Consider the following 144,179-nt stretch of genomic DNA (forward strand, 5'->3'; position numbering starts at 1 on the left):
ACTGCAAATACTGGCACTTCCGTAAAGTAATTAAACTCACAGAATCTGAATTTCACATTGCATCACAGCTGTTCAAAGAAAATGTTTTACTACAAAATCACAGCAACTGAGTTTGAAGGTTGGGTAATGATAGAGCGTGTGGACTGCCTCTTTTGTCACCATCAGAAGTGTGGGGACAGGGAATTGAACCATCTGTTTCCTGGCCATGTTCTAGCATGCATCTTTACCTTTTGCCTGACTCCTTGTGCTGGCAACACTTGCTGTTCCTACTGCAGCACCAGCTGTAGCATTAGCATCCAGTGTTTCCCTGCATTTGCAATTGCAAAAAGTTATTCTCAACCCATAAATAAAAGGTTACAGAGTCACTGTGTTTGAGGTGTTTGTTAGTGTTTAAGAAAAATGCCTGTGTTTTGCTAAGAGCAATCAGAAGTTCAAATGAGAACTGCCTAAAATTGGTTATTTCACTTTTGAGTTCTACTTTGCTGACACCAACATTAAAAGCTGTAGTGAGGAAAAAAACGGAAGCAAGAAAAATGGTGAAAAATAAATTGAAAGAACCAGTACCACTGTTTTCCTAGAAAGCCAGACTGAAAGAAGCTTAAAAAAAAAGAGAGAGGGAGAGAAACAATGTGGTATTTGTCCAATGCACAATGAACAAAATAAAATGCTCTGACAGTGAACAGATACTTGAGAGAAATAAGGGCAGTCGGTCGCAGCACTGCCAGGCAGTCTCTGTTACAGGGGCTTGGAAGAGGGCAGTCACCGACAAGCTGGGTCATGTTCCTGGGGGTAGAAAGCCAGGCCCTTGCAGAGCTGTGGTGAGTGCAGGTGATGGCTCCTGGATGTTGCTCATGTGTGAAATGCCCAAGCACAGGGGCAGGGACATATCACTGCCTGATGAGGGGACCAGGGGTGCCTACGGTGACTCAAACTGATGGAAAAGCAGAGTGGGACAGAAGAGATATGATTGCTGGAGCAGGTGATGCCCTGAGTTTGACATCAAAGTGAAGTGGTGCTTTTAGAAGGGAAAACCCAACTCTGTGCATACATATCCCCCAGGAAATAAAAGGTAGATAAAATGATGCATCTGGCTGATAGGATGTGGTTGCTGCTCTCCAGATGTAAACCATGGCTGTATTTATCTTCTCCCTTAAGGTGAGGCGATGCTACAACAGGGGGAGCTGCACAGCAGAGCTGGGTTGTTGCATTTCCTACCCAGATTATTTTACTTTATCAATAGAATGAAAACTTCCTCAAAACCAAAGCCTGGTTGATGAAATAAATTAAACAGGCACCTGTGGCAGGATAATGTGACAAGTGCAATGGGCAGCTCCCCATCCCAAGCAGACCCCTTCTCCTCTTGACCTCTTTGCTCCCTGGGACCAGGCTGGGATGACTGGGACAGAAAAGAGCTCCCACTCCCTTATTTGCCTATCCTGGGGACCATTACTAAACCTTGTCTGGCTTTAGTTTCCCTTGACATCTGTTTTTACTTGCTTTTTCTTTTTTTTCTTTCCTTCTTATTTTGCTTTAGGGTGAGCTGTGTATGCCCACCTGCTGATTCCCAAGCAGCTGGAGAGCAGAGAGATAGGCTGTGCCCTAGGCAGGGCAAGGGGCAGTGAGGGGGCAGCTCTGCTCACTTGGCAGAGCCTATCAAAGGCCAGCACCAAGGTTCAGCTGAGAAAGCGGAGGGGGGATGTCTTTTGGGAGAAATGTAGAACATCTGGAGGAAAGCTAACAACTGCAATTTTAGGAAGGTGGATTAAATTGCAAAGAAAGACACAAGCACCTGGGATTATTGGCTTCAGTGCCAGTTTGCACAGGTTCCTGTGGCAAAAGTACTGCACTCTGTTAATGGGCATGAGCTCATCCTGCAGCACCACGATCATGGCAGGCATCTGATGTGGCCCAAGCAATAAATAACGTGATTAATAAATGGCCTCAGAGGCAGCAAGCAGCACATCTAGGCCAGTTCCTGGGAAAATGACTAAGCATTCTGCCATGCACGGTCTGCCTTTCTCCTCTCCTTCACTGACCCAACACTGGGGGGTGGCTGAGCCCCACATTGGGTCAGACATTCCTGTGTTTCTGGCACATTTTTTCTGCTCAGCCCCTTGAGAGGAAACCCCTGCCTCTAGCCCAGCCCTGAGCTTTGCCAGGGAAACCAAAGATGTGGATGCAGGATGCTTCCCTCTTCAGAAGATTCTCACACTATCTTCAAAAGGATACAGAAAGGAGGAGGGTTTTTTATTATAATTTCTATAGAGGATTCAATTCCCAGAGTATCTTTGCTATTCCCCCCCATCTGGCCACCATGCAGCTGTGCCACTTGTGCTCAGCCTGTGTCGCAGCCAGCTCTGAATTCCCACGCAGTGATATGCAGAGTCGGAAACAGGCCTCTGGGGAGTTGTTGTTTTTCCTCTTCCACAGCAACAACAGAGGTATTTCCTACCCGTTCCCCCCCTGCCATACGTTTCAAAGAACAGTTTTTGTTCTGAAGAAGTATCGCCCTGTCCCAGAACACCTGCTATTCTGTAGCAAATTTTCTTCAAATAGAGACCTCTCCCACCAGATGTTTGTCTTGGAGCCACTCTCCAGACTCTGTGACAGCAAGGAAAGGATGGGAAAAGCAAGGCACATGTGACAGAGCAGAGGCCGATGCTATTTCTGTACCAGTGTTGTCCCCCACCACTGGTGGCACAGCAGGTCCCCCAGGACTCAGTGTACAGGAGGCCTGGTCTCCCTACCCTGTGCCTGGTCAGGACAGGTCACTACCATTTGGGAACCTCACCCCAAGCACATAAAACACGACTCTTACCTCTCCAGCAGCCACAGGCTGAGATGCAGCCCAAGTGCAAGCCGTGTCTGGCCACCGCTGTGGGGCTGCTGCAGCAAGCAGCCAGCAAGACCTTCAGCCTTCAGAGGTTTTATTTTTTACCACTTTTCAAACTCTGCACAATTCCCCTTTACATACCACGGCAGCAAATTCCAATTATTTTCATTTTAAAGGTGCATCTTGATCATACTCCTTATCCTGCTTTTTCCCGACCATGTAGAGGTTTCCACACTCTACACGGGGGTCTCCTAGACAAATAAACCTGTACTTCTCCTGGAAGAAGAGCCATGCATGTCTCCAGTTCCTGTGCAAGCTACCCATATCTTCTACACACAGTTTTTCTGAAGTCTGATTTGAACACAGGGCACATGTGCACATGTTAGATGCTGGCACCACTGTGTATTTTTCTGTTCCTTTCTATTTCTAACAAGTCTCTGTGTCTGTTTTTGACCCCTGCTGCCATGTCTACAACAATCACAAGATGTTTCACCTAAATGATCAAAGTACCCCTTTCTGCACACAGAAGATGGGCTAGGGCCTCCTTGGCAGTTATTTTGCATATGCCATTACCTCGTACCAGCTATTATTTATTCCACTCCAGCCTGCAGCTGCAGGTGTAACAAGCCTCAGGAACATGTTTTAACTCCCAGAGAGCCAGGAGCACCCTGGGCACAGTAAAAATGCAGCAGAAACTTCCCGATCTCCATTGCTTTTGCCACATCAGGTCCTTTTAACTTATCATCATTTAGACATGCCTGCATTCCTGTGGAGGTTTGTTCCTTTCCCGCTGCCAGCATGGGGTGAGCTATGGGGCACACCACTGCATGGTGGGTCTCTCTTGTCCCCTCTGATGGCTCACTGATCCTCTTCAATCGAACAGCTAAGGAAGAAAAATCTCCAAACTATGAAATTCTGGACCATTTTCTTTCTGTCTCAACAGCACTCTGTTTGCCTGCTTAAATTACAGTTTGGCAATCAAGGTTGCTTAAGTGTTGGTCCAGTGCCTAGAAAACATCTTATTTTAAGAGGACTGTGGCCCACCAATGTTTCTTTCACATCTCTTTTCTTATTTTCAGCAAAATAAAATACTTATTTACAATACCACAGCAGCAAGCATTTACACCTTTTTTTCCCCTAAACTTTTATTCTGTTTAAGCCAGAAAAGTTGCATAATGTACAATTTTAAACTGTCAAAATTTACAAAACAAAACCAGTCAGATTTAATACTAGTCATAACTCACAAATATCCCCATCAAAACTGTATAATACAGAAGTTAAGCCTTCTGTATAATACATTTAGACCACAGGTCACTTTGCTATTTTAGGAAAGTGTGCAAAGAGCTAACTGTATAGTACACATAAATGTTAAAAGATATACCATGTAAGCAGATCTGCTGCTGCTATAAAAAATATACAAGTATAAAATTACTTCTACAAAAATGGTTCATTGTATTTGTTGCTTGTAATAAAAAATTAGAATTTAAGAACTTTCCTCCTCAACAAACAACAATATTTTGAAACCAGTCATTGTAGCTGTTATTTACACAGGATAAAACATAATTTAAGTAAATCAGAGAGTGGTAGGAACAGCTTGTTCCTGGACATACATTTGAATGCATAGATACATTGTCTGATGATGTATTTGTTGAATAGCACAGTCATTGTACTACTGCAGGGTGGGATGCAAGTGTTACAAAACTGCTTTCTCTGATATTGCAAAAGACAACCTAAGGACCACAACACAGTCTCTGAGCTACTTGTAACATCACACATTTCTTTGCTGTTTGCACTGCTGCACAACCTTTAAAGTTCACTAAACATTTAATAGGTAGAGGGGATGGTTCCTATACAAAATACTCAGTTTAGTTTGGTCAGCACAGGAAAGGAGAGGGAAAAATGTTCTCTTTTTTTCAGGTTTCCCTTCAGCTCTATCACCTTCCCAGATGGCAAATGCGGGCTTCAGGGCTACAGAAGCCAGATTGCGCTCAGCCACACACACAAGCGCAAGATGGGTCTTCAGCATCAAGATTCCTCTCCTGTCACTTGGTCCCACACGTGTTGATGTTCTTCCCATCAGCTGCATCCTCAACCAGTGAGATGTGGTAATCAGTTGAAAGTGTGAGGTGCGAGATGCAGCCCACCAAACCACGCATGTACTGCCTGTTTGTGTGCAGGGCTATTTCCTTCATGCCACCTGAGGGAAAGGCAGTGATGAGAAACACAGCACAGCACCAGCGTCTGCTCCTCCTTGTCAGTCCGCATGCCAAGCAACGCTATTAGTGTTCCTAGCACACCTCAGAATTTTAATTTACAGGGTGCTCTGCATTTTTTTAAATACAGCTGTTAAGCACTTGGCAGTACAGAGGGGATAAGCAGGAAATAATGAACTAGGATGCTAATAATTTATCACAACAACTGTAGCACCAACAAGAGTTGAATAGGCTTGTGCCCAGACTCTCACTAAGGTGCAGAGCCTGCAGTTGACACTAGCTCTTTTCTCTGTGTCCCAGCTAGGACTAACACAGTGCACTCCACGGCGCTGTTCCCTTCCCAGTGCTCCATCTCAGCCAGAGAGGCCTCCCTACAAAAACCAGATTATAGATGACCAGAGGCTGCCATTCACCTTGAGACAGACAGAGTTGGCATGTCCTGCCTTGCAGCTGACCTGACAAACAGAAAAACGCATCTGGGTCCTGAACACAAACAGTGTGCACTCACCTACATAGAGATCTCCATTGATGTTTAACTGCCTCATCTTTCCAGGGGATTTACCAGTCCTGGCACCGTAATCATCCACAGTTACCTTGCCAGACTGTCCATCCCTAAAAGGAAAAACAAACTGCTCTCATGCATCACCCTACAACCAGGTGGGAGGAGGTGCAGCATCACCTCTCCCTTGCCAGGAGACCAGGGTGACTCAGTGCTTGGCAGGGTTCATGGCAAACATCTGGAACTGTTGCTGGGGAGGCCAACAAACAGCACTGTGCTATGCCAGTCCAGACCCTTTGGGGTGGATTTTTTTTTTCCAGGGGATAAGATGTCAGAGAACTGCAAAGGGGGGGGAATACATTTGTGGAGGAGAAAAAAATGGGAAGTAAATTGCACAGCTAGGGGAGAGAAGAGGATGAACAGATTTTGATATGTTGTTAAAAATCAGATGTAATATAAAAAGTTAACAGCAGAAGCTTCAACAGGAGAAAACAAATAAGCAAGTTAAGGTAAAACATAATTATAAGCGGATTTGATTCTTAATAGAGCTTCTAGACCACTTCCATTTTATACTGGTCAATAACTGGATTGATAGAAGAGCCATTTGAAGGACTCCTATTCTAACTAATTTTGGTGACAAATTGTGCTAATACTAGGCTGCCACTTCCAGGGAACTGACATCCCATGAAGAGAGGGATACATGCCACGTCTGCTGGGCATGCTTGCCTTCCATGAGGTAATGAGTTATAAATATGAGTTACATGTACACTGCGAGATGTCTGCACCTCCTCCAAACAGAATAAGTAGGCATACACTGTCCATGCTCCAGTGCTTGTGCCAGCCCGCAAAATGTACCCTGGGGAATTTCAAAATGCAGACTTTAAAGAAAAATATTCTTAACCCAAATCATATGGGTTTAAGAGAATGTCTGTTACAGCCCCAGAATAGCCCTTCATGACTTTGGCAGTCTGCCTTGAGCTGTGCTGAGTTTCAGAGTTGGCACTGTCATCTCTAATACAATAATCTTTGTGTACATCGCCCTGGAACAGCCAAGTTGCTAACAGCTCAACTCTTAAGTGATATGAGAGCATGAAGCTGCAGTGATTCACACCCAACCAGCAACTAGACATGCCAGCCAGCACCTTGAATGGCAGGGTGGCTCCAAAACGCCTCCCAGATGAAGCACGGCCACTTACCGAACAGCCTTGACCCTGTGCCACCGTCCATCGCTGAAAGAGCCATTCACTGTGATGGAAGCAACGCCACTGCCCAAATTGTAGCTAAAAGTTAAAAAAAAAATTAAAAAAAATGCACTGCCCCCCTTGCAAAGCCTATCTGTCACATTGCTCAGATGTCCTTACTCTGTGCCCCATTCACCTGCTCAGCTCCAAGAGTAATCCTTATGGGAACATGCAGGAGGTTTCTGCATGGCAGTTACTCTCCAAAACACAAGATTATGAAGATCAGTGACACAAAGACCTTCGGCCTAATGGCAGAGAGCAGTGGGAGGCTGGAAACAGGGTTAATAAATAAACTATTGCAAAAGCGAGTAAGAAAGTGATCTATAAGAGAACTATAAATCATCTGAATTATAGGGGAGGTTGAGGTCTGTAATGTTAGAAAAGAAGAAGCCTAGGAAATAAACTCAGAGATAATCATGAAATTCCCTGCTCCAGTTGCAGCTCTGATTATTTCTTTGTGTTTGCTGCTACAAAAATTACTCAGCAGGTATAATGTCCCCTTCACATTTACACTTCAGGCATCATTATTTCTGAGTCCCAGAAACCTGGTCCAGCCTTCATGAATGGGAGGTAGATGCTACAATACTGTGAGCTGTTGGGTGCTCAGCTGCCTAAATAAGCAGAATGAAATAGCCTGAGCTGCTCCTGCTAGTCCTCTGCCTCTACCAAGCCAGAGAGTTTAAAGACAACTTCATTATCTCTTCAGAAAAGACTGAACCGGGAATTAAGTTCATGGCTGGGGTTAGATACTTGAAAACAGCACGTTGAGTTGTCAGCTGCTCAAAGCGAAATGGTTGTCCAATATTTCACTCCTCCCCAGAGGCTTAAATGAGTCTCAAACAAGCATCTTCTTTTGCCCAGGATTCAGCTACTGGTCTAGGTTGAGACCTATAGAAGTACTTGGGTGTTTAGGGTTGTATCAAAGCACTAGACCTTTGGTTACAAAAAATGAGAATCACATCCCTAATTAATGGAGATTCCCTACAACAGTGATATAAACTTTTACAGAAGCAGGGAGCAACAGAAAGGATTTACAGCAGCAGCTACATTGTGCAGGGAACTACTCTGCTAGGCCATAGGAAAATTGAAACAAAAGGTGTGTCCTGACCTCACCTATCAAAAGTTGCAAAAGTAGCATGAGGATCACTCTTTTTTTTAAATTACATTTATTCTTTCACAATCTTCAGTGCTCCCTTCCAGTATGTACAAAGTGTTTCTTAGAATTTACATTTGAGATCTTATATTTTACATCTTTCTAAATGTGTGAGAAAGGTACAAGTATATTGATAAACTTCAGCTGTTAAGGTGTAAAACCTTTGTGGGATGGTGACAACCCTAAAAAAAATGCACTGTGCCTAGAAAACATACAGAATAGACTGGCCAGTTGCTACCCACAATTTTTGAAAGACAGGGTCTCCCAAAGAGAGTTAAATAAACACACCATTTCTGCAGTCAGTGAGGAAGCCAAGAGTTTTTGCAAAGTTAACCACGGAATTAAAAAAAACACATTTTAAAAAAAGTTGTAAAGAAATTAAAGCAAATAGTAGTGTATCTTTGTCTGGGTGTCTATTGCAGCAAACAACCAGGTAAAAGATAGCTTCAAATTAGCTTAAACAATTAACTAAGTTTTTGTTGATTAATCCACAGTGTCTCACAACAGTCCATAATAATGATGGCATTTGTAGCTTGCTGTTTCAATGTTTGACTTACACAACCTATAAGAGTATAATAAGGAAAGATACAGCTTTCAAATACCAGGAGTCCCAAAACCCACCATACAAAAAGTTGCATGGAGTCTGCCCAAGTGTCTGCAAGGGAGAAAGCAATTCTAGAGAGAGAGAAAGCATGAGTTCAGCCATTCCCGAACTCTCCCCAGTTTAAGCTTTTTGACAGTAACACTGTTTCTGAAACAAGTGGTTCTGAGGATGCTGGCAGTAGCAATGCCTGGTGCCAGCTGGCTTTGTGTCACAGGGCGACTTTTGGAAAACCATTCTAAAAGTCTGATGTTTTAAGAACCGGGAGGAAAGGAGTGGGAATAATGCAAAGCTTGCAAAACATTATCTCTTCAACCCACTTCCTTTTCCAGATGCTAACAGGACTCGTCCCTGAACAAAACCTCCAGGATTTAATTGTCTCACATTATAGCAAAGGACAAGTGCACCTGATGTGTTGTGGAGATTCCTTTGAGCACTGACTGTATTGCATCTGATAAAAATAAGGGAGTGATAGTTTACCTGAATATTAGTGCTCCTTCTTGAAGGCCTAGAGAAATGAAATCGCTGTTAGGTCGCATGGGGCTGTCTCCCCTCCACATCAAAAGACCTTCCTTCATTGTGGTTTTGAACCTCATGAACACGTTTGTTCTTGAGCCTGACACCCTGTTTAATGTAGAAGAAGGAAATAGTAGTAAAATATTGGGCTGGGACAATATTCTTTCAAGCATAAAAGGTGATAGCACTGTTTCTTCTCCACTGGTCTTACCACTTGCCTACCTGCTGATGTATGAGGTTCACATCCCCATTTCCAGCAACGCACAGTGGGGAATTGAACTTAGCCCTCCAGAATTCCAGACATAATAGCTAACGGGTTACTTCACATAAACAAGAGAAAATAATTTTTCTGCCCAAGTCTACAGTGAAATCCAGTGCTACAAGGAAATTTCGAGAACATTCAGTAGGTTTGCTGCCCTCAGAAGCCAGTAGAAGAAGCGTAAGAAAGAGTAAATCAGAAAATGCTGGTAGGTCACAGGTATTGAGCTGCAGGACATTGGCAAAGCTTTCCCTAGTCAGTGGCTGAAATACAAGAGATGTATGAATTTGTTATAACAACCCAAAATCTTCTGGAATTTGGGAATCTTCTAGGATACAGAGCAGCCAAAAAGAAGTTTGAAGACCTAAATTCTAGGCTAAAGCAGTAGTTAAAATCCTTAGTCTCTTCACAGATATTGGTTCTGTATGTCTGTTCTTTGGTCTCAGAAAGCACTCACCAGTCTTTCTCCATGTCAGATACATGCTGTGCATACTACTTCTTTAAAGACTGCAAGATACTCAGCTGTTATAACAAACTAAGCTGTAACAACGTACATAATTTTTTTCTTGAAATTTAGAAATATGATAAATATAACTTAAAACAATTAAACATGCAACATCATCCCAATGTGAGGCTCCTAGTATTACAATGGTTAATAAACAGCATATTTATGTTCACAAGAGATACACTACCTTTTCAGGATATCTGGATTATCATATGTGAGGTAACTGCGACCAATAAATTGTGGGATTTCGATTGCTTCTGTAATGGCTGAAAAGTAAATTAAAAAAATTAAAAACAATGTCATTTAGCTGACACGGATTTACTCTCACATTGGCAGGTACCTGCTGGTTGCACAGAACTGAGCTGAACTTACAGCCAGTTTGTACCTAAATGTAGGGGTGGTAGTTGAGGCAGTTTAAACAGCCAACAGTCCTTCTACTTGCGGCCTTCAGGTCATGGGCCTAATATATTGCTCCACATTAGCACATGAAAATATGAAGTATTGGGAAAACATTGCAAATTTTATTTTTATCCCTGTTTCTATGTTCCTTGATTCTCTGTGTGATTCAAGTCATGCTCCTGCCAAAGTTTATGCATCAACTACCATTTGCTCTTAGTCTAAGAAACTCCCCCCCAGCTCCTAATGGGAGTGTCATGTGTAAACTCCTCCCCAGCTCACAGTGTGCACCCCTGCCAAGTGAGGCTTTGGGACAGCACAATTAGCCTGTGGGCTCCTCATTTCTCCCTTCATGTACGTGACTTTGCACAGAGTGGCTGCTGCCACACAAGGCAGTGTGGGGATAGGCTAACTCTGGGGAGGGCATAGAGAGTTTTGCTCAGAGCTCACCAATATCCCATGCTATGTATGCCCCTTTTCTCCAGGGGCAGGCCCTGGTACGGCCGTGGTGTACTGCTGCTGGGACAGCAACACTTCAACCAGACCTAGAGCTAGCATACTTCTGTCCATAGAGAAGACTTCAGTAAAATAACTCAGATGTGTGATACAGATCACTAAACATCCGTGATACACAGCCGTCAGCAGGCTATAAGTGCTTGAACTGATCTTCTTTCAAGAGAACATTCTACAGTTTGCAGCTGATCTTTCAAAAATGATTGCTGCATTAATAAGAGACAGTTCTATAATTTCCTTAAAATAGCTGCTTTCATCCTATTTTCTTCTTGAGAACTAATCTCTCCAACCCATGGCTAATCCCATCCATATACATTTCAAGCTTTTCAGGGCATGGATGATTGCTTTCTTTGTGTTTTGCAGAGGCTGGTGGGCTTTAAGAGCTCACTGTAACACAGATTTGCAACGACTGGTGTTGTCTGCCACCCAACAACAGCAATATGAAATTTAGGTCTAAGCGTCAAGACTGAGAATTTTAGATAGCAACAAGAGCCTGTTTTCATTCATAGTGAAATCAGGAGAGCTGCCTAATGTGTCTAAAGAAATCACCACAGACAGTCCACAGCCTGTAGACTGCCAGCATCACTGGAAGATTGCAAAAGATGCATCACACTCTGCCGGATATTTCTCACTAGGTCTGATGCTGCATCGGATGCTTTCTGACCATAGTGAATGACAGCAGAGCATGAAAGGAACCCTTCCTCCCCAACCATGTTCCACACCACCACTACTGCCCTGCTGCTCTTGCCTTTGGGAAAGATACTCATGTCATGCAGCAATCCTTGTACTTGCTCTATATGGAGCCTGATGGGCATCTATCTCTGCTTGCTCTTCACTTGCTGTACTAAAAACCAGTAAATTTTAGTGGTATCCTTGATGCATGCAGGATCTTTACACCTGGAAAAGGGGCCAGCAAGGATATCTAATACTAAACACCCTCACTCCCTGCTTATCACTATTATGCATCAGAGCTCTCATGACAAGCAGGACTGAACTTTGAGCTGCAGAGAACCCTGAAGTAATGCCTACCCTTACACAGCACTCAGCCAGGTGCCTTTGTGAATACAAGGACCTGCTCAACAGCCACCACTCTGCTGTTAGCATGTTCTCTGGATGTAGTTTAAAATATCAACAGTACAAGGTTGATATAATCCCAGATAATATTTTTGCTTATGGACAGAAGCTTGCCAGGCTTAATTGAAATCCAGCATCCAGCTTGCCAGAGCAGATACAGACACACAATGACAGAGCAGTTTTCACATCATTTGCAGTACTTACTGTTCAGGCAGTAACTTCCACACTCTGCAGTGAGTCAGCACAAAATAAAACAAGAACATTCTGGTTTTATTTTTCTATCACAATATCTGTGCATTTTCATGCCCACCTTTCTGTAAATGCATGATCCCAACCTCCCTTTTACATAGGCAATTATAACTGCCTATGAAGGTAGCACTCCTAATGCTTTACCCCAAGGATTTTTATTTGCCTGCTCAAAATACACAAAGGTTTAGACAGGTAGGACCAGTTCTAGTTTTCAAATCCCAGTGATTCATCATGGCTTATGGAGGGATCAGCTCTAACCAGGGGAAAGCAACAGCTCTCTGTTCTACTCCATCTTAAAATTAAGTATAAAAATACCCTTTACACTCCCTGCAGATTGTACAGAAGATATAAACCCCAGAAATGCCAGCAGAAACTCTCAAATCCTCAGCCAATGATTCATTATGATATGAATCAATACCTCTTATACCTCATACCAGCATCGTTTGAGTTTTATAAGTGGCATGTCTAATTTTGAAGAATGAGGCGTTGCCACTCACAAGTACTTTGTTTTTTCAGGGAATCAGGTTATGGCAGCCCACCAGAAAGCAGGATGGATACTGCACCTTCAGGCTCTCACGTATCCTCTGAGGGTACTAATGAAAACCCTATTCTGAAGAAGAACTGGATATACACAACCATCCTGCCTTACCGTGTTTATGCCCTACCAAAGAGACACAGGTAAGGATTATTTAAAGAAATCTGCTCCGGGTTCATCAGGGCTGTTCTGGACTGAGGTTCAGGAGGCAGGACCTCCATGGTCCATGCACATCAGCAAAACCTTGGCTTTTCAGTGGCAGCCAAGGCTGCAGAAGTGCAAGTAGTTGTTGAAAGGCACCTGAACAGCAGCCACAGGCAGCGGGAACAGACAGCAGATGAGTCATGCTTTTGGACACTCTTAAAAATGAATTAAGGTTGGATTCACACAGGCAGCAATATCCAGGATCCAGTCTAAGCCAAAGCTGCAAGGTGCTTCAGACTGTCTCTGAAAGCATGGGTGCTCATCGAATTATGACAGAGAGGAAAGAGGCAGCATACCAGACAAGCGGCACCACTGCCAGTGCCTGCGAGTCAGTGCAGGACAGCTCAGCACACTGCTCTCTGGGCTTAGCACAGGTCAGAAGCAGATGAGCAGTGAGTAGCTATGGTCCAGCCAACGCACAGGAACTCACTGAAAGCGCAAGCAGTTAGGTACTCAAGCCACAAAACACTCAGTTGCCTTGAGTACCCCTGGAGACCTCTGTACTGCTGCAGATACCATCTTGAAGTCAGAAGCTTAGCACTCTACACATACCTAGAAAGCCAAAATTGCAGTTCTCCCTCCTCCTCACAGAGACATTGCTCCAGCTATTACTTAGACCACAACAACGTAAGCAAAGGGGCTTCTTGCATTGTATTTTAATAAAATGCTTTTGTTCTAAGATATTGGGGTTTTTTTGAAGAAAGGGCCAATCTATGCCTCATGATTCAGCCAAAACCACTGCTTTTAACTTTGAAGTTTGTGCCTGTCAGAAATGAATGAGTGGGTGAAGACAACAATGGCAGTCAGTTCTTTTGAACTGAGTTTGCTATTTTCCAGTAGGAATTTTTCAAGAGCAAGACTGACAGAAGGGAAACATCTCCATCTAGTGGAGTGCATTTTTTTGAACACATGCAATCGGAATACTGAATCTAAAGTTCGAACTATTACAACGTGAACCTGGGAAGTTTTTTCTCCTTGGTGGTCTCCACTGCTGTTCCAAGCAGGCGGTGAAATAACCATCAGTCAGTGGCTAAGAAAGGACTAGACCTTTCTGTATATGTGAGAACAGTGCTTGTTGCGAGCACTATGGGGGATAAAATTACAAGGGTTATCAATGCTCATGCTTCAGGACATAATATAATCACTGGCAGGAGGACATTGGCAGGAATTTCCACTTTGTACAGCGCCGCATAATTAGGGAGGTATATGAAGTGTATGATGTTGGCCACCACAGGCAACCAGATACCAGGCTACTATCTATGAATCATAGCTCGGTCCTGGGATAACAGTTACAATGTTCCTAAACAACAAAACTAATTCTTCCTTGGGTAGGTGGAAAGTGCATGGATGTAAAGTGAGCTCTGGCCCCGGGGTTTCTATTTCAAGGAACAGATACAATAGCAGTTATAGGTGCTAAATCTCTTTTATAATCAGCTCTGGACCTCTTGATTGAAATGAAACCACCAGTACCTTTTTGGCAATGTTGCCCATCGAAGCCCAAGGGACAGTCACATTCATAGCTGTCCTTCTTGGGAACACAGGTGCCTCCATTTGCACATGGTGAGCTCACACAGGGGTGGGCAGCATTCATCAGGTTGACTCCAAAAGTGAAATCCTGTTTCACATCAATTGTCCGGTCATTCAAGATAATCTATGTGTGTAAAAAAAAAAAGAAAAAGAAGGAAACAAAAAGTTCATGCTAAGCCTTCCAAGTTTTCAAGTTTTCAGTATTGCAATGCTAGTCAGAAAACTTCCATAAAAGACAAAGGTAAGCTTCAGAACTTGGCCAAAATACTGTATCTTATGATGAGTGTTTTCTAGTTTGCAGAGGTCCAACTCATTCTGCTGCTCCCCTGACCTTTTGGAGATTAACTACTTCTGTGCTTTGTGACACAGACTTAGGCAACTTCCATATGAGGTGAAGTGGTGTACAATTTACCAGTCCTGTCTGAACACCCACGCAACAGTTTGTAGCAGAGCTGTGAGCTAGGACTGTAAAATTAGATTAGCATCACCGAAGAAAAGCGTTTCTGAGCTTAGGAAACCTCCAAGGAGATGATTGTTAATAGCAGAAATACTAAGCAGAAAAGCTCTTTTTGCACATTTTCTGTTGCTTTCTAGTATCCCATTTTGCCTGAAAGAAATCAGAGTTAAGAACCGATGAGAAACATTATTAATTATTCCACAAAACTGTTTGCATATAAACCAAAGAGAATTATTAAATATTGGGATTTTCCCAAGGCACCAGCATCATATGTTCCCCAAAACAACCTGACATTGGTATAATCTGATACTTTGGTAAAGAGAAGATGTGTGGATACAGCTTCTGATCTCAGCTATATAAAAAGAAGAGTCAATTTTCACTAATAAATAGATTTTAAGGCTCTAAGTGAGAACAGCAATAGTTACCCTAGCTCCTGCAGACGATGTACCTTAGGGGGGCCTACTGGGAAAAGGGATTGCATCAAGTGCTGGTTCCAGCCCTGTTCAATGTCTTTATCAATGACCTGGATGAAGGCATTGAGCGCACCCTTAGCAAGTTTGCAGACGACACTAAGCTGGGTGGAAGTGTTGATCTGCAGGAGGGTAGGGAGGCTCTGCAAAGGGATCTGAACAGGTTGGACCACTGGGCAGAGTCCAATGGCATGAGGTTTAACAAGGCCAAATGCCGGGTCCTGCACACAACAACCCTGTGCAGCTACAGACTAGGACTTTCTGTCTAGAAAGCTGCCTGGAGGAGAAGGACCTGGGGCTGTTGGTTGACAGCGACTGAATATGAGCCAGCAGTGTGCCCAGGTGGCAAAGAAGAACAATGGCATCTTGGCTTGCATGAGAAACGGCGTGACCAGCAGGTCCAGGGAGGTTATTCTCCCTCTGTACTCGGCACTGGTGAGACCGCTCCTCGAATACTGTGTTCAGTTCTGGGCCCCTCACCACAAGAAGGATGTTGAGGCTCTGGAGCGAGTCCAGAGAAGAGCAACAAAGATGGTGAAGGGGCTGGAGAGCAGGTCTTACAAGGAGCGGCTGAGAGAGCTGGGGTTGTTTAGCCTGGAGAAGAGGAGGCTGAGGGGAGACCTCATTGCTCTCTACAACTACCTGAAAGGAGGTTGTGGAGAAGAGAGAGCTGGCCTCTTCTCCTGAGTGACAGGGGACAGGACAAGAGGGAATGGCCTCAAGCTGCGCCAGGGGAGGTTCAGACTGGACATCAGGAAAAAATATTTCATGGAAAGGGTCACTGGGCACTGGAACAGGCTGCCCAGGGAGATGATTAAGTCCCCATCCCTGGAGACGTTTAAAAGACGGGTGGATGAGATGCTGAGGGGCATGGTTTAGTGATTGATAGGAATAGTTGAACTTGATAATCCTAGGGGTCTTTTCCAACCTAATGATTCTGTGATTCTGTGAAAAGCAAATGTTAGTTCAGTTTCAACTTACTTTAAACTACTTTATGGGAATGTTTTTTGAATTTACAGATTTATTTTCCAGAAGAGAATTACACCCATCCACAGCTGACCCCACTTGAACATTATTTGCTGACAACATAAAAAATCTCACCCATTCAGGTGCCCCATATAAATACATAAGAAAGGAAGGAAGTGAGGCATGGCACTGCTGTGTAATATAAGAGCATGTTAACTGAATTGGGATCCACTTTAATTTGCACCTTCTTTTTAATTCATTATTGCATTGGGTACATCACATATTCAGCTGCCTCAGTGTTTATACCTTGAAGTGTTTTTGCCCTTCTTTTGTTCATTTATTTATATGTGGCACTGAAGGGCACTTTGAGCACTGTTATGTTGCATAATGTTATGCATCACTCTGAACTGGATCCCATATAGCTTCTGCTCACTTGTTAGTGGAAATTGATGCGGAGACTAGCAGTGGTAATACTGGCTATCAAAGTTAGAACTGGTTAGCATTTTACTGTCAAATATGTGTCTATGTACTTTGTGGTGGTCTCCTAGGGTGAAATCTTGTATTATTTTGAATATTGCCATTGATCTAAGGGCAAGTTTTCACACAAAGTATCCACTGGACAAGACAGAAATCAATGCCTCCAGTGCGTTACTCTGGGCATATACCTTCTGGATGCTCCCACTGAAGGGTCTGAGGATCCCAGAATTCTTCTTCACATCATCGTAATTAGGGACTCCACCAATAAATATGTCAGAGCTGCATTTAATCTGTGTGAAAGCCCCCTGCAAGAAACATAGGAATAAAATTTTATTGCAGTAGCTGGAACCATGCTTGTGTTTTCAGATTGGTTTACTAGATGTAAGCTATAGTAATAGTAATAATAACTAGATGTTATAGCTTACTTTGTCCTCTTTACTTCTATTAACTGCATTTCATTGCATAATTCTTGCAAAAAAAGCCACTGTGGGACGCTCTCTACTGACTGTGCTTTCTTCTAATCAGAACTACCAGAAAGATCTCAAATGTTTCAAAATGGGAGCAATGAAGGAAGAAAAAAAAAGGAGACTGATTTATTCTGATTTCTGACTGCACATCTAGCTCTATTTGCAATGACTCAAGGTACATTGATGTGAATCTAGAACCAGAATGAGATTTATAAATTTAAAGTCAGAGCAATGTCCGTGGAACAGCGATTCATTTAATGTTTCCAAGATCTGAAAAGCTCATCTGTATCAAGATACAGGGCTAAATGGAAAAAAACATTGAGTTTGCACTAGTTACCAAAAGCAGTTGCTCAGGATACCTGACAGGACTAGTCAGCATCCTGGAGTCAACTGGAAGACGTTTACAGCTAAGGACAGAATAGCTGTGTAATTCCAGTTCTGCAGGAGTTCCTGTGATTTCTTTGTTGGCAGCTCCAAGCCAATATCCTTCAACTCTTAGAGAAAAACAATGGGAGTCTTTGCCTTGATTCATCATACGTCTAAAGAAGTCTCCACTCAGTTTCTTGACAGACAACTGAGATATCAATTATTTACATTTTTCAATAAAAGTCTAGGCTGTAATTAGTTTCCCAGTTTGCAGAAAAAAAAAAGCAGATTCTGCTAACAGAATCTGGATTCTGTTTTTCTGGCCAGACTTTCTGCTAGGAAAGATTAAAAGACATTTTCTAAACAGTTCCAGCCTTATGTTCTTGGGTAAAAAAAGTACCTCTGTATCTGCATTTCAGTGTTTAGAGAACCTGCTTGGTTCAAGAAAGGTTTGACCTTATTAAAAACTAGACTCATTAATTTTTAATATTTTATTAAAATAAACTATTATTTAATAAACTACCTTGATAGTTTATTAAAAATTAGAATGATTATGACCTCTTGGTGAGGGAAGAATAACATGCAAGTCATCAGCTGTTTGGGTATTCCAGGCATTACTTTGTCCTGAAAATTACTTTTGAAGAAAACAAACAATTCTCTTCCGGCCTACCTTTCCAGCACAATACCCAGAGAGGTAAAACCAGGACTTTGTGCAACTTTTTCAATTTCATTCTTCTCTAGATGATGCATTTCATAATGCACACATTCTTCAGTGGACTTAGCCACAACTAGTGAGTAGCAAGGAAAGAACTTCAAGAACATTTATGAACTGAACACAAAAACAGGAGTCCAGTTACGTGGCAAGTGCAGATAAGGTTGTGATATCAGCTGCCCTTACAAGGATCCCTGTCCTCAGAGGGAAGACTTCATGTGCTGATCTTGAGTTCTAGGCTTAAGAAAATAATGCCCTGATAAGCATATTTTTTTGAGCTCATAAGAGCTTTGGGAGCAGGCTGTGTAGTTTATCATGTAACCATTTTATAGTCTAACAGTCATAATCATGACAACTCATGATATATGCTCACCTCTGCCATCCCTTCCACGGGCTTTTGTTTGTCCACTTGTAGGATACCATTCTTTGCTGTGCGAGACACTCGTAACTCGTGCCACTGACCCAGACTGACAGGTTCTTCACTCCTGTTTTAAGGGGAAGAAAACTTTCAAGTAACTTTAACTTTCTGATCTTTTCAAATGTTGTTATGTTAAAACATCAAGTCCTCTGGGATTATTTTCTAAATAAAAAATAAAAAAGAAGCACTGTATTTCTTTCCTTATTAGGGAGTAATATAATTTCTGAGACCCACCAGCAAGGGAAAAGAAGACTACATTCTTATCACAAATAACAAGCCCTCTCCTTTTACTTATAAACGAAATAGTTATATAATCTGCATGCATTTCATCTACCTCTGAGTTAATTTTTCTGCTCAGTCATTTATAATGCATAAAGAAAAATTTTTGTCTCAGCTGTACATCCTCATTTCACAATGACATAAGCCTGGAGATAAAACTTCGCACTTAATAGAATCATAGAACCATAGAATCACAGAATCATAGAATCATAGAATCATAGAATCATAGAAACATAGAATCATAGAATCACAGAATCATAGAATAGTTAAGGTTGGAAGGGACCTTAAAGATCATCTAATAGTCAGTCTAGTCCCACATTCTTTGTCCTCTTTTAAAAAAGAAGTACTTTGTGTTGGCTTTTCAGCTGTATTTGCGCAGTCTGTTAGACGGACATCTACACACAGACGTGCAGCCTGGCTGATGTTTAAGAGGAACTAAAATATGATCCTAATGATGTGATGAGATTCTGGCTAGGAACAATAACCTCCAGTAGTGCAAAGCATTCATGAGACTCAAAGGAACCATTTTAAAACAGTTCATACAATTAGTTCAGCACTAATAAGAGTAGCAGCCTGTATAAAGGGCAAAACCACTTTCCAATTCATAAATTCTACAGAAGTTAGTATGTTAGTTTCAAACACGCTTTCACTACATGGCTTTAAATATTTTATATCTAAACAATATCTTGCAGTCTTTCCACCAGGAGCAATGAAAGCTTGTGTTTGATTCACTGGTTAAGCTCTAAAACTTAGAAAACACATTATCTGGGACACTTGTAGACTTTCTAGCTTTCAATGAAAAGTTACAAAATTGTTTTGGGTGAAATAAATGTTTGTATTTTCAAGCTACTTACATTTAAAGATAAAAATGATACATTTCAAAATGAATGAACTGGAAAAATTGTAATTTGAAATAGTGAGTCAATAGTGATTCAAATGCTGATCAAAAAAACGGTATAAAGTTTTGAAAATGCAGAAACAACTATTGCATTTTTTTCTTTTTTTTTCTGAACAATCAACATGAGCTTTGAAATCTTTTTGTTATATCTATTCTGCTCCTTCAAATTTTCTCAAAGCCCATTTTCATCTATTTGGATAACACTGACAGTATCACTTCGACACTCGCTCCAGAAATCCCCATAAAAAAATATCCAGCAATGCCATTCTCTTGGCCCTTTTCTTACGTAGTGGCATTTAGGGTTTAGCTAGTTTGGTAAATCAATAGTTAGCAGAACTTAATCACCTTGAAGAAGTCATTATATACATATAAAGGAACCAGATATGTTTGGTTACCTAATAAGCAGGAATGTATACATTTTATCTCCTCTGCTGATTAGGTCATCATTATGCCAACTCTCCTGCTCTGCTAGATTTAATTACAATTAGGGATGATTAAGCCTTGCACAGTCATCACTTCAGAGCTGCAAGCTATTTCTTGGCTCACAGTCTTTTTTTAAAGCAGCATGCGTTTGGTAACACTTTCTGCATATATTTGAACACGTCTGGCTCTTCATGTACTATTCCCTGTACAAACCGAACCTTAAAAAGTACATCAAATTATCAAGTTCTTGATCCTGTAAATGCCTGGCCAAAGGAAATGCCAGGAGACAGCAAATTCTTCTCTGACTTGCTTTGGTAAATATCTCTTGGTCTGCTTCCATCCCAGAACTCTTCAGGCAAAATCCAAGCTTGAACAATGTCAGCTTTCCTGCTGCTGCTGCTACACGTAAATGAGCTTGCCTCATCCTTAATTATAAAAACATTATAATTATGGTCTTATTGTTTTATAATATTTAACAGTCTGGTTCTATGGAAGAGATAGTCAGAATGACCAGAGTTGTACCTGTTTAGGACAAAGGGTATAGGCATGAAGCAATATAATGACAATCAAGCCAGACTTTTAAGTAGGTATCAGCTAAGCAGGCACAAAACCCAAGGAATCTACTTATTTTATTTAATCCCTGACAGGGCTGATGGCAGGTTACAAGTTGTACACATTATCTAGAAAAAGAAGCTGAACAGGACATCCTGACAACTCTCAAGGAAGCCTGCCAGTCTCATGGGTCTCCCCCACTACACAGCTATGGCACAAATTTTTCACCAATGTATGTGACCACGGTGCTACCTGGTGTCCCGCTTGCTCTTCTGCTTTCCAATATAACGGGGCAGTCTCCACTGCCAGGGATGTGCTTGTGGCTCTTGGTCCATTTTACAAGCTTACATCTCACTTAACCTTTAATCTAGGGTGTTTTGTAGCACTGCAGTATTCTTTGGGGAATAGAATGTCTACTTTAATGTCTTATGGTTGTCAGTAATAGGAATTAGACAGCTGTAATCAGAAAAAGATTGAAGGTTCTCGTAAGAAGGGCCATTTTTGATTGGAGCTAAGGTCTCCGACATTAGCTATTTCTGCTGCTTTTCAGTAAGAGAAAAGAACAGGGCAAGTATGGAGTGATTCTTCCCTTCAAATATCCTCCCGGCTGCTGGCAGCTTGTCATTTAGCAATTTCCTGAGTCAGAGGCTGCATCCGTACAATTGTGTTTGATCTCCCTCAATTGAGCTTTCTTCAAATTTCTCTATTTTTTTTTCTCTTTTTTAAAACCTATTTATAGTTCTGGCATCTGTAACGTGCTGTGACAATTACTTTGCACAACTTATGTGCTGTCTGAAAAAATTCGTTATTTTCTTTGTTTGCTGAATATTGCTTTGCAGTGTCACTGGACTCATTCTAATTCCACCATATTGAAAAAATTACAGAATAATCATTCCTATTTATCTCCATGTCATTCACAGTTTAAAAACCTTTATCATACTTAGACCAAACTCCTTCTTTTCTGTGTTAAAGGGTCCTGCTGTGTTTGTGGAAGATGTTTCTTTCCCTCCCCTGAATGTCAACACTACACTCCTTTCTTAGTTTTGCTAATTTCTTCTGAAATGAAGAGAACAGAATGGCAGCAAGTTTTCAAGGCAGAGCACATTGTGAATTTTTGCAGGGGCATTGCTCCTTATTCCACTCCTAATAATTCTCTGCATTGTACTTGGATATTTATAATTTTCTCTCAGTAGTTAGTTGTTGCTTTCATAGAACTACCCATGATGATTCCAGGCCCTTTCCCTGTCAGACAATACTAACTGCACTGCCACAGCTGTCCAATGCTGGGGGTGTGGTTTATTTTGCATTTGCTCCCTTGAAATTCCGTCTCTCACTCTGCCATCAAAACATATTTGTTTGCTTGAGTCCTCATTCAGTGGAAAAGCAGTACATTTCTCCTAATCTCAGTATAGTCAAAATTTCTAATGTCCATCCACAGCAAACACACAGTATACAAGACACCACAAGAAGGATGTTGAGGCTCTGGAGTGAGTCCAGAGAAGAGCAACGAAGCTGGTGAAGGGGCTGGAGAACAAGTTTTATGAGGAACGGCTGAGAGAGCTGGGGTTGTTTAGCCTGGAGAAGAGAAGGCTGAGGGGAGACCTCATTGCTCTCTACAACTACCTGAAAGGAGGTTGAAGAGAGGAGGGAGCTGGCCTCTTCTCCCAAGTGACAGGGGACAGGACAAGAGGGAATGGCCTCAAGCTGCGCCAGGGGAGGTTCAGGCTGGACATCAGAAAAAAAATTTTCATGGAAAGGGTCATTGGGCACTGGCAGAGGCTGCCCATGGACGTGGTCGAGTCACCTTCCCTGGAGGTGTTTAAAAGACAGGTGGATGAGGTGCTCAGGGACATGGTTTAGTGATTGATGGGAATGGTTGGACTCAATGATCCAGTGAGTCCTTTCTGACCTAGTGATTCTATGATTCTAAGACTTGCCAGCAGTGTACACATTTTACATAATCTTTATATAGAATATTTCTAAATATTTGGCCAGCCTGTTCTAGCTCGCAGCATCTTGGACTACATCCAAGGTACTAAGTGCCTCTGCCCTGCCTGTTGCCTTTTCCCAAGAGCCCAGAGAACAGCTGTCCAGGGACTGGGCACTCAGTTACACAGAGAGAGAGTAGCCCTTTTTTTTGAGGGATTTCATTGCTCCGGTCCCAGACATTAATTTTAGAATATGATGAAATATTCTTAGAAAGTCTACCTTTGTTTTCAGAAGGTCTGTCTTTGGGAACCTAGGTGACTCATTTAAACCATATATAGATGTCTTTTAGACTGCTTAAGTCATGTACATTGAATATTAGTCATAGACCCCCCAAAAAACCAACATTGTAAGGAAAGAAGGGACCTGGAGGTGTATCTTCTTGTGACAACCCCAGCCTGGTACTTACTGCCTGGAACTGGAGACCAGGGAGGAAGATGCACACAGAAGTGCTGATATTGTACAACCCTGTGGCTAAAAAATATACACATAAAATAGTTCCAGATCCCCTGATTAGTTACGGCAAAATGTTACAAAGGGAAGACAGGAATTTCTGCAATAACATAGAGAAACATATTTACCATCTGCAGTAAGATGGTGGCAGGACATGGTAACACTGATAATAAAGCTTTGAAAGAAAATCCTGTTCCCTTATATACAATTCTAGTGTTTCTGTGCTTCCTTAGGATAAGCAGGGACTAGAGACTGATGGGGTCCCATACCTCATTATAGGCTATTACTCTTCCCAGCCCACGCCTCTCCTGGATCAGCACTGTTGGAAAGGAAACACCAGCAAAACTGTTTACCTGATAACAGCTGTTCCTGAGCCACAGTCGAACCTGAATTCCACGTAACCAGCCAGCATGTTAATAGAGAGGAAATCCTTGCTGTCTGTGTCATAGCTGTACAAAAGGACACCAGTCTCTAAATCTGGACGAAATGTCACCTCAAACTCCATGAAGGAAAGGTAGTTCTGTGGTTCCAAGGGCCAGGGTGTGCTAGCAAATGACCTTAAGGACTCATTGAACTGAGGTATGGCCAAGGCGAGTGCTGGAAAACCAGAATACACAAGGAGGTCACTAGAGGTTCAAAGGTAAGGGATCAATTCTTATCAATCTGAGTCACTTCCCTTTGTTAGGTACTTAAAGCTAACATTAAGAAAAACAATATCAAAATTTTGTCTTCCAAATTTAATAGATTTTTTTTTTCCTTTATATTTCCCTCCTTAATCCCTTCCTTTTCCAGGGAAGCATTTCTATTATAAAGCTTTGTGGTCCTTTCTTTAGTGATTCACTACAGTGTTTTTCAAAGTGGCAAGCACGCACCCAATGGGTGGTGGCATTAAAAGTTCTGCAATACAGGAAATAATAATGTATGTACTGGACTGTTTGTTGGTACCTATGTGATTTCTTGATATTTAAGTCCTTTAAAAGTCCTATTTAAGTCTTGATATTAAGTCCTTTACATTTCAGAATATACAACTGACACTCATTTTAGGAGAAAAGTGAGGATTTTTTTTAGAGTTAATATGGAGCTTTGGAGTGGTACATTATTTTAACTTCTGAAAAGTAAGTTTGAATGCTTAATCATAGTTAGCTTAATAAGTAAAGAGGTTTGAGAATCACCGATTATGTAAGAGCTGAATGTAGCTCCAAAGTGAATTGTGAGTTTCACTACATGAAAAGATGAAGTATCAAGTACTGTCTTCTGTCAGTGCAATAACATAAGACCTCCTTGGATGTCACTATTTGGAAAACACATTGAACACTAATTAAGACATGTAAGGAAATATAAGCACCCAGTATCCCCTCACCTTCTTCGCAGTGATGACCTTTAAATCCAAGAGGGCAAAGGCAAATGTATGAATCTGCTTTGCTCGCAGTACAGGTACCACTGTTGATGCAGGCGGCCTCGTCACAGATGCCACTGCTACACTCACCTAAACACAGAGTCAGAACATTGATTTATCAGAGAATTTTGCCAAAGATTTATTTGGCTGGTGATCATTGTTACTAACCCACACAATTTACACTCCTGCCTAGATGCACTCCCAATTTGTCAAACAGTGTGCAATTTAGACAAGGTAACTTGATTTTTACCATTTTATTTTTAAGTACCAGACCAGAGACAGACCTTTAAAATAGCAAAAATTAGCCCTTTCTAACAAACCATGACAGTTATAGCTTTCAGTCATTCCCTGGATTACTTGTCTTCTGCTTTTATTCCTATATTTATTTTCTCATAAAATAGAAATCTCTCCAGATTGTTTACAAGCACTGTGACCTGCTTAATTTCAACTATCTTAATTTTTCATTTGTTCATGTAAATTTGTGCTATGGTAAACATAGAAGGTGTTAATCATCTTTAATTAATCTTATTAACTAAAATGAGGTTGTCAACCCTTTTGTCTATAATCCACATTATCAGCATGTAGGGCTTAGAAAACATTTCTACTATGCTGGCACGTCAACTTAAATAAGGAGACAATGTTCTTTTGTTGGAATGAAGCTGAAATTATAGCAGAACACAAAATTTACTCAATGACTCCTTCAAACTGACATTTATAAAGTTAGATTGTGTGATGGTCAAATGTACATCTGATTAAGTACTTACTGATTTTGTTTTCTTTCTCCTTTAGTTTAGCTGCTTGCTAAATAATTCTCCCCTCACTGACAGTAACAAACTGATATTATACCTTAAGAAAGCCAAAATAAGGCATTTGTGGTGTACAAGTGTAAGAATGACATTTGGAGGGGCAAAGTGTTTGTGACAAGTTAAGAATCATACATTTATTTTTGAGGCACATTGAAATATCACCTCAGAGATGACACAGGTGTTGTGAGGCAGTTCTGAAAATAAACACTGGAGAACAGTTTTGTTATCTGAGGTGACTGATAGAAGTCTTGCAAAACTACTGCAAGACTCTTGCAAAAATGCAATATGCCCTTTAGTTTTGTTTAAATACAGCATTTTGATTGTTCAGATAGTTTCCAGAACAGGACCCTACAAATCTTCAATAAAGTACTGGCATTACTACAGCATCGGGTTTACAGTTTGGTTTCTCATCCCACAACCAGAAAGAAAAATGCACAGGGGAGTATGCAGATGTAACCGGCTGATGTGCTGGGTTGTACTGATGACCCTTCCATCCGCAGTAGAAAATAACCTTTTCTCATCAACTCAGGACAGAGGCAGTAATTACTTTTAGGTCATCTTGATTCAACTCACTGACATACCAGAATTGTCTCATATTGTATATCTACAAATCTCCTGCCAGGCCCATTTTTCATTGTAGAGAGGGAAGGTCCAAGTACAGCAGTCATAACACAGTGCGTGAGGGTTAATCCAAGGAGCATAAGCAAGATGTAAAAGTCCCCCAAGATGAGAACAGATTCTGCATGGAAGGGGACAATTACCCCTTCAAATGGCTACCCCATGCCCAGCCACAGAAGCAGGAATGCTTTCAATGTAATCTTTTTCCCACCTGGGCTGCATTGCAATGGCCCTGATACTGCAGCAGGACAGGCAATCAGTCTCTCAGATCCCTCAGGCGCTCTATCTCGTACTCACATCACAGTCATTACTAGCTCAGTGTTAGTTTTACAGGTGAGGAAACTAGTGCCAATGTAAGTGGGTCAACAAGGATCTAGATAAATCTAGATTTGTATCTAGAGACACAAACAGAAAACTTGGACAACACTCATCTTTACTGCATCTGCTGCACTGTTAGCCAGTGCTGGCAGCCTGTTGAAACAGACCAAAGTTTAAAAAATCTTTGAGAAACAAAAAAGGACAAGGAAGATAATAACAATGGCATCAGTCCAAGCTCACTGATTTGAAGGACAGCTTGAACTGGAGCAGTCTTGGTATTTAAGGGCAGGCTACTCTCACAGTGTTTCAGTGACTTATCATATCCTTCAGGTCAGCACAGGTGACTAGACCAAAAAGACAAACCACAGGTCTGATGGCTGCATCTGCTTGGGTGCAGTGACAGGTGAGGAAGGAAGGACGCCTGCTGTGCCTGCTCCAAAACATGCATGATGCCTGCCATGTCAGTCCCTTAGCTTATGGCCTGGTGGGATTTCTGTTGCATTAAGAAAAAATGGAGCATGGGCAGGATGAACCCCTCTCCTCCCTACCCTCAATTCTGCAGTCTATGTGTACCCTAATACCCTTGTTTTATACACTGTGCCAATAGGAAACAAACAGAAGATTGGCAAGCAAAAAACATGCCTGAACCCTAGTACAGTTCACCTGCAATTCATTTATTTTAAGCTTAACTTACATGGCATATTGTTTGCAAGTCTCTCCTGGTACAGTTTCATATAAACAAGTGCAGCCACCTAAGGACAGTAAGGTTTGATCAATTTCAAGTCACACATGGTAGAACCCAGAATTTATTTTCATTGATGTTGATTGCTGCTGATGTAGTATGTGGAGCATTCATGGATGGGAATGAAACTAGCTGCAGCACCAAAAGCAATAGAGATTAGGAATCTAGGACTTCAGAAGGGCTTTCATCAACCTACCTAAATTCCATAGATTCTCACTCTATCGTGAAATTGCTCTCAGCTTCTGAAGTCTTACTGTTTTAACCATCTGTTTCTTAGGCCACTCTGGTCCCCTCTCTGTCTTGCAAAGAAGTTTAGTCATGTTATCTAGAGAATACAGAGTTATTGTTTGGAATTTTCTCATTAATCACTTCCTTCTTGGGATGTCAAATGCACAGCTATAGAGGAGAAGAAAGATGACTCTGTGGCTGAAGCATGGCATGAAGAGTTCAGTGATATGGGGTCTATTTTCTGCCTTTAACACTTCCTTTCTGACTTAGGTTTACTCTTAGACTGCTTAGAATGTGAAGTCATTTAAGCAAGGACTTTTGTTGCTCTGTCTTTTTTTTTTCAAATGCCCATTACATGCATGAAATAAGAGACGAATGAATAGGACGGGACCAGTTAATTAACTTTCATACTTCTCCATTTTTTAACCTGTGAAGGGCAGAAAATGTTATAATACCACTTCATAAAGCTGTTGAAAGAATTTATTCCATCGTATTTTTAAAACATACTGTAAATGAAAACAATGGATGGTCAACAGGAAAGCCTATTTGTCTCAGCAGTAATAGGATTTCTTGGGCAAAAGCTGGTTGCAATGGCCACAGCACTGCTGTGTGTCGGAGAGAACCCTGCTTTGGACAAGTGCAATGATTCCTTTAGGCTAAATACATATTTTTGTGTCCATGGTGCTTTTACACTGTGTGCATACTATTGATTTCTGATGATATGACTGTGTCACTCAGAAGCATGAAGAGGCACTCAGAGAGATGTTGGCAGAATTACTGGTGCAGATGTAATTACATTGGCAACACCGAGTTTCCCACTGAGGACTTTTCACTGATGTGCTGTGTAACTGCATTTTGGTACACCACAGTGATGTTTCATAGAATGGTTTCTTTTGGAAGGTACCTTTAAAGATCATCTAGTCCAGCCTCCCTGGAGTAAGCAGTGACATCTTTAACTAAATCAGATGGCTCAGAGCCCCATCCAACCTGACCTTAACTGTTTCCAGGAATGGGGCTTCTACTACCACTCTGGACAACCTGTTCCAATGTTTCATGGCACTCACTATAAAAACTGTCTTCCTTATATCTAGACTGAATCTACCCTCTTTTAGTTTAAAACAATTACTCCTTGTCTTATTGCAACACTCTGTCCTCATCTTTCTTAAAGAGCCCCTTGAAGTACTGAAAGACTACAATAAGGTCTCCCTGATGCCTGCTCTTCTCCAGACTGAACAACCCCAATTCTCTCAGCCTGTCCTCAGAGGAGAGGTATTCCATCCCTTAGATCATTTTTGTGTCCCCCCTCTAGACCCACTAAAACAGGTCTATGTCTTGTGCTGAGGACCAGAGAGCTCGATGCAGTACTCCAGGTGGTTTCTCATCAGAGCAGAACAGAGGGGCAGAATTACCTCCCTTGACCTGCTGGCTATCCTTTTCATGCAGTCCAGGATACGATTTGCCTTCCGGGCCACAAGTGTACATTGTTAGCTCATGTCCAACTTCCCATCTACCAGTACCCTCAAGCCCTTCTTGGCCGGGCTGCTCTCAACCCCTTCATCCTCCAGTCAATGTCTAAATTGGGGGTTGCCAATTTACCTCAGCCCTCTGGGATGCATCTCATCAAGCTCCATAGACTTACATACACTCAGGTTCCTCAGGGGGTCACGAAGCATAATTACTTGTGCAGCACCTTGCACTTGACCTTGTGGAACCTCATGAGATACACATGGACCCAGTTTTCAAGCTTGTCCAGGTCTCTCTTGACGGCATCCTATGCCTCAGGCATGTCAACCGCACCACAGCTTGGTGTCAACTGCAAACTTGCCGAGGCTGCACTCCATCACACTATGTTTAAACAAAGATATAAACAGTCCTTGTCCCAATATGGGTCCCTGAGGAACACCACTGGTCACTGGTCTTCAGTGCACCCATAAAATCCATCTCTCTCCAGCTTTGACAGATGGAAGTTATGGGGGACCATGTCAATGGCCTTACAGAAGTCCAGATAGATGACACTCATTGCTCTTCCTTCGCTCACTGATGCAAGCATTCCATCATGGAAGGCTACTAGGTTGGTCAGGCAGGACTTGCCTTTGGTAAAGCCATGCTGGCTGTCTCAAATCACCTTCCTGTCCTCTGTGTGCCTTAGCATAGCTTCAAGGTCTTCCCAGGCACAGAGAGGCGGGTGACCGGTCAATAGTTCCCTGGGTCCTCCTTTCTACTTTTTGTAAAAATGGGTGCAATATTTCCCTTTTTGCAGTCTCCAGGGGCTTCTCCTGACTGCCATGACTTTTCTAATACCATGGAGAGTGGCTTGCCAACCACATCAGGCAATTCCCTCAGGACTCCAGGATGCATCTCATCAGGTTCCATAGAGTTACATATACTCAGGTTCATCATGGGGTCATGAAGCATAATTACTTTATAAAACTCTCCTGCTACAGATCCAGCAAAAGCAATGTGCAAAGGAGCAGAGAGACAGAGACCACACTTTCCATGTCTAAAACCTGGATTCATTTTTTTTGTTCAACAGGCAAAAAAAAAGTAGCCCCCAGTTCATCACTTATTAAAGAACCCATACTATTACACTTACCGACATCAGCACCACTGAGAGCTTTCCCTAATGGCCAAGGTCTCATATCAATTATCCTTCCATTAACACTGAGTGACTGAACACAGCCCTTAAACCCACGGTTGGTGCCTGCGACTCTGACCAGCCAGTACACGCTGGGGGCACCACCAACGTAGAAGGGAGTCCGGAACGTAATTTTACTGTATTGGCCCTGAAGGGAAAACAGATGATGAGATGACGTAGAACAGATATAACATAGGACAACTAATAAAGCCACACCATGTACAATCACTCTTTTCTCCACCAAAATTGTCCCAGGGGATATGTAGTTTGCTCATTGATAATTTCTTTCTATTAACCATTTCTCTACTCTATAAATGTTACTTTTTTGCACCTGCATCCATCATAACACAGACTATTCAGTGAAAAACAAAAAGCTTAAAAATCACTGCATTCAGAGGAGGGATTATGATCTGCCTTCTGCTGCAATTTCTTCTTTTAATTTTGCCCAAATTCTTTGTCTTCTAAAAACCTAAGCTGTTCAGGACACAGACCAATGGGATACTGCCTTTTGGACAGAACCCAGCAAGTGTTTAGTGTTGAATAATAATAAAATGTCAAAAAAAAACCAGCAAAAACCAGGACACAGCATAAACTGACATAACTACAACTTCGGTGGATTTCTGCTCACTTTGCCAGCACTAAATTGACTTCTCTTTTTTTTTTTTTTTTAACCTGAACTTGCCTGTAGAAATGTACACACACAAGTTTACTAACTCTGCTATGGTGCACAGAAAGGAAGAAAATTAAAAAACAAACCTAAATGGAACTTTTTGGACCACTCAATCAAATTCCATGCTACTGTGGGCAATGGAGTCACAATTCCTTCCAAAATACATGTGTTTTGCCTCCTATTCAAAGGCTGTTTCAAAATCACACTGCCCTTTAGAAGAAAGCATTGAAAATTTCCACAATTATTCATTGCCAGTTTTAACTAATGTGTCCTTCTTTCAGCAATGACCTTTAGACTGAAAGCTCTCTGGATTTTTCACCCATGCCCTGCCTTCCTTGTATTTATAACAATAACTTATAGCCCTAAAGCCTGTCTTTTGCCAGGTTGAATAAGCCAAGGTTATTGAGTCTATGATGTTCACTCCACAGAGCACTGCAGAAACACATCAAATGGATCTCAGTTTCAGCACCAAAAAATAATTCAGATGTAGCCTGTGGCTGAAGAAAGTTCAGATGTCCACACAGCTTCAAGGCGGGCATGTGAGCATGCAGCTCTCCGGCCTGTCTCCAACTAGGTTGATGTCTTCCATTGCTTTTGATTCTTCTGCCCTTCCTGGTTTGTCAAGCTCTGTTTCTGTTGTGGACATTGTCTAACTGTTTTAGTCAAAATGAACCAGTTCAGAAAAGACCACCACTCTCTAGAGACTAATCTAGATCATTGTAACTAGGAAGGGCCAAGGAGGACTCACTGCAGGAACAATACCACAGGGCAGCAAACTCCGGTGGAGTGCATCACCTGAAGGAATTAACTTTTTTTTCCAGTATAGCCGCAGCTAGGATAACGTGTCTCCACTGTTAAACTCTTCTTGTAGTAGACTGTGTGGACAACAACCCTCCTGCAAGCCCTTTGTTGCACCTTTACTCCTTCAATTTCATCTTTCTTGGCTATAGGTGCTCATAGCTACATGTTGCCCAATACAGCCTTACCCCAGTGCTGCACAATGGAAATAGTTTTTACTTGACATATCCCTCCTGATTCATATTTGCCTCATAGCAACTGGTATCTGCATAGCCTCATAGCTGGTAACACATCGTGATACGTGACAGAAGATAAAATCCTTTCCTCTGTCATTTCCAGCTGATGAGAACTCAATGTACAGTTGTTTTTTTTTTCCTTCACTGCCTGCACATCAAAGTGTAAAGTAATAAGATGTCTGAAGTCACAGGGCTAGGGATGGTGTGCTAATAGTGGCTATCAAAGGGAAGAGGAAAGACATCTGAAACAATTTGCACATGTCATTTTTTTCAGTGCCTTAATTTCACTTCTGTTTTCTATCCTGGCAACAGATGAGCAAGTCAAGATATCTTCATCTGTTATATTTTATGCTGGGAGCCTCACATAAAATTGTCAGTGTTGACGTAAGTCAGGGTAGAACGTTTATCTCCAGTGCTGTGCTTAAACCTATGTTCACAGTATACACATAGTTACACTACTGTACAAAAACCTTGTTTGGCTATATGCATATGGTACATAAATATATACACATATGCATCTAATTTTTCTGGCTAAGGAAACAGAGCAGCTCTCTGAGGCTCAAAAAAAAAAAGGCAGCAGAGAGAGCAGCTGTAAAACCTGGCAAACTTAACAGCAGCCTGTATCCGAGATTATCAAAGTGTAGCAGAAGGGCAGCAGAGCAAGCATGGAGGACAGCAGGGCAACTGTGATGGAATTCAGCGCTGGGATATTTATCTATGTGATTTCTAAAATGTGTATGTGGAAGGGTAATCTGTACACTGATCCTGGCTGACTAAATGTCCGAACACTGATAAATAAAAATGTACCTTTTAAATCTGAGCAGACTTCTGCCAGCAAGAAAAAGTGTCATCGTAATTTTGAGAAAGCCCAAGGTCAAGGTGCAGAACTACATACCTGAGATTTTCCTGTCACTGGAGCATCACTGTCCATCCTGAGCCAGCCATTCATCCCATCTCTGAATAATGTGACACTGTGCCAGTTCCCCAGCTTGATTTTGTTTTCACTTGTTATAACTGCAACTCCAGTGCCACAGTTGAACCTGGGAGAATGAAATAGAGAAGGCAAGGTGACAATCTTAAATTAACCAAATAACTGAAAGTAGTTATTGAACTCCAAATATGCCTTCACTCCTGGGAACCCCTCTGTTTTACACCACACATTAGCAGACTACAGCAAAATTAGACAGCAGGTCTACACGTGATTGGTTCTATGATTCAAACTTCATTATCTGTCTTTCTCCCATGCAGAAGATTTTGCCTCCTCTGGCCAGACCAGCTGCATTGCAAAGCCTGCCAACCACTGCAACTATTACAAGATGGAGGGTATTACAATCTGAGTTCCTGCTATCAACGTAATTTCTCTAGGGAATTTTTCTAGCTCCCTGGAGAAAGGCAGTGGTATATTAATAACACTGTGATTCTGTATGAAACTCAGCATAAGGAGACTTCCAAGAGAGTCTCTATGGAGCTAAATGTGCACAAAACATGCGGTTTTTAATGACTGTTGTTCAGTGCAGGTGAACAGAAACATAATTACAGCATACCACCCACTTCATTATTCCCCACTTTCAAAGGACTCACTCTCTCCCAAGTAAGCAGATCCTTGAGATAATCTCTCACAATCTCCCTATCTATGAGACTACAAGAAACCTCCGTCACCTTCATTTACAGAACGTGCAACTCTCATTTAAACAAGGAATATAAGATGAAGTTCCAGACCTGCTGCCTGCATTAAATCCTTTATTTTGCTGTGTTATCTGCAGGTCCTTTTGCTGTGAAGCAAAAACATTGACTATGCACAGCTCGATACAGTATAAGCTTAGCAAAAGCAGTGGCTCATTAGCATTTCTGATAACATAGCAATGAGCCTCGGACCAATGCCTTTAAGCGAACTGATTCATTTGTCTTTATGCCAAAGTCTGAGTAAAAAGATTTCAAGAGGGTCTATTCCCACCCACTAAGGAAGGATGAGAGGAATAAAATGTTGAAGAACTGCTAAGTGAAGTAATATTGTCCATTTTGTGCAACCCCTGGGGCAGAAGTCAAATATATGACAGATATTAATCACATATAGTGATTCCTAGGAGGCATCAATGGCCCCTTCTCTGTACATGAGATTTAGGGTGAAGGTTTTACCTGAACTGGAGGCTACGTCGGATAATTGCTAGTGACATAAAATCACCACGACCATGTTCATTTTCTCCACAGTATAGCAGCAAACCATCTTCTGATTCAGCCTGCAATCACACCATCAACATGACAAATCAAAGTCTAAGCCTCACAGTGACAGATAAATTCAGCAGCACTGGGGGACTTTTCTCCAGAAAAGGGACCATGTTTTTTTAGAGGGAGCTTTTAGCTTGCAGAATAAGAAACTTGTGATCAATTTTGAATCCTGCATTTGAAAAACTTAGAAAAACATTGCCTTAATGATTACATGGTTTAAGAATATCTCTTCTACTTACAGTATGATACTAGCAGACCTAAAAACAAGCCTGAAAGCATTATGGACTGTCAGATGTGTCCCATACGAGTCCTCTGTTCACAAAGTCTAGCAAAGATGTCCTAGAAAGCCTGTTAAGCGCAGACATATCAGACTTACTGCACATGAATACGCACACCCTGCTTCATATGTTCAGTGAGCCTGACATCTTTTAAGCTAAACAACCTGTGCAGGCACAATTTCTCCGTATGCTCATAGCAGCTGACACAGTGGCTTTTCACAGCCATCCTGCATTTTAAGCTGACAGATTGCCAGAGGAGTGTCAAATCACCAGATGAGGCAACAGACTGATGCTGCTCTAGTCACAGCCTTGTATACAGGCTTTGAGGCTGGCAAGTTTGCTTTACATCAAAGCAGGCGTGCTCAGCAACTCTCCCTGTAGACAGCCCTCCCAGGCTCTGTCTGTAACACGCTAACAGCTTTAACAAACGTAACTCTAGGATGTACACTTCAGAACTGTTGTTTAAGTAGTCCTCTATCTTTCATGTATTAGTAGCTGGAGTCCTAAACTTCAGAGGCAGAAAATCATGCCTACTTAAAAAGGGACTCTGGATATAGGGGAGTATTTTGCGCAATACAAGATCTCAGTTTCTTATATGCAAAGACATGCCACTTGTAATCTCTAATTCACTAAAATTTGAGGTGTACTTTAGCCTGTAGCTCATTCGCATGGCCAAAACCCTTTCAATGTACATTGCTGCTAGTTTGCAAAGGCCCAGGTATTCTCTCATGCACTGCCTCCCCATAATAGATGCAATTACTTTAGCTCAGTTTACCAACTTCATTTGCATTCACTGAAGGGGAAGCCACATATTTAGGGATGAAGATTATGTATAGATCTACCACAGTTACATTATAAGCGATACTGATGCTATGTTATTGTTCCATTGTGCACACGATCAGAATAAGCAAATAAAATTTAAAGCTTCTACGTGAGCTTGTAATTGTTTAAACTTACCCTGAATTCAAGGGTGATTTGAAATGTCTGATAGGAGTTTTTCAGTGGTTCAAAGGTAATGTATGAGTAGCCAGAGAACTGAGGATACTGGATAATAATATCTGGTAGGTAAAGACAGAAGCGTGTTATTTAGCAGTTTTCTCCCATATAAAAATCATTATCCACATTTAACACTAGATCACATCAGGTGAAAATGTGAGCCTGAGTTCCTCCAGAGACAACCATTAGTCAGCAGCAGTCAACAATAGGTTAACCTACTGCCTTGTCCTCCCACCACTTTTCAGAACTAGTTCTTTGTTTCCAAGGAACTGGTGAACTTGGAAAGAAATAGGATACTGAGGGCCAAATATTGCTTTACTATTTAATCACTGGCTTCAGTGGAACTTTCTCCAGATTTTCATCGTTATTACAGAAGACAAAGCCCATCTACTTCATATTTACCTCCTTTTAAGAATTCATTTAATACAGAGACAACAAAGTAATTTTCTGTTTTGCAGGATTACAAAAACATATGTGGGAAACATGGCCAGACTCCACACAACACTAGCTACTGCTGCTCCATAGCTTCTGTGTCCAGCATCCACAGAATCCTTGGATGGCTCATAAGAGCCCAGCAGCTTCCAGCACTTTCCTTAAGTCAGCTCAGGGCAGAAGGTAAAGAGAGTGATGGGAAAAGAGTCCCTGAAGGCATCTCTCCATTCCTGGCTGCAACGTATATTGCCCTACGTATCAGTCTTGTCAGCTGGAGTAACCAATCCTCAGGCTTTGTTGTCTTATGCTAGAAGAACACTCTGGCATCAGCACAGAAAAATAAAATCAGAGACATCTTAGTGCTACCTTTGTTGTTCACTTTCATAAGAAGCACTGAAGACAGACACAGTTTCAAGTTCAAAAGGATGAGGAGTCCCATTTCTCTTTGCTGCTTGAATAGTGAGTGGGTTTTTCTTGCATATTTGGATCCAAATACAGTGCCCTCTCCTTTTTTCTTTGTAAGGCATATATTTTTGGTTGAGGTCAAGAGAACCAGTGCTATAAAGCTAAATGGAGTTGCAGCAGAAAGCAACTAACTCATGCCCTGATCGCAAGCAGAAATGACTGAACCAGAGTGCCATGCTGCTGTTGATTGTAAAGAAAAGTCTGTTTTCACTCTGATTAATATACTAATTAACAATATTGGCTGCTGTGGAGGAATTCAATACAAGGGAATATTGGTACACAACACTACTGCTTACCAAGGAGCAACACCCGCCTTGTGAAAAATGGTGGGCTTGGACTGATGTTAACAAACCCGCTCTACAAGTTGTATACAGCTATCTCAGTTCAAAAAAATCCTTGACCCTTCACACTTGAACAAGGCCAAAAATCATATCTGCAGCTGTTCCACGTGGCTGAGTCACAACAGACTGTTTGCAGAAAGAGGTCTCTTTACTCCAGCAATGGGAGAAGGAGATCAAACACCCTCAGTGTCTGCGTCCCCAATCCATGACACTGTGCATCACAAATGTCTAACACAAGCCTGCAGAAGAAATGTGTGTTCCTGATGCTCAGCTGTGTTGCAGGACTTTGTTAGATCAGCTCAGCATGCAGAAGGACATTTCAGCTCTTTCTTAGCTAGTAGGGCAGTACAACTACAAGCAATGAGACACTTGCTTTACATGAGCTCTGGCATTCATCTGACTCCTTGGTCACCAGACCAGAAGCAAAATAACTCCACGGGACAAAAATAGGTGACCTGCTTACGGCCTGGTAAATGAGCTGAACTGGCTCACCAGGTGATCAGCTCAACATCAGACCCAGCAAAAAGGCGAAGTTAGGGAAAGGAGAGGACAGGAGAGGTAGATAGAGGACAGGAAGGTGGTAAGAGAAGGAGAAGCAGAACAGCCTCCTTCAGCTCACTAAGCTCTTGCCCTAGCTTAGCCACCGTGCAGACAGGTGCATGTCAAATCCTGACTGGGATGATCATGGCTTCTCACGTTGATCCAGGCTTCAGGTCATGCTTTCTGAACTGGGGAGGGGGTTTTGTCCCTCCCTTGTCTGAGGCTGCCTGACTCAAATGCTCGGACTACCACTCCAGTATCTCTGTCCTGCAGACCATGCATAAAGCCTCCTCAGAGGATGGTTTTACAATGGGGACTCTGTCTCACATCCCTGCTGCAAGACCAGCATCATCCGATGGAACACAGTGAAAATGTAGGTGGTTCAGGGCTTAGCTTCAGGCAAAAGACAAGGGTCAAAACAAGGTCTACTGTCCCTGCTGGAAACTATGGATGCTATGGCTGGACCCTGTCAAGTCCGGTTGCTTACCAATATACCTGGCTCTATCAACCTCCCACTCCTTGATAGGGAAAGGGGGATTAACCTACCCTGTGCACTTTCACACAGGATCTGCATTCAGCTTTATTAAGGAATAACTCCTTCACACCTAGCTGAGGAAACGGAATCAAAGGGGCTGATGAATGAACTGGAACATGGAAGCTGCTACTGTCCTTAAGGATCCAATAAGGCTAGCCAGCTATTCCCAAAGTCTACCTTGGTTGGTTCATCACAAAACTGCTCTTTGCCCCAGACAAATAGAAGCCAGCAGCAGTATCAGACATGCAGAAATCTACCTTCCGCACACATCTCTCCTCCTTTTCCCAAGTTGCAGTGGCAGCGTGAGCCTCCCCGGTCATAGTCATTGACACAAAAGCTGTCTGCAGAACAGATGGCCTCATCACAGGAGAGATCAAAGAGGCGTGCAGCAGAAGACGTGCCACCCCTCCTTGCTGCCTGAGCTGTAGTCACCCTGGCTGTGGTTGAAGGCCGTGTGGTGGTGGGAGTCGAAGTAGTAGGTTCAGAAGTGGTTGTAAGGACCCGTGACAGGAGCCTGGAACTAGATCCTGGCGTGATCTTAGTTTCGACTAGAAATTTTCTGTTGCCTCCTTTGATAGCAGGAAGTGGTCTAAGCTGGAAGGAAATAAACACAAATTCATTAAAACCTAAAATGCTACATGAACATGAAATTAATACCTTCCAAGATACAGATATGAGGTAACAAATTCATACTCACAGAAAAAGAAACAATACATTATTGTATCTGAGCAGATAACATCAGATATTAAAATTCGTGACAAGATCAGGCACTTTAAAGTACTGAGACTGTAAAGAAAACAGATATGCCAAAGTGGAATCTTGAAATTTACCTCTTCTATGTAAATGTCATAGTCTGAGTCATCAATATCAAATCCATCATCATCACCAGTCACTGTGTCTGTGATATAACGATGCCCATAGCTTCCACTTCCTAACTCCTCAGACCCTAAAAAAGTCACAATTGGCACATTCAGTTCACATACTGTCTTCTTTTTATGCATAGCAACTCTGATCTTACAACCCTCTGATTCACCACTCTGAAATATGATGTGGAGTTAATGTTCATTCTGCACAGACAACACAGGTGTCAGCCTAAAGATGGAAAACACTGTCCAAGTGATACACGTGCAACTTAAAACAAAGTAAAGATCTTCAGTCACTTACTGCAATTCCCAAACAAAGCAGGTAAATGTCAGTTCTCCCACTGCAAACTGACTTTTACCCATGTTTATTCCAGGAGAATGTGTCTGAACTTTCTTGGCATGGACAACATTTTAATAGCTGTTAAAGAACTGCTAAATAACTGGGAGGGGAGGGGAGGGGAGGGGAGGGGAGGGGAGGGGAGGGGAGGGGAGGGGAGGGGAGGGGAGGGGAGGGGAGGGGAGGAGAGGAGAGGAGAGGGGAGGGGAGGGGAGGGGAGGAGAGGAGAGGAGAGGGGAGGGGAGGAGGGGAGGGGACGGGAGGGGAGAGGACTTCAGCAACAGTGGTTTTATAAGACATGTATTTCTACAAAAGAATTTCAGTTTGCAAAACCTCAAACATTATAAATATGACTTGCAGTTTAACAGGAATTATATCAATGAAGCAGAGCTTGCTACTAGTTCAGCTCCCAGCAGATGCAGCAGTTTTCAGCTCACTGGAATACTGTCGCCTTTACATCAGGTCTGTTAGATTACTTATTTCCTTTACACCGCGTGTCCAAAATTATTTCAGAACTAATTCAGTTTGTCTAAGTAATAAAACTTTAATTTAGCTAGAGTAACAGAAACCATAAAGGTAAGCTAGGAAAATGAAAGGAAAAATCACAACCATGTGTGAGGAAAAACAATCTAAACATCATTCAAAGGAGTCCTGGTACACAAACTCCATTCTCTAATTCAGAGGTCACAAGTTACAAAATAAACACCTGCTGTAGTCCAAATTCTGCCACATATTTTCTCTTCTCAAGCATACTTTCCATTGACTTAATGGGACCAAAGTTCAATAAGGATGGTAGGAATGAAGCAGTACAGAGAATGAAGTATATTCATCTTCACATGTAAGAAAAAGTTAGGTCTCAAATTCACATTCATGTGAACACACACTTGCTTACACATACAAACATGATTTTAATGCTGTGACAGTTTTACAGAAGTGTAACTCTCCTGATTTGACTGGAGTTATCACTAAACTACATTAATAACCACCAGCATGTAATGAGAACTGGTGTCTTAGGAAAGACAGGCTGTTCCCCAAGCAGAAAGTGTATGTCTTTCATCTGGTAGACCAAAATGTTCCATGCTTTTCTGACAGAAGACTTTGGGAGACTAAATGTACCCACTGTTCCAAACCAGACAGTGATTCCTTTCACCTTATTGAACTGGTACAACATTTAGAGCCCGGAGAGAGCAAAGAAGATACAGCTTACTGTTTTTGGTAGAAAAGACTCCTTTGAGACCCTTCTTCAAAGACAGGACATAAATTTGGCATCACCAGGAAAACTACAACCTTGGGAAAGTGTCCTAATATCCACAGGTATTCATCTCTAATACAGCCCCAAATCTACGATTTCACTCTCCTGTCTCCATCTGAGTTTCAGCCAGTGCATGTTACACTACTCTACCAGCTGATCTGTGGCGAGTTTTGCTACTGCATAATGCACCAGCAAGCAACAAAGACATGGAGACATACACCCTTTTTAATACATCAGAATTTATACAGATAAGTACACACACAAATGATGAGGCCATTTAGCAGACCACTGGCTTCCCAGTTGCCTTGCTCTGCCTTACACTAAGAGTTTGCTTACAGGATGTGACCTAATACCCACATGTGACGCCATGCAACAAAGCTGCAAGATAACAGAAAGCTGAGAAGCTAGAATGACATTTGGAAAAGTAACCCCCATACAACCCATTTCTTAAGAGGACTTTGTCGCTTTGGTGGAAAGCTCATCTCATAATGTGTGGCAAATCAGGGACAATTACACAAAGCGGTAATCTGCAAATTCCAAAACAATGACTACAGAGATTATAAGCATGCTATAATTCATCAAACCAGTGTTTCAGTGTGCAAGGAGATGAAGCCTGCTTAATACACTTTATGAGGTCCTATAATCTTGTTTTATAATTAAGTGGGAAATCGAGGTGGGAGCTCATTAATGTCAGACGGCTTCTTTCCAAATAATTAGGGATTAAATTATACCACAGAAATCTTCCTCAAAACAAACAGAAAGCCTGAAAAACTTTTGTTTTGCCAATGAGGTCGCCACCAGCATACTGATCAGGAGAAACAGGTGAGTGTAGGAGAAACCACTGGGCACTGCAGTGTGGGCAGACAGAATAGAAGTGTTAACAGACTGATTACCTTCATGCAGAACCCCTCACAGGTCTAAATCCAAAATACATCAGGGCATGTTAATCCAAGTTTTTTTCTTGTCAGTGATTCACAGTGAGGCACTGCATATCGCTTGGTCTGCCTCTTGCTTTTTGTTCCTGTCTATATAAATATGAATGCTGCCTTTTTAAAGCCTTTGGAAATCTGTGGCAAACAGTTCTGTGGAAAACCTTCTCAGTTTGCTATCTCCAAGACACATCACCATGATTTACATCAAGGTCTGGGCCCAAGGGACTGCGCTTTTCCTGTGCCTGAGTCTCAGCAGACACATTCAAGTACTGTGCAGAATAATTAAACACCTATGCCAATGCCTTGCTCAGCGTGGGACTGGTGACTGCTAGGACCAGAGGAAGGGATGTACCCAGATTAAGCAGCCACTTCTGACACATTTGTTGTGAAGACAAGCAGGAGGGTATTTTTAACTGAAGATGCTTCCTCTGTTGGTCTGGCAAACCCCAAGGCTGGTGACCTTCCAGGCACAGTGCAAACCCCATCTGTTTCCCCAGAAGATAAAGGGTATTTAAGTGATGCAGGTGACAACGCTTTGTTTGTTTGATTCTTTGGGACAGTTTATTTTGTTGTTACTAAACTTAATAAGTGGAATCTTGTTTTCAAGTAAATTGTCCGTGACACATCAAAAGATTTGATGTAGCAAAATCCCTAAACTCACATAAATTAAATACCTGCAATCTGTAACTGTAATTAAGGCAAAAAAATAATTATTTATTACATCATTTTGTTCTAGAAAAAAAAAAAACAAAACAAACCACAAATAAATGATAACCCTTAGGGAAATCTGCCCTCTCTCCTCCCTAAAATGGAGCAATATAACATAAGACAAGCATACATTTTTTACTAGGTAACAGGGTAACTGCTTATAATCAAGGCCACATGTTCTACTTGCACAGACCTTGGGAGGTCTGTCACACTAGGTGGTATCAGCAACCCTTCATAGGAACATTTTATCAAACAAAGACAATTGTTTCCTGTTGCTGACCTGAAACAATGCAGTGAAGTGTACTGCAAAGCCAGCCACCTTTTAAAACTGAAATGAGATTTACATGTGACAATGAGATAAACCCTAGCAGAAAACAGCCCAAGCAGTATGGAGTCAGTGTCTGCAGGACTCACCTCTGCGTCAGACTATGTAGAAGGCTTGCAAGAGACTCTGTAATGCAACATGGACCCTGAAGGTCCGTTGCATTTGAGGTAATGCTGAGAATTTGTTCCTCAGTTAAAATAAGCATCAGAAAAGTACTAATTATTTCAAAAGAAGCACAAAAATCCAAGATTTATAAGAATAAAGCTCCAACTTCTAAAATTCAAACATACTAAGGATCTTAGCGTCAGCACTATGTGGACTAAGTGTAATGCAAAGGAGCCAGGCATTCTACGGACTTCTGCTAGCTTCCTAAGATATTTCAGGTGTATCTGAGGAACATATAGGCACTCAGAAAACAGCAACAAATATCTGTGATGTGTTCCATTGTTTACATGAGAGGAGGAACCATTTTAGTAACTGAAGTAATTATTCTTATGATACCACCCCAAAGAGCAAAGGTGCATCATTTTCAGACAAGCCAATGTCTGACACCCTTCCAGCAACCATACATGACTAGGAGGCACCTGCTGGCACTTGGAGAGATTCAGGCATCTGGTGCCACCTGAGATGCAATATAGTACCTGAGACCTCTCAGAGGTTGTCTGGTGTCTGTGAGATGCATGGGAGGTACATGTCCTCCTGCAGTGACAGCTGAAAACCACAGGACCTAAGGGAATGTCTATACCTGAATAACTGAAGAAAATTCTTAACTGGGCCAAAGAAGGTAACCATTGGTTCCTGGATACTGAGGAGGGGGAAGTTACCAGCAGGTACATAATGTGAACTAGCAGTAAATTTTACTTGGTTGCCCTTAAGCCTAACATGCATTTCTATGTTATGTTAAACTTGTCAATGTTTTAAATAACTCCTTGGGGTGTTTTGAGGAAAAATAAAAGGTCAGGCTATGCATTGCTTTAATGAAGATATTTTTTCACTATAGGAGTTTAGCTAGTCCACTAATGCACAATGTACTTGTGTATCTGGTTAACATCAAACTAGTTTCTTACACAAACATCACCACCATAGCCAGATGAGAGCTGCTAACTCAGTTACATTCCTGCTTCCAGAAAGCCACAGAACCTATTTCTAAAAGCACACATTGTTGCTGCCTTTGAATACCACTTTTTGCTTGGCTTGTTGTTATAAAGACAGGTATCCACCAAATAACACAGGCTTTCACAGACACTGGCTATATGTAGGTTTTAAGCCTATTTGCAAAATCTGCCTTGGAAACTAAGAGTAGACTAGCAAAGAAACAACATTTGCATTTGCCAAAGGACCCTGAATTTGTTAAAGTAGCCCTACATAGAAGCAACCTGGTATGGGGCTGGACCACATCATGAACACAAAGTGGCCTCAGGCTCTGGGAGCTCTGCCTGCTCATGAAGATCGCGCCTAAGCGCTCTCAGACCCTCAGTGCAGGGAGACTAACCTCTCAGTCCCAATAGTGCCAATGTGCATATCATACACTAGCACAAAGGGGTTTTTGCCTATTCAGAGCAGTGCAACACGCATAATACATTCACTTCTCACATCTGATCCAGGCACATAGAGTCAAGCTCACGCACCCTAGGAACCACTCCAGAAATCAGTGTTTACATACACTGGGTGTGAATTTGATTCCAAACTCTACCAACAAAACCCCGTGTTTTAGAGACATCTTGACAGGTCTCTGCAGAATAGGCAGTTTCCAAAGGCAAAGTGCCTTTCCTAAAGTACTGCAGTAATGAGTACAGCATGAAGACTACTCCACCCTTATTAACAGAGTTAAAGACTTTATCTTTTCTGAGCAAAGAATGGAGCCACTCACATCCAAAGATAAACAGGATACAAAGAAGCACACAAGCATGCCTGAGGCAGCAGGAGATGACCCCTGGGGACCTGGAAACCTCAGAGCATGCTGCACCTTGGTGTTTTTTACAAACATCTGCTTCAGAAGTCAAACTTATGAGTTCAACAGCAATAACAAACTTCATGCAAACTGTACAAGGGATTGAATTTATGGCAGAGGGGAAAAAAGAATGGAAACTTCCATGTAAGAGTCAACAAAAAAGAAGGGATTTCAAAGTCAGGAGGCAATTGAGAAACAAATGCTCAGTGGGTTACGTTAGTGGATCAGTAAGAATGCATCCACATTTCTGCAGCATGCAAGTTCTCCTTGCAGAGCTCACAATCATACCTGAATAACAGCTGCTCATTTTCTACCAGTTAATTAAAGATGATTAGCAATTGAGCATGCAGATGAGAAAAGAAAAAATAGTGACCTATGTTGCTCTTTTACAGTTCATTAATCTGCTAAAATTAACACATAGAGACTTTCTTGCATGGCATTCTCTCCCCTATAAATGATTTCAAAACTGGAATTCAGAAGTCCTGAAAGATCTTAAACACAATAAGAAGTTTAGTTTAGGATATAGCTTAGTTAGTCCCTATGCCCTGACAACCTTTACTCTGCTTCCTTCATCAACTATCTTTGTCACATTGGGCTTTCTGCTGTGTAAGAGATTTGACTTGTACAATTCCCAGTGTGCCCTCTGTCAGCTTGATTGGGATTCTTATATATAGCTATGGCTTTCATGGTGATGAGGAGAAACAGCACCTCAAAATCAGCCCACAGAGACACTACCACTGCTGGAGGATTGTATCCCAAGGAAGGCCACCAGCAGATGTGTGCCAGACCTACCCATTATTGCAACGCGCATGGCCTATACTGCTGCACAAAAGGGAATGTAATTGTTAACAAGCTGTAGTTATTCAAGTTTGTTTGAATGCATTTTCATCTAATATTTTCTACTATGCAGCTAATGATCAAAAAGGGATGCCTACTTGTTTATATCATTTTCATGAATTCACTTAAGTTTTAAGAGCTTTACTCCTCAGAAAACAGTATGGATTTGCTTTGATCATCCCAAGTTGTTTAAATTATAGATATAATACATACAATTAAGTTTCAAAGAACAGAAAAGAATACGTAATAGACTTGTCTCTCTCATTTCTCCCCACAATACTCACTTATCACTTCTGCTGAAGCCAGCACAGAAGTCAGCAAGCAGTGGTCCAAAAATAACTGGAGAAATGGCATTAGAGCACTTCTGCAATGAACTTTTCAAATCTATGCCTTTGGTTTTGTTTTCACAAAATGCTGCAAGCTACACAGACAGATCTACAGGTATCAGACTGGGGTGCCTATGCTTGGAGAGCAACTCTTTCCACCAGAAGCCTTCCACAGGCTACCCCAGGTACACCTTATTTACAGAGATACATTATTTTTGTATAGCTTTAATTACAAAAAGGTGGTTCTACTCACTGAATGTTCGGATGATGTCACTTGGTGCACTGGCAGGGCTGGATCCATAGGAGTTTGCTGCTCTAACAGCAAACTGATACTTGGTATTTGGGAGAAGTCCCTTGAGAACCATGGATTCCATCTGGATCTTCTCTCTTATTACTGTCCAATTGCTGTCAAGGTCTGGCCTTCAGGATCAAAAAAAGCCAAGATCATATATAATTAAACTGTCTGTATAAATTAATTGCCTTTAAACTCTCCTGGGACATGCACACACACAGAAAAAAATGAGATATAAGCCTGCTAAATCATCACAGAAATCCTTTGCTCTTAAGGGACCAGACTGTGCAGTCATTACTAAGATGTGAAGCCTGAGATATCAAAACTATACAGTGATAAAAAACCATTATTCAGTTCTTCCTTATAAAGCCAAGGAGGTTGTTTAGAGAACAGTTTGACAAATGAAGTCCTGTTCTTCTGTATTCATGGATTTATAGGGTTCACAGTTTTCAACAGAAGCTATATTACCAGCCATTCTCAATCTTCTTTTTGGCTGTATAAAGCATTACTTCACAAGAGAGAGTAACATCCTGATTTGTTTCTAAGAGTTTGTGCTCTAATATCACTAAGTCCCTTCAAACATACACAAGCATTAGCAGGATGAGAATCAAACATTTGATCCCCCAGGCAATCAGGTTAATCCACCCACATTAGAAAATCTGAATCCAGTCTCATCTTTAGGAAAATAAAACAACAAAGCAGAACCTGGACTACGTGTATGGATTTTGCAACAAAATTTGCACACCTGCTTTTGTAAAATGCCTGGTTAACTTCTGATTCATACTGAAAGCCAAGTGCCAATACATACTTGCTCTCATTGCCATAATAATCCATTCAAAGTCACTGCAGTCATTCACATGGCAGTTTTGTCTCAACATTTAAGTTCATATGGAGAGGGACATCAGAAAGGGGAGGGCTACTTCAAATACTTAAGAGAGTATTCTGATGTTTTTACACAACTTTTTCTCTACCTCAAAGTGGTCTCTTCTTATCAAAGCGAGAAGACAACGAGAAGATAAACAAATACAAACAAAATAAAAATGTAAACTTTACATCTAGGCCACCCAAAACATTCAAATTAAAGCCTATGAATGTAAAACAGAGAGAGAAATGACTTTCAGAGAAAATTATTCCAGTGTCCTTTTCTAACATGTCCTTGTGATATTTATTACAGGAAATAACCTCCAAGTGCTCCCTGAATCCACTAATGTTTATATAGGACTAGCTGCAAATGTCTTCAACAGTCTCCCAGTGAAAATTGTAGCACAAGGCAGTCATTTTATATTTGTTTATTTGCAGCTGGAAGGAAATGCCAAAGTTAATGTATGTTTTCTTTTACCAGTCAATACAAGATTTATTCATCACTGAGGTTTTGTTGCTTTGTGCCAGAAGGGCCAATGTAGTGACAAAGCAGCAGCTCCCAGCTGCTTGGGTCCTGTGCACTACAGCACACAGGGTGTGAATATTTCATTGTCTTGCAAGAAATTAAAATAAAATCAGACAAATGCACAAGAGGCAGTGACAACTAAGGAGACTATCTTAAGTCACCCTCCCCCACCATCTCCTGGTAGACAGAGGGCATTTATTTTGGCTATTCTTTCATTGTTTCCCTTCTCTGAGGGCAGGCCAAAAAGAAAATGCAGTGTTTTCCAAACAAAAGCTATTAACATTACTTCTTTCCACATGCCTGCTTAGTAGCATTTTCTATTTCCCTGTAAACCTCTTTTTTTTTTTTTGCCTTTAATTCCAGCCAAAAGAATTACTGCTAGCTGAAGAGCCACCTCACAGTATCTTTGCAACAGACCCTGCTGATGTCTGTGCCTGAATGGAAACTTACACCTCTGAGGAAGCCACCGGAAGGAAGCTGTGCACCCTATGAAGAATCATAGAATCACCAGGTTGGAAAAGACCCATTGGATCATCGAGGGTAACCACTCCTATCAAATACCAAACCATGCCCCTCAGCACCTTATCCACCTGTCCCTTAAACACCTCCAGGGAAGGTGACTCAACCACCTCGCTGGGCGATTCAGGAGGAAAGACAAACTATAGGCTAGCCTTCAAGTTCACTCACTGTCTAACACAAGACTTCCTTCTCCTGAAGTGAATAGTAAAGGAAACATTGCCTGCAAACATGTAAGCATCCATAGCTGAAAGAGAGGGAAAGAGGGAGTTTTATCATTCAGCCTTTGCTATTTCTCCAGAACATCCACTGTATTAACAAATCAGTACAGGGTGAAAACATGGCAGACAGATGGGAAGAGTAACAAAATAAACTCAGCTGGTGTCAGCACCCACAGCCAGCCAGCTCCTGTGTTTTCTAAGCTGGGAACATTTTGTTGAAAACTGTCTCCATGGTCCTTTTTGCATCAAAACTCAGTTTGTGTCAACTTTTACACCAGAAGGGCTCATTTTGATGCCATTTTTCCTGTCTTTCTGCAGAGCAGCATTCCCTAGGCCAGCACAGATCTCTCTGTCTCCAGCCAGGACCTCACAGGGCTACTCCAGATGATCTACCTGTGCATGGAGAAATCAGACAACTTAGATAGGCATTTTCTGCTCTTCAAGTTACAGCTGTGCATCTCCATCACAGAAAGGCCATGCACTAAGAATCTGGCCAGTGACTTAGTGCATTTTGAAGACAATAAACATATGGGTAAAAGCAATAAGACTAGGCAGATATAAACTGAGGGCAGAATTCTGTCCCAGCTGTACCCAAAATATTTGCATCACTTCTTTATTCTGTGATTGGGGAACTGACTCAATTTAAGAAAGCAAATCTTCCTGATGCAGAGAAATGCACTTCTATACTCACTCAAATTTATTCTTAAAACCACCTGGAAATAATTTATCAAGAGTGAAGCACAACAAGAACCACAGAATCATAGAATAACCAGTTTGCAAGAGACCCACCGGATCATCGAGTCCAAGCAATCTAATTGGTATAGTTTTTAATTGTTTATCTGTGCCCTGCTTTTTTTGAAATACTCCCACAAAGAAAAAATATGGTGACAAATGCAATACCTTCTTATTCTCTATGGAAAACACTCAATGCAGAAAATGACAGAGTAAAGGGTATTGGCTTTAGTAATTATTGTTTAGCTCTATTGGGACACTTTCAACAAAATGTATCAATAAAAATGCCAGTTCAACTCTGAGGAAAGGAAAAGTAGACAATTTTCCAACCTTATTCTTTTGTTAAATATTACTGTGATGCTGTCTAACATAGTTAAGAATTTCCTCCCTGATTTCTACACCTTCCACTTCCTTTTCTTCATTAATTATCTTTCCAATGACTCAGCCCTTACAAATAGTGAATTACATGTTGAGGTAAATGTATCAGATTCATGCATTAACCAGAAAAGCAATGTTAAAAGTATTTTTGCTGGGGACATCTCCATGGTCAGATCTGTTGTTTCAGTTTCTTTGTAAACAAAAGCAAATATGACTTCCCAGTTCAGTGAAAAACCATGTACAGCTACTTCAGTGTGGAATGGATTGAGGTATACATCTTTTCTTTTAAGGGAAGTATTCAAACTAATCAAGGAAACTTCCCACAACATTATATGGAACCTACTGCATCCCTACATCTCTAAACTGATATATTGTCCCATTTTTGTTGGCAGAACCTACTTAGTTCACTGCAGCAAGTTTCATGCCACTAGAGATATTAAAAAATCTCTCCTGTATGACAATCTTAATACTGAAAGCTGTTGAGTCCATCAGCGTACCAAGGAGATGAAAGTAAAATTAATTATTCCTTTTAAGGGATACGCTGCTGTAACACAGTTGTTCTGTAGAAGCTAGCTGACTATCAAAATTTGGCAAAATTAGTGTCCAAGCTTAGAAGATTGGGTAGACATAAGTGATTAAATGAGTTTTTTGGAGTATTCTAGATATCCAGGACAATTTGAGAATTTTTTTTTATATTATCTTTAGGAAAAACACCCAAACTAGTATGTTGAAGTCCAAGGTCTCACTTTAGGCGTTTTCAGAAGGATGTTGTTTGTTATAAAATATTTCTCACCATAAAGCAACAGACTACTGACACTGAGCCTGCAATCTTGCATGGCTTCTATTAGCTATTTTGGGTTTTACACATTCTCTTACACACACCCTGTGAACTGCTCAGTGAGCAGTGAGATCTACATTCATTCTCCTAATTTTCAGCACTTAGCCAAGTTGGGATTATGGTCTCCTTAATATTCTCTTATAGTCAACACCAGAGCAGAGACTGAGTTAGCCCCACCCATTCTACATCTGATACTGCCTGCAGCCCTCCTGCAGTAAACCAAAAGGTTCCAAGGGAAATCCCTGTAAATGCCCAAATTCAGACTGCAAGCAAAAATAGATTGCAAGTTAGTTCTGGTTCAGATTAGATTCTGGTACATGTGAACAATCACTGTATTGAATTTTCATGAGGTTTTAATCCTCAGTATCACAGTTGAGCAAGTTTTAAAGGTTTGTGCTGCACCCAAGAGAAATTACAGATTTGCATAAGAAAGTAATTAATTTTGCAAAAGCTCAGGAAAATGTTGTATTTCTTTGACATAAGAGGACTCAATTACAAATTTACTTGCCCTGTTTTGGTTTTCGGTTTACATTGGTTTAATCTAATAGCTTTAACCCATGTTAATAAATTTTACAGTAATTAAAACTATATGCAGAAAGGCAATGAAAATTAAAAGTTAAATTTTTACCTCTAACTTCCATTAGGGCTTATGGATCATTGAACTTTTTCCAAATATATAATCAAGCTTCCCATTCTAAAGAGCACAATCCCAAAACTCGCAAAAACTGTTCAAGCTTAGCTTTAAACCTCAAACTAAACAGTGTAATCAAAATATTGTGCTGTTAGCAAATTCTTTCCTAAAGTCTAAAACCAATGAAACAGTTAAATTTAAATTACTCGTATCATTTGAATCAAACACTGAAGGCAGCTTTCCACTCTCTATTAACAAAAACATTCAAAGGTGTGTTTTCAATGTGTCAGATGGAGATGGCAGTGCACACTTCATCCATTATCAGGCCTCTGGTTATGTGAAGAGGTGTACATAAACCAGCAAGCTCCATTTTCTATCAAAAGCACAGAGGCAACAGAAGTGCAGTCAGTCAGAACCTAAGAAAATCCCTTTCACATCCACCAAACAAATGAGAGAGACAAGATGAGGAGTTAAGATAACGACTGCATTTGAAAAACAGGTATTGGAGAAATTTCACGGTAATGCCACAGCAGAGTTTACACAATGGTCATAATGCATCTTCAGTCCTCATGCCCTGCCTCCCACTTCTGTCAGCATTGGATGGCTTCCCATTAAATATGGGGCATTCTAATTCAAACACAAAGTGCAACCTAAGTTCACAAGCAGGCTTGCAGCCTGGGAATTATTTTCATTATATCAATATCTGCTAGATTGTAACCATACTCAGAGCACTGAAAAGCAATAGTTCTTCCTGTCTGTTTTAAATACAATTATTTTTTTAAAAATGAATGGTTTTTTCTAAAGAACAATGTTTTGACCTTTACAGATCAGAGCAGTTAAAGAAGCAATTCTCTCTTCTTACACAGGAATCTTAACTAAAACCTGTCATCAAGTGTTCACCCAAAGGATTAAACTTCCAAAGGCTGAATTTTGCATTCACTGTAAAGGTAAACATAGGGGCAAACACATGAAAATAAACAGCTTTATATGCAGACATTAGCTTACAGAAGGATATGAGCAGTCCGGTATGAATACTTGTTTGTGCATACAGATACAACCACCTCCTCCTGACCTTTCATAAGCATCTCGAAAAAGCAACGTGATTGACAACTTTTCACAGTTCAGTTCTACTACTGCAAATTATAGAGAATTCAACATAACATAAAAGAAGAAAAATAAAACCTCCAACATCTCACTTTCCCCAAAAAACTCTAAATAGAAAGGCCGAATTTTCATGTAAACTTGATTAGCATTAGGACAATAAAACAAGTCAGAGTCTTGCAAGCTCAAGACTCAAAAGACTTTTGTCAGGTCAAACTACCCAACATACTGAGTTTACAGTCCCCAATTATTTCCTATGGCAGCCCAGGGTATTTCTGCTTGGAGAAACTGCTCTGCCAGAGACTCTTTTTTCAGCATGGCATGACAGGGTTTGATGACAGGAAAAACTTAAAACTTCATTCACCCAGACCATTGTTAGAAGGAACAGCTCAAATAAGGCCTTATTTTCTTTAATTAGAAGGTACAACCCACTGGTGATTTTATAACAAAGTAGATTATTTCTGGTTTTATCTTTAAATTTTCATAGTAATTCCACACACATCGAGAGAAAATATAAGTGTACTATACACAATAAGTAAATAAATAATGAGAAGAATCTATATGAAGTTTAACAGCACAGTTTAGGTTAAAAAAAAAAGACAGTAGTATACAAACACTGAAATTCAGGCTCCACTGACAAACTTGCCTGATAAACTCCACCATGTAGTATTGGATAGGTGAACTTCCTTCACTCACTCCTGGCTTCCAGGATAACGCAATTTCTGAATCAGAAACTACCACAATCTGAGGCTGATAGGGTGCTGCAGGGGGCATGCACTTATCTAAGCCAGAAGAAACACAAATGAACAGCATCAGATAAGCAGACGGGCTAACATACGCTTAAATCCAACATCCAGACTTGGGAACCAAATTTAAAGGTTCTACATTTATCTGTTGCCCCTCTAAAGTCCCATCCTTGTTGAAAAAATTAATAATAAAATATCACAATACTTCACATGAGAGAGGTTTAGGTGTAAGTGACCTGCCATATTACAGATCTGTGCCAGTTCTGTAACAGAAAATCATCTACATAGTGTTACCTTGGGATAAGGTTGTCACATTTCTGGGCATGCTGGGTCGTCCTTTCCCTGCCCATCCATACGCTCCAACGCTAACACGGTGTAGAGTGCCCGGCTTTAGATCACCAATTACAATTTCCTATCAGGATCAAGAAAAGATAAGACAAGAACATTGCGAACGCTCTTCCATGTAACCGGGGATGGCGCTGTGAGCTGGGATTTGGACATCCTACAAGGCATTTTCCATGTAATCTCCTAGGAGGATTGTCCCCAGCCCAGCTCAGAAACAACAAACACAAATAGCACCACATGTTTCCTCTCAAGCTGCAGCTTCACCCCGGGGGAATCCACAAGGATGGCCTGGACCCATTTCTCAGCATAACTCACAAGGTTGCAAAGTGTTTGCATTCACTGTCTGGCTTTTTTGCTGGTGAAGTCAAAGTCACAAAATATTCCTTCTCTTGAGCCAATTACTCGCATCTTTTTTTTTTTCTTTTTTTTTTGTTTTGTTTTTCCTTTAAATCCAGAGACTGCAGAAACTCCTGAGAATAAAGCAAGTTGCTGCATTGTAAACTGATGATCTTTAATTTCTCGTGGAGCAGAGACCAGTCCCATCACCTCTCATAATTTTCCTAGCCTAGCTATCAGCCTTGACCTGAAGCAAGCATTTCCCTTATTTGTCCTTCTGCCATAAACAAGAAAGACTAATCAATAGGCAACTACTGTAAGGGAGGTGATGCTAACTTCCACATGAAAAGTTTCTGCAGCTGAATACAGTTCAGAGGAGCCTGCATAAACCACTCAGGAATTAGCAAATTACTCAGAAAAAAACCTGCATTTTAACACAGGCTGGCACACATAGCGTGTATCAGGTTCAGATAGTTAGATCTGACCTGTAATGGAATATGTGTGTGTGTGTATAGAAATTCAGTATACTTTACCTGCAGTCTGTCTGTAGAGAGATAAAAATCCCAGATTCACAGACTTTGACAGCATTTAAACAGAAATATCAGGTTCTACACCGCAGACTCTTCATGTGAAAAACGCACTTATGAAAAACTCTTTTACAAAGGTTTTTCTTCTGTTTTTCATTCTCTGATATTAAAAACATTATTCACAGTGCATGTAAAAATGAAGAGATCTCCTTTGTCTTCACACTGGAGCAGACTTGAAATCTGCGCTTCCAGTTGCAGTAAAATAGTAAACAATCCCAAAAGTTTATTAACTGCTAAATTTCCTTATGACAGTCTTCTGGACAAACTCTTCCTCCCTATTCCTTGGGGAACCTATATTATTACTACAACATTGTTCAGCAACACCCTGCCATCTGTCATTTCTCTAGCCACAGTTTTGGAGTTCCATCACTGATTTCCTATTAACACGGGCCACCTGACCATTATCCAGTTTTTCCATCATTCACTCCTGATCTGCTTGAATGACTTTGGATTCATCTGAGAGAGTTGATAACAATGCTGGAAAAGTAACTGTTCAGAGAAAAGTAGCAAGAATACTCACATCAGAAGATTTATCCTTCAATCTCAGAGCTGAAGTGACTGAGAACTTTACAAAATGTGATCTGCAAAGTCAGTTGCTGAAAAACTAGCACCTCCTCCTCATGACAATACTGATAATCCTCCTCCTGCCATTCCATCCTCCATGCCATACATACTGTTTGTCTACACTTAAACTGTGTGCAGTTGTTCCTGCCACCATCCTTCTTTATTACATTCGTTCTTATGAGAAAAAAAAAATCTTTCATTATGTATGTTATCGCTTTCACACTATTCAGGAACTTCGCCTCTGTAAACAGTGGAATACTAATGTACTTACCTCATATTCTTACCTTCAGACAGAAGCCTACAATAAACTAAACAGAATTAATCTTACTGACTACAAGGCCAATCGAGATCGAAGTCCTAATATCTACTTAGGTATTCATGTTCAACAAGTGTACCCTTGAAACCTCAGCAAGGTGCTCTCTGACTTAAACACATAGCTATCTGTCTGATTCTTCTTGCAACATACTCTCCACAAACACAGCCATTGGATATAGAACGGGCATTTTTGAGATCAATTATATCCTAATTTTCTAGTGAACAGGTAAAGATTCAGGATGTCCTCAAGCTACCTGACTCATGGCAGTCTCAGGGATTGCTCACCTTACAACAGAACATTTGCAAATGAGATTCCAGAGAAGAAACCCACTGTCTAGGACCCTGGGAGTACGTTTCCTCTCTTTTTTTTGCTTGCAGTTAGAGGAAAGGTCTTAAATACAAGTTTCCTCCATCCCAGAAGAGTCACTGTGATGTAAAGTATTTATAAGGAATTTAAGTGGTATTTGGAAGAGTTAGTTCCTCATCATTTCTGTAGCCTTTCTCTCAACAGAGATTGTCTCTGTAATTTGAAGACTGATACCCCAAACTGGACATTACATTGCCAATGAGGCTTCACTCAGCACCAGCTCCACTTTCTTGTCTTACACAACACTTTTGCTAAAAAGCTGCAAAATTACATTTGGTATTTTCATCAGAATCTCACATTCTTGAATGGGGTGAAGCAACATGATGCCTTTTCTGTGGCAGAGGAGTCAAGTGTATGTAGAAACCATATAGGCATCCCTGCCCTGACAAGTTGCTCCACGTGCCACATACCCCAAGTGTGTTGACACTGTGAGGTTGTGCAGTAAACTGCCTCACAGAAACCTGGATTACAAATTATCTTCCAACAAAAACCTGTTTTCTGTTTTGCTTTCTTTTGGGTTTAATCCAAAAAAACCACCAAAGTCTGGATTATAGTGCAGCTGCAGAAATTATGCTGGGTTTAATGACACTTGATCCTCTGGAAGTCCCTTCCCTGCAATACTGGTCTCAGCCCACCACTGCCCATTTTGTACTGGTGCACTGGGTGATTTGATAGGGAGTACTGTTGCTATCCAGGGTTCTGTACCTGACCTAAGTCTTTAAAACTTGTTAATTTTTCCTGCTTTTTTTTGTTTTTCATATTTATGCCCAATTTCATGAATATTATGCCCAGCAGAACAAGTGCCTTGGTAAACTGCACTGCATCTGTGTTTCTCCAGGCTGCTCTCACTTACGTGTTCTCTTTTATAAGATGACATAATATACCTAGAAAACATTATCCACTTTGCTAACGCACAGTCACATGCGCACACACACAGAAACAGCAGCAGAGTCGTACCCTGCACCAGGAGAGGAGGCTTGGTGATGGAAACACAAACTATGCAGACTTAACCACAGAACTATTGCAGATTTCTGTTGAGTTTGGTATGAATATAACAGAAAGCATTTCAGTGAGAACACCACTTCCTGAGGATTAATGACAGCTGGGAGCTGATTAATCCCAGTCAGGCATACTCCTCTACAAGTACCCCTCAGAAGAGTTATTTTTATCAAGAAGAAAACAAGGGCTCAGCATGGAACCTCAACTCTGAAATGTCACAATCCAGACTTTGCTCAGCTGGGACCAAACCAGATAGTCCTGGTTCAAATACATCCTGAGGTCTCATCCAGACATCAGCCTCATACAGTCCAACTAAACTTCTCTTAATTCATACCACAAAAGATGAGTGAGATCCACTAACTTTGAGGATTTCTCCATTCCTAGAACAGATCTTAAAGAAAAAAATAAATTGCAAGAGTTTGTTGATGTTAGGGATTTCAGTTAAATACTGAAAACACTGCTGTCATCCTACCGTGAGCATCTCCTGCATGCTTCTGCCTTCACATTAAGCCTGATCTATTTACCGCTCATAGGAAGCAGACTGGACCGACTGCACGACTGGAAATAATTAATATGAATAATTCACCAGCTGCAAGGCTATTAAAAGGGCTGGTATTTCTTTCAAATCTGTTTTAAACTATTTGTTAGTCTCCCACTCCTTCCTTCTGGGCGTTCCATGGCTGGCCTCTTCCCACACTCCTCCTCCTTGGCTCTTGCTGGACTGGCTTAGGTTTTTTCTTCTCTGTCTCCTCTCCTGCTGCTGGACTGCATTGTTCTTCATTGTCAGTTTGTGTCTGACTGCCTAGCTGCCTCTGTCCTCTGTAGGTCCTCACAGCCTGGATATAGCTCATTTTTTACACAAATTACCTCCAGGAAAACAAGATCTCCAAAAATATTTTTGACAGCTGATAGGAAAGTTTATACATTGCTAAAAACAGAGCCACTATTCCCACATATGTCCATGTTCTTCACTTCTGGATTTTGAGCTTTAAAGACTATTTGGTACATTTTGACTATAAAAGATTCTGTATAAGCGCTAAGTAGAATCAACATTTGAGATCAATTTTTGTGTGTTAATCTGTGGAAAGACCAGGTCAGAAACACTCAATTTCATTTTAAATCACAGTTGCAACCAAGTTTCAAGTGAAGCAATACTTACAAAAATTGCTTTTCCTTCAAGCTGACCCTGGAAAAAAGTGAAATAGGACTTGTTAATGATACGATATACTAAAAAGTGACAGCAAAGCCACATAAACAGACCAAAAAAGGCCAGTGCTGCAGCATATAGTAGTCAGTGTGGCTGTGTCTATTATTCACCTGCATGATTACTGGGATCCAGACGCTGCTCTCCCAATGAGTAAGAATTACTGATGTCAGGATTAAGATAAAAAAGCAATATGCTGTTTGATATTTGTTGGCACTACTAGGAAGAATGTTTTTCAGGAAAAGAACCAAGTGAGGAATACAGAGAGATAAAGATCAGAAGGGAGAAAATAATGCATAAGTAAAGAAAGAGTATATCATGGCAATGGGATTCTTTCACTTGCCATAACCCTAGAAACCTGCAGGAGTCAGAACTGACAAAAAATGATACAAAACTGCAGGAAACCTGAGCATCCCTTTCACTCACAGTTCTCATGGGGAGGTTTCTGAGCACTGCTTAGCAGGATCAGGAAATATCAGTGACTGTATATCACTGAAACATATCAGATGGGGAGGCTGAAGGCAGAAGAGTGAGGAAATGAAGAATTACAACAAGTAGAAGAGAAAGAAGGGAAAAAAAATGAAATGTGAAGAATCACAAATAAAGATTGGAAAGCCTGCAATGCTCCTCTCCATCCTCACGTAAGGTTTTGATCCCTGTGCTGGTAACATTGCTGTCTCATGGAAAGACAGCCCTTTGCAGAGCATGGCATGAAAGTTCTCCCCTCACGGCACCCAACTAGCAACACTCCTTTGCTCTCTGCCTCAGCAGGGGCTGGAAGATCTCTGTTTCTTACTGAACTTAAAAAGCAGCTTCTCCACTCTGAGAAAGTGCTAGCATATTTCAAGAATACCTTTTAAAAACAGACAGTATTAAAACTATGCAGAAGCATGGAGGAAATGCTTCCATCATAGCACTAAATGCTCAGCCATGCGGCCGAAGAGGATAGGCGGTGTTCAGTTGCAAACAGAAAAGAAAGGGAAACTAAACAGAAAAAGGGAATGAGGAAAAAGAAGTGGAGAGTGAAATAAAGCAAAGTAAGAAAGTAGAGGAGCGATAAAAAGCAAAACAGAACTAAAAGAAAGGAGAAGAATAGAAAGCAGGGAGGAAAAATAATGCTTTCAAAAAAAAAAAAAACAGAGTTGAGGGAATCTTCCAGGAGATGGACTTGCACAACTGCTACTAAAGCAGCATTATTAAACTTTAAATTCTGTATTTCAAGAGGCCACAGCATCAAGTAGAGACAAAAATACATCAAAGATAGTGTTTCCTTTAACTCATACACTTACCTGTGTGAGATACTGCAATACACATATACTGATATTGAAACTCTGATTGCACATAGACTTGCAATTCCACTTCTGCATGTGGAACTGCACAAAAAATGTATGCATATTTGAAATCAAAGTTCTGTTTTAGCAGATGCCCAATGTCAGTACTAGGAAGACACAAGCAAGTCCCACTAGTTTTACATGATAAACTAGTTCGACAAAAAGGAGCAGAAGTCTTTCACACTAACTGGATTAGACAAAAACATTGCCATTTCCTTTTGCTTAACACTGAGGGAAGATCGGGGGCTTGGATCCTTGGCATAGTTCACAAACCGGTAGCAAGTAAACAGTTGCAAGTTCCCATTTGTAAGCTCCTCTCCAATGCTCTATTAATGAAAAGAAGTACTCACCATGCTAAGCATATCCAAACTCAGGGGAACATCATGTGAGAGCTGTTTAACTGCTTTGTCATTTTCAACTTCTGAGTAAAAGACCTTGCGAAGAAGATAGAGTCAAGTTGGTTAAAGCAATAATGTAATGATTCAGAATGACTTAAAACCAAATGCATTTTTATTACACTGTGGACAGCATTTGAGTATATGGTCCCCTGCCTTTTCAAAAGCACGAAAAGCTAACACCTTTTAACATTCCCTTCATATTAGCTAGAATTCATCCATAGGACCAAAGGACAGCATATACACTGAGCTGAGGTGAAACACAGCCTAGCTTTCAGGGCAGATTTGAACTGACAACTTTAGTTGTGCATCATTTGGGCATGGTCAGCTTGGCCAGCTGAAGATCTGTGGGACCAGTCCGCACGTTAGGTATTTTATTATATATAAGGAAAATGATGACATCACATGATTATGTCATTATAAAAATTGCTTTATCATAAATGTCTCTCCATGCCTGCTGCTGCGTACTGAGACTAATTAGCCAAGGAGAGTCTAATTTCCTGTGCGCAGAGACACTGAGATGCCAGAGGGTCAAAAGCTAACATGAAGAGATAAATGTTTCGGTATAGCCCTATCAATGCTGTTTGGTTTTACTATCATACCACACATGAGCTTAAGGCTTAAAAGTAAATTAGGGTTTGAATGGTTGACATACTACATGAACAGTAAAAATTATTTATGATTTGTGACTACAGAGGATTGCAACTGTTTGAAAAATATCATGACCTACAGAAAAGCCACATACTCAATGCACCTCTGTCTTCACGCAGAAGAATGGATCTAACTACACACAGAGCCCGGCCAAGGCAGGTTCTGGACACAGCAAGTGGCACAACTTCTGGCCACAGCTTCTCAGCAGTAGATAACAATAAAAACAACCCTGCAGCTGGGTTGTGCTAGTGTCATCTACAAGACCATGGGATGAATGGGCATGCATATGAGAAATTTTCTCACTGTTTTAGCATGCATTAATAAAAAAGGTAGTCAGAACTTTAATGCTTCCTACCTTTTTAAACAGAACTGAATTTTGGATTATATTTTTCTGGAATTTCAGAAGTTTCCACAGAAAATGCTAACAAACCCAACTGCTATTTGTTTTTTTTTGTTAAAAGGGAAACCAAACAATTCTAGTTGGTATCCCACATCCTTGGTGCTAATTCCCTGCTGACTAGCTTCTATTTTGGGACTGAGACCGATTGGCATGGAATACCCGTTAAAGTAATACCTAGTAAACATGAATAAATGGCAGATTGGTCTCATAGTTTTTCTACTTGCACAATAAAACATAGTACCCAGATTAGGCTAGCCATTTCTCTCTGCACAACAGGCAGAAGGTAAGGCAGCAGAGACTCAGAGCAGATCAGACCCTCCTCTAAAAAACTGCTGCATAAAAAAGGAAGATGACCCTACTCCTTTAAGGAAAATTCACTACAGAGGCATGAGGGAATCAAAAAAAAACCCCATCTCTTGACATTTAGGCTGTGGCTGGGCTCCCAGTAATGCTGTACAGTACAGTATCTATCAGGAGAAGAGACATCACAAAACTCTCCTACCCTTGTATGTGCTGTCTCTAGGAAGTTTTAGAGGTGTAATTTATATAAGCTATTTCTGGAAACACAGTCCTCAGGCTTGAAGTATGGGTCAAAGGATCTGAACAGCCCTGAAATCGCCACAAATCTCCCTTCGCTTGTACAGCGTAATATCAATCTGCTTGGCTCTACTTCTTTATTAGCTGCAAAAGATATTGAGATCCTTGCAGGAAAACCACAACAGAAGAGCTATATCCACTACAAGTCCTTGCCATCCAAGCCAAATTTGCATTATAGCCTGCTTCTGAAATATGAATTACTTGCTTCTTAAAGTTACAGCTCAATCCATTGAAATGCACTGTCCCCTGGCTGCGTTCTGGGCAATGGCAGGATTTCTTATAAGAAGAGGCTCTTCTGCTTGCTTCACCATGTTGTGTGCATCATCTGAGGCCTTGTAGGGTTTTGAAATCTTCTACTACCAGTAGAGAGGATGACTTACCGTATACCCTGTGATGGTGCTCGCATGCTGCTTTGGCATCCTCCATTGCACGCTGAATGCTGTGCAGTTCAGTGAATCCAGCAGTATATCAAGAGGAGGCCCCAGCCTATCTGCTCAAAGCAAAGCGACATTGTATAAGAAGCCACAGGATATAAAACCTCTCCCTTGTTCCAAACTTTCAAACATAGCCTACTGCTCAGATTTGACTTGGGTGGACCTTCTCCCTCTCTACCTCTGCCTTCCAAGGCAGTGGTGAGATACCAGGGAAAAAGGAGTAAAGCAGTACATCTCCTTTCTCACTGTCAGGGAGCTATTGATCAGCCCAGGACACCCCACGAACAACTTCAGCCTCCCTCTCACTGTCCCCTCGCCAAGGTTCATGTCCAACACCACCCTGGTGTGAGGAAACCAAACCAAACCCAAAACATGCCTTCTCTTCAGCCCTTTGCTTCCTTGACACAGGACAAGAGAACCCCTCCATGGGCCACTAAGAGGTCTCCCAGTCACCACCAGCCTCTGTAGTAACCTCAATTCCTTCAAGACAGCTACAGACAGGAAGGACAATGATTAAAGTCAGAAGCAAGTTTAGTCTGATGAAAAGAGCACAAAAGACTCCTCAGTTCCTGACTGCCCCTCTCCTTATACAGGATAAATCAATGAGATCTCTTGCCACCACATTGTCAGTGCTGCCACAAGCAACCCAGCATCTCATCAGCTGCAGCAGGAAGAGGGCATTTTTGTATTGCTACACTGGTCTCACAGCACCTATCCGTCTCCTTCTCATCCCATGGCATTTCAGTACAACGGCTAATTCAACTACTGCAAATAAAAAAAAGGCTGGTTAAGAAGGAAACTCTGAGATCCATATCTAGTAACACGTTAGCAGCTGCATTTACTGCCTCAGAAAGGGGCAGGTGGAGAAGCATGTCTGCTCTTTAATACAAGCAAGATTTTTAACACAACTTCTCCAAACCACCACCATCCAAGCTCCTGAAATCAAACCCACATAAAAATCAACTATAACAGAGAACTGATACAGATATTTTAACAATTACTTCATTTTTTTTCAAGGCAACAGTTTCAATATACATAGTAGGTTTGCATACTTTTTCCTCCAAATATAAAAAGTAAAGGAAACCCTTTTTTCCACTAGCTCAGACAAAGTATCAAGTGAAAACAAGCTACTATAAAGGTCATTTTTAGATGTGAAGTAAGCCTATGTCAGATTTACACTTGTCACTTCCATCAACATATTTGATTTGAAGCTAAATACAAAACAGCTTACAAACTCTCTTCAAGATTAATTGGTATCACTACTCTAGTAGTTAAAACAAGAGCAGAACTGATAATCTGATCCTCTTCAAACTGAACTTAAGTTTTCCCACTCCTAGGAAATCTTTTGGTTTCTGTTTCTTAATTTGAGTGAGCAAGTGTGGCCAATCAGGGTCCACACCACTCAGTTAACACCAATGACTCCTTATTTTCTTGGCCCTTTTATCTATTACTTCTCTTCAATGCTAAAAGAAATCCTGGACAGTACTTAGGTACAACCAACTATAAATATATAAATGAGGTTTAAGACATCCTAACTTCCCTTGCCATTTGGTCCCTACACCTGAAGCTTCAGCCAGCCTTATCGTGCAGCATTCTTACCTGCATGAATTGTCCTCATTCCCTGAAATAATCTAATCTGAGCTAATGGAAGCATGCACAAGAATTACAGTCTGCCCTAACAGGCTCCTACTCCATAAATACAAACCACCAGCCAGACTCACTGTTTCCCTTCAGGCCTCATATTTCCCTCGTATTTCCCAGGGGTTAAAACAGGAAGCTGCAATTCCCTCCGAGTCCCTTTCTAGGGATATCACTGGAAGCTCCATTTCCCTAGCTCCCACAGAAGGAGCACAGAGATGCTGAGCACATTTCAAATAAACAAATAACCCCCCAGTGCTTCAGGCAATGTGGTTGAGCAACCCGTAAACTATTAAAAATGTTCCTTAGATTCTGGAAAATACCCAGAACCCAAAGAAGGGACATACACACATCCATACTGTCTGTACTGCCCATGGTCAAGACTCAGACTCCTAAGAAAGTCTACCTGGAAAAGTGTGGAGAACAGCACAGTTCACAGACTATGCCTGTAAATCACTACAGACAACTTCTGGGAATGGATGGAAAGGAGTTTAACCATATGGATGAGGGCCCATCCACACCATGCTACTTGCTTTCTGGGCCCTCACATATTTTATTCATTAGCACAGACTTAGTCTCATGAATCCCTGCTTGGTTCAGCGGCTGCATTCAGCCGTAGCTGGACCATGCATGATACACCATGTACCACCCACCACCTGAAGAGGCAGAGAAGAGCAGCCAGGGCTGTTGTATTGCTGTCTACCTAGGCAGCATTTCACATTCAGAAAACACCTTTACCATCTTAACAATACCTGGTGAGACAGATTAGTATCAGAGCTGCAAGAGTAGTAAAGCAGTAAAATCTCCCCTCAACATTCACTCTTAACATATTCATGATACCCTTGTGTTACTTTCAGGAGAGGCTCTCTGAGACAAGTTTGCTGGAAGGCGTACTTGCTGAAATAACTGTTTTCAACTACCAACAACAAATACTCATAAAAAGGCAGGCTTCAAATTCATATTCTGAATTCACTATAGGCCAACAAAATTATTTACAGAAAGTATTTGGCGAATAATTTGGAATAACAAATATATTTGAAAAAAAATGCAATCCATTTGCAGACTATCTGCAAACAGAGAGGCAGTATCTGTTTAATAAGGAGCCACACCATGAATTATTTACCCAGCCCTAATAAACACTACTATCTCCAGTTTGCAGATGATGAAAGAGACAGAGAGAGCCAAATACTGACGTCAGTTACCCTGGCCTGTGAATTGGCGCTGGAGGAGTATATACAAACTTAGGCAAGGGAAGATGCAAGCAAGGAGCTGGAAAGGTGTACATTACATCCTCCTTGCTTAATTAACCCTAGAAGTCAGGGAAATTTCGTAATGCAACAAAGATGGTGGCAGGGGGCATGCTTTGGAACCAGATGTGAGCACCATCTGAACCTAGTGCTGTCTTTGTGAGATGCTTCAGATGATGCTCAGCAGTCAAATGATTGTTTGTGGAGTGTGCAGGATCCACTCACCACACTGCTCTCCCGGTAACAAAAGCACACAATAAACGGGCACACAGTGCTCACCCCACTGGGGACCACTCTGCCTCCTGATTAAACTGGGAGCCGAGAGGAAAAGGAAAACCTGGGCCAGCCCTGCCCCAGGCATAGTTACTTCTTGGGGAGGCCACATTACAAGGCAGAGAGGAGCACCTTATGCAGTGTGGTGGTCCCACGGCCCTCTGCAGTCATTGCTCATGACCCTGCACCTTATTGTGTGTCTAGGGATTCAGAGTCACTATTGGTCACCAGAGCCTAAATTTCACACAACCCAACAGAAAGTAAAAGATGTCCATTTTTGGACTGTCACAACCATGACAAAGTGACATTGTGAACTGACACAAGTAATGTTTATGCACTGAGATGCAGGAGATGCTGTGGCTTTGAAACAGTCATGCTACAGCACTTTATCAAAGCGGTTTGTCTGCTGACGACAACTGTTGCAATACATATCTCTGTTTTATTACAACAAATTATTTTGCGATAAATCTGCACTGAGGGCATTTTGCAAGACCTTACAAAACATCTTCTATTAGACACACTAAAAATGGACATTAAAACTGGCCTCAACATTTATGTCTTTATGTCAACGGTCATGTTTAGACTATAGAAAATAAAAATAGTTTTCAAGGGTAAAACTATTCGGGTATTTGTAGTTCCTCCTACAATTCAGGTCAGAAATATCTCTCTTCTCAAAATCCAGCTTCAGATCTCTGTTAATCTGGTAGCACCATGCACAGTGCAAAACCACAACAAAGCATACTCTCCTCCGCAGCCTGCTGGATGGGAACCTGTAGACACCTCCTACTATTCTACATACTCTGAAGATCTGCCTCAGTGATGATCCCACCTGCAAATACTCTCTGCAGTTGCAGCTAGTGAATACTTAAGAAGGCATGGAGATTAGCCCTAATCAAAGAGAACAAGGAACCAATTTATATAAAAATAAAATTAAACACATTCTGTACAAACGCAGTCATTCTCTTCTACGGCCTGTCAGGCACAGAAAATTTGATAACATCTGAAGTGTTCTAATAAAACTGGTAATGTAAGCAATGACTTTGGCTCCATGCAAGAAAAAAAAAACAGAAAAAGACCCCAAAAACCCCAAAACCAAGCCATTAATTATGGAGGAGAACTCATATATTTTGACTGTACAATGCAAAAGTAAATTAAACACACAAAGTTAATGAGGATTCAGCTGCAGATAAAAAAGGTTGAGCTGACAACATTGTATTTACTTTTATGCTTACAGTGTTGTGGTTCTTGTTTATAGATCTTTCTGCTCCTCTGCCTCTAAAAATGTACAAAATCTGCTAAACCAGTGAAGTCACCAAACAAGCTTTTCTAGTGAGATGAAGAATATATAAACCCTTTCCCTAAGATGGAATTACTTTTACCATTTGAAAATAATAACCATTATTTCAATTTTCATTTCACAAAAGCAATTCAAAATAAAAACAGTAAAAGCCCTTATCCCGTCAGTACAAGTGACATTCCCACTGCAGCTCCTGCTGCCTCTTATAACAGCCTCTGGCCATAAATTAAGCACCTACAGGCTACCATGTGGGTGGCCACAAGCAAAGCACCTCCTGGGAATGGTCTCCAGCCAGGGCCTGTAAATGATGCACCAGTGTCTCAGGACACTTAATTTTAATTAATTAATTAATGTTCTTAATTTTAAATTAGATTAAAATAATAATAACTGAAAACAGTAATTTTTTAAAATATTCATGAATTGACCATCTGAAAGGATTATAATTTGAAGGTTTTCTTTTAGAATTTTATTTGTATTTTGCATTTCATCTTTTCCTTCCTTTTTAGATGTTTACACTGTCTTGGGGAATGCAGGTAGTCACAGATACCTACAGGTCCTGAAAAAATATACAGACAATGTACCTATACAATCTAGATGCCACAATACAGTAATTCATTCAAGCAAAAACAGATGTTTCATTTCATCTTTACTAGTTTGTGGTTTGGAAAAGTAAAATCTTCATACTACATATTCTGTATGAATATTAATAGTAGGACATAGGCCGGATAAGCAAGATAACCATTTCATAATTTTACTTTTAAATCTCTGTGGGTAACAGCTAAGAGGTGCTGACTGAAAGACACCTAATGTTCCAGGCTGATGTGTCGTCTATTCGTGTTCCGTGAAACAAGTGAAATTTGTTGATGAAATGCTGATTATCACTACTAACATGTCACAATATAAGGAAATAAGAATAAGAAAAACCTCATGAAAGACAATTCAAACTAATTCTAAATTGATGTTTTCAGAAAGAGAAATTCTGGATTTCTATGGCATCAAATATTATTTAATTCCGTTCACTAATTCATTAAAAAAACTGAGTTTTCTTGCAGAATTATTTTACCATTGAAAAAGCTACTTGCAAGAATAAAGTCTGCTCACTCCTAGATGTGAAATAGTCTATAATGTCCTATTCATTCCCACACTGAAACATTGGTGACTTTGTCACAGCTTCTACTGCTTTGCCTTGGCCAGTGCAGAAGAGGAGGTTAGAGGTGGGAAGCCCCATTCCCCTCCTTGTGCTCCTGCCTGGAGCGAGGCTCTTCTCCTGGGAAACCTTGGACTCTGCAGAGAAGAGAAGGAGAGATGAGGGGAGCTCTGCACAGCACACAGTGACTTCTAGGTGTGAAAAGGCAAAGCAGAAACTGATTTTTAAAAAATATTTTTAAAGACCTAGATAATAGAAATTTCTATCTGTGGGTGGTTACTCACTGGAACTGCTTTTAGGAAATCCCTGGTGCTGAAGGTTATTAAAAGTAGAGGACATCATTATCTCTGAGCAAAGGTCCAGTTTATACCTGTCTTGCTCTTGTCTAAAGGAATAGACAGAAATCTCTGGATAATTCCTGCAGGCTTGTGTTTTTAATAACTACTGATCAGAGGCCAGTCTGACTAAGACAAGTGCATACCTGCCTATTCTGTTCCTGCATTTGAGATAATTTGGTGAAATATCCCTCCTCATGGAAATGCTTTCCACTTCCAGTATAAATGTAGCATAGATGCCTGTAAAAAACCAACCAAGACACTCTGCGTGCAAACCTCATGTGCATTCCTGGAAACCTGAGTCAAAATCTAGCACATGCACACCTAAAACTGGTGCTGGATCATGGCTGTCCAACTGCTGTTCCTGCATTCTCCATTGCTCCTTGGCTCTGCAGAGGAAACTGGTAGCCAGGTTCTTAATCCCAGAGAATGGACATCACTGAGGCTCATTCCTCCCTGCTCCAGCCAACAGGATGCTACAATGAAAAACTCAACATTTTTCCCATCTTGGGATTTCCTGTCTGGGCTCAGACCTGACTTATCTATGTGTCCAGTGACCAGGGGGCTCTATCTGGCCATGCCTGCTACCAGGACCCTGCCTGCCCTGTGACTTCCTGCCTAAGCTTCCTGGCTGCTTCATCAGTTTTCAAATAACCTTCTAAAAATGAAGTGTCTGGGAGGTTTAACAGAAATGTTAGAAAGTAGCTGAAATTAAGCAACAGCACCATAACATGTCTGTGCAATGGACTTTAATAATCAGTAGGAACAAACTGGGTGAGAATCAGCATGTCAATAGTATCCCCTGGCATCTCCTACAACCCCATCCTCCTCCACAGTTTTCTATATCAGGACTACACTGGGAACAGCAATCAATTAAAAAGCCACCCAGCTGATGAGCAGCAGCAGCAACAGTGGCCTTCCAGCCAGGCACCCCACCTGGTTTGCACATGCTGCCTAGGTAAGACAGACCTAGTGAGCCACAAAACTCTGCACCCACAAAAAACTCTTGTCACCCCGGGATGTTGTTTCATCCTACCACGGGCAAAAGCAGCAGCTCACTTCTAGCAGCAAGGGCAAGCTCTTGCGTCTATCCTGCCTTGCCAACACCCCACTCCTCTATCCCTCTCCCTCCAGGCATTCCCCTCCATCTTCCTACCGCAGGGCTTCTCTCTCCCCTTTTGCACAAAGTCGAGTGCCATCTAGGAGAACTCAACCCACTTCCACCAGCAGAAAAACAGCCTGTTCTCTTTTCTCTCATGAGTTACACATCAGAGGTGCTAGCAAGCATGAATATCACATGGCACTCTGAAGACTATCAGAAGCAGAAAGAGGAAAACATTAATGAAGCTGACAACACAGTGCTTACAGTGCGTAACTGAGTCTTAAGCTAACATTGTTCTGAAAAGTAATAGTAAAAATAAGGGTAAAAGTCAGCCTACTAAATATTCTGAGCATTTATAACATAGGTAAAATGTGTAAGAGAACAATATACGAAAGACTTCCTATTTATCATCAAAAAATACAGCTTCATTCTATAGATTAAATATATACATATAAATAAAAAGGCCAGTTAAACTGTAAAAATGCCAAATAAATAACTTGAAAATTTCTTTTCCTGTCAATCAATATCACTTAAGGGTATATTTTTCAGGTGTTTGCTACCTAAAACTTATTATCTTCAGACAGAAAAAACTGACAATCATACATATATTATGGACACACACAAGAAAAAAACATTCAAGTATAAAGAGAAGAAAGCTGACCATGTTGCCCACAAAAAATATATAAGGTGAAGACAGGACACACAGCATCTGGGGTTCCCACAATCCCTACAAGTAATGAGGAATTGTTTTGAAGCTCATTGTTGGTGGACACGAAGGATCAGATCACGCCCCAGAGAGTACCATGAAAATAAACATGTACATTGTTTAACCCTGAAGTTTCTGCCCAGGACTCATGTGTCTATACCACTCAATGGTAGTGACCTCCTACTGAGTATCTTTGTACTGATCACAACTAAAGGAAACCCACACATCTCTGTAGAAAGCAGAGTAGTTGGTCCAGTTGTTGTTGTTAGTTCATGACAGGGTGAAGGACAGCTCAAAGGCAGCTAAATGTGAAAGCAGAAATAGACATTTCTGAGAGATACTTAAGACACTCTGCAAAATCACGGAAAGAGTGAGGCTGGAAGGCACCTCTGGAGATCACCTAGTCCAAACCCCTATGCAGACCAGGCTCAACTGTAACTGCTTGCTCAAGACATTGCCTAGTGGGTTTTGAGTACCTCCAAGGATGGAGACTCCATAACTTTTCCATGCAAGTTCTAGGTCACCCTCACTGTAAAAAAAAAAAAAAAAAATTTTTTCATATGTTTAAATGGAATTTTCTGTGTTTGTCTCACTGTCTCCTGCAGTCAGCAAACTTCTCCATTCACCAGCAGTATCAGTAACAACTACAGAACACAGAACAAATTATTTGTCTCTATTAAGTTACTGAAATAGATGTGTTTTTTAAACTCTAATGACTGCACTAATTTAGTGTGAGACACTGCAGTGTATCTGAAGAGCCAGTAACAAGCAGAGGGATGTAAAAGCTGGGAGAATTACTGGGAGAGACTAAACCCTCTTTGCTGCTGTTCTCATAGTTGACAATGAGACATGGAAATACATCTCAGTGAAAAGATCAGATACGTAAGGGAACAAGCAGTGAGTGATCCAGGCACACTTATGATGTCTATAAAGCTAGTATTTAATCCTCCATAATTCTCTCAAAGTGTTCCCTCCTCCACTGCCACACTGACTTCTGCAGCCTGCAGAGTTCGACCCTTTGGCTCCAGCTCCTACCAGGGCTGCCTCCCCATACAAGCCATGCCCTTCTCTTGACCTCATTCTTTTAGCCTTTCTGCCCATTGTAGGTGCCATCCAGTCCTTTGTCCAGAAGCGACTGGAAGAACCTCTTACATTACAGAGGTTTTTTCTTCCACCCTCTCTATCACCACTTCTTCTTATGACTCAACAGAAATAAATGGCTTGAAGGGTCTCATCTCAGCTTACTAAGTAATTTAGCACATATATGGAGAGAGCTGCAATTCTTTACTGCATAGTTCAACATACCATAGCCATTATGACTGTTCAGTTAAGAATAGCAACCTGTGCACAATTGGTTTATGTGGGAATTGTAATGTCAGGGAACAAGAACTAAAAATGCCAGCAGGACACTGGTCTCTGAGCATGGCTGGAGTACCAGCTGCAATGCCACCATTTCTGTCAACAGTTATCTTCATAAAAAGCCTGCTTATTTTTAGAAACACGTTGCATTCTCCTGTGATTATCTAGAAAGCAGAATATGAAACAGAGGTCACAGTTCTGTTACAAGTAACAAATTCTGGCTTCTGCGGTCTCTAATTAAACCACAAAAGTTTTGGTCCTAGACCATTACTTTCCATCATTTGCAGTTTGACAGGTTTTGTTCATGTTTTTTTTCCTAAGATGATCTTCTTGTTGAAATTTCCCATGCATGAAAGAGTTTAACTTCAGTGAAATTCTCTGTAATCTTTGCCCATAGTTTTAGGGTTTTTTTCAGAAGATTTTTAAGCTCAGCAATACAAACCGAGCCTTGGTTTAAAACTTTATGTGAGCAATAATGCTTCTGACACATCAGAAGAATCAGAATGATTTCTGTATTTGAAAGCGGCATGCTCAACATTTACATGATGCTCATTTCCGCTCATTTTAGAAAAACAATTCAAACTGCAAGTTCCAAATGTACACAGGTGTTGATATTTTACTCTACCATCATTTTCACAGATGCCAGTAATTTTAAGTTACTTTAAAAATTGAGAGAGGTGTGAAAAATAATCTGGTTTCAGATTCTTTCAGCCTCAAATATCTTTCTGTGTGGGTTTTACCAAACTGACTATTCTCTGAGGATGTGGGGAAACTCAGAAGTGATTGGAGTCTGCTTCTCAGAAGAACTGCTCTCAACACAGCTGCTATCTGCACTTTTTTTTTTTAAAAAAGTATTTATTAACTTATAAGGTTAATACATATAAGGGGAAAGACACCCTAATCACCATTTGATGACATACCCAGAAAGCCAAGTGCAGAATATATTAGCACCTTCACATGGTTTAACTCTCCTAGCTCTGAAAATCACCCAGGATAACTTTTGCCAGTAGTTCAATGAAAGATCTTTTAAAGAAAGCAAATTCAGTACATTTTGACTACGCAACTACGTGGCCATCAAGTCATTAACAGGAGAAGGGATATCTCCCACAGCCCCATAGCTGTCCGCTTCCTTTTGAATAAAAGGCTCTCAGAGTCAATATTGTGTCAATTTCTTTTCCATCGGAGGCCAATATCCTGAGGAGCATTCCTCATGAGTAGTCTTTACTTCTGGCTGTAATTACACTGGGCTCAATGGAAGAACTGGTGTGAACTTGGTGTATTTCACACTATACACCTCTCACCTGGAGAGTTTTATGGATCATCACACACCGCATCATTATCTAGGTCTAAGTTAGTTGTTTGGTTGTGATGGAGCTTTCCTCCTAAGTCTCCAATTTTCAGTGGCTTATGCCCTCCTGAAGCACTTACTTTCAAAGATTAACTTGGCTGTGCTTGTTCTCAGTTCAGTGGCTCTGAAAAATAACATTCATCTTTTGCTGTAGTTTGGATGTTCGTGTTACATGATAGAACCAATTTGGTTTTCATGTGTAAGCATCTTCACTAAAAACAAAAAATAAAAGGAAATAAAATCTTGCCTATTTTTACCCAAAAGTATTTCCTTTCAGTTGGAATTAAATAAGAACATGTTTTGGGGTTTGTTTAATTTGTGTGAGGGGAGTTTAGACAGATCACTTGTTCACACATAAAATCATCATGAAATTTTGTTCAAGCTCACATAACTAACATAGTCACCTGCGAGCCCTTGGTTTAGAAAATCTTCCATTACACAATCACAGACCAGTGTTGCACATTCATTGATAAATATGGCACCAAATTGTACATTCTTTAATATATGAAATAAAGTCTGAAAAGACCTCTTCATGATGATTTACCCAGATTACAGGTATCTTTGATATATTTTAATGATTTTCTATAGCCTTTTATTTTAGTGTTTCACTTCATTGTAGTACGAAAGTTTTGTAAAGCTCCTGTCAGTCCTGCTTTGAATCTCCATCATGAAGCAATAACGTTAGTCATATTTTTTTTTTTTTATTTTCAGTAAGACCACATTAAAGGGATATAAGCAGAATCAGGCACAACATTGAGACTCATTATAAGTATGATCTTAAGAATGGGAAAGTTGCAAGTATACACTCAGCTATCAATTTAGTTTGTGGAGCAATGAAGAGACTTTATCCACTGAAGTCTTCCATTTTAAGATCACAGGCTACTGTCCTTCTCCTCAGGACATCTTCCGGGTGACTGACACCAGCACCTGAAGGGGGCACACAAGAAAGCTGGGGGCGTATTTTTTACAAGGCTAGTGTAGTGGTAGAACTTGGGGCAATGGGTATAAACTGGAGAGGGGCAAAGGGTATAAACTGGAGAAGGGCAGATTTAGATCATACAAAAGGAGGACTTTCTTCATGATGAGAGTGGTGAGCCACTGGCACAGGTTGCCCAGGGAAGCTGAGGATACCCGATCCCTGGAGGTGTTCAAGATCAGGTTGGAAGGGGCCTTGGGCAGCCTGATCTAGTGGTACGTATCCCTGCCTATCACAAGTGAGTAGTAACTTGATGATCCTTACAGTGCTTTCCAACCCAAACTATTCTATGATACTATGATTTTCTGGACACTCAGAATCTTTGGCACTAAATTTAAGAAGGTGAATCGGATCACCAGATATGCTCACTCCTAACAAGCTTGTACACAGTACACAGTGCCATGCCTTGTCTAGTCCAGTGTCACTGTGTATTTGCCAGGGAAAAAGAGAGTGTTTTTTGTTGCAAGGCATGCTGGAACATACGGAAGCATTCACCTATGTATTATTACTAAGGTGATGCCTAGCAGCCTTGACTGAAACTGGGGTACAGCTGTGCTGAGTACAGAAGTCCTGTTACTGTCTAATGTGGCATGGTTGGAAAAGCACAAAACCACAAAGCTACTCTGACCCATTTTGAAAACTGAAAACATGGCCAGGGAAGGACAGGCAAACCCTCAAAGTAAGTCTGTGACAGCCTCAGGACAGAAAGATTTCCCAAGCCTCACTCTAGTGACTTAACCCCTGTCCCATCACTGGGAGTCCCAATATCTGGAATAGGTATAATTCCGCTGATTTTTAAAAATGTATGGGCTAATTTTACTGCTGAACAGTGGCAGAAACTAAAACAGTAGTTTTAGAAATAGTATTGGCAAAACGGTGCCCAAGAAAAACATTTACCAAAAGTGTCATTTTACAGAGGAAGATAAGTGAATTCAAGATGTGAAGGACAGAACCTATTTTGCTGCGAATAAGACTACCTAAAATGAGAAAACATATTTCCAAATGATTGATTACCAGTGACATAGAGAGTATGCTCAAGTGAAATAATTCAGGGCCTCCCCATTGCTGCCTCAGAGGGTTTTAGGGGAATGCTTGTAACTGCACGATGTGGTGATGGGATTGATCAGCGCTAGCAGGATTTACCAAGAGGTGGGCACCTCAAGTAAAGCAAGTTCAATCAAAACAAAAATGTCACACAGCATTGTGACACAACTTACACTCGAATGCTATAAACAACATACATATGTAAGTAGTGCTTGATTGATTTTATTGGTGTCGAAGACATCAAACAGTGCTGCCTGACAGCCCATGTGTCTGAAACAATAAAATAATTATATTAATCTTCCCCAAATAAATTATTCACATCTTCTTTATTAATTTTAGCTCACAGACACACATCATCTCTACCAGCTCTGCAGATCTGGTGCTAGGAATCATTCAGCTTCAGACTCATTCCTTTCCTCAGACACTTCGCTTTCAGCACCACCTCAACCTCACACCTGCATGCTTTACATGCAGAATTTATTATGTCAGTGTATCACAACTTATTCTATTGTTCATCAAAAAAATGTAATATCTAAAAATCTCAAATATGCAGTTTCTTTCCCAAAGACAGTTACATTTTCCTCAACTGTAGACCTGTATTTTGACCTGTTTTGATACCCAAAGAGGACTAAACTTGAAAAACTGTTCCATATCCAGCAGCTCTTATAATAGCCAGATTTTCTAAAGAATTCCAAGTATAACAGTGCCAAGTTCTTAGGGAAAAAAAGTCATTTACTGCAGTGTTGACCAGGAAGCTGGGCTCCTTTGAAAATCTGGCCCTGATACGCAATGCTCTTGTAAAGTCTTCAGACTTTAACCGGTCTGATTCCTCCAGCATTTACTCATAAATTCAGTGATGTCTACCATCACAGACATCTGGGAAATAGATACAACACGAGCCCAAATCTTTGTTTATATTAGTTGGCAAGCATAATATTTTTGAAAATTGAAAAAGGGAGGGGGAAAAAGATTCCTAAGCATTAGATATGAATATTTTACTTTCTCCAAGCACATCAACTCAACAGTTTTAATATTTTACAGGGCACTGGAACTTTACACTAGAAAGGTAACAATGCAACATGTGCAACAAGTTGATGCAATGAACATCCATGAGAAATCAGCTAAGTGGTCTGCTCTTTCCCCTGTTATTCTCTAAAATTATAGAACCATTAAAATTCAATATTATTGTGTTTATACTAGTAATAGTATTACACATTGGGGGCTAGGTCTAGGCTTTCCAGTTTTCAAAGAGTTGACTGACACTTGGAACAGAAACAGTAAAAATACTTTTGCAGAGGGCAAAAGCAAGAAAACAATGTGAAAGCAGCAGCACAACTGCCAGATTCGAGGACTACAAGATTTACAGAATCCCAGCTTAATCTGTTCCCAACTACGCTATTCACCACACGGTGTCTAAGGATTTGTTTTAAGTCCTTCCCAAAGCGCCTGTTATCCCATTTCCTTGTCTCCAACAAACGTATCATGTAACTGTAAATAAATGTTCAAAGGACTTCAGCGGTCATCAGGATGTTTCAAGTTTGACAGTTTTTTTCCTGAAGGTTAATTTAAGAAGTTACATTTGTGAACATTTTACTATGTGGTTTATTTTTAACTTAGCAGGCAGATTTCTTACTCTGCTGCTTTCTTGGGATTACAAAATTGATCCTTATAGGGTGAGCACCAAACGAAAAACCTAGAGAAATGGAGATGCATTTTACTAGCTTTTTTTTTTTCTTTTTGACCCACAGGACTTCCTAGTTAGTTCCCATTATCAAAGATGAACTGGGGTTTTTATCACTTCTCTTTTAATACAACCTTCTGCATTCACCTCAGTTACAATTCCTGTACAAGTCTCACTTCTATTGCTATTAAAAGGGCAAAGTGAAAAGCAAAACTAAAATCTTAAAGCAATTCTTACTCTCTTACCTCTTCTTCACTTATTACTTCAGGATGTGCGAGCAAATGACAGTTCCCTTTCATTCTTAACTGCCCAGAATGCAATACACCACAGAAGAAGGCAGAGATGTGTGTTGCCTGGAGCTATACCTGTTCTCAGTATTTTGACAGCAACATTCCATGGTAGAGATCTAGCTGTGGGACTCGTGGAAGCTCACAATTCCAACAGCCCTTGGCAGAATGCATATGGGATTTAAATCATATATATTGCTACACACAAACTGAGGGACTTCCCTCTTCAACTCTTGTGCCAAGTGGATTTTCAAATGTTTGCACAGATTTTGAAAAAAATGTTCCTATATAAAATTGAGAACTTCTTATACAGCAAAAGAAGTACAAAAGGAATGACTGAATCAGCCAGTGAACCTGAAATTAAAAAAAAAAAAGCTATAAAAATAAATGAAGATGCACAGGTAACAAAAGTAAGGGAAATACAATATTAGTGTATTATTTCATCTTCTCCACAAATAGTACAAATAAATTGTTTCCAAGCTTTGAATTGTTTTTATTTAATGCACAGGAATACCTTTTCCCTAGGTTTGTCATTCTGCTGTGATTAGAGGCAATATGTTTGCCTATATGGTAGAAAAATCTTTTCAATATTTAAGTGTTTCCATCCCTAGCTTCACATATCTGGTATTTTAATGCAAGCTACTAATCATCTCATTCACAACTATTGTCTGCCTAGTTTCCTCAAGTATTTCATGGTAACTATTACGATAACAAAGGATCATGGGACTAGATCCCTAAGACACAAGGTCAGACCAGCAAAATTAGCCATCTGTCCAGTAAGGGCTTTAAGCTAAGGCTGTATTTAAGTATTAACTTTCCAACTGTATAGATATTTGCTTTTTTTTCTCACAAGTGAACACACAGTACTGATTCTAAAAAGGAGCAATAAAAATCTTTTAATACTGTGAAATATATATAAAAAGAGGCTGAAGCAGCAAACAATTTATGAGCTGAAGCAGAGTTTGCTGGAGTTGTTAAGGTTTTCCATTGATTTAATCACAGTGAACTCAGTAATAAAAATTCCAGGGTAGTCGTAGCATTTGAGGCAGAGTTTGACATCAGTATTTTCTGTTAGCACCACAATTTTTTAAGTATGCAAAATGTCAAAGTTCTCTATGCACTGTGTTCCGCCTCACTGTCTACATTTCACCTTACTGTTTCATACACTGCAGACTGCACAGACTGTAAAAGCTGCTCAGAGTCCCGTTTTTTAACTTCCAAACACTAAGGACCATGTACCACCATGATCAACGTGCATAAGCCCACAACAGCCACGGGAACTCTCCTTCTTAGAATCAATAGGTTGGAAAGGACCCACTGCATCATCGAGTCCAACCATTGCCATCAGCCATTAAATCATGTTCCTGAGCTCCTTGTCTACCCATCTTTTGAACACCTCCAGGGATGGGGACTCAACCACCTCCCTGGGCAGCCTCTGCCAGTGCCCAATGACCCTTTCTGTGAAACATTTTTTCTTGATGTCCAGCCTAAGGAGGAGTGGTGGTGATGTCACAGGTAACATTCAGCCAGAAGCAGGACCTTGAAGAACCCCACATCACACTTGATGCAGAATAACTTCATGTTTTTATGAAATTATTCTTCTCTGGAGATTTTTTTTCTTTCACTTTTACTACTCCATTGCTTACTTGCTACCACACGCCTAAAAGTCACGAAGCACCGACTTTCTGGAAGCCCCGACTTTCTGGAAGCCCCTGGCTGGTACAGGGGCTCACCTGGCTCCTAACTCTGCTCAGGCAGCATCACAGGTTTATGAGCTGCGAGGAGAACGGACCAAATCTGCTAGCTCCCTCCTCGGGTCCTGGAAACTTCGCCGAGCGAAACCGGGAACGGGTGCAGCACAAGGAGGAAAAACGCATAGCGCGGCGATTCCCGCAGCCTCGACGGCACCCGGAGCATCCCCCGCCTCCAACAGCCCGGGGCGCGGCGGGAGGACCAGCGGGGAAGGGAAGGGACCGTCGAACTCACACACACACACAGAGGAAAGAAACCAAACCCATGTCCTACCCTGCCGGCGGGCGACGCTCCTCCGCGGCAGCGCCGCGCACCCCGCGCACCAAGCCAGGAGCAGCAGCGAGACGAGGCGGCGGCCGGAGCCGCCCGGCAGCTCCATGGTCCCCGGGGCAGGAGCGGCGCAGCTCACACCCGCGCCGGGCAGGGAAGGGGAAGGAAGAGGAGCGGGGGAGGAGGAGGAGGACGGGCCCTTTGATGGGATTACCGCCGCCCGCGGTGGCGCTGGGCTCGGCTCGGCGCCTCCCCCGTCGCGACGCAGCCCCCGCCCCGGCAGAGGGGGTCGAGGCGTCCCCAGAGTGGGGACCCCGCGGTGTCCCCTCCCGGGGCTGTGTGACATCCCTCCGTCATCACCCCGTGCGAGGGGGACGCCTTCGGGTCCCTCCCGTCCCGCAGCTCGGCTGCCTCTTTCCCCTGTGGGCGTTGACTTTGACATTTGGGTTCATGGTTTCTTCCTTTCCTCCCTGTTTTCTCTGGCAGGGATGGGGTTGAAGTCAGACAGCCAAGTCCTGGGGTGAGGGCAGAGCTCGGGGAAGGATTCAGCGAGGAAGTCGTTACTGACTTAAGAGGATAAATTAAGTTTAATCTCCCCCCAGATGGAGGCTGAGACCTATCCAGCCACTCAGACTAATATAGAAACCCTTGTGGGGATTAGAAGGGATGGCGAGGGCTCGGGGAGGAAGGCAAGGGGAAGCCACGGTGACTGAGGATCCCAAGAAAATACAAGAAAGGAGGAGCAAGAAGGAGCCCAAAGCATCCCTTCAGAGAAATATAGTGTCGGTGGGACAAAAGACCAAATCTGTTTGGTCCAGTTTCCCATCTTTGACATTTAACAGGCAGGAGAACGTGCAAGAAACTTTGTATTAGGCAGATGTGGGATTATCTGCCCTCTACTTTAGGTCTCATCCTAATCTCAGTTTGTTAGAGATCAGTTTAAATCCTGAAACATCAGACTTGTTTTGTCTTGAGGGTTTGTGTGGGCTTTGTTTTGGAAATGAGCTTCGTTTGTTTGTTTTGCTGTTCATTTTGATAACTTTGAATGGGTTTGATGTCCATATAAATTATGCATGTTTATACAGTCCCTTTTTGGGTTTTATTAAATTTGTAACACTGATACTCTGTTCAATGAGTTCCAGGCTGTAATTTTATGACATGTGAGGGAAAAAACTGGAGGTGACCAGAGGATAAGCTGCCTCTCTGTGGAACAATGCTGAGACAGGATAATAAGGAAAGCTGTACCCTTTCAGGGTATGAGAGAAGACAAGGAAATAGTGATGAAGTCCGTTTGGACAGAAGATCAGAGGAAGGGAGTTGGAGCCCCTATCTTGTAAAACCATTGAGTGTACCTCGGGGAGAATTTGGAGCAGGAAATCAAAGTCTTCACAGGAGATGGTGGAGACAACCCTTGCATCTATCCAGGACAAGGCAAGGAAACAGAAACCTGGGTGTCTTAGAAAGGGCAGCATGAGAGTTTCAGAATGATCCTTACCAGACGAGCATGCTCAGAGATTCGGGAATTAGAGATGAGAGGTAGTTCATTTAGCATATTTGAGATGCCAGTGCTGTTCTTCTCACACCCTTATCATCCTGCCTTCGCAGAGCTGGGGGAACTGCAGTACACGTGGGAGAAGTGCAGAGCTCATGGCAGGAATTCCTGGCTGGGTCAGTGACTGAAGTGCATTGTGTAACTGCAGTTAAGAAGGCAGAGACACCACATTTGCCCACAAGTCACGTGGGACTGCTCACTTACTGGTTAAAGATGGCAGAAAGATCATGGCCAGGGGTGGAGAAAAACCATCAAATTCTTTTATACATGGTCCAAAAAGTTGTTACTTGTACAGTGTTCTGCCATGAAATACATCCCTAGTTCTGTTTTAATTCTTCCTTGACTTCCTTCCTTCCTTCCTTCTCACTACTTGGTCTCCAGCGTATTCTTTCCTCTGGCTTTCTTTCCTGGCAGGACTCATATTGGCCACTGGTGTAGTTTGTCTCCACTCTCACATACATCTTTCTACAAAAGTCTGTATGTTGTTTAAGTAGTAGTCAGGCATATTGAGTCAAAATTGATTGGATCACAACAGTTCATACTGCTGAGTTGCAAGCAGTTGTAAGATTCAGATATATTTTTTTAAATTTTAATTACGGTTTTGTAAGATTAACTCTTCAGCCTTTTGCTAGGAAGGAGTGGGATATTCAGTTCTGGGTGCCTGGATAGATGTCCTTCTTGAAATCCCACTAGCAAAGGTAATCCATCACAAGTCCATTTGATTCCCTCTAAATAGTAGAATGAATCTCAGTGGCTTTCTCAGTGGTAAGGTTTTTACACTCATTGACTAAGTCCCAGTTGTCTTCCAGTAGCTTACTGTTTAACACAAATAGAATCATAAAATCACTTAGTTTGGAAAAGACCTTCAAGGTCATCACAACTGTTAACCTAACACTGGCAAGTCCACCACTAAACCATGACCAAAGCACCACATCTACCATCTTTTAAATACCTCCAGAGACACTGACTCAACCACTGCCATGGGCCGCCTGTCCCAGTGAAGCCTTTTGGTGAAGACTTTTTTTCTTAATATCCAGTCTAAGGATAACACTTGGCATACATTTGTTACTGCAACCTGGCTCCAGAGGGAGAAGCATTTTAGCGGAGTATCTAGAATTAAAACTTAGAATTAGATTTAAAAGACAAATGTATGCTTTACTGTTCATTGATCTAGGAGACAGCAAAAGGAGTGAAGTGTATCACATACTTCTGACAGTCCTGAGGTTTGGGAGGACTTCATTTGTCAGTTTCAGACCAGCTTCTGAGAGACATTCTCTTCTTACGGATGAAAAAATTACTTTTATCATGGAGGATTCTGCTATGCCAGAGGAGCACACCGTGGCTGTGTACTCATCCAGTTTCTTCTCCTTGTGCTCACCTGAAACTTGTTTAGTTTGAATTGAGCTCCAATCCGTGGTCCCTGATTGTATCCAGCCTTGGAGACACCTCTGTGCCAGTGATGAGATTTTTTTTTGCCATTGAAAGTATGTCAATCTGTAAACTATCCATCATGTGTCTGGTGGTTGTATATAATTGTTGATAAGGACTGAAACAAAATTGTTCAAAGTCTGTAAGCCTAGGCACATAGTAGTGATAGGGGCAGATTTTCATCATTATCTAGTGAACATACTCCGCTGGGGAAGAGACCAGCTAACACATCACATGAATTTGGATATACCAGACCTGTGTTGAGGTCAAATATTCCATCCTTTCTCCCATACCATGGCTATGGGAAGGAACTGAGCTCCAGCCTACATAGTTTCCTACTCTGGGAAGCAAAGGGATGTAACACAGAGCAGAGAGTTTTTCCTTCATATCTCTTCTCAGAGAGGCAACACATATTCCCTCTCTGTACATACAGGAACAGGAATGCAAGGAATGATGTTCTGGGCAGGCAGGAAAAGCATTCTCTCATACTTCTGTGTACCCAGACCCCTCTAAAAGCTTTATATCCAGAAGTGCTGACCTGATTCAGCTTGCAACTGCATTATACCAGCATGTCACGTGTGATTTGCAAGTGCTGAAATCAAGAGCCACCCCTTTTATTTAAAAAAGCAACAGACAAAAATAAAATGAACTTAAGGAATCAGATGTTCTAATGTAGATGTAACATTCCTTTTAGGTTTCAGAGGTCCAGCACAACATGACTTCACTATCTGGGTAAATGTCACAGTTGGGACATCAAGTCTCATGATGAAACAAACTGGTTTTAACAGATATCTAGACCATTATTCAATCATAGTAAAAAGTAGATCCCTACAATTATTTTCAACACTTGATGTTAAAATAAATCACTGAGGAAACAGTTTGCTGTTAAAGAAGCTGAAGCAGGATGTTTACTGTAAAGCTGTTTGGTAAAAGTGAGGAATCCTTTCTCTGCGGCTAGTTAAGCGAGCAGATGGGAAGACTGGAGAGCATAGGAGTCCGACCAGTGAGTCAGCAGGCTTTTCCACTGTGATTCACTGGGGAGTGGAGCGGGTTGGAAGCCTGGACAAGGGAAAGCCACATCTTTGCCTTGGGGATTGTCTTCACTTGAAAGATATTTGGGGTAAAAGGAGTGTGTGAATCTACAGCATCTTCCAGAGTAGCTCCATATGTGAACACAGTTATTCCAGAATAACATTAAAAGAAAACCAGTTAAGAAGTCTTTAGAGGTAAATGTATCATTTATAATGAAATGGGTTATTTTATGCCTTTGTAGTTCTTTTTATGATGACAGCACAGGGCTGTATTCAGGAAATTAAGAATCCGTACATTTTCAAAATTATGACTGGTGGAGTTTTCTCTCCTTAACTAAAGCTTCAAAAATTTTGGTTTTCTCCCTCTTTTGTTTCCTTCATAATCAGCAACTTTTTAAATGACAAACTCTGAATATGTGGCATAGTGTCATTTTGCCCATAATCCACTGTAGGTTTTTTGTCAGGAATTTTTTATAGGTTCCTCTTGTAAGAGTGCATAAGCTCTTGACCCTTTAAGGCCCTCTTAGTATACCAAGATCATTTTACCTATTTTACAGTCTTGATATTAATTCAAACATGAGATACTGACTAGAAGTTATATCAATCTAAGTGATATGTAGAATTATATTGAAGTGAGGATTTTTTTCATGACTTCAGTAACTTCATAAATTTATGGGGAAAAAAAGAAGGATCATTAATTTACCAGTTTTCAAATACAAGCCTAATAAATGTGAATGTCACTGAAAAGCAGCAAATGTTATTTTAGCAGGTTTCCTTTAGTTTTATAGTAATAACAAACAAGTCACAGCAACTTGTACCTTATTATAATTTAATTAGAAAACAGTAATGTTTCATGAATGTATGTATTTGTTACTTCTACTGATCATTATAATAAACAATTTTCTAACTGGTAAAGAAAAATAGATAATTACCTTGCAATATAATAGCTGTTTATGTTTATTATCCCATTTATCACTTACAAAATGTCATAGATAGGCATGCAGTATATATTACAATATTCCATCCAAAGTCATAACTCTTCTGAGTTTCCCTCTGGGTTAACTAAGTAGAATGTCTTGAATAGACCTGCTTCTGATTTGCACAGAGGATGGTAACTGGGCATTTTGTTGCCTAGAGCACCAGACAAATATACAACGCATACCTAGAGCACCCTCAAAACTGAACTTTATCCACATGAAAAAAATGGCCCTATAGCTAGCATACATCTTAACAGATCATGAAGGGAGTTCAGGCTGCCCAACATATTCAAGAGCAAGGGTCGTGGAAACTCTGATTTCCCTGAAGAATTGGTAGGATTTCTTCTTTATGACATTATTAGGAAACACGTAAAGGTTAATGTAAATTTAAAATACTTTGTAGTGGTAAAGAGATGAGTTCATCCTGTTAGGTTCTTAACTTGTGACACCATCTACTTATTTTAGATTTGGGTCTGAACTAAGTCATCAAGGCTCTTATCTTCTCCCTGTTTTCCATAAGACAGTCGATGGACCCTAGATTTAATTCATTTTGGGCAAAAAAACCAAAACAAACTCTGCCTGCCATTTACTCATAATTTAATACAGAAACAACTATACAGCAGAGACATACTACACATTTACCCGTGTTAAGTGCTGAAAATATAAGAGCAAACAAAGTCACATCTGTTTTCTGTCTTGTTACATCAATAAATATTTGCCAAATATTTATTCACCAAACTGACAGTTTAAGCTTATAATAGTTCCCAAGATCTCACAGTCTTTCTCTCTTCCATTGTGTCTCATATAGATGTGCTGTGGCGTAGCCAGAAAGGTAATACACATGAGAAATCCATCTTGTTTACTCCTGCAAGCAACAACTGTGCTACAAAGAAGGATCTTTGCTGACCACATCTTCATCAGATGAGAGTTTTGACACTTTTCTTTCTTTGTGCTGTCCCCAGCCTTCTTGCTTCCTACTGTATTCCAGACTGTTTTAATTACATTTCACCAGTTACTTGTTCTATATTGGGGCTTACAAACCCTAGTCATGACTGGCAGTACTACACACAGAGGCAAACAGATAACATACGAATCCTTGTTGTGCCCAAAACTTCCAAGCGTGCAACAAGTAAATGCTGAAAACAAAAGGGAGGAATGGGAGGGCTATGAGCAACTGGAGGGTTGTGAGCAACTGGCAGCCATAGCCCTGCAGTCTTCTGGCCAATATAAACCATTACATTCTTCAATGTTATCTCACTCTCTTGCTTTCACTAATTTTCACTTTTTTGTGTGTCACTTTAGTATTTACCATGTGATATACTGCTCTTTCCTAACACGCTATACATTTTTATTAGTCACAGGATGATACTTTGCCAAGCATCAGCAGTATATTTAAAATTAAGAATTTGTATGCTTTATACTGTTAAAACAATAGGATTATACTGGATAAACATTTAGTGTTCCCTTCTTTAACTTATGGGCCAACTTTATTACTTTGTTTAAAATCAAAAATAAATGCTATTAGCAATGAGCACAACTATTCCTTTGTGCCAGCTCTCCAAAACGGATGTTGCAGTCTATATGTTCAAATCCTTAAGTTTTATCCTGTAAGCTCCTTTTTGTAAATAACATTACTATTTATTACTTGTATACCAAATTATTTTTTACCACATTTTGGTCATGTATTGTAGGATGACAATGTCCCCTGTTAAGCTCCAAAGATCCAAGTAAATTTCACCTCAAGATGGGCAGATTCATGAGCCCAAGGAGTCACTTGAAAACAGAGCTGGCAACATAGAATCATAGAATGGTTTGTGTTGAGAGAGACCTTAAGATCAACTACTTCCAGCTCCCCTGAGACCAGTAGGGACAGATCCCACTAGACCAGACTGCTCAAAACCCCATCCAGCCTGGCCTTGAACACTTCCAGGGATGGAGCATCCAAAGCTTCCCTGGGCAACTTCTTCCACTACCTCACCACCCTCATCATGAACAATTTCATCCTAATGTCTAATCTGAATCTTCCCCCTTCCAATTTAAAGTCATTCCCTCTTCTCCTGTCACTACATGTCCTTGTAAAAAGTCCCTGCCCAGCTTTCTTGTAGCCCCCTTCAGCTACTGGAAGGCTACCCTAAGGTCTCTCCGCAGCCTTCTCTTCTCCAGGCTGAGCAACCTCAACTCTCTCAGCCTGTCCTCATAGCAGAGGTGCTGCAGCCCTCTGATCATCTCCATAGCCCTCCTCTGGACCTGTTTCAACAGTTCAATGTTTTTCTTATGTTAAGGATTCCAGAACTGGACACAGTGCTCCAGAAAGGGTCTCAGGAGAGCAGAATAGAGGGGGAGAATCACCTCCCTCAACCTGCTGGCCGTGCTTACTTTGATGTAGCCCAGGCCAAACCTTACTCTCATTGTTTATGAGAAAGTTCTTGAGTTAGTTTTTCTATCATAGTTGCTTGTGGATTTATAGGCTCCAATTTTAATAACTTTGTTTTTTTGTCTCCTCTTATATTCTATCTTTAGGTCCTGGTAAGGGAGAGAAATTCTTGTTTTAGGCTCAGAGATTTTTTTATATTGACTCTTATTCAACTCACAGAGAAACAACAAAAACAAAGACCCAAATTTAAAAAAATTGGTTACCTAAGAATCTAAGTATTCTTTATTCTAATTATTCTAATATAAGTAACCTAAGAATCTATACTATCATGCATCTCTCTAACCTCTCACCTTCTCACCTCAAGTCAGTATTTGTTACTTTTATTCTTGGTGATTTAACAAAGCATATTCTTGGCTTCTCCTTAACAAGTTAGTTCTTTCCAGACTTCAGACCTTTGGTAAATGTGAGGGAAGGTGACACAAGGAAGAAGTTTTACAAACCCAAATGTTGCTTTAGAAACTCATAAAGTTTGCTTGCACAAAATACTACATCTTCAGTATTTAAAAGTGTCAGACCTGTTGGGGAAATTATGTATTGCCTAATTAAGGCTTCTTTTCTTCCTTCTTTTCAGTTTACAATGATGATGCTATAAAGAAAAAATGAATGTGCTTTGGGTCATTCAAGACACTGTTTTCATATTTGTTTTCCCATTTCAGTCTTTCTGCTGCTTGCTCTCAAAAAAACATGACTTCAACAATTGACTTTCATTGCTTTTCTATTTAATGTAATATTCATGTTCTTCCCATTCTCTCACTTGTTACTCTCACAAACCAGTACATAGCTCCTGCTAAAGATATAAACTCCTGGGGTATTTCCTCCACTTTCCTGATCAGGATTTCAGAATTAAGAAAAAAGAGATGGATCACAAAGAATCATCCAGATTTTACAATGAACTCCACGCACCTTTGGACTTGAACTGGGGGAGAGGGGATGAATTCTGCAGAAATAACACATTACTGCAATTCATTGCTTTATCAATGGTTGTTAATTCCCATTCTGTTGAAAGGGATATGCATACTCTAGATGGAAGTGCAAAATTTTCTGCTTCTGCTCTACCTGCAGAAGGAATGTGATTAATCTCTGCTAGGGAAAAGTGAAATCTGACAAGGAGAATACAACACTTGTTTTATCACTTCCCCCTTACATCGATGACACTCCTGTGAGGCAAGTGACAGGGAGAAAGATGAATATAAGCAGCTTCATTTCCTTTACTCGTTTGTGGGACTTACTCACTAATACCTATCTATTGTGGCCCAGTGAAGTATCTAATTCTCCATGAATTCCATCACCTTCTTTACTTGTAGAAAAGAGCAGTAAAGGGTGAATTTGCAGAAGAAATGATACTTTAGGAAGGCCACTGAAGGAGAAGTGGAAGACCACAAGATCTACTAGTTTACCCAGTCAGTCTCTTTTGCTCCTCCCATTGGGAAATGGAGGCACTGGAGGAAATAGCACGAGTTTTAAGAAGTTTAAGTTTTCTTTCTTTGTCAGCGGATCAAGGATAAAAATGCAGAATGTGCACTACATACCTTGTAGTTCAACATGTTCTTGAAGCCTGTTTTTTTAACCAATCACTCTGGATGAAACACACTCCATATGCCAGTTCACCTCTGGAACTTGACATTAAAAAGCCCACATGTAGACTTCACATAGTCTCCCAGTTTGGATGAATGTAAAAGATGAGAGATCTCCAACTAATTTGGTGTGCTGATTCATTGAAGATATTCCTCTGTCTCTTTCAGAAAATTTCACTTGCCACAAATTGATTTACTGTCTTATAAACACAGGGAGAATACTGTAGAGTTAAATCCAGCTGTATTTTTGCTTGGTAAGCCTCTAAGAAGATTTTGAAAAATCATGAAACTTTAAAAGATCTTTAAAAGCAGTTCTTCATGTTTGCCCTAGCAGCATAATAAAACTTTATTAAAAACAGCAGGTAGCAAGATGCAATCAGTAGACCATTAAGATACTGACAGAACCATGATAGGATTACAAGAAATTGTGGAACCTTCAACTTTTTCATTTTTAGCCAATAACTCACAAGAAAGTTGCATTATTTATTTCATGAGCTTAGCTTGAAGTAATCTTACCTCTATCTTGTCATCAGAAAAGCCCTCTGCTTGCGTAAGTAAGGGACTAGTGGGTCAGTGAGGCACTCATCATAAAACCATGATTCTTATTCTTTGGGCTAAAAGATTTTTTTACAAAATATAGCAATTCCTCTTTGTTTCACCTGCACAGGGCAATACTGAGGTTCTGCCAAATTACTGAGTGACAAGTTCACCTGTGGTTACTAAACGTGATTGTTTGGAGGCAACAGTTGGCACGTGAGCTACCCAGACTGTTAACACATGGAAACTGGGAGACTCTATTTCCCAAAGAGCGCAGGACTAAATGAACTTCTGAGCAGTCATAGAGCAGCAGATTTTATGGACTATGAAAAGTCATCATTCAGATTTGCTTTTATTCATAACGACAATGTAAGGCACACGTATTTCAGGTCCCAACTGTTGTTTTGGCAGGCTGCAAAACTCTACAAGGCAAATGGTACTGATATATAATGATAGTTCAGAAGATGAAGGTACTATTCTGTTAATTTAACCCTAAATGTGAACGTGGCTGATGTTTTTTTATACAGGGCAGCTTTACATATGCATCATGCTCTTACGCTCTTACATTTAAAGCTACTTCAAGTATTGGTTAGCTGTGCTGCCCTCTGTCCTGTTTGTGCATCTCAATTTCATTTGACTTTGAAATACAAGGCAAGATATTTTCCAGCATAGTTATCTAATGCCAAAGATCAGTTTTGACACATGTATTTCCATACAACATTCCCATCATGCTTCACCCTCTCTCCATCTTGAGCTCATTTACCTGAAATTAACATCCCAGTTTCAATGCTGACCATCTTGTCCTTCACTTCTCTGCTACCCTCTGCTGAAAAACACAGCATCCCAAGTGCAAAGGTAAAGTCACTGTGAGGGCTGCTTTTGGACTCAAAAGTTACATATTAAATTCTTGGAGAAGGTCTCTTGCAGTCTCCTCCCAGTATCAACCTGCTGCCCACCCTTACACTGCACAGCAGAGTGTGATGTCACCGAGTGCTGCTGAAGATTTCCTCACCTAGTCAGTATATGAAGAAGGACACGATGAGCTCGCTATCCCCTTTCCATGGACCTACTGATATATTTTCTGTCAGAGAAAATGAAAAGAAAGGTATATCTGCCTTAGCATTTGTTATTATTGATCTGATACAAATAAGACACATTGTTTGTAACTTGGAGCATGTAGTTCTGCAAACCTTATTAGTGCAATTGCTTTACTGGTCTTGGTCCAAAGCTGGTAAAGTCAACAGAGAGACTTTTAGTGACTTTAGTGGACTTTGTATTTGTCAGATGAATGTTGAGGGGTTTAGGTATAATTTATACCACCACTCTGTCTGGGGCTACTTGAAGCTGAAACCGTTTTGTTTCTGCCACAGTTGCCCTCAAAGCAGAAAGCACAGTGGCTATAGCTGGGAAAGTTTCTTTCCTGTGTTCTCAACTATGCACATATGTAGGACTTTCTATCAGCTATCAAACAGTATGAAAGCCTCTGAGCTATGCTGCTGCCAATGCCGCTACTAGCAAAACTCTGTGTAGTTTTAGTGAGTACTGAAATCTCATATGGACGCTGGAATTAGAATCCATCAAATTTATTTTCTCACAAAAATTAAGAAGCAAGAAATTATGCTTTGTCTTCCTAAGACAAGAGAAAGAGTAAGATATTGGCCCAGAACCCTAGAGATTGCCCTCTTGCCTTCTTCGGATGCACATACTACAGATTAAAAGTGTTTTCTTTCCGTACTTAGTATTTACATGAAAATCTGAAATAAATCTACTGTGATATTGAAAATAAAGTGCTAGAGGGGAAAATAAAATCATGGGGTTTTTTTCTAAGATTCTGTAGTATAAGAATTGAGTACTTCTCATTTTTGTAGGACATCTTTACAATATGCCATGTCATGCATTATGGCTGAAGCCCAGAAATCCTGGAAAATGAGGAAAAGATCCTATATTCTGTCCAGACAAAAATTCCAGCCAGAACAAGAAAACTCAGACAAACAGTTGCTCTGACTATATTGAATAGCAGCTTACTTCATGTTTATGTTCTAGTAAGTGATGAGTTCTGTCAAAAAACAGATAAATTACCTTCTTTGGAGAAGGAAGTAAATACTGACCTTTACACAGCTCAAAAAATGAAAATACAACAACTTATACTGAGAGCAATCTATCTCTACTCATATCAGTGGAGCTATTCTGGATTTATACTACCATTTTTCAGCTGAGAATCAGAGTCAAACCAGAGCAGTGCAAAAGGACATATGAAAAATTATAGATTAAATTGAATGAACTATACAGTCTTTCAGTGTTCTAGTTGTTAAGTGACAACTTTTTTTTTTTTTTTTTTTTTTCACAAAAAGACCCTTCACATAAAAAAACTCAAATCTCATAGCCACTGGGTACAGGAAATCCAAGGATATTTTTATAGGGAGATACTGAGTCATCTTTGGTACATAACTCTAAACTGGTGGCTTCATCTGGACCTGACATAGTCACCAATGTCTTTGTCTTGCAGCCTCCTTTCCTGATGTCAACATTGCTGCTGCCGAACAGACAGATGGCCATTAAGGATATAAATGTATGTCCTCTTTGCATCAACCATATTATCTTTTGTAGTATATTAGGTCAGATCCTCTGTGGGTTTAAGTCAGGACAGGTCCCTGTAAACAGCTTCAGAAAAACACAGCCTCCTACAGTAAACGATAGTCTTGTCCCAGCATTATCCTGCAGCATTATAACGAGCGGAGACAAACAGCCTGCTCATGAAATAAGATTCCAGTGCTAACACTTTCTCAAAATCTTCAAGACTTTATTTTTTCACCTCATCCAGGCAAAAGACAATGATGATCGAGTCTTCCTATTAATTAATGTACTCTAACAATATATTTAACATTACAAACTATTTTTGTGTTTTATTTTACACACAGAAGACATAAGCGTATTTGTTCTCCTTTTGACTCCTCTTAGGGAAAAAAAATATATTTTCAAAAGAATCAAGAACAGAACAAACTCAAGCCCATACAAACTTGTCAGATCTTTAGAGCTTTCCAGATGGACTTCATCAACAGAAATAATAGAAGCTTGCACCTATTGTATCCAATCTCTGAGTTATCACACTGCTTCTTGGATTAAGTTGATTTAAAATTTATTGAAATCTGCTTTGGTGGTGCCATATTTAAGTGTCTTTTCCCAAGAACACTATTCCATAGCTTTTTGGGAACGAATGTTCTTTGATTATTTCTATTTTTGTTCCAATCCCAGAAGCAAGCCATGCTATCTTCTGTTAAGAGGGTTCCTTGGATCCATCTAATGCTGTCTTCTTTACATGCAATAAAATTTCAGTTATTTCAGACTCAGTCTTTTAATCTCCCTGCCCAATTAATTGTACATGTTTCCCTCTTCCATAGCCTGTTAGTTCATAAAGATCTTGATTAACCACATCTGTTGTGTTTTGCCCCCATGGCACATAATTAAGTGAGGTTTCAACGTAATTTTAAGATTAGTTACATCAATATTCACTGTTGAAAATCAATACTGTAAGCTTTCCTCTCACTATTGAACTGATACTGACTCAGTGCAAACTTTGATTCTTAAATAACTACCGTTTTCTCTGTCCAGCACAGCCAAAAGACCACAGCAGGATGAGGGCATCTGCAGTGCCTTGCCTCATCTGGTCTCCTCAGGAAGCTTAGAATCACACTGCAGCACCACTTGCTGCCAAAGCCCACACAAGGAAATCCACAGCTGGTGCATGAACACACCCCCATGATAGTTAACTGTTCTGCAATCACACTTCTAACTTTGCAGCAGTTGTGATAGCACAGACATCTGAACCCCACTGGCAGATCCATCACCTTTGAGTGCAAAAGACTTGGTGTCACTATGGCTGTGACAATCCTTCCAGACATGCTTAGCTGCTGTCTATAATCACATGCTCTAAGCACTTCTTTTGCTGTTTGCAAAGTCATTGTTCGTGTGCTCTAGAAAAACAAAAAGCAAAATTGTTATGGGGGTAAAATATTGTCTAATTTTCTTCTTATGAACAAAAAGGATTTCAGACAAATAAATGGGACTTGGAAATGTAACCATGCACTGTGTGCCTGGGCTCAGGGACTCACTTTGTCTTGAAACACTTAGGAGTATCTAGGTATGTCATAAGTATTACAATTCCCTGTCTATGTTGTACATACACATCATGGTGTGTCATGCAGAGCACTTGGAAACAAAATGTAAACAGACATTTCCAATTAGCTTCAGCAAGAGCCTCAGGAATCAAATGCTAAAATACAAGTATGTGAAAGCTGTAAGGGATCACTGGATTTTATTTATTTATTTGTTGGTGTGACACGCTATCTCAGAACTTAATTGACATATCTCCACCTTAGCAGGCAAAAGAAATAAAAAGACTTTTATTTCCCTATACCACAAGAAAGAAAGTGATCCCTTATCCACATAAGGAAATAGGCAGCAGTAGAGTGGAGATAAATAAGTTCATCCCACTCTTGGGGTCTGATGGTAAATGCCGGGGAGGGCAGTGTGGAGGGGGCGGAGGGGTAGCTACATAGGCTAGAGATATGAGCTTTTCCAGAACAACAGAGCAGGCAGGAGGTGAGGCTAAAGTCAATTCTTTGATCTGTACCTGAGGTGATGCTGCTCCTGTCCAGCTCAATTTAGATTGGATATTCAAAATCCAGCCCTAAAGGACTGCTCTTTTTTCCTAGATATGACAAATCAGTTTGGTCCTACCTTGTAAGATATTGGAAAGAATCAAAAGGCTGGAAAACTCCAAGGAAAACCTCCCAGAAAATAACTAGCACATAAAAGGGAAATACACATGGACAATAAGTAAAACCGAAGAACAGCTGCAGGCAGCTGGGATATTTCCCTTTTCAAGAGCAGTTCTTATAAACAAGTGGACTGAAACCTTTCACTCACTCCTAACTGTGTAAATAAACTAAAGGGGAGATTACAGTTCTCTTCCCTCATGGTCTGGCACTCTCTGGTAGTTAGAGCTGATGCTGCCCTTCCTGACCTCAACCCTGGAGAACTATAGCCCTGTCTGAGGTACAAAACTACTCCCTGCCATGGTGTTTCTCCTTCCATGCAACTAGGCAGACAAAAGATGGGCAGAGACAGGGTACCATTGCTCACCTTTTGCCCTTGGAACTGAAGGAAGCAGTAAAGAGGAAGGCCTCTACATCAGCAGTGACTGTACTGTTAAATTCTCCTCAGAACAAGGGAGAATCGTGACTTAGGCTAGACAGAGACTCTTGCAAATTTTGTCATGTCTGTAGAATATTAGGCCTGTAAGATATCCTTGACCTTACCTGGATGACCCAGCTCTCCATTCTTCCCTTGAAGTCTATGTAGCTCAGTAACTACTGTTTGGTAAAAATGGATGTATTTCCAGTTGGTGAAGAAGTAAAATAGGTAACGTCTAGTGACTGAATGACATGACCTTTAGTGTAATGAGTTAATCTATTAAATAGTGAGACCCATCATTTCAAAGCAAGATTAATATTGTGCCATTTCCAAAATGGTGTATGAAAATTTGCTTAAATAACCACGTGCATGGCATTACCTAGTCAAGGTAATTGTGTACTCAACATGAACCACTTGTAGGAAAGAACAAAAAAATACTGAGAGTTGCATGCAAGAAAGTGGTACTAGCATTGACAACATACTAATATGGCTTTATAACCCAGAGTCAGAAAATGTTTAGTCAGAGAGAATTACAGAAGAGTTTACCATAACCTTACCTATAAACAAATACAGAAGATTTTAAAAAAAGAGAAAAGAAGCTAACAGAAAGTATAAAATTAACTTTGTTATCAAGGCAAAGATAAAAGTATAGCGATAAAGTTCTGAGACAGGTTTAGCGTAACTGCAAACAGGAAGATTTGACAGGCACATTCGAAAGAGGATGTATCTTGGTAGACAGAGGAAGTAAGTGCCAGATGAAACAGGACCAGTGTAGAGAAACCTCCATGAGGGAAATCTAGAACCAAGTCTACAAGCATGCACAGTATGTAAGGTCAGAGAACATGGAACAAGACTAGGGAAAGTGCTGAAGATAGGAAGTCATAGGCGAAGGTAAAGCAACCAGCTCAGAACAACAGTTCTCTTGAAAATCTACAAGACTTCTGGATCCCATTTGGGGTGACCATAAAGCCTGAATATTAAAGTGATTTAAGGTATGGACTTAATACATATTGCAGTAAAGAAAAGTACATGCAGTGCAGTGAATTAATATTTTGCTCACTTTCTACAAAGTGATTTTCATCTGCTTGCTGGGCAGAGCAGCATCAAGCAGATAGATCTGGATGTGAAGAGAGAGCAGCATGTTTGGGATGAGAGTGTGTGAGTACAACTATCCAAGAGAAGGCTGTTTTGATACAGTGAAAGGCTCAGTGCCAACTTACACTGCAATATTCAGGTAGAGAGAAAACAAAGTCTTTGTGGGAGCCTCTTCTAGCATTCCTCATGCCTCAAACCTAACAGCAGCATTCCTAATACATCATTTTGACACAGTCCCCCACAACATCCTTTTCTCTAAATTGGAGAGGTATGGATTTGATGGGCAGACTGTTCAGTGGATAAGAAATTGGTTGGAATGTCGTATTCAAAGAGTAGTGGTCAATGACTGTAAGTCCAGATGGAGATCCAAGACGAGTGGTGTCCCTCAGGAGTCCAGGCTGAGACTGGTGCAGCTTGATATCTTCATCAATTATATTGACAATGAGATTGAGTACACCCTCAGCAAGTCTGCAGACAACGCCAAGCCGAGTGGTGCAGTTGCCACACCAGAAGGATGGGATGTCACCCAGAGGAACCTGGACAAACTGGAAAAGTGGGGCTGTGAGAACCTAATGAGGTTCAACAAGGCCAAGTACAAGGTCCTACACCTGGGATGGGGCAATCTGCGGTTTCAGTATAGGATGGGGGATAGTGTGATTGAGAGCTGCCCTGCAGAGAAGGACTTGGGGTTGCTGCTTGATGAGAAACTCAACATGAACCGGCAACCACATTCTGGGCTGCATCAAAAGAAGCATGGCCAGCAGGTTGAGGGAGGTGATTCTGTCCCTCTATTCCTCTCCTGTGAAACCTCATCTGGAGTATTGTGTCCAGTTCTGGAATCCTCAACATAAGAAGGATATTGAGCTGTTGGAATGGGTCCAGGGGAGGGTTACGACAGTGATCAGAGAGCTGGAGCACAGAGCAAGCTGAGAGAATTGGAGTTGTTCAGCCTGGAGAAGGCTCTAAGGAGACATTATAGTGACCTTCCAGTACCTGAAAGGGTCATACAAGAAAGCTGGGGAAGGATTTTTTACAAAGGCATGTAGTGATAAGACTAAGGACAATGGCTATAAATTGGAGAGGGGCAGATTTAGACTAGACATAAGGAGGAAATTCTTCACATTGAGAGTGATGAGACACTGGCACAGGTTGCCCAGGGAAGTTGTGGATGCCCCATCCCTGGAGATGTTCAAGGCCAGGTTGGGTGGGGCCTTGGGCAGCCTGATCTGGTGGTAAGTCTCCCTGCCCATGGGAGGGGGGTTGGAACTGGATGATCTTTGAGGTCCCTTCCAACCCAAACCACTCTGATTCTATGATTTTCTGAGCTACTCCTTTACTATCCCTCTTCCCTGTATAGGAAGCATGAGACAACTCTGCTGCTCCAGAAATAAAATGGAGATCAACTTGTTACCCAAGGCTCAGTTCCAACTCTGCTGCTGCCTGACCTGGTGAGAAGGGAAGGAATTTCTTTTCTTTTTTTTTTTTTTTAATGAGGCTTGTCAGATTACAGAGCTTTTTCGCGTGCATTGTAAAGCTTAGCTTACATCATGAAAAATTAAGGATTTCATTTTAAAACCAATTTGCTCTAGTATAAATTGAAGGAAAAAAATGTTCAGCACAAATCCTAAGGAATACAACAGCAAAAGGCAATCATTGGGAAGCAAATAGATTGTTCAATGCGTTTTTACACAACTTTCAAGCCAATATTATTTCTGAACATTTATAGTCCCCCTGCCTACCCAGTCTTGCTCTAAGGAAAGCTGTTCAGAGGAGTCAGGAGAAAGCTCTCCAGTACTGTTTGTATCCACAATGGCTGTGGCAGTCTTGCCTGATGTTATAAAGGTTGTGTTACGGTGTTTTACATTGGACTAGAAAAATATGGATTTTAAAGGCATTAGTCTGGTAAAAATACATACCAGCAAGTCAAGAGGTTTTATGGCTTCACAAAGAAGTGTTTGTACTGTCACTGAAAGAGAATGAACAATGAAGAAAAGGATGTCCAAGTGCTGCACTGAGCTTGTGCAAGGGAGCTGTGTGAGCTAGAGTGCTCTGTCTGGCACCTGTACAGCTGGAAAGAGATGCACTCATTCTGCTTTTGCTCACAGGGCAAGATGACAGCAAAGGCCTGAAAGAAATGAACCTTTTCCTACTCCCTGTGAAAATGAGAAGTTAACTCGAGGTATCTGCAGCAACGGTCAATTCAATTTGCTTTCCAGTGTACTCCAGTATAAGAGTCCAATTTTCTACTTGGCTACCAGCATCAACCAGCTACTAATAAAAAATCAAAATAAGGTCCAGACTTGTGATTTTGTGCTGTACCAGTGCAAAGCTTGTAAGCTAGCAGCTGAAGGGAAATCTGGGTTGTGCTGCACACCAGAGTCAGTTCTAACTTCTTGGCTGTAGCAGGCAGTGAAAAACAGAAAAGTATAACATATGGAGACATACCGTGATTTCCTATTAGCATGTTCCGTTTTAGAGGGCAGGGAGATGAGGAACAGAGGAATGAGCAAAAGCACGTGTTTCTTATGTTTCTTGTGCTGTGGATTAAACCTAGTGCAGATCGCAGTGCAGCATGGTGGGGAGGACACTGGAACAGGCTGGAAAGCCTAATTAGATGGCTATCTGCATCTCTTTGCAGGGGCAAGACTAGGAAGAGTTGAGACACAGAATAGTGTAGTCTAGGGAAGGTTTTGTTAGACTGTCTTTTCTTTTTTTTTTTTTTTTTCCCAGAAACAGTCAGCCCTCTTGAAGTTATTACTATAAAGGTAATCCCAGCATTTTACTCTCAGCACTGAGGCTGCAATAGTGAGTTTAAGCATAGCATAGCTTGGGCTGCCAGTCATTATCGAACTTGTCTTGCTGCTTGTGCTCACCGGGTGTGTCCTTTGTGTGTCCAGCTGAAACACATGGCTCCTCCATATGAAAACTCTCATGTAAAGTTAAATTTCAAGTCTTTAGCTATGAAACTGGAGCAAGATGAGATCAACTTACAATATCAGCTCTGATAAGATTAGCAGGATTAGTATCAGCTCTGGACAGCATGAGGGGGCTGTCTGTCTGGACCATGAGTTCTTTTCACCTCAAGAAGAATGCAGAAAATCAGACTCAGTGCAGGGCAGTGATGGTCTTGAAGACAAGAGCTGAAATGTGTTAGACATCAGTGCTCTGAGAGAGATAAGTGGTACAGCTACAGCTGCAGCAGCCTGGAATGTGCTACAGAGCGGCAGAAGCTCCTAGTCCTTTATTGAGAAGTATTTAGAAAAAAAACAGTAGGCTACAGTGAGTGTTTTAATCTACCTCCCTTGAACATGGGTGGAAGCCATGCTCATTGCTTATTACATTTTTTCGTTAAATATTACAGTGAACAGGATAAAACTGTTTTGACTTTTATTTGCAGTGTGGCAGAAATCGGGATATCTTTATGCTTAACACTGCATGGATGTATAGTCTGCTTCCATCCCTGCTCTGAAGAGCTTTGCAAAATGCAGAAAATATGCACTGTGAAATAATATTGTGCAGATGGAGAGATAACATTGGAGTTTATTCTCTTTCTAACTACTTAGTTTTTGTTCAAAGACCCACCTCAGCTTTCTTCTCAAATTCCGAAGTCCAAGTAGATGCATTAGTGTAGGAGAAAAGTTTCCTCTGTTCTTTTATTTAGAGTCCGGTCCATACCTGGGAAAATATCAATTTTTAGAAAATATTTCCATTTTCCATAAGAACGTTTTGAAACTAACTGAAGTGCTTAATTTCAAAATGCAGCACTTTGTTTCAAATTGCTATTTTAACCTTTGTTTCAAATCGCTATTTTAACTCGGCTTGTTATTTAAATATCACTGTGCAAGGAAATACAAGTTTAAAGTAGAATGTTTCAGTCCAAAGCAGCATTTCTGGAGGAGACTTGGTAGCAACTAGAGGGAAATGCATACCCTTCAAAGGATAGATTTGTCAGCAACGATCTAAAATTTGTTTGTATTGATGCAAACCTTGGAAAATTTGTGTTACTCATTTGTCTTAATGTTCTTAATTGCAATAAGGAAATTCCAAAAAAGAAAATGTAAATATTTTCTTTATCTTCAGTTTTACAGAAATCTGATAAAGAATGAACTGTAAGGAATGAACTGTTTCACCATTCAAGAACACTTACTTATTATTTATGTAAAGTAGAATGATTAGATTTCATGGTAAAATTTGTATCCTTGTTATTTCTTTTCTCCCCTCTAACATTTCTATTATACAGCATTAAGGTGATAATAATTTCTTGAACCTAACAAACAAATACAGATTTAGATTAAAGCACGTGAGAAGATTGTTACAACCATTGGTAAGGAAAGGTGCAAGTTCACATTCATTGCTTTTATATTTTTACCTTACCAGTGTAGTTCAGACAAGCAGTTGAACACTACTTGATTCACAAGCTGATGATGGAGGATATGTCATTTCATCAGTCTCTTAAACTCAGGCCATCAAACTGTTAATTCATAAGTGAAAAGCAACTAATAATATGTCTCAATTCAAAGCACTAGAAAACCTTGTGTATTTTCTTATTAGGAACTAATCACAGAATCACAGAATCACAGAATAACCAGGTTGAAAGAGACCCACTGGATCATCGAGTCCAACCGTTCCTATCAAACACTAAACCATGCCCCTTAGCACCTCGTCCACCCGTGCCTTAAACACCTCCAGGGAAGGTGACTCAACCACCTCCCTGGGCAGCCTGTTCCAGTGCCCAATGACCCTTTCTGTAAAGAATTTTTTCCTAACGTCCAGCCTAAACCTCCCCTGGCGGAGCTTGAGGCCATTCCCTCTTGTCCTGTCCCCTGTGATTTGGGAGAAGAGGCCAGCACCCTCCTTTCTATAACCTCTTTTCAGAGGTTATAGAACTCTTTTTTGTAGAGAGCAATGAGGTCTCCCCTCAGCCTCCTCTTCTCCAGGCTAAACAACCCCAGCTCTCTCAGTCACTCCTCGTAAGACTTGTTCTCCAGCCCCTTCACCAGCTTTGTTGCTCTTCTCTGGACTCGTTCCAGAGCCTCAACATCCTTCTTGTGGTGAGGGGCCCAGAAATGAACACAGGATTCGAGGAGCAGTCTCACCAGTGCTCAGTACAGAGGGAGGATAACCTCCCTGGACCTGCTGGTCACGCCATTTCTGATACAAGCCAAGATGCCATTGGCCTTCTTGGCCACCTGGGCACACTGCTGGCTCATATTCAGTCAGCTGTCATCCAACACACCCAGGTCCCTCTCCTCCAGGCAGCTTTCTAGACGGACTTCTCCTAGTGTGTAGCACTGCATAGGGTTGTTGTGCCCCAAGTGCAGGACCCGGCATTTGACCTTGTTAAACCTCATGCCATTGGACTCAGCCCAGCGGTCCAGCCTGTTCAGATCCCTTTGCAGAGCCTCCCTACCCTCCAGCAGATCGACACTTCCACCCAGCTTAGTGTCGTCCGCAAACTTGCTAAGGGTGCACTCGATGCCTTCATCCAGGTCATTGATGAAGACATTGAACAGGGCTGGACCCAGCACTGAGCCCTGGGGAACCCCACTTGTCACTGCCCTCCAGCTGGATTTCACACCATTTCCCACCACTCTCTGGGTCCAGCCATCCAACCAGTTTTCCACCCAGGAGAGTGTGCGCCTGTCCAGCCCAGAGGCTGACAGTTTCTCAAGCAGAACGCTGTGAGAAACTGTGTCAAAGGCTTTACTGAAGTCCAGGAAGATACATCCACAGCCTTTCCCTCATCCAGCAGCCGAGTCACTTTGTCATAGAAGGCGATCAGGTTAGTTTGGCAAGACCTGCCTTTTGTGAACCCATGTTGACTGGGCCTGATCACCCGGTTCTCTTGCATGTGCTTCATGATAGCACTCAAGATCACCTGCTCCATGACTTTCCCTGGCACTGAGGTCAGACTGACAGGCCTGTAATCAGAAAAGCAAGCCTAAGAATATGATCTATTTCTGCATTTTTTAGAGTATTTATATAATTTTTTATCTGTTTCTCTGTTTTGCCTCCCCCTCCCCAGAAATGAACTCTTTTCTTTTCTGCTCTGAGATTTTCATGCCATATAAATCTTATCTTTCTCATATCATCAATTGCCATTTCTTTTGTTAATGCACTGTATTTTATATACTAGATTCTCCAATTCCTAAATGCACTAGGTGAGACTAAGACAGTGAATCCTAGCCACAGAGAAACTTTTCATTGAGTGCAAAGGGCCACAAAGCTGTGGGTGGTGTAATTGTATAAATAATTTAAACAGCAAAGAAAATAGATGTGGAATGCAATTGCTGAACATATACTTTCTGTCACAGATGGTTAATATTTTTCTTCAGGGGAATGAGGTTAGTTTTATTCTACCCCCAAACTGTTAATCACACACACACACACAAGTAAACAAAACAGCCTATGACAGCAATAAAAGATGAAAGTACTTTCCTGCATTAGCAGTACTACCTCCAGTTGACTCACCCTATCTTTCATCATTGTCTTTGTCAGTGTATCATTGCTGTATTCTCTGAATTCTTGGCCATTTAAACACACTAAGATAACAGGTAATGTTACCACTGGAAAATGTATGTGAAAAAGAGCTTCAGTACTTGGGAAACATCTGCTCTCTCCTCTCTCTGCTGCTCTTTGAAATACACAGGGCATGAGCCTGGGGCTGCATGCTGTAATGCTGCAGAAGGGTCCTGTCCTCCTGTAGGTAGAAGCTGGGAGGCTGAATTTGTTGCCCTGTGCAGCTGGTTCTGCGCTGTAAGCAGCAAAGAAAAAAACTGTGCATAAAGCCCAGCATGTGGAAATAGAATTACCGGTGGGATTTTAGACATACAGGAGATGTGCCTCATTTCTGCCTGGAGAAGTCCAGCTGTAACAGCTGAGCAAAGACATTGCATGGCTCCACCATACCAGGACTCCAAGGAGGAGTTCTTTGCTGCCAGGACTCATCCCTCCACATACTCTCTTCAGCCAAGCTCAAGCAAATTTCTCTCTGGAAATTTGTATTTCAGTCTAGCATAGGCTTGTTCCACACAAGCAGTAAAAGCAGCCCTCATTTTCTGGGGCAGGAGGTATAGCTGGTTTAAAGCAAAGCAATCCAAAGCACACCTTTCACATTTCACTGCACTGGTTTAAGTGCTTATCTGCCCAGGAGGGTCACTGTCATGTGAGGGAATGACAGTATCTTGGTTATTTTCTGTTAGTTCTCCTGTGATTGCTCATCTTACTTACTCCCCATGGAGGAGATAGAGCACATGGATGTATTATTACTTCATGACACCAGTGCAGCCTCACAGGGCAAAGAAATCCTGTGTCACCCAACTAGGTGTGCTGCCATCATCATCATAAGACATCTCACAAACACACGGCATATCACTTCCCACTTGGGTCTCTTTAGATAACTAACCCAGCTTTGGCAGAAACAGGAGGACCCTGGGACCCACCATATTGTTTTTTATGTGGAAAGAAAATCATCAGATAATAACAGGAATTTAGGAGCATTTTGTTTTGAAGGATGGTATCTCTGAGGTCTGAGGTCTCAGACTCCTGCCCAGACTTAGTGAAAATCTAGGAGAATTCCAAATACATCTCCTTTCTCCCAGAGTTTACATAGTTCTGGTGTAGAGGTAAAAGTGATTTCTGTGGGCATGTGTGGAAACCTGTTGTTAAATGCATGCATTACATTACATCCCTGCACATCCCATGGATGAATTGCCTTTGCCAAGAAAGGCACATCTGAGCAAGTCTATAATCTTCCATCACTCCAGAGCTGATTGCTCAGAAATCTCTGCATGGGCATTATTTGATGATCCTTTCTCCCTTAGCATGGGCCTCCTTACTGTAGAAGGATTGAAAGCTGAGCTTTATCCAATTTGTCACGTGGTAAACAGGGTGGGCATATATTCTGCCTGTGTCAGAACACTTCCTGTAATGCATTTTTGGGGGGACGGCTCTTACTGAATGGGTCTTTGCATGACAAGCTTAGCTATTACAGGATTTGGACTCTGTCTAAGAACTAAGTTTTGTTCTCAGTCTGACTTTCCATGACCCACTCCCCTTTCCGCTGTCGCCTATAGTTGGTAAAGCGCATAGTGTTGTTCTGTTAAACAGCTCCTGCACACAGTCTGACTTTGTATTCTGTACATCCATAGGCATTGCTTAATGAGAGGGGTTATTGTGCTGCCAAGAGCTACTGCTGGAAAAATACTTCTGATCATGTATAGTGCTATTGTTGTTCAATATTACTGCTTGATGGGCAAAGCTGTGTCCTAACTTCTGCTACAACATTCAAGGGAAACCTGTATGTTAAGTGAGGGCACCTGGCAATAAATCCAAAATGGCTTAAGAGCTGTTGATCTTCAGAGTCCAGTATGAGATGCAAAGTTAACCCCCCTCCAAGGAGAAGATGCACAAATTGATTTAGAAGGATTCTGAGTTTTAATTTCCTTTTCTGTGAACATCATGTCAAATGTGGAGAAGGCATTCAAATAGCACAGTTCAACACTGATTATACCTGTAGGAATACGTCTTCTATGAGAAATGAGGAAAAGACAGTAGCTGACCACAGCAGTGGGCTCAGAAAGGCATTGGGTGGTCAGAAGAGTAGCAGAGAACAAAGACAGAGAAGTCACCAGGCAAGATCCTTGTTTTGAATTTATTTCCAAGTGAGGGTGAGATATTTAAAATTACTAACTGTGGTGAACAAGAAGGAACCTTTGGAAGAGTGCTTAAGCTTGCCAAGGAATGATCACAGGTGGAGGATCCAAATCAGTAAAAACAGAACTTAGTGAAATTTCTTGCCCACAAATTAACTACCAGTTCATCTGCTCTTCATTTGTCCTTCAAAAGTATCTGCTTAAATCCATATTATAAACCTTACTATCCCCATGTACCAGAGTCATGAGATAAATCCAGCAGTGCAGCTTACAGTGAAAATAAGTAATTTTCGAGTATTTTCAGTAAGAAGGAAAACTTCTAAACATGACTGAAGGTTACTGCTACAAGTAGCTGGAAACTGTATTGATTAAGCATATGATCTACCCTTGTATTTCAGTGTCAGTCTTTACTTCAGCCCTCTGAGTGTGGCAGGAAAAATCATTCTGGGGTGTTACAGGAAAAAAAGAGTTCACAAGGGCTCCCAGCAGACAGGCTTATAGGAGCATGAGAGATCTTCTGTACCATTCTCCCTGGGTATTACAGGCAACTATGGAAAACACTTCAGTGCGATGACACTAGCTTTCCTTGGACAGCTTTCCTGAGGAACTGGCTACCAAGAGTCCAGCTCTGCCTTGTCAGCATCAGAGATTATAGATACAAAGTCAATCCTTTGAAAGAAAATCAAAGCTATCCAAAACAATTTCCTTAGATGCCTAAATACAATTTTATTTCACCCATCTCCACTTGAACAAATAACCCATCATACTTTTCCATAGTAGAGATTTCTGGGTAAAAATAGAACTTAAAAAAAAACAAAAAGAAGGGCCTTATTCAATAGAAGAACAGTTCTTCACTTTTCCTTTTTTAATGCAGCAATACAAATATCTTATTTACTTCATGGTAGATTATGGATATGCAACTGCTAGGTACACAGTGCAATGAAAATTAAATCTTCACCCGATGGGCTTAGATGGAACTTGCAGGAAGCAACATAAATAAAATGCATTATTCATTTCTCCTTTGCTTATTTGCTGTTAAGGATATGAGAGTTGGCTGTTTAAGTGGCTTATGATTTCGGAGAGCAATAAAAATGAAATCAACGGCCGATATGTCCAACATTTTAAAACAATTCTTTATGCTATAAAACTTTATTTCCTATAGTGTCTTTCATACCAGCCATATCCTGACAGGTTATTCATACCAAAAGAATACAATTGTAGAGATAAATAATAAATAGGAAAGGGAGAGTGCAATTAAAGAGGGACTTGCAAGGGGGAAAACTGTAACTAATATACTATAAAGCAAATGTTTTTCTTACTTAGCTTTGTAAAAAGATATTGGTGCATAATGATTAACTTGGTGGGATCTTGTTGGAAGTGCTAAAAAACCTGACATACTCCATTTTCAAAGGCCACAATCAACAGTAGTTTATCAACTGCCACACTGGAGGATATGCTAATGTTTAAAGGGCATCAAATCAGGCCCATAAAAGCTAATGGAAGTCTTTTGCTTTCACTGTGTATTGGATTAGGCTTGAGTGTACTTATTAAACCGATAATATACATCTGTTTTTTTCATCTACATCTCTACATCAAAAGAACAAAACCTCAAAAGGCCTATTTCAACAATGACAATAAATCACCAAAGGAAAAGAAATCCACTTTTAACTCTGCAAACTTCATGCCTTTCTAGCACTTTTTACTCAGGTGTCATTTCATGAAATACTTGGAAGAAAATGTGTTTTCAAAAGGTAAAATATAATCAGTGGGGGGGGAAAAAAGGAATTTATGCAGTTCTTCTGAAATGCAAAATGCAGTTAGAGAGGTAGTTGACTAATTGACATATTAATTCCATTCGGCGGGTTATTTTGTGATCTAGAAGTTCAAGTCCTCCACATACAATAGGAAAAGAACAATCTGTTTTGGTAGAAAACAACAAACAAAATACTTGCATAGAGAGAAACCAGAGCAGAATGCAGAATAAAAACAAGTGGCTAAAGTACTATCCTGAAACTAACATGTTTCAAAATCTACTTTACAAAGGCATGGGACAGACTCTGCTTTCCGTCTGACAAAACAGGTACGTTTACTGATACTTAAAAGAAAATTACAATAATATAGCCTCATTTCTTCTTAAGTGTGTTATGCTGGTTTCACGGGTAATCAATAATGGTTTTCAAACATTCAGGAATGTACTAGAATTTAAATAGAAAATGTTTAGGAAGACAGATTTTTGACAAAAAAAAGAGGTATGATCTTACAGGTATTGACTAAACAGTTAAAGAAAATGATGGCTGATCGAATTATTTCTGTGTGATTATATTGTGATGTAAAAATGAAGGAAATAAAAATATTTAAAATAAATGGCTGTGTTGACATAAAAACACTGTTGCAAACAGCATAAGGGCAAATTTAATTTGAAAGTCTGAATGTTAGTAATCAGCAAAGGAGTAAATGTCTGAACAAGCTCTCCACAGGATCAGTCATGGGGTAAGAATAAAGTGGTTTCCAGGTGGACTGGGTCTAGGTGAGATGGTGTCTCACAGGAGGTCAGACCCACTGCACAGGAAAACCTCTCTCCATCATTGTCCCGCCTTCCTAAAATGCTGCTGAACTAACCAGCTCACTTCAGCCTGTTCAAAACCTCCCAAGTTCAAGAAAATCTTCTTTCTCTTCCTCTCTCAATCATCTTTCACAAGCTCTTTTCTTCCTTCAGTTTTCCGAATTTCATCCTGCTGTCCCAGGTTTTGCTCATTTCTAAATTGAAGGTCAGTATCTAAACCACTTCCTCAAATGCTGTCTTATCACTGCACGACACATCTCCACTCAGTACGCATTGTGCAGCCAAAGTCTGTAGTCCCTTCTTTCCCCCCAGGCATGCTAGAAAGTCTCCCCTGAGACATGGGCTAAGCAGAAGTATGAAGTCAAAGAACTCCAGATTTTGGCAGCAGCTGCTGAGAACGTGCTGAAAATATGAAAGGATTTTCATTCTCCAGAGGGAAGATGACTTTGTGATAGGCTTTTTAAAAAAAAAAAAAAAGGCAGCACTAAAAGTCTTGTTACAACGGGGAAGACAAGCTTTGTAAGTCTATTTTATTTTATATTATTTTAACACTGCAACAGCCATAAAAATTCTTTGGTAGTTATTTCGGATCATCTGTCTTTACCTGGTTATCTAGGTTTGCACAGCTACCCATCCCCCCAAAAAGAGACTGTGATGTCAGAGAAACATTAACTACAGAAGACAATCCTCTCTTCATTTGAACTTTATAGGCAGGGCTGTGAAAACACAGAGGTTTCCCCTCCCTTCAAAACATATTTTAAAAACATGCTACTCTAAATATTTTTATATTATTTTCTCAAGCTCTAACTGAGAAGACATTTAGAGGGAGAACCATTCCAAAAGATCTAATAGTCAAGACTCTTGGACATAAACTCCTTCCTAGTAATCTAAATACGGTTCCCACAGTCTCTGTTGTACATCTTTTTATATACTTGTACCATATGGATACCATGATGGGTCTTAATCGTGATTCCGTTAATCTTTAGTCTCACATGGAAAGGCATAATCTGGGCCAGTGTCTAACTAAAGCTGAACAAATTAAATGCTGAGAAACCCACACATTTTAACAATGAAAGTAATTAATTATTAGAATAACACAGTTATGATCGCAGTGGATTTTGCAGTCTTTCACTGAAAGCTGGGGGTCTTTAAAGAAATCATGCTATTCTGGGCAAACAAACATTCCGCTCAACAGCTCTAGAGACCTTTCTCAATACATACACTTGCAACTCTATGGCCTGTATCTCTGGTCTGTATTAATGAACCAACAAAGGAGGGTGCCCTCCTGGACCTGCTGTTTGTGAACAGAGAAGGCCTTGTGGGGGATGTGGCAGTAGGTGGACGCCTAGGACTAAGCGATCATGAGATGATAGGGTTTTCTGTTCTAGGTGAAGTGAAGAGGGTAGTTAGCAAGACGGTAGCATTAAATTTCCAGAGGGCAGACTTTGATCTCTTCAGAAGACTGGTTGGCAAAGTCTCATGGGAGACAGTACTCAAGGGCAAGGGAGCCCAGGAGGGCTGGGAGCTCTTCAAAAGGGTGGTCCTAGCAGCTCAGGAGAAAGCCATCCCCATGTTCCGGAAAAAAAGCCGGCAGGGGAGAAAGCCAGCTTGGTTGAATAGAGAGATCTTGAGGTATATCAAGAAGAAGAGAAATGTTTATGGGCTCTGGAAGAAGGGACAGGCCTCTTGGGTGGACTACAGGAGGGAAGTGAGATTGTGTAGGGAAAAAATCAGAAGGGCTAAGGCTCAGCTAGAAATTGGATTGGCCAAGTCAGTGAAAGATAACAAAAAATCTTTCTACAAATATATAAATAATAAAAGGAGGACTAGGGAGACCATTCAGTCCCTACTGGACACAGAAGGAACAACAGTGACAGGGGATGAGGAAAAGGCTGAGGTACTTAATGCCTTCTTTGCCTCAGTCTTTAGTTGTAAGGAGGGTCGTTCCGTCTGTGTACAAACCCAGGAGCTAGAGGAGCATAATGAGGCTCCCATGATCCAAGAGGAGGTGGTCAGAGCCTTGCTAGCCCGACTGGACAGCCACAAGTCTATGGGGCCGGATGGGATTCACCCTAGGGTATTGAAGGAGCTGGCGGATGTGCTGGCCAAACCCCTTTCCATCATCTTCCAACAGTCCTGGAAGACTGGGGAGGTCCCACTGGACTGGAGGCTGGCTGATGTTGTGCCCATCTACAAGAAGGGTCACAGGGAGGATCCAGGAAACTACAGGCCTGTCAGTCTGACCTCAGTGCCAGGGAAAGTCATGGAGCAGGTGATCTTGAGTGCTGTCATGAAGCACATGCAAGAGAACCGGGTGATCAGGCCCAGTCAACGTGGGTTCACAAAAGGCAGGTCTTGCCAAACTAACCTGATCGCCTTCTATGACAAAGTGACTCGGCTGCTGGATGAGGGAAAGGCTGTGGATGTGGTCTTCCTGGACTTCAGTAAAGCCTTTGACACAGTTTCTCACAGCGTTCTGCTTGAGAAACTGTCAGCCTCTGGGCTGGACAGGCGCACACTCTCCTGGGTGGAAAATTGGTTGGATGGCCGAGCCCAGAGAGTGGTGGGAAATGGTGTGAAATCCAGCTGGAGGGCAGTGACAAGTGGGGTTCCCCAGGGCTCAGTGCTGGGTCCAGCCCTGTTCAATGTCTTCATCAATGACCTGGATGAAAGCATCGAGTGCACCCTTAGCAAGTTTGCGGACGACACTAAGCTGGGTGGAAGTGTCGATCTGCTGGAGGGTAGGGAGGCTCTGCAAAGGGATCTGAACAGGCTGGACCGCTGGGCTGAGTCCAATGGCATGAGGTTTAACAAGGTCAAATGCCGGGTCCTGCACTTGGGGCACAACAACCCTATGCAGTGCTACACACTAGGAGAAGCCTGTCTAGAAAGCTGCCTGGAGGAGAGGGACCTGGGTGTGTTGGTTGACAACCGACTGAATATGAGCCAGCAGTGTGCCCAGGTGGCCAAGAAGGCCAATGGCATCTTGGCTTGTATCAGAAACGGCGTGAGCAGCAGATCTAGGGAGGTTATTCTCCCTCTGTACTGAGCACTGGTGAGACCGCTCCTCGAATCCTGTGTTCATTTCTGGGCCCCTCACCACAAGAAGGATGTTGAGGCTCTGGAACGAGTCCAGAGAAGAGCAACAAAGCTGGTGAAGGGGCTGGAGAACAGGCCTTATGAGGAACGGCTGAGAGAGCTGGGGTTGTTTAGCCTGGAGAAGAGGAGGCTGAGGGGAGACCTCATTGCTCTCTACAACTACCTGAAAGGAGGTTGTAGAGAGGAGGGTGCTGGCCTCTTCTCCCAAGTCACAGGGGACAGGACAAGAGGGAATGGCCTCAAGCTCCGCCAGGGGAGGTTTAGGCTGGACGTTAGGAAGAAGTTCTTTACAGAAAGGGTCATTGGGCACTGGAACAGGCTGCCCAGAGAGGTGGTTGATTCACCTTCCCTGGAGGTGTTTAAGGCACGGGTGGACAAGGTGCTGAGGGATATGGTTTAGTGTTTGATAGGAACGGTTGGACTCGATGATCTGGTGGGTCTCTTCCAACCTGGTTATTCTGTGATTCTGTGATTCTGTGATAAAGGATGTCAGATAAAATGTTCTTAGAGCCATTGCTTGCAAAAATAACAGAACGCAGCCTTTAATTGTAAATGTAGTTTATGAACTTTTAGAGGAGAGCCTTCCAAATTTAGCTGCCTAGATACCACGGAAAGAGAATTCCAGGGGATTGTGCTGGTGGTTGATTTAGTAATCACAATAGCTTTTAGCTCATACATCCAACATCGTCACCTCTTCTGAAGCAGGAGCATCAATTCTTGGCTAAAGGTAGAATAACAAAAAGATACTGATTATTCAGGCAACTAAATCTCCATACCCTCAGCAGAAGAGTTTATAAGCAATCTTTCTGCTTTCAGCAGAGTAACTTGTATGCATGGGGGGAATCTCTGTATTAGTTCTTAGGTATGTTTAGAGAAGGAAGAGTTGGAACTCTGAAAGTAAAAGCCTTCCTTACAAGTCAGTTCCTCCCCCACCACCCCAACCCAAGAAAGCACAAAACCCCAAACACAATTAATAACAAGATATTGTGACCAACTGTAACAAAAAAAAAAAAAAAAAAAGAAGCCCTGTATTGTGAGTTGTGCAGAATCTCTTTACAGACCGAGAAGCACCAGTTCATAAGGTGGTTTGTTCATTCATGTGCCCTGTTGTCCAGCGAGATGTTCACAGCTTGGTTCACTTGGATCCTTGAAGGAAGTCCAGTTTGTAGCAATAAATTCCTACTGACATCTAGATTAATAAACGTGTTTTGGAATATTAAGTTTACTATGCAGTAATACCTTAAGCATCAGCATACAGATGAATAAAGCATTAACATTCAGTAAACCTTTTATTTTAAAGACAATAAACTTGTAGGCAAAAGAAGTGCAAACTGAGCAGTGACTGCAATCACTGGCTTTGTGAGACATCTAGTGGAAGAAAAGGCTATTGTTAGGGATATTCAGTTACTCAGCCATAGACTGATTCAAGCAGACAGATAATCCTACAAACGCAACAACACTAAGCAAAATTGTAAGAAACACTAGGCACCTAAGTGACTCGGAAAAAAAGTCATCAGACACTTTGAGTACGTTTCCCAGACCACAGACTCCTCCTGCTTTTCTACTGCAGTCTGGCAGCACGGATGCAGCAGAGGAGGCATTCCCTCTGCTAACTGTGATCTTGCACTTTCTTATTTGGTAAAAACAAGGGTGAAGGTAGAGCAGCACAGATGTTAGCATAGGCTGACAACTTTAGCATGTTACGGGATCTTCTTCAGCCTGTACTTTGCACTTATCTTTTCCTCTTTGTTCACACTGCTTTTTTTCCTGGCCACAAGGATGTCAGCAAGCTATAGTGGGTCACACTATAGATTTACTTAGTTTGGCATTCCTCTCCAGAGACAGCCACTGAAGAGTTACAGGCCTTCCCAGAGTACTTCCGCAGCTTCCAGCAGTTTCTGGCTCAGAAATTCCTCTGCCAGAAATGTTACCTTTGTGTCAGGCAGTGTTTTCTTCTATTCAAGTAATTAATCACATTTTTTAATCCATGCTGACTTTCAGTATTTACAAACCTACAACAAAGATTTCCACACTTCACTGCCTGTGATGAAATACCTCCTTTGGACTTTAAGTCTGGCGCTACCTTGTTTCACTTAACATCTCCTCGTTCTAGTATTATTATGAAAACAGTGGACCCTATTTTCTATATATAGAGATCTACCCTCTTTTCTGTATTGCTCACAGTTTCATAGCCACCTCTTCTGTTCCCTTCTCTAGTGTACCTTTTTTTGCAGGCAGAAAAATCCTTGCCTTTTTAGTTTATCCTTATACAGATGATGTTGCAAATCTTTACTTGTCTTTGAAATATCTTTCTTTTTTCTTAGTTCTGCTATGTCCTCTCAGCAACAGGAGTTGTGAACTGGAAACACTGGTCAGGATACACTCACGCCACAAATTTCTATATTAGCATAATGGTGTTTCCATTTTTCCTTACTTTTTCTTTCCTAGTAACTCTTATTATTCCATGTTCTAAGTACCTCTGCAAAATAAGCTGAAATTTTCACAGAAAAACATTGTGTATCTAATTCCCGGGAGATAATAACTAGTGCTGAATCAATCACTGTGCCTGGTTTTTTCCCTCTAAATGCATTTTTTTCATGTTTGGCAGCAATGGATTTGACTAGATATTGTAACCTTCAGCCTACCAACAGCATGAGATCTTTCTGCAAGGCAAATAATCCTTCACAGCTATTTCTTGGTGTTTACTGACCAGAGCATTTTATTATCACATGCAAAATTTGTCATCCTCTTCTTGTTCCCTTTTTCTACATCATTTATGACTACGTCAAATGGTACAGGTCACAGGACAGATCCTCAGAGGACTGGGGAAAAAAAAAAAATTCTACTCTTTATTTCTACCTGTAATCAGTTATTGACCAACTAAGGACCTTTAGTCTCATCCTGTAATAGATAAGGGGATTTTTTTGGCACCTTGAGAAATTTTGTCATAAGTCTTCTGGAGATGAGCCTGTATCTACATAACCAAGAGCTTCTTCAAAGAGCTCTGACACATTCCTAAGGTGTTATTTTCTTCCTGTAAAGTCACACCCATCTTTCTCCACGATGGCACATAAATCCATGTCTCTACCAGATGTGATTTTTTAACCCAGCATCTACCAAAGTTTCCACCCACTACTCTGTTTTTGCTTGGTTCTGTGCTGCGTTGCTAACAGGCCTCCCAAAGGACAGATTCGTATATCCCATTTAGTGTTGTTAGTCATCACTTCCCAAGTACATGGAAGGATAAGCTTCATGTCCATTATTCTAAAAAGAGTTTGACATGAACATGAGAGATACAATGATGTAAAAAAGTCCTGCCCTCGTAGCATCATTCTTTTGAAGAAGAAATAACATGAAGGCCATTTTGCAGTGGTGCTACGGAGTCCAGATTGGGCTCCCCAGCATTCTCTGTTCTGTCACACTCTACTGTATTATCCTCCGTCCCCTGTGGTTGCCCCAGGCAAGACAGACCCCGCCTTGGGGGACTTAACAACCCAAGAATAGAGGGACAATCACAACCAGATTCTGCAGCCCTGAGACTAAGCTACATTAAAGATGGATATTCCTGTTCTAATGTGTGTTTTGTATCTCTGGTCCTTTTAGGGCCACCATTCCATGTCTCTTAGAAATAACTTATCATTAAATCAATAACCATTGGGAAGAATCCCAGCTCAGGACATGAGCCTTTCCCTTGATTTCAGTGAACTCATAAAATAGATGTCAGGTTAAATATAGGTTAATGAGATAAGGTAACAAAGGGAAGAAATGATTATTTTCTAGACCTTGCACAATTCTCCTTTCAGTCCTGTATATCCCAGTTCTCCTCTCCCAGTACTTCTGCCCCAAAAGTTCTTCTCTCCTCAAAGACTATTCTTTTAGAACCATCTCAAACTTCACTTCTGCAAAATTTCTTGAGTTCCCCAGGGTAACATATGTGTTGGGATGCTCACCTGTCTTCACAAAATAACTAATAATTGGTGATAGAGCCCTTAATTTTGTGTGTATTGATACATCAAGTAAAGGCAAGCAAGTGATTTACTTCTTTCTGATTTGACCAGTATCTCCTGCAAAGGCCTTCCTTCCCTCTCTAAAAATAAAATTAATAAAACAGGAGAGTATACCTCATTTTAATTATCACCACATTACTAATGTTCACTAATAAATTCTGATATGTTGAGAATAACCAAGAGCAGCACCCAAAAAATCAGCTTTGAATCACGCATTGAAGGTTAACAACACCTGGCTTTGATGGACTGCCAGAGAAATTCCAGGACAGTTAACAGAGGCTGCCCTGCCTTCAGTTGAGAAAAATATTTGTTCACAGACAGCTAGCAAAAGAAGAGAATAAAGCATGTAACATCTGCCTTCTTGCCACCAGTCACCAAAATACTGGCTGCGATATGCAGTCAAGTAGTTAACAGAGCATTTCTTGTAATAAGAAGAGACATAAGAGAGTTTTTTAATGTCAGAAGTTAGCAGGGCGACTGCTAGTGAAGGGGAATTCAGAACATGCCCTCATATATCAAATCTCCACTATGTTGTTTATGAGCAGCAATTTGAGATCAGGATTGAATTTGCAGAGGTATGTGAATTGTCTACAGTTTGCAGAAATGGCAACCAAGATTCCAGCATGCTTACTGTAGACCTGGAGAGGTTGTGAGGCATTATTGTTCTTTAAACTTAATTACCAGGTACAGTTAAATCCTAGGCCAGATTTTATCTTATACCATGCAAGGAAGGCAGAATTTGATCTTTTGAAGGTATGTCAGTCAGTTGCTGGGAATATCACATGCATGGTCAGCATCAGATATGCCCACTTATGCTATTTCAACACTGTTAAAGGAACCCATTTAATATTTTACTTTCAACCTTGAGATGAATTCAAATAAATACAGTGAGGTCCTTGTGCAGAGCCCTGTGCAGAGGACACTTCTCACTAATAAAGCTTCAGCAATGGAATGGAATGGAATGGAATGGAATGGAATGGAATGGAATGGAATGGAATGGAATGGAAAATAAGAGCTGTTGCACAATGCTTTGGAAGCAACTGAAATGGGTTTATGCATTATTGTGATATCAAAATTTTAAACCCATGAAGCACATGATTGGGAGAAGTAAGAAGACCTGTCTGTACAATATCATAAATTTAATCACAGCAAGCGCAGGAGTTAAGACTTGCAGTTCATTGACAGATCACTGTCAATGGGCTTAAGCTCCAAGTTACAGGTTCCACATATCAGAAGAGGCTGAAACACCCTGTTGCCAGACAACGCAGCCCAGAAGCAATTCAGATCAAGGTCAGCTTTTCATGTATTCAGCATCCCAAGTTTTGACTCAACGCCAATTTGTAACAATTTCTTAAAGATATGAGCCGCCTAAGAAACCCAAACTAGCATTTAGAATTTGGGTTGCACTGAGTGCAGCTTTGCCCAGAGATGCTCTCAGCACTTCCCCTCCCTGTAAAAATCTATACTGATGAGCTAGGGCAAGAATAGTCAGTCAATAAATGGGGGATTCATAAGTTTAAAATAGCATCAGCTGAAATACTAGGCTAGCATCATGTAAATCTTTTTGCACTTCAAATTCTGATGTCAGGCATTTGGACGCTGATACAGCCAAAATTTTTTCGAGCCACTTATATAACACAGGATAACTACCGGAGTTAACAAAGAAGTGGGAAGTCAGCTTGACAACTGAGAAGTGTTGCAATGAAGAAGCAAAAAGAGATGCGTGAGCAACAGCACTGTCAGGCTGTCAGGCAGACCGAAACTGTGGCGAGTTCTTGTAATTGTAATTCTGCTTAAGTCTTCTTCTAGTTTTGTCTCTATTTCGAATAAGAAAACAGCACTGAAGCTAAACTGCTGTTGTGCTTCTTCACCCTCCCCTCTCACTCTGGATGTGCCCCTGAACACGTTGTGCTTTTTTACTTTTATTTCAGAGTCTACCATTCTTCTCTCCTCGTTTCGCCTTTTTTTTACACGGTCTCTCCCGCCTCACGTAGCCTTCTGTCTTTCGAAGGCACGCTCCTAGGATTTGAAACCGGCACCAACAGATGCTCCCTGCCAAGCAAAAGCGCTCAGGAAAAACGGATTTTGGTGCCGGTTGGTGCTGGGTGAGCGGCGGCCGCCAGAGAGAGCCACCTGCCCGCGGGACCGGTCCTTCCCATCTCATCCATCTCATGCCAGCGCTCCCGGCTCGCCCAGCATCACCGACAACAAATCCCTTTCCATGCAAAAAAAAAAAAAAAAAAAACCCCCAAAAAAAATAAGAAAGGCAAAATGAGGAGAGGTATGGCAGACTCTGAAATAAAAATAAAAGAAGAAGTTCGAGGGAGCATCCAGAACGAGAGTGGGGAGGTGGCGAACAAGTGTGGCAGCAAGTTTAGCTTCAGTGCTGTTTTCTTATTCAAAATAGAGACAAAACTAGAATAAAATCTAAGCAAGAGTATCATTACAGAGTTCTTGCAGATATGAAGTTCTACAACGTTTGCATCTGTTTGTAAAAATCTTACCCTTTATTATCATTGTTCTTGCATTCATCAGAAGAGATTTTTCCTAAGAACCTGGTAAATTGCTGCACTACTAGATTGGACCACTTTCCAGATATTTTACATGAGGCTGAATAATTTCAAGATGGTTTGAGGTTTGATTTCCCATAGCTGAAATTCTCATATTACTGACGCAGGGTTTATTCTCATTATAACTTGTTTGAAATGAATGGAATTGTTCCAAATTAAAGCGAGTTTGTTCAGAATGAAATTCAGTTCTTTAGACCAGAAAAATAGAGTTAAGACTTATTAGCAGGGTTTGGGGTATTCTGTTGTCTGCTAATGGAGTGGTCTGTATGGGTCACAGAATAATGTCCTCCATGGTCCTTTTCAAATGTATATATGTAACCTTACAGTTTTCAGCAAAAGGTCAGAGCTGGGTTATGTGATGATGTCTTTCAAAGTTCTGAAGGGCTTTTCCTCACAAGTGAACTTAAAAGTTGATTCTCAAAGGTGTTAATTGCCTTATTTATTTCAACAGACTGAGTTTGAAATCTTCTGTCAACACTTGACTTCATGAACTTATTTCAGAACTGGTTTTAAAAGAAACAGTCAGCAACTGCATTCACCTCACATTGCCTGAAATGCCAGAAGCATTACCTAGCAATACATCTCCAGTCTTTACTCTGTTTTTAATGTTCTGGTTACTGTCTTCTAATACAATAATATGTGGGCTTACTACTGCAATCAGACCAGTTTAGTGAAACATCATGTAGAACCTACTACAGATATAGTATTTCCATCAGGGATAGAGCAAAGCAAAGTATGAAGGATTATGCTTAATTTGAAAGCCTGCATGTAATCTTAGAGTAGATATCATACAATTAGGTGCTTCCTAAACCTGTTTCTAATTTAAGAGCTTTGGACTTCCTACCTTTTTGCAGAGATTGAGGTTATAATAAAGACTGAATGGAGTGTAAAAGCATGGTCCTACATATATCAGGAATGACAATAATGCAGTATGTAATCCCCTCGGTTAATACTGGCTTTCACAGCCATTTGTGGTACCCATGCAGCTGAAGTATCTTTGAACACAGAACAGAAGAACCACTGGATACAGCCTTTGCACGCATTGTCTTTCTCAACCACACTGCCCACTCCAGTCAGTCTCAATTTTTTCAAATGCCAATTAACAGGTGTGAGAAATACTACCTATCCAGAGACCAATGTCTGCATAACAGCGTTACTATCTTGGCAATCCAGTCTGCAGCACAAATATCACGGTGTTTGAGCCCTTGGGGCCTGTGGAGTTTACAACTATGCTGTCAAGATCTCTTCGTTGGGATAGTCCTTGAAGTCCTGCCAAGACACAGGGGACTCCAGTGCTTTTATGTGTTCCCAAACACATCTCTGGCTCCAGGAGTCAACAGTCTCGTCAGGCTGAGTGATGGTGTGAGTCTCAACCCGCAAACTGAGATTCCAGCAGGGAGTGTGACAGTGCATGCTTGCATGATGATGCCAGAGAAGCAGGTGACAGTGGCAGATAGCTGCAAGGAATAGTAACTGGGTGGCTTCTTGTTACATATCCTCAGAACTTCACAGGACGGAATTAGAGAGAGAGGAACAGTTATAAAATGAGGTTACAAAATCCGGATGTCCTGATCAATTCGAGGCAGTTGTAAGGCACCTAACACAGCATACACAGGCAAGAACAGCATTCAGCATTGGGTCAGGATCTGTTTGCATCATATTTTAACTAATCCGAGGATTAATCACATTGCAAGTCAATGAGCTGTTACACTCTTCCAGGCTATCCAGAGACTGCCTGGAGAGAAAAGAAGGGGTTGGTGTGTCAAAATCATGACACAAAAAGGTGCAGAACAAGTATGTTTTCCTTATAATAAAAAACTACACAGGACCAAATTTTTCCAGCACAGCTTGGAAGGAAAAACAAGAGTTAAAAGGGCAAAGTTTACCTCAGCCACGTCTCAAAAAACAGAGGAGTTACAACAGTTCCAAATTTGGCCCTCTGCATATACAACATGGCAGCAGTTTGAAGGTCTTCTTCTCTTTTTGTTGTTCTCAGGAATCCCCAAAGCTGTGTCAAAATTGACACAAATCTTGCAACACACAGTATCACTAACAGGTTTCTGTGTATTGCCTGCATTTCTACTGTTGTTAAGCCATGTATACTGAGTTATCGTACCTGCTGTTCACCTGGGCCAGAATGTAAAGGCAGGTCCAAACAGAGCATTTAAATGGAATTGTTCATTCAGCTGGAAGGTTTTGCACTTACCTTCAAACTCTACTACCTACTACAAGTAAATGAACTAAAATCTTTCAGTTTAACCACAGAAGCTCTGCTGAATGTCAGGTGGTTCTGTCACTGTTTTGTTTTTTAGGCTGTTTATCCAAGGGTAGCATTTAACTCACTGACAATCTCTGCAGATGCCTGTGTTGGCACCAGCAACTGTCTGTGCAGTCCTAGAATGGTGAGGGAGGCTGTTAGACGGCTCACTGCTTCTCAAAAGGTTTTCTTTTGTGGTTCACCACTAATACAAGGCACAGTATCCAGATGAGGCAAAAATCAACAGCAGAAACCATATCCAAAAGATATCATTAATGGACATATTGTTCCTTTCACTGTGCTGACCTTCAGGAACAAATGCATTTAGATAAGTGCTCCTTTGAAACAGGTTTTGCAGTAAACAAGGCTGTTAAGTGTCACTAATCTCTTTTAAGACTGTGACATAAGTCTATGTTCAGGGTCACTTCTACAATTTACTCAGTATCCTTAACCTCTGATAGAGAAAGTCTGTTATAATGAAACATTTTTGACAGGATTGTCCAGTATCTTCTTTAATGTTCAATACTGGAAGTTGTTCAGCATCCTTCTGTTCAATGAAAGTAGCAAAAATTCACATAAATTACATGTACTGAGCCAATATGCTGCGTACCCTGATAAATTAATTTTGAGCTCAGTTCTGCAAGGTATTGTCTATCTACTGGAAACATACAGTTAAAATACAGAGCTGATGGTATTCAGTAACCTGCCAGAAATTCTTGGCTTTTTGTAAAATTGAACTCCTGCAAAAAGCACTTGAAATGTCAGACCCGAGATGGAGAGAAACATAGTTAGAGGTTCCCTGCAGAGGAAAACCAGGCTGGGATTGTAGGATTTCAGCTGGTGTTCATATTAAACATATTTTGGCTGATAGATAAACATCAGCTTTTCCCAGTGACTATCCCTTGATGGGTTACATTTATGGGATTCAAACTGAAAGAGTGTTCCCAGCAGTCTGAGAGATGGAAGGATGAGTTTACAAGTTGACAATTTCAGCTAAACCAAGATCTCCTTTGAAGTTGTATGAACAAAAGATTTGGCCTCAAAAAAATCCTTGATCTTGTTGTCCTGCACCACATGGCATTACAGCAGTAATACCCACACCTAGAAGCTGTAGCAATAGCAGGCAGCACTGTCTTTTCCTGCTACACCTGCTCAGCACAGCTCAGCTTGGGTACATCCCAGCCACCAGATTTGCTTTTGCCTCTGCAGTCAACAGAGATTGCACTGTGCTGAAAGAGATGGAAAAGAGCCCCACAGTGTAGGAAAGATGTACATAATTGCTTCCCTTCCACCTTAAAAGAATTTTATATGGAAAGTATTGCTGGGTTTGGTTTTCTTAAAGATGTTTGCAAAACAATCTGTGCTGGGCCTGAAATCCCTTTTATTTCCTCTTTAGGTTATTATGGATTTACTAGCATGTTAAAAGCACTTCCTTATGCTTCTTCATCACTACTAGCTTCTATTCTGCTGTGTTGTGCTAAGTGAAGCATACTGAATACAAATATTTTTAGAGAGAAGGCAAAAGCAGCAGCCCACTTCCTAGCACAGTATCACTCACATTTGAAGAGCTTGTGGACTCTGATGGATTTGATCAGCAATCTGTCCTAATCCCATGCCTGTGCAGGTCATAATATTGGGAAGACAACTGCTACTGGCAGTGTTCAGTGGTGTGGTGACTCCATCCCAATGGCAGTGGGTAAATGATACTGCCACCCACAAGCACCTGTTCTGCCCACGGGGCAGGCCTGCTGCTGAGATGGCCTGTAGGGACATGGCAGCCACCTCCAAACACAGCACAATGTACCCTCTAGAGCCAGAGCATGTCTGTCTTGTTGTGATGCAGTCAGACACAACAGTCTGGGCCTCTGCTCAGTCTACAATCCAACTCAGACCACTAAAAATTTGTGAACCACAAGTTCAGAAATGCAGATGAACAAATTCTCTGCAGCAATCCCTGTGAGGCTGAAGGAGCCATGGCTAACCCCCATTCAGGGTCCTAGTTATTGTAAATCCTGATTTTCTTCTCCAGCTCTCTTAAGACTTCAGAGAGTGCTTCAGAAAACCTTGTTTATAAACGCTATGCCAGGGCAGAGTAAATCTCTGGTGAGAGGACAGGATTGAGCAAGATGAAGTTGCATCACAGCCACACAGCTCCCTACATTATGATACTTCAGCTATTCCTTCTGCCAAGAGAACTGGATAAAGCTGTTTACCTAGAGACATGGGAGTACTGTGGCAGTCTCACAATGTCGTTACAGATATTCCAAAACGTAGGGCAAACTTATTCTCAACATTAGGCCATGACCCAGTAACGTGTCATTACTGGGGTTCGTGCCTGCTATTATTGGATAAATATAAGAGCCTGAAGTGGAAAATTTGCATTAAGAATATATTCCTATAGATGAAGTTTGAAGGATTCTCTTTAGTTAGGACTTAGATTTCAGAAAAGTAAATATTCTAAGACAGTGATTAATTTTTTTGTCCAGCTTCATTCATGCTATATCATATTTTGCACTGCTATGTTTGAAAGGAAGTAAGTAAGAAACTATTTTGTGCTTCCAAAATGAGTGGGTTTTACCTTCAGACATGTCAGACTGCAGTTCCACTGTTCCCAGAGACAAGCATGCAGGTTTTCTAGCGCTGGCCATAGGCAAGGTGTGAATAGGGAGAAGAAAGCTGTAAGCTGAAGGTGAATGAGAAGCCAGAGAAGAGGAGTGGAGGACACCGGGAAGATACCTCTGATTATCTCCCAAGTGGCAGGTGACAGGACAAGAGGGAATGGCCTCAAGATCCACCAGGGAAGGTTCAGGCTTGACATCAGAAAAAAATTTTTCACAGAAAGGATGATTTGGCACTGGAACAGGCTGCCCAGGGAGGTGGTTGAGTCACCTTCCCTGGAGGTGTTTAAAGGATGGGTGGATGATGTGCTGAGGGGCATGGTTTAGTGACGGATAGGAATGGCTGGACTTGATGATCCTGGGGGTCTTTTCCAACCTTGCGATTCTGTGAAACTGCACTGTACTCACTGGAGGGAAGCAAAGTGTTTTGGCATGTATTTCATTCAGCAGCTCTTCCTACAGCTTCCAATGCTATGCCTAGTCAAAATCTCTTTTCACTCAGCTGCAGCTGAACCTCTGTAAGATGGTATGAAACAGGGAGGATTACATAACTGCAAATACAGTGGCTGATGTTACTTCCTCAGTACAGATGTGCAAGGTGGTCCTTTGTACTTGTCCAATCCAGCTTGGACTACGCCTCAGTTCTCTGGGATATTGCCTTCTCTTCAGAGCTGGAGCAATCCTAAAATTTAACCTTTCCTAAAGGTGGCTTAGGAGATTTTCTGGACTAAGAATTTTATTCTGAAAACCACCAAGCACCTATATAGTCTGGGATCTTTGGGCCATACCAGCCATTACTGAACAACACAGAGGAATGGTCAGCTAGTGGATAGGAAAGAGTTTGCTTTAGAGTACTGTAGCAGAGAACAGCTAATTTTTTCAAAGTAAGAAAAAAAAAATCATTCCTAGTGAAACCTTGCATTTGCTAGCACAAGGAAATTCCTTCACTTTCAAAGCCAGATGATGTCTGGCACTTTCAGGGTGGAGTTGCTCTCCATACCACCTGCTCACTGAACACATTTTCATGGACAGCTAATGCAAAGCAGGAATGCAACATAAATCACCCACTACCTCAATACGCAGTATTTTCCCTGCCTAGATCAGCCTTTTGCTGAAATTGATGTCTTGCTGCAGTCAAGTTCAGCAGTTAGCATATGTTAGAAAAGGTGATTAGGTCAGGAAAAAGAACTGGCTGACTACAGAGCTGTTGAGAGCAGCCTAATCCTTGGCTAGAGACAGGTCTAGACAAGCATGTATGCTTAGAATGAAAGTTCAATCCTATTAAATAAAAATACATATACACACAACTACTATTTGAGAGAAAAACAGGTACCATATACACAGTACTAAAAAAAAAAAACAAAACCCAAACAAACCCTGAATCATTTCAGTGAGAAAATGAGGCTATGAACAATTTCATGCATCTAAAAATAAATACAAATCAAGTCTTTTGTTTGTGTAGTTCTGAATTATTACTATGTGTTGCCTACTGTGTATGGTCTTACTGTGGTAGGACATTTAATTTTCATTTCTCAGAAGATAGAAAAAACCCTCCTAATCCAATTTTCCTCCTAATTCAATTCAGAAATTTGCATTCAGTTCCCAGAAGTATTCTAGCTTTGAGCTTTAGGAAATGAAGGAAGTGTTTGAACTTGCATCATTAGTTTTAGCAGATGCACAATGCAGTAATCATCATGAGTACTGAAACACTCATGAAGATGACATTTAATAAAAAAATGGAAAGACACAGATGGGCTAATCCCTGTAAAGTGCACAATATCACCATGGATGACTTCTTATTCTTAGTCCATGGTACACAACACAACAACTGTCTGACTATTATTTCCCTTGCAGTGTGCTTCCATTAGGACATCATCTCAGCACAACTGAATCCTTGTTGAAGAAAATACTCTAGGCAAGTAACATCAGAGAATCTACAAGGTTGGTATTTGGTGGGTTTTTTACTATTCTAAAACGCACCCAAAGGATGACTACTATGTGCACACATGCTTGTGTGGGATAGCCCCTGCCTGGTAAAGTTAATGCACAGGCATTACACACATGCTTAGATCTTTTATAGTACCGCTGCTGTGATTTTCAGGCATGCCTCCTGACTTTGTGTAAGATATACACCAGGTATAAGCTTTGCTTGAGGATATCAGTTCTGTGAAAAGTGGAACATGAGTGGAACAGAGGTGTTGACCTTTTGCCTGTCATTGTGGATGACACAAGCAGCCAGATCACTAAGTGAATAAGCAGATTTTTTTATTTTCCCTGCAGCTATGTGAGCTCTAGTTATTTCTGACACACCTGCAAAGCCTCTGTGGAGCTTAAAGTAAGTGTCTCACAGAGAAAGTTAGACTTAAACACACTTTAGAATGTGGGATCCGATTTTGGAAGAGATGGGTCAGCAAAGCTGTTAGAGACTTGCCAAAGAACTGTAAGCTTGAATATGCACCAGTTAACATTAAATCCCTTGTTCATAAGAGAAAGTGCATGTGTGCATCTCTCATAAAAAAAGAAACAGGGCTGCATATTGAAGCAAGCAAAACCTGCACATAGCTTCCTTTACACTCTGTTTCTGAGAATGGTTGGATTATTTGCTTATTCCACAAACAAAATCTCCACTTGCATGAAGACAAGTTATAAAGTAGCAGTTCCATTGTTTAGTAAGAGCATCTGGAAAATACAGATACCATAACCTATGGACAAGACGCTGTTTCTGCTCGGAGCCCTCAGCCTGCACACTGCTCTTTCAGGCACAGTTCTTGCTCCAAACAAAGGCAGCAGGTTGACCCCAGATGAGGAACTGTTGTTTCTTCTCCCTCACTTGAGGTTAGTTTGAAAGAGTAAATAGAGCCAAAAGCAGCTGCACCATTCATATTGAATTGCCTGCTCCTAGGTATGCCAGAGAATGTACCAGAGGAGCCTTCTTGCTAACCAAAGATTGTTACCCCAATACATCCAAAAAGATTTGGTGCCAGACAGATTTTCCCTCCCTCAGTCATAAGGGAAAAAAATTCCTTCGGATTTGCTTATTACAAAGAGAGTAATTATTTTTGCCTGTGGCAAAAGCACCTTCACACATGAATTATTCACTTCCAGTTCCTTTACCATCCAGAGAGGAACAGGCTCTTTAATGAGGTGACAGTTAACAAAACTTTGTTTACCCAATAAAACCTGTGGGAAGCAGCATGGGACACAGGAGGATTTAGGTTCATACAGGCTAAGGTGCAAATGCTGCTGATACTAACTCTCCTTTGATAAGATCAGGACGTCAGCCAGGAATGTCAAATGTACAGTTTCTCCATTTTGAAATTCATATCCTGGAAAACAGGTTATGGGTATTTGCAGGAGCTGGAGAAATAGGGGAGGGAATGAAGCCTAGAAGCCATGTTACCTGCAAAATCACAGCCATGCAAAATCACAGCCAGGGATTTGGTCCCCTGCTCACTCACCCTTAAAACTGTAACCAGTGTTTTCAACAAGTGTCAGTGAATTTCACCTAGTGCTAGTGAAGATGAAGGGAGCTCTGCTCTCCTTGTAGACTACCTATCCTGCATAAAAGGGCTTACTGAGGCTTTATTTCAGAAAAAAAACTAACAACAATAAAACAGCAACAACAAAATCAAACACAAAACAAAGTGACTCTTACCGTTCCTTTCAAGTACAGCCTGGCAATGACCTATCTCCATGGGAAGCAAGCAGCGCTGCCTGCAAGAACCAGTTGGTTGTGACTGAAGATGAACAAGGGAAGGAAGGTTTGAGCCAACTGCAATATTCATTCCTTAGCAATTCCACTTCTCTTCCAATGTGTCTGTCGTTAAGAACATGGTATTTTCGTAACATCTGGATAATGAGCAGAGGGTGTTTCTGTAACGACATACTGAGAGCGCAGAGAACATTGTGTTATTTTACTATTTCCATTCTGATATCTCTATGCTGATAAACGTTTGGCAATCTTACCATCCCATTAGTAATATTAAATACTGTAAACCTGGGGTTTGGGGAAGTATAAACCATTTCAAAATTGAATGTGACCAATAAAATTCTCTCTGGGCACTTTTCCAATGCAAGCATTCTCGCAGCTCACCATCAAAACATGGCATAGAGAAGAGCTACTAGATATTTCTTTGGAGTAGTCCTTTGTGAACTAGCACACAGATGAACGTGTACATATTTCTGATTTCAAATAATATTACAATTTGAATCATTAACATTTGGAGGAGCTTTGTTTAGATTTTCTCATCAATGTTGGATTGAATCTTTGGCAGATGGAAGCCCTCCTGTTGAATCACTGATCTGACAAATTCTGCTCCTCTCATCCATAAAAGATGGCATTGTTTTCTTCAAAGAAAACTCAGTGTGAAGTCCAAAAAGCACTGAAAAGAGCTGATCATGGCCTGGGTGAGGGTATCTCTTTGACACAGAAACTCTTCTTTTACCAGTGCAAGTCTGAGACAAGTTAGTCACCAGCCTGATGAAGTCAGTCCCTGTTGCAGTATGCTCTCTCCAAGGTCATCTGATGAATCAATAAGCAACCTGGGCTGAGAAAGCACGAATCATGTCCTACAAAAGCAATAGTTCTAACATATTTACCCAGGCTCTTGTGATTCTTAAAATTTTTTTTTTTATGGGGAACATCAGCAGAGGGCCTGAAACAGGCATTATTTGAGAGCTCATACAAAATAACATATGTAGCAGGTCAGCTTCAACAGACAGGGAGCAGAGAGGTGGGAGTGCTGCAGAGTGCTTTGGGAAGGGTGCAGAAATTCATCCAAGACTCATGATGAACCTTACCATTTAAACATTTGTTGAAGGGAGAAAGGGAGAAAAAAAAAAGATTCAATCCCCAAATGAATGGGACTACAACGTAACCCCAGGAAAGGTCATTAAAGCACAGAGGCACTTTTCTTCTCTGTTTGGTTTAGGCACCAGAATGCAATTAGGATGCTTGGCAGCTCTGAGCTTCTACAAGAACCTTAGTAGCATTACATTTGGATGTATATACTCTGCTGCCTTATGTCTCAGTCATAACAGGATCTTTTCTCTACTCTGAATAAACAAAGCCTGATCTTTTCCCACATCATTTCTATTTCAGTAGAAATACAGAGGTCTGGTTATTGGTCCTGACTTCAGCAAGCTGCTTTCCTCTATATATGGGTTGAGACACACAAAATATTGAGCTGCTTCTGGACACGATCTGAACCGGGACTAAAGCTAACACAAGCAGAACCAAATTTGTTTAGATCCACATTGTAGGGGGACTTCCAAGGAAACTTTGAAGGTCACGTGTTTTGAAGCAGCCCAGGGAGAACCCTGCAAAGCACTGACCACCACCAGCACATCTGAGTTCTGACAGTGAGAGTGAAGGTGATGGGCACAGAGGTGAGAAGGAGATGGCTTGGCAACTCAGCTGCACTAGTTTAAGTAGAAAATACTTGCCTTCTCCTCCCACTTACCTTCCCTTATGCCATGCAAGGTCTTTACTTGAAGGTACAGTAGAGTTTGCTACATTAAACCCTCGGCAAATGTAGTTTAAGAAACACCCCTGCTGAGAGACAGAAAACAAGACGCAACAAGATCTTCCATACAGACTCTAGAGCCATGTAGAGAAAACTTAAAAATTTGTAGACTATTACAGGCTATCAAAAGTAGAAATCCATCACAGCAATGTGAGCACTGACAAAGGCTAACATAGCTTCAATCCAAAAGTATCTTCAGAAGAGTTGCCAGTGTGGAAAACCATTACAATAAAACAGGAGGACGTATGTATACTAACATGTGGGTCCTGACTCACCTGTGTCCCCAGATGACTGCCTTGATGGAGAGCTTCTGGATACTTAGATATAGTTAAATATCGGTAAGTTTGGCTGATTACACAAATACACAAGATTCAATGTGACCAGACACCCTCATGTCCAAATGTTACTCTTTAGGAAACTGTCTTTGCAAAGGATTGTGGGAAAAGGTATGGGATAACAAGCAGATCTTGCTCTTCTTCTCCATATATCCTTTCTCGAGGACAGTCTGCCACTCTGAAAATAATCACAAGGTTTCATCTATTCAGACAGCCAAGTAACCTGACTTGGCATCTGCTGTTGCCATTCAATAATTGTTTCCTCTCCTCTGTCCATAAGTCATTGTTAAATGAGGACATGAACAAGTTGTCTTCCTATTTCTGGCCTCATTCATGAGCAATGAACATGAATTGTTTCAGCCTTTTTCCAGAAATAGGTGTTCCCAGTGCTAGCTTCTTCCAGTCTCTTCCTGACTTCTTTTAGATCAGGACTGTGAAGGCCATGTTAGTGCTGGTACCACACAGGGAAGAGCTTGTGGGAGTTGGGTGTTCTCACTGCACACAGGAGGGGGACTTACAGTGAGGCTTCTTACCTTACTCTTCCCTCTTGAGGACAAGCGTGTCCAGGGCCCAGGTGAGCTCAGTCACAAGACAAGCCCTGCCTGCTCTGCAAAACCATCTTGTGGCAGAATATATTAAATTAAAAGCTGCACAACCCACACTCAGTTGCCCACATGCTGGCTGGGACTCAGGAAACCCCATAGCTGGGTTTAAAAAGCTGTTCTTACAGCTTGAAAGCAATGCTTTAGACCTAGGGATGGTGTTAAACAGGGACCGACTAGCAGAAATTTCCTGCTGATTTTGGAATGTAATTGCCTCATATCAGTAGAGGTTAATTTCAGTTAAATAGATCACAGTGATATCCTTTGAGTCTGGGTAAGCTGATCTAAGATGAAGCTGCCAGTTCAGTGATTTAAAATTAGACCAATGCTCTCCCTCCTTCAGGCCCCCCAGCATCATTCTTGCTGCCACATGCTAACCCCACTGCAATCTGATGCTGTACCCAACCAAGAATTGCTATGCCTAAGTGGGAGGAAATGGGAACGCAAGCAGCACAGCTACAAAAGTCAAGTAGTATTTGCTGTGTTACAAAAAGCACGAATAAACACAAGGCACTGTTTCTGAGGCACTGTGATGGCCCTGTTCATATCTGCCTTATACACCTATTAATCCCATGACTATCTCTGCATCATCTTTATGTAACAGGGATGTGCCCTCCCTTAAGGAAAAGAATACCCTAAAGAGAGTGAAATACATCAGTAGTCAGGAGCTCCTTATCGTTTAGAAGACAGGTAGGGGAAGACAGGCATCTGCTCTCTGATGGAAGTTAAGCACTCCTTCATTAAAACCAGATACCGAAAGAAAGGGAGGAGACATACAAACAGCATGATCTGTTACCTACCACCAATTATTAATAAATAAGCTGGTTGAAAAGCAACTCTTGCTCAGAGTTGTGGCAATCTGATTCTCAAGGAAGGATGGTTCTGGTGCCCTTCTTCTCCAGCGCATCAAAGCCCACATCCTCTGCTCCTCAAGGTCTTGAGTTGGCCTGCATGGCATGACCACTCTGCCCATCCACAGGCAAAATAGAAATGTTATGGCTGGTGATCTGGCCCTGTAGGCTCATCCCTTTAAACCCCAAAACTGAGTTTCACCCAGGAGAGAGCAGTGCTCTTGGGCAGAATTTGGGTGGTTCCTCACTGGGACAAAACCACGTTTCTTCTGAACATCAGAGTTCAGCATCCTTTATGTAAGAATGCAGACACAATACAGCGGAACTGTACCCAAATGCTTCCCAGGCATACTAGAGCAATGTAACAGATTCCACTGGCTTCTATGGACCCTTTACATTTCCTGCTATGACAGTTCTATGTGAACTCTCCATAAGTTCACATTTTAGTCCTGAGCAAACAGTTCCAGTGCACCAAAGGTAAAAAGGCAGTGAGAGAACACATCGTAGACATAGGTAGAGTGAGAATTAGCACACTGTCACTCACATACCACCAATATGGAGTCAATCTCTGGGTTAACACATACCCAGAAAAGTCCATTCATCTTTTAAGATGCTCATTAGTAGTCCATTTTCAATGATCACAGTTAGCAGCCCACCAGCAATCTTAGATAAATCACTTCTCCCCTTTCCCTAACTAGAACTTGTAAACCACAAGCTCTCTCTTTTATGCTCTCCATCAGTTTTAAGTATGCCATTTTACCTTTCATCATACTGATTTAATTTGGGATTCTCAAAATAACTACTAATTTTTCTCTGCCCTGCTAGTATTTTCCTCTTTGCTCAATTTTTTCCCTCACTCCATTTAAAATGCTCATTTTCAGATGTTTTCCTGTCACCTGATCTCACTCAAAAATTTACTAAGTTCATCTTGAACTCCCTTGACTCAGTTCTACTCACATGGAGATCTGAGCAGGGAGATATATGCACTGCAGTCAGTAGAATACGTAAAACTGTTTTGAGAGAAGAGCCAGATGGAGACAGACACATGAATTCTAGGCATATGAGGACACACTTGCAGACTGACCCTAAGGGGTTTCCAAAGAGTTAATGCTGTCACTGAACTGAAAACTCTGTTTTATACTAGTAACACATAAAGCTTTCCACTCTTCTCTGCGGTCACCTGCAACTGATCAATAAATATATACCGTACATTTATCACATAAGCAACCTTGAAACTCTCAGTGCAGTATGCACAGTAATGCCCTGTGCTGCAAGATACATCTATTGTTTAATAAAACAATTGTAAGCAGTAGTTTGATAAATGTATGATCATGTGCTTTCCCTGTGCCTCATGGTCTTTTTTCTTGTTTTATGTAGTAGAGGCTGAAGGGGATACAGCTACGATTAGTTAACTTTCCCCACAATTTATGTCAGAAAAGTTTAATCTGTGATCTTAGTTTGACCTCATAATACTTTGGATTTACTACCCCTTCACCTAAAAATCAAATCAAGAGGAAATCTGACCCTCCCAGTCCTATGTCTTTCTAATGCCAAAAGGAAGAGTTTCACAAGAGGAAGCGACTAGAAATCTGTGTATCACATCTGAAACAACATAGAATCATAGAATCAGAATAACCAGGTTGGAAGAGACCCACCAGATCATTGAGTCCAACCATTCCTATCAAACACTAAACCATGCCCCTTAGCACCTCGTCCACCCATCCCTTGAACACCTCCAGGAAAGGTGACTCAACCACCTCCCTGGGCAGCCTGTTCCAGTGCCCAACGAACCTTTCTGTGAAAAATTTTTTCCTAATATCTAGCCTAAATCTCCCCTGGCAGAGCTTGAGGCCATTCCCTCTTGTCCTGTCCCCTGTCACTTGGGAGAAGAGGCCAGCACCCTCCTCTCTACAACCTCCTTTCAGGTAGTTGTAGAGAGCAATGAGGTCTCCTCTCAGCCTCCTCTTCTCCAGGCTAAACAACCCCAGCTCTCTCAGCCGCTCCTCATAAGGCCTGCTCTCCAGCCCCCTCACCAGCTTCGTTGCTCTTCTCTGGACTCTCTCCAGAGCCTCAACATCCTTCTTGTGGTGAGGGGCCCAGACCTGAACACAGGATTCAAGGAGCGGTCTCACCAGTGCTGAGTACAGAGGGAGAATAACGTCCCTGGATCTGCTGGTCACACCGTTTCTGATTCAAGCCAAGATGCCATTGGCCTTCTTGGCCACCTGGGCACACTGCTGGCTCATGTTCATGTTACCTGAACAGCAGGTGCTGCTGAAGCCATTTTGATGGGAAAATTCTTTCACAATGAGAATGAGAGAGGCTGGCAGCAGGTATGGGCCATCAGCTGAGCCAAAAGCATGAACTATCAGCTACATGCAGCATAGCCTTGGGGTGTAGATCAAGTCAACAACGTGCTTATTGTGTACTCTCACTTCCCAGCAGGACCTTCATGGTGTGCAGCTGTATTGCTGTTTCCTCTCCCCTAGCTATGGGTCTGCAAGCCTTTAGGGGGGCAAGAGAGATTGCTAAAGGCCCAGCATCTACCCAGCAATCTTCTAGGAGAGAGAAGATGTGTGTCTCCTTCTCCTTCCTCCTCTTGTCTTGTTTCTTGGCACTGAAGGACTCTAATAACAGCTTATTGTGACAGAGGTGTTTGAACTCAAAGCATGAACATTTCAGAACCCATCTTCCCCCAGTATCATCTGTGACAATACCTTATCAAGTGCTGCACTTCAATGTGTAACTAAATGCAGAATCATAAAGTGGTTTCAGTTGGAAGGCACCTTAAACATCATCAAGTTCCAATGTCCCTAAAATCCATTAGGCAATGGATCACATATTTCTGAGATGTTCAAAGGGACGGTGGGATGTCCACTCACTTGAAATAGGCAGTCCAAGCACACAAAGAAGATGAGGGATAAGTACATTAAAAAGTTAATAAAGACCAGCTAGGATGCTATTTTTGGACTGATCTCTGTGAAGAGACAGCAGATTTTCACAGCGCATCTGTGACCTTCTCTTGCCTACACATGTATAAAGCTGCACACAACTCTGCTCATGAGAGCTATCACCAGAGCCTTTAAAAAGCCCATATACTCAAACATTACAAGAAAGATGGAACACTGAAAGGACATGGTGAAGTATTTTTTTAACCAATTAATCACTAACACCACTTTGGCATGTACTAGTGACATAAAATAGTAAAATAAGCACAGCACTGTTTTATATCAGATGAATTTACTGTTTGGGAAACAGTAAATTCATGAAGACAGCTCTGAAAAGACCTGCTCATGAGAGCAGTGCTTGCCAGAGTGGCACAGCAACCCAGCCCCAGCCCAGCAGCTCTCACGTGCTCACTGCAGGCAGGACAATGGCTGTCACTGCTTCTGCTGAGTGCAGGCAATGTCCCACCAGGTACAAACGAGGTGCTGGTTTTGAGGAACTGTCTGGGTTCTAACTGCCAAGTTAATAATTCATTAACTAATGTAATTGTCCAAGTACTAGCACCTATGAAAGGTTTTCAGGCGTTACCGAGATTTGATTATTTGAGTTGGAAAATCCTGTGTTCCATCACAGGAAAGAGCAGTGACTTTCATCAGTCTTTCGTGGACCAGAAACAGCTGATGGGAGTTTAACACAGGACGACTATTTCAGAGACTAATGTAAGAAAAAAATAGCCCCAGTATTTCCAGAAACTATAATTCAAGTTTGGTTTAGCAGGTTTCAAATTCTGTTTCTACAGGATTTAAGCAGTATTATCCTGCAAATTCTCTGCACGCAAATAGCCCTTTAAAAATGTAGGAGATTTATTTGTTTACAGAAAAACAATTCTTGCATTGCAAAATTGTACATACTGAGTAAATCACATCGTTTGGTAATTCATTTTGCAATTTGTCTGGGTAACAGATACAAAAGACTTCCAGCTGACCACGTGCCTGGCGCTTCTCCTCCACAACCCACAGTGGGTGGCAGCAGAGGCCCAGCAGACGGGGCAGAAGGAACCTGAGTCAGAGATGTTTAGCTAGACATGCAGATGTTGCAAAAGGTTGACTTTACGTGTTTTTGTCCTGCCTTAAAAAAAAAAAAAAAAAAAAAAAAGCAGAAAAATGAAAAATGTAATGAAAACAAAACAAAAGATGCAGAATCTGTAGAGATATACATTACTATTGAGCATCCTGTCCAAAAATGCTTATGTATTTGTAGCAATATGCATAACAGAGTCTGATTTGTTTGATGAGCATGAGCAGAGCCTGTAAAGGCTTGAAAGACATTGTACCTGCTATGTAACAGCAAGTATCTGCCTTTAAACCACTTGCTGCTTGACGCAGCCTGCAAAGTATTCAGTCTTGAGAAGAAATGTTAAAGATGTCAATGATAACAGTTGTCTCACTGGGAACAACTGATCAGCAGTAGCTAGAGATCAGGTGGCTGCTATCAGATGTTAGGAAATGATACCCAGGTCTTTACAGCATGGTATCGTGATGTTAATGAGAGTCCTTCACAAGACATCCTTAACACAGAACACCTGTTACAGGGAAACTGTTATTGAAGTCGGTATCCTTCAAAGCCAAAGCTGAGCTAATGGCACAGAGGTAACAGCAGATCTGCTTGTACCCGTGTGCCATTCAGCACTCATGCTTTAAAGGTTTTGGCAATTTCAATACTTTTACTCCATTCCAAAGAATAGCTGGCCTCACCCACCATGTGAGAAACACAGCAGTAACCTTTTGCTTTTTCACAAATGGCAAGGTAAAGACACTGTCATTTCTGTCCAATTCATCTTCCAAACCAGGCTGCTTTGACGTTAGCACTTGCAATATCCTGATCCTTGTTGAAGCTGGCTCCAATACCAAGTAGGATGGAACAGCCTCCCAAACATCTGTCCTGTTCCCAAAAAATCATGGCACACCTGGAACTAGGCAGGCACAGAGGAAAACTGATGGCTCAGTGAGCTCTGAGGAGATTGGTCCAGCACTAAACTAGCTTTTATACAGAGCTTTCTCAAGTTTATCAATATTTTTACACGTATTTTAGTGAATTGTTTCCATATGATTTGCATGCTTATTTTTTTCAAAATTGTCAATGTAATTTTCATTTATTTTTGCAGATAAAAGTTTCTAAAAACATATGAAAAGTACAGTCTCCAGTGTCCTAAGCTAGAGAAATTTCCTATTACAACTCACCCCATACTGGAGAGCACGATCAAAGTCAGTACTGGAAAACACATACTATAAAAACACCAGAAAGATCAATGGAAATAGAAAGCATTAAGTATCAAGCATTAGAAGTAATCCAAAGAGAAATACCATATGTCTTCATAAAAATCTATTTTTTTCATTAAAAACCCATCAGAATACATTGCAGTTTGCACATATTTGGGACAAAAGAAATGAGATCTGATTTCACTAAACTTCTGTCCTTCAATGTACCCAAGTATCTGGTGACCACAGTTTTACTTCAAATGGTGCATCTGGAGATGACCTTGTGGAAATCATGCTGTCATTGTGACTGGAGGGAAAAGGAGGTTCAAAAAGATTTATATTCTGACTGTTCCTCTGACTTTTGGGACCACAAGTCACAACAGAAGTTTAACTCATTTATAAGGGTAAAAACTTTGAATATTGCTTTTTTATATTCTTTTTTTCAGAGTCTCATATTAAAGGTTGTATAGTGCAGAGAATAAAAGCAACTCCCAGTCTGCTGCTTGACTGTTTAGGACAGATGTGCTGCCAAAGTCTAGCATTCTTTTTTTAACTGATTACACATGTACCACAGATGAGTTTATTGGTGAAACCTAGGTTTTATTTTGGGGGATGTGGCTATAAATTAAAAATACAAAATAAAATGACAGCATTCTCCTACTCATGCATGTTAGCTTAATCTACTAACTAAACTATTGTCCTTTCAAGCCTTTCTGTTTAAATTTGGCTACATACACTAAAAGTCAAAAGCTGATGGAGATAAGGGAACATTAGGAAAGAGTTTCATTTAAGACTCAGTCAAACTGGAGTAGAGATCAACTGATGATAAACGAGTTGACAAATGGATTTTAAGAAAACATATATTATTGAGCTGTCTCCCAACTGTAGGATCCTTGGCACTTGACAACATAAGGAATCTCAGGCTCTGCTCTTTCTGGAGCTGCTGCAACCCTGCGAACTTTGTGCTCAACCAAAAGTGGAGTAAAGTTTTAAAAACTAAACATTGGGTAAAATTTATTCATAGTGCAGTTCCATTTACATGTCTGAAGTTAGCCTAATAATGAATTGTAACCACATATTTCACCTAGAGGATTTACTAAGTGAAACTGAAAAGGTGGCTTCAAAACAGTCTATCAGGCCAGGCAGCACAGGAAAAAAACAAAGTACTGGAAACTCAGCCATGATCTCCTCAGTCTACGGTTCATAGGTACCTAATAACACAAAAATATCTCCTCAAAATTAACTATGGGAGTTATGCAAAACATCACTTACAGCCCTCTCAGCAATTTGTGTAGGAATAGTGAATTTTATGCTACTTAGTGTTTTTCACCAGAGCCCATCAGGCATGTACATGTGAGTTGAAACAGAAGTTGCATGCTTAAGACAAAAAGAGATTGGATAAATTCTGTGACTTGTCCTAAGCAAGAGTCCACATATGGTCATCATGAATTTATGGAAGTTCGTGGATCCATGACGTGCTATAATTTTTTAAGACACAGTTCAGGCAAACTTCTAGAGGCTGGTTTCATCTCTCCTATCCCTTGTCCTCTGAGGAGTTTCATCTACCTCCAGAACTAATCCCATCTCCTTCACTGCCTTCTGAATATTTCAGGGATACATGAGAGCTCAGAAGACAAAAAAATTAAAATAAGCTCAGAAATAATCACTTCATCAGAGTAGCAAGAGAACAAGGCACAGATTCTCCCATCCTGAGGCAACATCTCCTTCCTGGTCTGTCCCTGTGGATGACTGGTGCATGCTGAGTTTTGGGGAACAGGACCAGAATACACACACAGTAGAAGAATAAAATTGGAGCTTTATTCTTCCAGAACAGTTACGCGTGACCATTGAAATGTTATCTGTTTTTCTAACTCTAAACCAGCTATATGACATTTAAGTGAAAATAAAGTGTATTGACATCTGTATCATGTAGTCATGATTAAACTTTAATGAGAGGCTTAAAATATAGCAGCAGAATGTAGTTTTTGAATGTTGCACATGGGGAAAGGTTTTGTCTGTGGATCATCCTGCTCATATCTCGCTTCTGATGTTGACCAGAGCCACCATTTGAGTGCAAGAAATCCGTTCTGGAGAAAACCAATCTCAAGAAAAGCTGCTTCTTTATTTAAGGGCCAGTATTTCATTGACATCTGAGACTGTTTAAAATTTCTGTATAGTCTTGACGAATACAATTGTTTCTTATCATGACGTTTATTTTTATTGTATTATAACTTAAGGAAATGAGTTCCAGTGATTAACCACACATCCTGGACCAGAATCTTAAACTCCTGGCTTTGACCAAAGTGGCCACATCAGCGTCAATACAGGACTCTTTATTACATCAGTATAATTAACTTCTTCCTCCAGAGATGCACGAAGTCCAGGAAGTTGAGAAGACAAGGTCTGCAAAAATTCCTCTTCAAAAATCCCAGCATTAGTACATAGTAGAAAGTGTCATTCTCTAACACAGCCCTTTGCAAGAGCTTTCAAGTAAGTCATGAGCCTTTTTTCCTTAATGGTTGCCAAGGACACAATGCATCACACTCACAGAAAAATGAAGGGCTGCTGGCAATATCAATAAACTCCAGGATCTCTAGCAGAAAGTTAAAACTTCTCGTACTACTGTAGACTAACAATTTGCATTCCGTCCTGCTATCTCAGACCAGCTGGAGTCACCCCTTTTTTGATGAACTCTCCAAGTTTTATTTTGGGCTTCAGACCTCATAGAGAAGAGCCTGCAGTGATTTTTTGACAATGTTAACTTGCCAGAATTTTTTACATATCCTCACATTATCTCAAGCACTTCAAATATATTCTAAGGAATGTAGCCATGTGAGTACTGAAAAAGTTTTATTGCTGCTATTTTGGGGAGATATCTTGTACTTGCCACAAAGTTGGCTTTTCTGCTACATTAACAAACCTGCTGTACGCAGCTTGCCTCCTGCATTCCCTATAAAGCTTTATTGATGAACCTTTTTAACACACACAGGTTGCAATCATCACAAAGCATGAGATAATGGATGTACGTGGTGGAATATTGTGTTGTATATTTGGGGAATAAATCACACCATAAGTTTCTTAATGTATATTTAACAGTGAGGTGAAATGTGTATCTTCTCTTTTCTTGCACAAACTTAGGCAAAATCTGCAAATACTCTTAGCAAAGGGGGAAAAAATGTTTAGGGGAGGTATAATTCTCCTCAGCTTCCTGAAAAGGCTTGTATGAATTGTCTGAGCAACAATCTGCACCCCAGCAAAAGCCTCGCTTTTCCATAAGGTTAAGCTCCTCAGGAGTAAATTCTGTTTTGAGAGCAATGAGCAAGAAAGAAAATAACCTTGCAGTATCCTTTAAGCCTTATCCAAACAAGAGTCAGGATTTTTTTAAAGTGACTAATGACTGTAGGTGCCTTGAGACTCCATAAAGAGGTCTGATTTCTAGGGCTTAAGGTGTTGCCTGAAAATAGCAGCCTTGCTGGTGCCTTATGTTAGCAAATCTAATACAGAGGTGCTCAAACTCACTAGATCTTTGCCTTATATCAACTTCTAGTGCAACTTACTGGTAATACTGTGTGGTGAATAACCTACAACTTTGGTGCTCTGGAGACTCCTCCATGTTTCATTGCCTGTCGAAGACCAAAATATCTGTCTTGGTTGTTTGACTCAAAATTGCTATAATTCAGTTTGTCAGATAGGGATATTTTGGAGACTTTCAATACTGAGAGCTTCTCAACTTCTAAATCTTAACTGGGAAGAGGAGAAAAAGAAGTACTTTGCCCCTTTAGATGTCAAAGATAACCTCCAAGCTGTAAAACAATCAACTAGTGTGTTCCAAAGACCTTAAGCAGACAGGCTCAAGCGAAAACAAGGAAGGTGCTAATTTCAGCAGATGATCTCCAGGACAATGTTCACTTCAAAGGATACTCATGAGCATTTGAGTGTTAACATTTCCAAACAACTAGTATAAAAAGAAATATCCTGTAGTGGGTCAAATGACTTCTTAAAGGAGTGTAATTCATTCCGACTGATATACCAGGGAACGTATGTTAAAAATAAAACCTGTGCAGCATATGAATTGTTGCAATTAATATAATGAAAGCCCACCCTCTGGGGTAAAAATGAATCTGCTTGTATCCATGATAGAAAACAGCAATGCAGCATTTGGAACCAGAACACTGATGTTCCTCTACTGCATTTTGAAAGGCAGTCCAGATTACCTTCAAGAGAATACCCCTTGCCCATGAAGACAAGTCTCCCCCTGCCTTGGAGTTCTGTTCATAACAATTAGGACAATACTGAGCATGGATGGTTTTACTGCAGATACTTCCAGATTGCTTGCAAGAGCAAGAAGAACAGAGATGGGAGACATTCAGTATTGCAACTGGAAATGTTTATAGCATAAAGCTTTATGTACATTGGCCAACGTAGTGTGACATCTTGCCTCCACCCTCACTGTAGAAGTAGGATACCATGCTCTGTAACTGAAACAAAGGGAAACATAGCTATGGCTCCAGTCAACCAGAATCTGCACATCCTGAGCAATGTTGTAACTTTAAACGTAAGAATTACTTGAGAATTAGCCACTCATATTCTGACTATCCGTGCAGTTTATTTAGTTTGTTGTGGACGTGTGTGCCCAGCAGAATAAAGAAAGCAGCCTGGGAACACAGCAAGAACATTATCCACTGATAGGTCAACCCTGGTCCATCACTTTTACCTAATCTGCTTTTCCACAGCTGACCTTTTCACACTAGGGAGTCTGTGGAGTCAGACCAGAGAGCAGAGTCTGGGCTGAATTCTTGTCAAACCTCACTAATAACGGTACATTCACACAGGCCTGGGAGGAGGCCAGTCACCAGACCTAATGACTATTCACCACTCAAACCCCTTGCCTCGAGCCAGGTCATGTTTTCAGGCACCTCAAAAAGTTCTCACTTCCCAGAGAACCAAAAGCTTGCCAGGCTTGTGAAGAGTATCCAGGCTCTCAATTCAACTGCTATGTTAACTGTAAGGTGTACACATGCAGTGGCAAACCACAGGCTCATTTACAAGACAGCTCAGCTGTCTAAGATACATTCCAGCTGTCCAATGATGACTCCCAACTAAGACAAAATAACTGCTATATGAGCTCTCAGCCTACTTCAGAAGAAAGTGAAACAGTGAAAAGCAACTAAAGTGACCCTGTTCTGCTCAGCTGTGAATCAAAGTGCTCACATGAGCCATCATGTCTCAGTTGAGAAGGATAACTGTAAAGTTGGAAGATCCCAGCTGATAACTTCAGTCACCATAGTGTTCCCTGTCTTGGGACAGTAGTGTAGGAATCAAAACTCTCCTGCTTGCAGGAATTTTACATTGATTGTTACTATCGAAAAATGGCCTGTGCTTAGGTTGTTCCTGGACATGAGTGGACTCATTCACAGCTTATTTTATATGCTAACTCAAGAGCAGCAACACCTGACAAAGAGGCATGTGGTGCCCAAGCCATCAGCTAGGCAGAAAGATAACCAAGCAGTGAACCCTCAAGTAAACACATGAGCAAAGGTACAGTAGTCAGGGCATCCTTAAGGTGATGTGAAATACTGTAGATAAATATCACTGACTATAGCTCTCTGGCATGGCATATACACCTGCCATGATATCTCTGGTTCATTTGTCCTCTGATCTGGGCAACATATTCAGAGCAAATTTGTATTTCTGATTAACAGTGCAAATTCTACACAACAGGCCCATCATGTAAAATTAGTGTATTCTTTATCTTCTTAAGATTGGTCAGTCTGAATTTTTTTATCCTGGTAGCCCCAAACAAACATTTTGGTTTGAATCTTCCTTTTAAATGATGCTCGGGCAGATAAGTCAGCCTTCGGACTTCTGCACAAGAAACTTTTTATTTTTGGAAATATGTTAAATTGTATCCAGGGTCCATTATACATAATACAGGACATTGCTGAGTGGCATCATTTGCTGATTGATAGCTAGCTCCCAGCTGGCTGGGCAGTTCAAGTGTAACTGGTTCCAGTCCCAGGAAAGGTGGAAGGTCTGCTGGTTCCATTGCAAATTAATTAATTAATTAATTTGGGAGGAGAGAGTACATATACCCTCTTCTTTTCTTGCTGAATGTTCTGCCTATTATGCTTTCCTCCATGCAGCCATACTTCCACTGTTTTAACAGCAGATAATTAAAACTGGCTATATTAAATATGCTCATTTGAAAGCTGCAAATGAACATATCTGAACACAAGGTCCTTGTCCTTCTCTTCTCCAGTCCCATCTTCTATCTCATCTCTTCTCCCTCTCCCCTCCCCCCCAGTCAGCATTTTTGCAGTTTATATCATACTCAACTCTGGCATTTCAGCAATGCACTTGGAAGTTGCTCCTAGGGGCTAAACTTTATTCTCACATATGAGCTTTTTGTTCCATTCTTGAACAGGCATTTCTTGGAAGGGCAAGTACTTACAGAACTATAGCACACAGCAATCATACTACGTATCCAGATGGTATGTAAACATTACTATTTACACAGAACAGAAGATTACAAGATAATTAGAAGCTATGTAACCATGTAGCATAGTTTATAATGAGTACAACAGTTACAGGAGCAAATTTTGTCATTCTTCCAGTCCTTGCTCTTTGGAATCTCTTTTTTTTCCTCTTTTGTTTGTGAGGAATGAAACATTTGGAGCCTCATTCAACATGCTCTAGGGTCAATGCAAGCCTTCCATTGACTGCAGCAGACTGTGGTGGAGATCTCTGATTAAGTCCTTGGCAGCTCGGATCTCAAACACATTGCAGATCTTCAGCTACCCCATCCTTCAGCAGCAGCATGAAAGTGTGTTATCAGCAACCTGCTACATGGGATTCACCTTTTGGATCAGATGAGAGGGTCAGGCAAAGTCTTTCACTTGGACAGAGGACATGGATGTCCTCAAGCATGCTAGGTCACAGAATGTCCTTAGCCCACTGTGTTTAAGGGTCTACTGCCTGTCTTTGCTTGCTCTTGGGAACACCAGGTCAGCTCCTGCCAGCCAGTGACTCATATGGACTCTAGAGAAGCAGAGGGCCTGTAGGGCTGTGCCATAACCAACTCCTTGCAAAAGGAGCATGGAATGGGAGCTGTAAGAGCGAAACATGAGCACCTCAGCAGGCACAGCATCAGGAAAGAGCGCTTCCAGCTCTCCTCTTTCCTTCCTAGCCACCATATTTGATCAGACCTTGCTTGTTCTGGTGGTAACACCCTTATCTCTTTCTGGCTTGCACAATGTTACAGAGCTAGTCAAATGCCCTAGCCAGCCCTCAGTGGATTTACACCCTATTGTTCTATGTGAGCTGTTTACAGGAGCTCTGATTTTTTTACAGATGTATTCCTTTGGCTGTTTGGCTGTGAGCTGCAGATGGATAGAAAACATTGTGAGGAAGAGATGCCAGTGGACAGATTTCCTCTCAGCTGTGTTAAGATTCCTTCACAGAAGCAAACTGTCAACAAAATAACTCTCTTGCGGAAAAATGTACATGTTTTAAACTAGAGGAAAACTCAGTGGTGAACAGCAAACACCAAATACTTAATATTGGCCTTTTTTGTTCTTAGCAAACAGTGGAAAGCCAGTCCTTAATTGTGTTCACAGAGAAGCATTTCAGAGAAGTTCACAGTTAGGTATCAACTAAGGGCATCACTCTGCTCCAGCCAAAAGACCTAAAATAACACATGACATTCTTCCTAAATACAAAGAGCCCACTTAACACCCTTTTATTGTATATTTTGCACATATGTTCAGTAAAACTCAGAAATGTTACAGTGAAATGTTCATGAGTCTTTTGAAGTGGAAGTATTTCTCAGGTAAGTACATGTCTTTTATGTGTTTATTATTACAGTATGTTCTGAAGCTGTCTCCATCCTATGTTGCTTAAAGACACGATCAAACCAGATATTATTTAAAACCAATAATTCACCATTAAGTGTTTCTGTGGCACACACAAGAGAGCAATTCATAAGGTAATATCTAAATAGTTTGCATTTCACAACATTTCAGTTATCTATTGTTTCTTCCTATGCCCATATACATTCTGTGCCCTAAGGGCTGAGGTTTCTCAATACAAAGTTTACCATGCCCCAGCAGCTTATTCCCCACACCCTCTGCTGCTGCTCCTCCCTGCTCATTTGTACACCCACCAGAACAAGCTGGCTCATGTTTTGGGCAAAAATTCTTCAGCAAATAATACTTAAACTGCAAATAGTTTGTAAAATAATTGGAATTATTTGTAAATGCGTAATTTAAAAGCTTATACTGTAGTGCTAGAACATAGATTGTGAAGGCTTTCTCCTACCATTTATACAATTTTGTATGTATCCATTGTAGGACGAATTCCAAAGCATTGATGGACTGCAATTTAACATGTGGTTTCTTACAGTAATTTTAAAGAAGCAAGCCAACATATCGTTCATTCACATGAATTTTCACAAACAGCATTCTTTCACTGATCCTTGAAACTGAATACACAAACCAGGCTGAACTGAATTTTGGCTTTGATGTTTAATGAACCTGAACAAAATGTTTTCCTATTATTAATTTCTACTAGGACATTTTTATTTGCATTAAAATGGTTGTGATTCAATGTCATAATTACCGACTGTTCAAAGCTAAGCAAAGAAGTGATCTGAATTACCTCCTGCTCTCATCATCGCCTTTTGCTTGTGTCATACAATCAGTAAGAGGCAGGATGTGAACTGCAAGCACTCTGCTGCTCTCTCAGTAGTTCATGGACCTGGAGAAATAGTGGCAAACAAACCTTTGGAGAACACTAGTTGGACTTCACATTTGTAAATTCATCACTACAGTGAATTTCCCCAGGAGTGCCTGTATTTGCATGTTCCTCCTAACAATAGTATGTCTGTGTTTTAAAAAAAAAATCTCTATTCTTGGTGTAAATCTGGGCTGCATGCATGGAAATGAATGCTCTGCCTAATCCCCGAAATTGTGCTGCTGTAGACACATAATAGTTGGAAGCGTCCCATAACCTTTGTTTCTTCCATGTGGTTGACTATCCCTGTACCCAGTCTACGTAGCAAGATAGACACCGCCACCATTGGTATCTGTCTATAGGTATAGAGCAGGTGCATTTATTACTATACAAGTTGGCAGGAAATACAAAGGCACAGTGGGTGGAAACTGAGCCACAGATACATACATGCGGCCAGCTGTACTACCAAAGGAAAACACTAAGGCCAAAGAGAGCTGCCCCTGAAGAGCACTCCCTGAGCTGCAGATACAAAAAACCCTGACAAGTGTTTTGGGGTACTGACAAGTCAACCAAAACCCAAAAGCTCTTGCTAGATATGAGCTTGCTCCGATTAGATTAAGTGTCCTCTTTCTGTAATTTCTTCGCCTACATCTTTTATAAACATTTGTAACTGTGTTGCCTATATTTGATGCCGTAAAATCTACTCCTGGCAGTCTTCCCAATACTCTCCTTTAACTTAAGCCAGTCTAAGGTAGCTAGTTAAGATCAGAGTTGCTTTCATCAAGCCTGTGGTTAATTAAAAAACCCCAATCAAGTATCCAGCTCCCTGGCATGACACTTCAAGAGTGGCAAAATGTAAAGGAACTGCCCTTACAGAAGCTCCATGGGCTAATTGAAGACTTGATACTACAAGCATGGAGAAGCAATCCTGTGTCTGTAGCCTTCCCTTATATGTGAGGAGGTGGTGGGAAGCAGTCCTGAGCACAATAAGTCTCCAGGCAGCACAGGAGACTCTTTTAAGGCAAAATGTTTTTATTTTCCATGCCTGCACATGGCAGACAGCATTAGATAGTTTGGCAGAGGTGCCAAGCTTTCTAACGCTTTCAGAAGTCACACACACTTCTTTACTTACAGAACCAACCCTGGAAAATGTAAGTGCAGCTGGCAAAAACCTGGGAAAGTTTTGAGTGTGCAAAACCTATGGTTTCACAGCCCAGCCACAAAATCAAGCCAATGTTGTGTCAGAGTGGCATGATATCCATTTCAGCCCCATGTTCTTTCTGTTGATGTTTTCAAATAGGGATTTCAAGTTGGTTTGGTTTTTTAAAAAAGAAAGCAACTGTTTGAACAGTTGTGTTTAGTAGTTTAGTATATTTGTTGGATTCATGTGCTCTGTGACTATCCTAGGGGATTTTTAGTATCTATCAAAGGCAGCAAAATCCTTTGACTACAGAGTTAGGTTTTGATGTATATTTAAGCTGGCATGGTCCATCTACAATTGGATTGCCAGACATATCACAATGAAAACAAAGTTCATTGTTACTTCTAACCTTCACGCCTTAAGAACCAGTGAAGAGCGAGGCTTTCTGCTAGGTGCCACACAAAGGGAATAGCGGGCTGGCATCACAAGAAGGGGCTTATGGTTCAAACAGTGACTTAGTGATGGGAAACACATAAGCCTTTGGGCAGCACAACATACAGAAAAGATAACTTCCTTAGCATTGGAGAGGGGGATGAGCCAGAAGGTTTAACCAATTAAAGGGAGAAACCTGCTGTAAAAAGAAATAGAGAAAGGAGTAGAAGTGGAGTGACACCAAACTGAAGAGGATGAACAAAAGGGAATGGAAGGGTAGACGCAAACAGGTGATCAGCAAGGGTAGCTGGAGTCCAGGCAAAACTCCGTAGAGTCTTCTGAGTGCCAGAAATCCAGGCTGGGGTAGGCTGAAGCCTCTGGCCAGCTCCTCTGAAATTTTCCCTGTGGGCCACGCAGGGGAGCGCGGAGGATAAGGCATCTGGGCAGGGTTCTCCCCTGCACACTTCTGGGTTCAGAAGGTTGCTGGCAAGCTCCATCTCTCTCTTTCCCCTTCGTGCAGCAGGCCCAGTTTTGGCTGCCTTCACAGCTGCAGCTGTTCCTACCAGCTGGAATCAACCGTCCTGGCCCTGTTCCAGCTCAAAAGCAATTACATTCTTGCAAGTGGATATTGCAACTTCCTGTCCTAAACAATCATGTACTGTTCCTCCACACTATTAACCAGCTGCTGCCTTCTACCCAGAGATGGCTGCAGGCACAGGGTGGGGCCGTGGAAGAAAGGTGGTGGTGTATCAAGTTAAGATCATTCCTGTGAAGTTTTGCTTATAGTTTAGGAAGGTCAGGGAGTGCTTCCTGCCAGCATTGAGCACCAGCAGATAGTGTTCAGTATTCCAGCACTGTAAAGAGCGATGAAGAGTAACATCATCTGGGCTAGACACTGCAATAGGACAGTTCTTTTTCTTGGTCCAAACCTACCGGGGGCAATCTCCCTCTATTCCTGAACTTCATAAAATAAAGCAACTCCAAGAGCTGAAGCAAGAACTCCCCTGCCTTTGCCAAGCGTTTAAAACCATAGCTTGGCCCATAACACCTGGAAAAGACTTTTGTAAAATATCTTGGTGCAAAAGGTGCTGAAAGCATCCAAATGATTAAGTGGGATTAGTGGTCCCAAGCTAACATACGTAGTTTCCTGCAGTTTGCCTTGTAAAAATATGCCCCTCAGCCTCTGGCTTCTACATTGTATGTACATGAGAAGAAGAGCAGATACATATACCACACCCAACAGGAAAAACCCAAGGCTGTACCTGTAACTCTTTTTATTTAACAAACTACCACCTTTAATAGTTTATTTAACTAACACCTTAGTAGTTTATTTAACTACTAACACCTTCAAAACAGTTCCCCTCTGAGGTGACACATAGCTGCACGTGATGCTGCCAACATTCAAAGCAATTCCACAGGACATTCTCTGAAAGGCTGTTGAGGATCTCCATTGGTTTTGCTTTCACATCTTCTAGCAACAAAAAGTGGCTTCCTTTGAGCACTGAATGGATCTCTGGGATCTCTTCACTGTAAGCCTCAGTCAGTAATTGAAAAGTTTCCCTTATGGAGTTCCTCAGTTTCACAAGAATATTGAGATCCACTCGCTGTTCATTCTTGCACACTGACGTTTTCCAACTGAGGGTTAAAAAGTATCTATATTTGAACATGTGTCCACTTGTATTGGGTGAAGCAATTGAGTTGAGTCTTGCCTTCTTTGACAGGTTAGAACATGTTCTATACCCATCTCTTTGTCTTTCTCCTCCACACTCTTGATTCCCAAGCTACAGGGCTAGTCTTGAGGTTTTTGTGTCAGACCTGTTATGCCAGAAAAGAACCGGCACCAGCCCAAGGCATTTTATTCCCTTCTAACTCTGTGACATGAGTAGCCTGCATCTGAAATCATTGCAATACTTTGTATTTCCGCAACTTTTCCACATCTGAGTTCGTCAGAGGCATTGATTAGTTAAGCTACCCACCCCCCATGAAGAAGACACACACACACTAATCAGCATGAGCGCAGCACAGACCAGCACAGAGAGGCAAAGTACCTTGAAAGACAGAGTGAATACATGGGGAAGCTGGTGACCAGACTCCCAAGTAAGAGGGTGCAGCCGTGCTATAAAAGGTCAGGAGAATTCTGGGCATAACAATTCCCACCCAGAGAGACATTATGTCTTGTAACAAACAGCAAATCCTCGCCAACTGGTAATGACAATTAAACCACTCATTTCATCTAAGAATAACTGACTACACATTTGAGGAGGGAGGGCTTTAAAATATTGCTCATGCTTATCTCTATAGTTTCTAGACATTACTGTCTATAATTACTGGCCTGGTGATGTACCTTTAAATTACTTCTACTTCCATATCAATGAGACAAAGCAGCAAAGCAAGTCACCCAGACTTGCACTGAAAAACTGCAGGAGACCAACTGTAGATCCGTCACAGCATGGGGAAACACATCATCATCTTGCCTTCATTCTTGTATCAGGCTTTGCTTGTAAAATACGGCTGAGCATTAGGACATTCACGGTAACAAACAACATGTTTTGTCTTGGTGGAAATATAAAATATTCCATTAATAGAACTACTCCTTAACGTAACATGATTTGAAAAGTTTGGCAGATATTTTCTGAAGAAATTACAGTAACGCTACGTCCTATGTACTTTAATACAATGATATCAAGTGATGTAATGATAAAAGAAGTATTTCGAAGAAAAATTATTTTTTTAAACAGCTAGTCACATGATCTTTCCACCTAGTGTTTTATATCTGCAACAGACTGTATCTTGGCCAACAGCCAGTCAGCCCTAAATATAGTGCAAAACCAAACATTTAAGTGTAAGTCTGAACAGACAGATTTTTTTTTAACACATTCCCTTCAAGTGCTACAAATTCCACTGCAGA

General features: G+C 41.1%; 1 protein-coding gene across 2 annotated transcripts; it reads right to left on the bottom strand.

Annotated features, from left to right (window-relative positions):
* Positions 1 to 3,948: 3,948 nt before the first annotated feature.
* Positions 3,949 to 76,971, bottom strand: EGFLAM (EGF like, fibronectin type III and laminin G domains). 2 transcript variants are annotated; one of them, XM_069880093.1, is made up of 24 exons: positions 76,866 to 76,971; positions 60,347 to 60,456; positions 58,274 to 58,357; positions 56,548 to 56,574; positions 52,170 to 52,287; positions 51,776 to 51,911; positions 45,287 to 45,453; positions 38,333 to 38,448; positions 37,760 to 38,096; positions 35,151 to 35,251; positions 33,826 to 33,926; positions 32,585 to 32,729; positions 29,944 to 30,133; positions 24,603 to 24,728; positions 23,596 to 23,839; positions 18,607 to 18,718; positions 16,877 to 16,993; positions 14,262 to 14,442; positions 12,008 to 12,031; positions 10,008 to 10,086; positions 9,021 to 9,164; positions 6,742 to 6,825; positions 5,555 to 5,658; positions 3,949 to 5,030 (listed from the first exon to the last, which is right to left on the bottom strand). In XM_069880093.1, exons 1-24 carry the CDS (start codon positions 76,969 to 76,971, stop codon positions 4,876 to 4,878), a joined length of 3,108 nt encoding a protein of 1,035 aa, XP_069736194.1. In that variant the 3' UTR covers positions 3,949 to 4,875. The 2 variants fall into 2 exon arrangements, with proteins under 2 accessions (XP_069736194.1, XP_069736193.1); XM_069880092.1 differs by lacking the exons at positions 12,008 to 12,031; positions 56,548 to 56,574; positions 58,274 to 58,357; positions 60,347 to 60,456; positions 76,866 to 76,971 and having other exon boundaries at positions 3,954 to 5,030; positions 52,170 to 52,306.
* Between the last annotated feature and the right edge of the window lie 67,208 nt (positions 76,972 to 144,179).

The sequence above is a fragment of the Phaenicophaeus curvirostris genome, chromosome Z, assembly GCF_032191515.1.
Source record: "Phaenicophaeus curvirostris isolate KB17595 chromosome Z, BPBGC_Pcur_1.0, whole genome shotgun sequence".
Classification (NCBI taxonomy): Eukaryota; Metazoa; Chordata; class Aves; order Cuculiformes; family Cuculidae; genus Phaenicophaeus; species Phaenicophaeus curvirostris.

Excerpts from the sequence above, each read along its gene's own strand:
- EGFLAM (XM_069880093.1), bottom strand. The coding sequence starts at position 76,971 with ATGGAGCTGCCGGGCGGCTCCGGCCGCCGCCTCGTCTCGCTGCTGCTC. Across the intron at positions 52,288-56,547 it reads TTGAAGGAAAAGCAATTTTT|GAAATTGTAATTGGTGATCT; the intron begins GTAAGTATTGCT and ends TGATCCTGATAG. Across the intron at positions 12,032-14,261 it reads TGGGCAACATTGCCAAAAAG|AGTGTGGAAGTTACTGCCTG; the intron begins GTACTGGTGGTT and ends GACTCACTGCAG.